Source organism: Polypterus senegalus, chromosome 10, assembly GCF_016835505.1.
Source record: "Polypterus senegalus isolate Bchr_013 chromosome 10, ASM1683550v1, whole genome shotgun sequence".
Lineage (NCBI taxonomy): Eukaryota > Metazoa > Chordata > Cladistia > Polypteriformes > Polypteridae > Polypterus > Polypterus senegalus.
The window spans coordinates 21,408,556-21,552,734 of NC_053163.1; the positions used below are offsets into that span (position 1 = coordinate 21,408,556).

General features: G+C 41.0%; 2 protein-coding genes across 4 annotated transcripts; one reads left to right on the top strand and one right to left on the bottom strand.

The window, feature by feature from the left end:
• The first annotated feature begins 21,210 nt into the window (after positions 1-21,210).
• Positions 21,211-38,914, top strand: kctd17 (potassium channel tetramerization domain containing 17). 2 transcript variants are annotated; one of them, XM_039765466.1, is made up of 7 exons: positions 21,211-21,559; positions 27,220-27,328; positions 30,715-30,806; positions 30,942-31,037; positions 33,578-33,703; positions 34,220-34,340; positions 37,846-38,914. In XM_039765466.1, the coding sequence occupies exons 1-6, from the start codon at positions 21,239-21,241 to the stop codon at positions 34,292-34,294; spliced, it is 819 nt and encodes a 272-aa protein (XP_039621400.1). In that variant the 5' UTR covers positions 21,211-21,238; the 3' UTR covers positions 34,295-34,340; positions 37,846-38,914. The 2 variants fall into 2 exon arrangements, with proteins under 2 accessions (XP_039621400.1, XP_039621401.1); XM_039765467.1 differs by lacking the exon at positions 34,220-34,340.
• A 4,849-nt stretch (positions 38,915-43,763) lies between these two features.
• gucy2ca (guanylate cyclase 2Ca) lies at positions 43,764-106,193 on the bottom strand. Of its 2 annotated transcripts, XM_039765468.1 has the most exons (28): positions 105,845-106,193; positions 98,640-99,011; positions 98,240-98,352; positions 98,086-98,153; positions 96,100-96,315; positions 93,759-93,880; positions 93,479-93,575; positions 87,200-87,314; positions 76,686-76,836; positions 76,294-76,379; positions 71,335-71,443; positions 71,176-71,257; positions 70,895-71,000; positions 70,623-70,685; positions 68,876-68,947; positions 68,669-68,773; positions 68,475-68,561; positions 68,154-68,286; positions 67,110-67,247; positions 63,385-63,476; positions 60,750-60,841; positions 59,875-60,033; positions 59,425-59,617; positions 53,067-53,241; positions 51,839-51,937; positions 50,476-50,570; positions 48,084-48,160; positions 43,764-44,280 (listed from the first exon to the last, which is right to left on the bottom strand). In XM_039765468.1, exons 2-28 carry the CDS (start codon positions 98,842-98,844, stop codon positions 44,094-44,096), a joined length of 3,237 nt encoding a protein of 1,078 aa, XP_039621402.1. In that variant the 5' UTR covers positions 98,845-99,011; positions 105,845-106,193; the 3' UTR covers positions 43,764-44,093. The 2 variants fall into 2 exon arrangements, with proteins under 2 accessions (XP_039621402.1, XP_039621403.1); XM_039765469.1 differs by lacking the exons at positions 98,640-99,011; positions 105,845-106,193 and having other exon boundaries at positions 96,100-96,277.
• Between the last annotated feature and the right edge of the window lie 37,986 nt (positions 106,194-144,179).

The window sequence follows — 144,179 nt, forward strand, 5'->3', positions numbered from 1 at the left end:
TTTGGTAATTTACATTACATTAAAACAATGGTGACAAGTACAGGCCCTTCAACTACACTGTTTGAAATAACATCAAGTCAAAATTTAAAAGTCCTACACCACACCACACTACTTCAGTAAATTATTTTAAGTGTCTAATATTTGTGGAAAATCTGTCTTTAATCCCAACCAAATTATTTACGAAACAGCAGTGGCCTCAGCACTGATCTCTGAGGGTCATCACTTTTAACATCACGTAGTTGTGATTTGGTTCCTCTCACTGCAACCCTTTCCTTACTGTGTTTTAGCCATTTCTACACCAATCTATACACTACACCCTGAATTACCACTTCATTCAGTTTGATGCCCAGCCTCTTATGTGGAACCTCACAAAAGGCTTTCTGAAAATCAAATTAAATAATATCATATTACCTCTCTAATCCTATTCTTCTGTTGCTTTCTCATAGAATTCCAGCATATTAATAAAACACAACCTCCACTATCTAAACCCATGCTGACTGATACCTAAAACTCCTGTACCTCCCGTGTGCTACACACTTTTCTCCTTAAAAATCTCTTCCATTAATTTAGCTGTGAGGCACATTAAGCTTACTGGCCGATACTTACTAGGATCTGCCCAATCACCTTTTTTATACAACAGGATAATGTTTGCTAGTTTCCAGGGGCCTCATGTATAAACGGTGCGTACGCACAGAAATGTTGCGTAAGAACTTTTCCACGTTCAAATTGCGATGTATAAAACCTACACTTGCCGTAAAGCCACGCACTTTTCCACGGTACCTCATGCCTTGTCGTACGCAAGTTCTCCACTCGGTTTTGCAGACTGGCGGCACCCAGCGTCAAAGCAATGATACTGTTCCTGTGTGGTTACTCTTTATTTTCCTGACGCAGCTTTATAAATACACTGAAACTAACCGCATATTGTTTATTAGTGTAATGCATCTGATTGTAATTAACTCGTAACAATATAATGGTCCAGGGAACAGCCATAGTATTCCAAATACCATAACTGCTTTAGCGTTGTTACTCTCACTTCACCTTCTTCTTCTTCTTCTTTCAGCTCCTCCCGTTAGAAGTTGCCACAGCAGATCATCTTTTTCCATATTACTCTCACTGCACCACTCGGAGTATTTATATCACTGTATCTGAGTGTGAATCACAGCAGCAGCTGATCGGAAAGAGAATTATCGGTATACAGCTTCAAGGACACGCTGTCTCAGCCACTGCAAAACGTTTTAAAGCCTTTCCTGTACGGACCTCGCGGTTCAGAAACAGTTTCATCCCAAGAACTTTAAATGCACTCAATCAATTGCTCCTTGTAGAACTGTTTGTACTTATAAGTACAATCACCCCACTGTAAACTTGCACTACAGTTATAATATCACACAACCTGAGCCACTTTATAAAGCGCGTATTTACATATGATGACGATATCATTTTTAAGGTGAAATGCAGCAAAATATGTTTGTTAAATTATACAGATAAAACTTTAACTTCATTTAAATAATCTATATTCTTCACTGGGAGTGTCGTGAAGGATAGAATAATTAAACATGTACTACGAAGATATTTCAATGTTCTTAAACGTTTTGAAGAATGGCGCTAAGCTTACAGATGGCTTAACTTCTATTACAGAGCTGATTGTGTGGCGATCGGTTACTTGGGGAAAGAAAAGCACTGACTGCAGTGGCGGCTACGCCAATATATATTGAATATAAAACAGAAAGAGAAAATAACAACACAGCTAAAAACGCAGCAACAAATTTCGACAAAAGTGAAATGCTTGTGTCATGAGCACGAGGCGGCTATGCAGTGTCTGCAACGGACGTGGCCATCCGCATAAGCTACCTTACTGACATTGGCGGGCGAAGGAGCCACCGATTCTTCCTCTGCCCAGTGCCACCACAAGCCTAGAGCGCCCCTGAGTACTGCTGCAATAAATTATTTCATCAAGTGAAACACATGTTTAATAACGTGCTTTAACTCCTATCATCATGAAAATGATATCACGTATACATCTCAGTATTTTAGTTATTCAGAGAGCTGTAATATCACGAATGTAATGGACTCTGTGTCCAGTTGGAGGAAGAGAGCCGGTTTAAGAAGCAAGTAGTGATTCACACACATAGAGCACATAGAAGATCAAATACAAAACAAAGCATTTAACGTGCTACTTTAATTACGATGTGATTTGAGAAACTGGTTAATTAAACGATTTTAAGATGAAGTTTATGATGTTCTACTTTAATGACAAAATAAACTACGTGATTAAAGTGGAAATGTCGAGATTGAAGTTGACATTTCGTGCTTTTTCCCCACTGTGTGCCTTTTTTCTCTGTACCCTAATAAGCTTTCATATGACACTCAGACAGTGGGCTTACAACTCTTCTTTTCACGGCGACTTTGATATGTGACTTCTTTTTATTTCCGCACTGTGCGATTTTGTGAATGTGAGCTTTCAAGTTTCTCCAACATGCTATGTCACTCGATCAACTTCCTTTTGTTGATTATACCACGGTTTATTTGAACAAATAGTATGTTTTTCCTTTGCCTCCACTTGGTATTCGCTGAAATTCTTATATTTTCCCCGTGCTTTTCCCATTGTCTTTTCACAGAAGGCTGCGCTTAAGGGCGATTTATATTGATTTGCATATTCAAATAGGCGTAATTCTGGGAGGATTTGGGGCGTTACAAAATGCGCGTGCACGAGCGTTAGTTTTCACGCTGATCGGGATTTATGTAGCAGAAGAACGTGGAAGTTGGAGTACGCACAGATTCCTGCATCTGGATTTTTCTGTGCGTAAGCACATTTCGGCTTTTGTGCTTACGCCATGTTATAGTGCGAGTTCTACGCACAGCGTTATACATGAGGCCCCAGCCCTTAGGAATTTTCCCAGTGCACGGTGACTTTCTAAGAATGTGTGTCAAGGGTTTATATCTGCACTCACTAATCTCCTTAAGCCATCGAGGATAAATGTCACCTGTTCCTGGTTATTTGTTAGATATCAGCCTATTTAATCTAAGCAGCACTTCTCCATCTAAAGGTTCCACATCACTAAGTGCATCCTTAGTAATTCCTGTTACTTTTGGGAGGTGATCGATGTCTTCACACATATAAACTTCAATAAGATACAAGTTCAAAGCTTTTGCTACTTCACTGTCGGTATTATCTTCTTATATAATATCTTACCGTGGCTGTCTGTTGGTCTGTCCAGGATTTTAAATCGCCTGTAAATCGCAAACCGTTTGACCGATTGACCTGAAATTTGGTACACATATACTACGTGACGCCTACTATTTGCTTTTGGGGTGCTGATTGACCTCCAAGGTTATTCCTCTTTTTATTTTATTTTATTGCAGAATCAACTCTCAGCAGCGGCCAGCAGGGTGACCATGCGGTGCATGTGAACGGGGGACGTTCTCATCCCTACCACCTTCGCTGTCACTTCCGCTACCTCTTCATATCTTAAATCATTCCTGAGGCAGATTGAACACACTTAAGTGAAAAATTAAAGACAACATACTAAGTAATTGAAACACAAACTCTGACTTAATCAGTTTTAACGTGAAAAGATGGCGACGAAAGAAGAGAAGAAACGGTTCGCTAGAGTGGGAAAAAGAAGAGCTGCTCAGGAAGCAGCAAGCACATCAACCTCTGAGCAAAAGAATGCTAAACATACAGAGAAAGAGGATGAAATCTAGTAATGCTCAAGTCAAGTGTATTCACTGCCCGTTACTGGTTGTATACAGTATATTCTCTGTCCCTTTTAATTATTCCTAGTAATCTGCACCTCCTCCTTGACCATTCTTTGACTACTAAAGTATTAAAAGAATACTTCTCAGAGAACTAATACCTCCAAAGGAAGGCTCCATCTCCAAGTGATCTAATAATGGAAGATGTTGGTTCTAGAAATGTTTATATGCATTGACGCAGATCTGTGCACAGTTAAGTATGCAGTGACTCCACATAATGCGCCATTTTTTGAAATCATGATACCGTGTTTTATTAAGAAAAGACAATATGTTGAATTAGTGTGAGTGCCATTGTCCCAGATATCCAGCATCCTTAGTTTTGAATCGCTTGCTCACTGACTGTCATAGAATTTGAACATTTTTTGCACACAATGTTTTTTTACAGATCATCCAGCTTTCCTCTCAATTCTCCTAATGCATGAAGATCAGAATAATGGTCAGCTCTAAATTAACCAAGTGTGTGTCAAAGGCACTGTAATGGACGATGACTTGGCCAGGGCTGCTCCCTGCCTTCTGTCTGATGCTGCCAGGATAGGCACAGACCCTGTGATTCTGAATTGGATTGTGCGGTTTTCAGAATGCTATTTTTTTTTTAAATCAGATGGTTTGGACTCAAATAGTTAAAAAAAAAACTAATAAGAAAATGCTATGCTATGCTGAATAAATAATTATTATGACTCATGCACAATAAATTTGATAGAAGTATATTTGGATACATACAGTATGCCAGCTTTCCAAAGCCACACTTTATTAGCAAGTACTGAGACAAACCTTCACATCAGGACTGCAGTAGAGCAACTCATAGATATTAAAATTGACATTCTTAAGTCGCTGAACGTTTGATTAAGATCTCTGGTGAGTGTTTGTCAAAACTATATTTGGCATGCCCTTCTCTAATATGTACTCATATTCAGTGCCGCTGATTTATCCTTCAGTCTAAACAAGCTTCCAAGTCTCAGTTGAGAAGTAGAAGATCCACAGCAATATGCTGCTACTTTTATTACCATCATTAGGAATTTGCATTTATTTATTTATTCAAATTGACTTACAAAACTTTGAAACAAAAAAGACTTTTTCACATCCATTTTCTAACCTGCTGATCCAGTTCAGGATGACAGGTTGTTAGTGAATATTTACACATTTGTACCATTAGCAGGTTAGGTAATTATCCCAAGGGCAGCTAGTTTATCATTAGTGTGAGATGAACTGAAAACACTGCCAAGAGAGTTGACTCCCAGGATACGTGGTATGATATGTTTAGCATGCGTCACCTGTTTACATTTATACCATTTAAATGGTATTACAATATATACATTTTGACAGATCCACCATCATATGGGATTTAAGTTTTCTCACCACCTTTGTAAAGAGTAGTTTTGTTAAATGAGCCAGCACCAGAGCAACTATTACTGTAGGCAACCCCTTAAAGGTTCCACTTTCACATATCACTGTGAAAATTAGCAGGGTGTTATACTCTTCCAATGCCATGGACTGGTCCTGGACTGACGTGTGAATGGCTCTTGAGCAATTTCTCACTTCTCTGCTGCTACACTCCTCATGACAGCCCCTTAAAGGGCAATTGGCTACTGTTCTCAGTGGGTCTGTTTAGGTTAAATGTCTTTATCTAAGTTAAAGTAGATAGATAGATAGATAGATAGAAAAGATAGATAGATAGATAGATAGATAGATAGATAGATAGATAGATAGATAGATAGATAGATAGATAGATAGATAGATAGATAGATAGATAGGCAGGATAGATAGATAGATAGATAGATAGATAGATAGATAGATAGATAGATAGATAGATAGATAGATAGATAGATAGATAGATAGATAGATAGATATAGATAGATAGATAGTAGTAGGCAGATAGATAGATATAGATATAGATAGATAGATAGATAGATAGATAGATAGATAGATAGATAGATAGATATTGACAGTGTAGTAGGCAGAATAGATAGATAGATAGATAGATAGATAGATAGATATTGGCAGTGTAGTAGGCAGGATAGATAGATAGATAGATAGATAGATAGATAGATAGATAGATAGATAGATAGATAGATAGATAGATATTGATAGTGTAGTAGGCAGGATAGATAGATAGATAGATAGATAGATAGATAGATAGATAGATAGATAGATAGATAGATAGATAGATAGATAGATATTGATAGTGTAGTAGGCAGGATAGGCAGGATAGATAGATAGATAGATAGATAGATAGATAGATAGATAGATAGATAGATAGATAGATAGATAGATAGATAGATAGATAGATAGATAGATAGATAATTACTTTTTTGTGGTGGGAGAACAGAATTGTAGCCAAAGTCTGTGATTTTCACCACCATGCGACTGTCCACTACGCAGTTTGTTGACTCCAGACGACAATGGACTTTGGTTTTGCTGGAGTGTAAGTAGGACATTCCCTGCATACGAAATGAGATGAAGTGCTCATTTTTGTATTTAAGGACCAAGCTATTGTTGCTCAGCCTTTTCATAATTCCAAACATCTTTTCAGCGGGTGCTCACTTGCCTTTGTGCGTTTGAGACAGAGCTCCTGGGGCCTCTGGACCTTTATCTCAAAGTCTGTTTATGAAACTCCATCAGTCAAATCTTACCTAATAAATTCATGTCTTCTCTTTTGCATGCTCATCTTCTTGAGTGTAACTTTATTTTTTGAACCATTCCTCTGTAACAACTGTACTAGTGCTTGTGTTACTGTACTATAATGTCTTGTCCCCGGCCCCACTGTACTATTTTGTTGCACTTTACTCGTGTACATTTTAATAAATAGCATAATTTTTTTATTTCCTATCCATATTGAAATGTATCCTTGCTTACTTTATAAAGCAACTTTCAACTTTGTACTCTTTAAACAATGCTATCAACTGTAAATAAATATTTATTGAATTGATATGGTCTTTTTGTATATTTAAACACTAAGTCTACACATGTTGATAAAACAAAGCAAGCAATATGCTTATTTTCCAAAAGAAAATGATTTTCTAGTATCTTGTACAAGTAAATGCACCCCATTTCTAGGCAAGTTACAAGTATGGATCCCATTCATTAGTTTAATTTTTGTTTTTACACTTGTAGCATTGACAGGTCAAGTGACTCATTTGGGGACTCACAAAAGAGGACTGAAATGACAGCCTTGAGGTTTACGGTTCACGGCCTTAACACCACTCTACACTGCCTCTGATTTAGAGCTGTAAGTCATTTTGAAACACTCTGTTCAGTTCAGAGTTACCAATAAACTGAACACATTTATTTTTATATATTCTAAATACATGTGACTCACATTTTAAAGCCTAAACAAATTGGCTGATAAATTTACATTCTCGGGTAAATTCACATATAATATTATTAATATTTCTATCACCCTACATTAGAAAATTACAAGAACTGGCCATTCAGCAACAAAAAGCTCATCGATATTATTCACCTAGATTGTCCAAAATATCATCCAAATACATTTTCAAGGTACTTAAAGTCCTACTCTCCACCACACTACTTAGTTTCTATGGTTCCCTGTGTGAAGAAAAACTTCCTAACAACATCTGCCCTTAACAAGAGTCCGCCTGTGGCCCTTTGTTCTTTCTGAAGAATTTATTTTAAAGTAACAGCTGGAATCCACTGGACTAATTCCTTTCACGATTGTGAACACTTCAGTCACATTGCCTCTTAAACTCCATTTGCTTAAACTGAAAAGTTCCAACTCGTTTAAGGTCCATTTATACTTAGCGTGCTCACATAGCAGCAAGTAAAGTGTGTCGTGTGGAAAGGTCATGTGGCGTGGATATCCGCATCTGTGACCAAATGTCTCCAGAATTTTATGTCCGCGCAGTCCTGTGTGTACTTCTGTGCATCAGATAAGCAACAATTCATGTTTAATTCATGTTTGGCTCTTTTGTATGTATTACGTTTATGTGTGCTTCTCTGCCATTGCTTGTGTTTAAGTTTCAATGCCTCAGCTCAGTCCCATATGTTTTGCCAGGAATCTTCCCTGCACCCTTTAAATTGGAGGGTCTCCCATGGCTCTTGATGGTTCATTTTGAATGCACTAGGGAGCTTTTGGTGAGTTGTACTGTTTTTTTCTGTGTGTGTATTTTTGATATCTCTGGATTTTTGACCTTTGTGATCTTGTGAATTTCCACTTGGGATTAATAAAGTATCTATCTATCTATCTCTCTATCTATCTATCTATCTATCTATCTATCTATCTATCTATCTATCTATGTATTATACTGTATAGTGCCTTTCCTATCTATCTATCTATCTATCTATCTATCTATCTATGTATTATACTGTATAGTGCCTTTCCTATCTATCTATCTATCCATCTATCTATCTATCTATCTATTATACTGTATAGTGCCTTTCCTATCTATCTATCTATCTATGTATTATACTGTATAGTGCCTATCTATCTATCTATGTATTATACTGTATAGTGCCTTTCCTATCTATCTATCTATCTATCTGACTTTGCCTTGGAATTTCTGTATTGGGACTGTGTTCGCTTTTGATTCTCGTGTATTTAGGCAACTCCATTATGCCATCGTGCTCTATTGAGCTTAACTGTGGGGCAGAGCATTTCTGTGAAAAATAAAACTATTTTACTTTTATGAAGTTTCTGCATAAACCCCCCTCTAATGGGCATTATTGGAAGTGCTTTTGCAACTTTATAGGACTTGACATGCTTTGGAACTTGTTGTATTAAGGCCAGAAATATATTGGAGCTTTTGGGAGGTCATCCCAGCACTTTCAAGCAGTGCTCCTCATTCTGGAAATTATTCTTGATATTGTCTAAATGTAACCCCAGTGGAGGATAAAAGGGCCGCACCCTGCCAGGGCCACCAATTGTGCTGGAGTGTGGCAATGAGTTGGGAGCAAAGGATCGAGGAGACACTTTAGGAGATCAGAATGAGACTATTTGATATGCGTGGCTGCGTGGTCTTAGTTGGGGGACAAGTGGTTGAGCAGCTACAGCCATGTCCAAAGGTTTTGAGAATGACAGAAATATAATTTTTCTGAAAGTTTGCTGCTTCAGTGTTTTTAGATTGGGGGAGCACATTGGATTTATGAACAGCGCTGCTGCCTCACAGCAAGGAGACTTGGGTTCACTTCCCGGGTCCTCCCTGCATGGATTTTGCATGTTCTCCCCATGTCTGCGTGGTTTCCTCCCACACTCCAAACACATGCAGGTTAGGTCAGTGGTTCTCAACCTGTGGGGCGGGCCCCCCTAGAGGGGCGCAAAGTAACAAAAAGGGGGGCGTGAAGATGTGAAAAAAAGAAAACAAGAATCAAAAATATGAAAAAAAATCTGTTGAAACCGAAACAAATTAACTTAAAGTACATTCTGATACTACTGTAGAACAATAAATATAGAGTTAGATAAATGTCGATAAAAGTTAAGTAGGTATAATAAAATATGCATCTACATTTCAAAAAAATGTTAGGGGGGCACGATTAAAACTGTTATGAAAACTCTGGTCGCAAATACGTAAAGGTTGAGAAACGCTGAGTTAGGTGCATTGGCGATCCTAAATTGTGCTTGGTGTGTGTGTGCCCTGCATCCTGCCCAGGATTTTTTCCTGCCTTGCGCCCTATGCTAGCTGGGACTGGCTCCAGCAGACCCCCGTGACCCTGTAGTTAGGATATAGCGGGTTGGATAATGGATGGATGGATGTTTTTAGATCTTTTTGTCAGATGTTTCTATGGTACACTGAAGCAGAATTACAAGCATGTCATAAGTTTCAAAGGCTTTTATTGACAATTACATAACGTTTATGGAAAGAGTCAATATTTGCAGTGTTGGCCCTTCTTTCTTTTTCCAACACCTCTGCAAAGAAAACAATGGGACCAAAACATCCTCTGAGAGCAACTTCTCCCAACGGTCCAAGAACAGTTTGGTGACCAACAATGAACAACCCAGCATGATGGAGCACTGGGCCATAAGGCAAAAGTGATAACTAACTGGCTCAGGGCAACAAAACATCAAAACTTTGTGTCCATGGCCAGGAAACTCCTCAGACCTTTAATCCCATTGAGAACTTGTGGTCAATCCTCAAGAGGTGGGTGGACAAACAAAAACCCACCAATTCTGACAAACTCCAAGCATTGATTACGCAAGATTGGGCTGCCATCAGTCAGGATTTGGCCCAGAAATTGATGGACAGCATGCCAGGGTGAATTGCAGAGGTCTTGAAAAAGAAAGAAGGGCCAACACTGCAAATATGAACTCTTTGCATAAACTTCATGTAATTGTCAATAAAAGGCTTTGAAACTTCTAAAATGGTTGTAATTCTACTTCAGTATACCATAGAAACATCGACGACAAGATCTAAAAACACTGAAGCAGCAAACTTTGTGAAAATCAACACTTGTGTCATTCTCAAACCTGTAGGCCATGGCTGTACTTCTGATAGACGGGTCCAAATCCCATTTAGTCTGGCCAAATAGGCAAAAAGTGTCTATTTTCTTTTTTATGTGTGAGTTTTATATACTCTTTATAATCTCACTTTTGTCATATAAATAAATAAATCAGTACTTTTAATAAAGTTTTGGAAATTTGTCACTCTTTGGTCCTGGTTATGGTGGCACACAGACATGACCTCATTGCAAGATTTTTTTAAATGTTATTTCCAGGACTTAGTATAAGGCAAAACCATTCTTTTTATTGTCATACTGACATTTGAAATGTAGCATTTTCTGGTAGACACTTTTTCTAATCTTGCTGCACAAATGTTCATCCATTCACTTTTAAATCCACCTAATGCAATAACACGATACAGTTTAAATATGTGCATTTGGAGTGACAGCATGCTACATGATTCAGTTTTACAATTTTCCACATCATTCACTCTGGTAATAAATCCTACTGGTACAAGATTACAGTCTAAGGAACTTTAAAGTTATTACTCAGAAAGTAACATGTAAAACTGTTTTTTTTGTCTTTGTTTAGTCATGGTGAAGTAAAATAAACCAGACCTATCACTATCCAGATAATGGGAGTGCACATATTTCTCTACGCAAGGGTGGCTTTATTTGCCTATTACTCATATTTTCTGTGACAACTTTTGTTTTTTCAGTTTATTTTTTAAGTACTCATTTTGTCGTGGCTGTTTTGTCATGCTTGACACACTTCTACCAAATTTAAATCCAGTGACAGAAGACATCAGCTTCCCCTTTACAGTTCTAACTTTACATTGGTTCTTGACATGAAGATTTTACTCTAAATGCATTCTGGCCCAAACCCTGACATATGTGTAGGGAGGAACTTCTATACAGTCTGAAGAGGAACCTAAGAAAAGGGATCAGTGTCAGGGGACTTTTTAGCTCATTTAAACTCATCTAGAATATGCCTTTGTCCTCTTGCCGTGACACCACCACCACAAGAGCTGGCGTTAACTAACCCCACTAACTTCTTCTTTCGGCTGCTCCCATTAGGGGTTGCCACAGTGGTTCATCTTCTTCCATATCTTTCTGTCCTTATCATCTTGTTCTGTTATACCCATCACCTGCATGTCCTCTCTCACCACATCCATAAACCTCCTCTTTGGCCTTCCTCTTCTCCTCTTCTCTGGCATCTCGATCCTTAGCATCCTTCTCCCAGTATACCCAACATCTCTCCTATGCACATGTCCAAACCAATGCAACCTCGCCTCTCTGACTTTGTCTCCAACCGTCCAACTTGAGCTGACCCTCTAATGTCCTCATTTCTAATCCTGTCCATCCTCGTCACACCCAGTGCAAATATTAGCATCTTTAACTCTGCCACCTCCAGCTCTGTCTCCTGCTTTCTGGTCAGTGCCACCGTCTCCAACCCATATAACAAAGCTGGTCTCACTACCATCCTGTAGATCTTTCCTTTCACTCTTGCTGATAACCGTCTGTCACAGATCACTCCTGACACTCTTCTCCACCCATTCCACCCTGTCTGCACTCTCTTTTTCACTTCTCTTCCACAATCCCCGTTACTCTGTACTGTTGATCCCAAGTATTTAAACTCATCCACCTTTGCCAACTCTACTCCATGCATCTCCACCCTTCATCTGACCTCCCTCTCATTCACACACATGTATTCTGTCATGGTGGTCCTACTGACCTTTATTCCTCATCTTTCTAGAGCATATCTCCACCTCTCCAGGGTTTTCTCAACCTTCTCCCTATTATCGCTACAGATCACAATGTCATCAGCAAACATCATAGTCCACGGGGACTCCTGTCTAATCTCGCCTGTCAACCTGTCCATCACCTTTGCAAATAAGAAAGTGCTCAGAGCCAATCTCTGATGTAATCCCACCTCCACCTTGAATTCATCCGTCACTCCTACCGCAGACCTCACCACAGTCACACTTCCCTCGTACATATCCTGTACAACTCTTATGTACTTCTCTGCTACTCCCGACTTCCTCATACAATACCACAGCTCCTTCCAATGCACCCTGTCATATACTTTCTCCAGGTCCACAAAGACACAATGCAACTCCTTCTGGCCTTCACTATACTTCTTCATCAACATCTTCAGAGCAAACATGGCATCTGTGGTGCTCTTTGTTGGCATGAAACCATACTGCTGCTCACTAATCATCACCTCACTTCTTCACCTAGCTTCCACTACTGTTTCCCATAACTACATGCTGTGGCTCATCAATTTTATCCCCCTGTAGTTATTACAGTTCTGCACATCCTCCTTATTCTTAAATATCGGCACCAGTACACTTCTTCTCCACTCATCAGGGATCCTCTCATTTTTCAATTTACAATCTGGTTAAAAAAACTAACCCTACACTAACTGCAGTTTAATAAACCCTTGAGGTTAATTTTACACAGTGCTTTTCACAGACAACACACCCAAACATGTGTATAGTACAATACCATACATCCTTGTAAAACATTATTTGAATTTGATAGGGTTAAACAATTTGGTGAAGGTGACACAAAAACCAAGTATTTGAATTTTAACTTGTAATTTTGTAGTTGAAATTAAAAATCCCTCAGTAGCAAATTTCATATTGTCACTACTATCTGTGACCACATCCAAGGTTAGCACTGAAAAGAATGAAAGATCAAAAGGCAGCAGGACCGGATGAAATTCCAGCAGAAGTGTGGAAGACTCTAGGAGAAGAGGGAGTGGATGTGTTGTGGGATCTAACACAGAAGGTCTATGGACAGGAGAGAACACCGGAGGAGTGCAAGAACAGTGGGGTTGTACTCATTTATAAGGAGAAGAGCGATATTCAGGATTGTGGAAACTAGAGTGGGATAAGGCTGATGTGACACACAAGAAAAATTTGGAAAAGCGTTATAGAGAGAAGGTTTAGGGAACATCACCATAGGGGAAGGGGCCGCTGGGTTTTATGCCAGGAAGAGGAACATCTGATGTAGCCTTTGCATTGTGATAGCTGATGGAGAAGTATTGAGGAAAACAGAAAGGTTTGTATATGGTGTTTATTGATTTGGAGAAGGCTTATGATAGAGTAACACATCAAGAGGTTTGGAGGTGCATGAGAGAGAAAGGAGAACCAGAGAAGAGTGTATATGTACGAGGGAGTGAGGACTCAGGTTAAAAGCAGCATTGGGGTAATAAATGAGATCCTAGTTAGAGGATTTCTGCACCAGAGATCTTCTTTAAGTCTTCACCTCTTATGGATGTGTTGAGTTATGGACAGTGCTGGTGACAGGTTATTTTACGCAATTAACCAACCTTATCAGTGTGCCAGTCAACTATTTGGTAGCCAACCTGTGCGGCTGGGTTTTCCCCTTCCTTATGATCTGCTCCTTAGGCGAATGCCTAGTTCACCATAATGGTTGCACTGGTCCTGGTCATGGGATAAAAGACCAATCTCCCCGGTGCAGGCTGACATTATATTGTGTAGCATCAGAAAAGAGGGATTTGAGAGGAAGCTGGAAGAATGGAAAAGGGCTTTGAAAGGCAGAGAATTGAAGATAAGTAGGAAGAATAAAACGGGATATCTTAATAATGACTTAATGATGATCAGGATCTAGAAGTGCGCCTGCAGGGAGAGCTACTGAAAAGAGTGGCTAAGTTTAAATATCTAGGATCAGTTGTAGCACAAGATGGAAAACTAGATGTAGAGATAACCAATAAAGTACATTGTGGATGGAACAATTGGAAGAAGGTATCAGAAGTATTGTGTGATTGAAAGAATTAAGCCGAAGGTTAAAGGTAAGGTTTTTAAGAGAGTGTTAAGACCAGCAATGATATGTGGAGCTGAGACATGGCCAGTAAGGGAGCACAGGAGAAGAAGCCAGATGTAGCAGAAATGAGAATGTTGAAATTATGGATGTGTAGAGTTACAAGAAAGGACAGAACAAGAAATGAGACAATAAGGATTACAACAAAAGTGGGAGAGATAGCTAATAAAGTACAGGAAAGTAGGTTGAAGTGGTATGGACATGTGATGGGGAGAGACAAGGAAAGAGTGATGGGAATGGAAGTACAGAGGAAGAGAAAGTGAGGGAGGCAATGTGGAGGTGGATGGATAAAGCAAAAGAAGATCTGAGAGAAAAGAGTCTGACTGGGGAGGAGATGCAGAACCAGCCTGTAGGAAGAAAAAGGTTGATCAGGCACACATAGAAGTGGGAAGAAATAAACTAAAAGAAGAAAAAAAAACAATTTGAATGGCTGTGTATGCATAAATGCAGTACACATAAACACCATTTCAAAGGATCAATCCAGACATTATGAAAGCAAAAGGTTTTGCTTTCTCAAAGGAGGACCACTGCTTTATCCCTCTGGTAAAAACCTGATTTTATTAACATACCCACACAACCTCTATTGCCAAATGACCTATCTGAAATACACCTAAACAATTCTGATGTTCTGTAAAATATGCAGTACCAGTAACGGCGTACTGCACGATGACGTGTACTGAATACACTTGACTTGAGCATTCCTAGTTTTCATCCTCTTTCTCTGTACGTTTAGCATTCATTTGCTCAGAGGTTGATGCACTTGCTGCTTCCTGAGCAGCTCTTCTTTTCTCCACCCTAGCGGCCCACTTCTTCTCTTCTTTTGTCAGCATCTTTTCGCATTAAAACCTATTAAGTCAGTGTTTGTGTTGCAATTACTTAGTACGTTTTCTTTAATTTTTTACTTAAGCTGGCACTTAAATCTTCAATCTGCCTTAAGAATGATTTAAGATATGAAGAGGTAGGGGAAGTGACGGCAAAGGTGGTAGGGTTGAGAACGGCGCCCATACGCCTGCTGGCTGCTGCCGAGAGTTGATTCTACAATGAAATAAAAATAAAAAGAGGAATAACCGTGGAGGTCAATCATCACCCCAAAAGCGGATAGTAGACGTCACGTAGTATACGTGTACCAAATTTCAGGTCAATCGGTCAAACGGTTTGTGAGCTACAGGTGATTTAAAATCCTGGACAGACAAATGGACAGCCACAGTAGCATATTATAGAAGAAGAAGAATGGAATCAGACTCAGATCTGATTCTAAATTGGCCCTAGTGTGTGCTTGGTGTGTGGGTGTGTTTGTGTGTGTCCTGCGGTGGGCTGGCACCCTGCCCAGGGTTTGTTTCCTGCCTTGTGCCCTGTGTTGGCTGGGATTGGCTCCAGTGGACCGCCCCGTGACCCTGTAGTTGGGATATAGCGGGTTGGATAATGGATGGATGGATGAACTCAAATCTAAAAATCGAACTCTTAAAACTTTATAAAAGTCTAAATATACTGGAGTGTGAGACATGTCCTTACTATGCAGGCTTCAAGGATCTGAACGTATTAGTCCTTTGAGATAGCAAATGTTAAGGCTTCAGTTATCTAATAAGATCAAAATAAAAAAGCAGCAATTCTGAAACCTGACAGACCGAAACTGTGAATAATATGCATAAGACTGAAAGCACTTAAACCAATGAAGCTCTGAATGCAGGCAGTACATCTCTTACTCACTTTTGGTACTAAATGTGTTGACTGTTTTGTAAGCAAAAACAAAAATGTGGTTTGACACTTCAAAGAACTAAGCTCAGACTTTACCTGAAACTAGGCGTTTTTAGTTTCCTACTATCGTCAGACTTTATTTTGATACAGCTAAGGCTATCTAATGTGACAGGTGTCTGGTCACACACTAATTTAGACACCATTAAAATATCAGACTACGCCACCCAGTTTTATTAAGAGACTGGGAACTCCTGATATTTACAGATAATAGCACACAGGTTTCTCTAAATTGGGCGGTGAGTAAACACACAATGAAAGACACAACAGTAATTTCAGGAAAAGCAACAGTAACGTCTATTACACAAGACAATATAAAGTACATTAAAAAGATAAATGAACATAAAAAAAAATCGAACAATATCTGGAACAAAATTCCTTTTTTTTAAAAGGAAAGCACACAGTCCACACTCTAAAAGTCAGTTAAAAACATGAAGTGGAGGATACAACCTTTAGTGGTGCAGAGTCCATGTTGTGCACCGTATTACCCCAACAATTAATCGTCCAACTGTCCACAGATGCACTTTGTTCACCGGACACTCATTTTCCAACAGAAGTTTTGTCAAATCGTGGAATCCCTTTCAGCATTTCCTCGTCGTTCTTTATTTTTTCTCCATTCTGGGCTCCTTGTGTTGCTGTGACCTCAGCACGCCTCACTTCTCGTCCGCCAGCTTTGTTCGGTCCTTTCATGCAGCCTTCCTCTCTCGCCGGACCCACAACCGTCTTCTTGTGGAGCTGTCTCTTCCTCCCTCAGGGTAAGTGTTGCCATCCGTGTCCCTCACGTTGCACCAGCCACGTACCCCACTCTGCCAACGAGCCCCTGTGCTCTATCCGAGTGTCCTGGCAGCATTCTCAGTGGACCGTCCGTACCCTGCCTTCTCCTGCCCAGAAGTTTTAAATCTCCTTCAGTCCTTGGACAATCGGTTTAAACAATGACACATCTAAATTTCCTGGGTTTCACAAGTAATTAAAACACAAGTTAACAAAATGTGTTGTTACCAACCATGAATGAGTACAGATATGCTGATTAGAAACCAATATTGTCAGACATGTAATCTCCAAGTCAGGTAAATACAAACATCCTTCAAGGAAGGAGCAGGTCTGTCATCACAACTTTGTATTGTTTGTGTACTCAACCAGCCAAAACTTCAAAGCGGTGACTCCTTTGCAAGACAGCAAATACCTCAATCCTGCAGACAGCCATGACAAAATCAGCAATGGGATTACCCAGGAAATTTGCCTTTTAATTTCACACCCCTATCCCAACAATAGGTGCCTATTGCTTCTTCATCGGCTGCATTTTAAGTGTAATATTTCCATGTTCCTTTGCCTAAGAGCAAAATGGCACCATCTAGTGTACAAAAAAATGTCCCACTCTGACGCTAAAACCAAAATGATAATCTCAAGGGCCTTGATGATATTACACTACTGTCATTAGTCTACGGGAGACAAGAAATATGCATAGAAAATGTGGTTTGAGGTTTCATAGAACCAGGCTCAGACTGTACTTGAAGCCAGTTATTTTAGATATCTGATCTCTACGGGTTTCAAACTTTGGCTATCCTGCAACTATAGAAGAATGTATTCTTGAAATTGGTAATTTCTACATACTACCAAAGCAGTATAAACACATGAGAAAAGTAAATATTTTGTTTTACTAAGCAATAAGATGTAAGACTTATGCCTACATATCTATCTATCTATATAATTCACTAAGGCAAGACAACCATGGAAAGCACGCCAGAAGGGGCATGGATTCACTAAGCCGCCGACAAGTGAGACACCTATGGCGCACGCAGGAAGGAGCTACGCCCACCAACTCAAAGACCATTGGATACGACGACAACTCGCAGGGCCACGCCCACCAATTTGTAAAAGTTTTATTACAGTCAGTTATTATCCAACCTGCTATATCCTAACACAGGGTCACGTTGGAGCCAATCCCAGGGCTCAAGGCCGCACACACACACTACGGACAATTTAGGATCGCCAGTTCACCTAACCTGCATTTTATTTGGGAGGAAACCCATGCAGACACAGGGAGAATATGCAAACTCCATGCAGGGAGGACCTGGGAAGGAAACCCGGGTCTCCTAACTGCGAGGCAGCAGCGCTACCACTGCGCCACCATGCCACCCAATTTTATTACACTTCTTTTCAATTTTTTTACTTAAATATAATATGATGGAAACATTCTAATTATATTTTTTAATTCTGCTCATGAATGCAAATAAAAATAACTACAATTAAAGCTAATTTTATTAGTTTAATTTTGCAGATCTGTTTAATCAGATAGGCCTTAATATTACTCAACTGTCACAAGTTTACAAGAGATATGAAAATATAAATCCCATTATGTTGTGTACATGTGAAAAATAAACATACCTTTGAATTTATTTTGAATGACATTCATAAGTGTTGCACCCTAAGTTCTTACTTAGGATTTTCAATATCTACTCTCTATATATAAAATCCTAACCCTAAAAGTGCAACGATTTTATGTCACGTGTTTTGACACGCTTTAAATCTGGCTTATTTTCAAACCTACATATATATGTTTGGTATCATTCTTTTCAGAATTTATCGAACTTTAATGTGATGTTGTTAGGTTTTCAGATTCTCATTTCGTTCTTAAATTATAAACTAAAAAATATCAAGAACTCACGTCCCGCAAGATGAGACTTTGTGCCAAGAGATTTAACTGTGCCCGGGGCTGGAAATAAAAGACAAAGAGTAGGACAGCTACTACTACAGGCTTTTAAATGTTCGAAGCGACGTGCGAGATGCAGATCATGCAGCACAGCAGCTAATCGAGCAAAGAGGAGGTAAAACAAAACTGTATTTGTTTCCCCTTGTGTCACCGTCTAAGAGGGGGTTCCGGAGGAGCGACCGCATCTCCCTGGGGTGCATTCAGCCCCCCTCTTCACAACACGAGTGGCAGAGACGCAAAGTGGCTAGCGCATAGGGCGGAGGAGTTGGTGAGCGAAGCGAGCAGGGGGTGAACCCTCTAGTATATGTATATATATATATATATATATATATATATATATATATATATATATATATATATATATATATATATATATATATATATATATATATATATATATATTGTGAACTGGGACCCGGACACAGGCAGACGGACAGCATAGTTTCACCACACACCGTTTATTTTACAATAATATTTACAAATTTGTGCTCGCATGCACCCCCAGTGCCTCCAGCACCATTCCCCCAAATGTCCAGGCCACACAAGTCTAATGCCTTTCTCCTGACCGCCTCCCGTCCTCTCTCCAGTTCTGTCCTCTTCCACCCGACATCCACTGCTGACTGGAGGGAGACGGCCCCTTATATGGGAACCCGGATGGGCTCCAGCTGCTTCCCGGCAATCAGTCATAGCCACACCCCAGTGTGGCGGAAGTGCCAGCTGCGCACCCGGAAGCCGTCCAGGTGTCCCCTGTCGTCTTCCCCCCAGCACTTCCTGGTGTGGCGGAAGTGCTGGGCTCCAGGGATATGCAGGCATTGGGGTGCTGCCTGGCGGTGGCCACGGGTGCCTACAGGGCTGGGCTTCCAAGCCCTTTACCCGAGGCCCCCTACATAACCAGGACGGATGCCCCCTCACGGTCTGGAGGAGGCACAAGCCCTCCTCTGTTCCTCCTGGGCGTCCCGGCTGGGGACCACAATATATATATATATATATACAGTATATATATATATATATATATATATATATATATTTTTTTTTTTTTTTTTAAACACGCCAATGTTAAATTTACAACATGTTTCTTGATAACAAGCCAGAAGTTAGCTACTTTTACACAGTTACAAGTATTCAGATGGTTATTTTTTTGCAGATGCTTATTCACTTTATTTACACAGCTTGTTCAAACCAGTTACTTATTCAGATGCCTTTATTCATTTAATGTGTTTTAATTTAACTTAATGCATTCCTTTAATGCAGGAAGTGACATCCTTCACGTCTTCTATAACTCTGTGATGGTCAGCATGATTTTCTACGTTGTGGTGTACTGGGCCGGTAATTTCACTTCAAAAATGGCCCACCAAATCAACAAGCTAATAAAAAGGGGAAACGCTCTGGACCCCCTGGAGGTTGTAGCAATGGACAGAATTCAAACCAAACTGAGTGCCATCATGAACAATACTGCACATCCTGTCTCTGACACACGAACACTGAGGACTTTAAGCCAACTAATTATTCAGCAAAAGTGTGTCAAGAAATGCGACTGTGGCTCCTTTATACCAACAGCAAATTGCCTGCATAATGCCTCACTGGGACTAGGACAGCCAAGTCAGACGTTTTCTTTATTTTTAATTTAATTGCTTTATAGAACAGTCCAGTGTGTGTTCAGACCAAAGTGTGTGTATGTGTGCATGTGTAAGAGAGTGTGTGTGTATTTATTTATTCACTTACCTTTATTTCTATTTATGTACTTATTTATTTAAAGAGCCTCTGGAAAACCCTAATTTCCCCCTGGGGACAAATACAATTCTACCATATTTGTCTCAACCTTATTTGAAGTTGAGTTTTGCCCGGGCCGAAGTGGGTACATGGGACAAATTGACTGATAAAGTTGGCATCTGTCTTTGCTCAAAACTATGAAAAGGAGGGTGGTCCAATGGCATTTAACCCTTTACAATGCCCAATAAACATCCCAGTCATTAGATATGTGGGTGTGCCACCTTTGCCAGGCAATTTCACCCAGGTACCTATTTTAGGCCAGTCAAAACTTAACTGCATTTCAGCAGAGGCATCAGTCTTTTCCCAACACTCTAAAATTCAGGGTGGCCCTTTACAGTGTCCTTAAAAAAACAGTTAATCATGTTCATCAAATATGGGAATGTGCTCACTTTTCCAGTCAATTTCACCCAGGTAGCTGCACTGGACCAAACAAAACTCTACTGTCGTTAAACAAGGGCATCGGTCTTGAGTTAAAAACTGTGAAAATGAAGGGGACCAACATGACGTGACTCATTTCAGTCCGTGCAAGTCCAAAATAATGGAATATCGATTTTTTCGTATAATTTATCAATTTTGGTGATGCAAATTAATAACATGTACACGTTGCAGAATACCTTACTTATAACATTGAATAAGTAACTAGTTCGCACAAGTTGTGTTAATAAGCTGAAGTGAGTAAGTAGCTATGAATATCTAGTTAAGTTCAGGCCCGTTACGATTTGTAGCTCCATTCAACAGAACACGAAATCTGAAAACTAACACTCTGCTAGCATGAACAAACGAAAAATAATAAGCTTTAACCTGTCAGGATGAGGAAACAAGCTGATGCAGTACAAGGGGCTAAAACTCTATGGAAACGTGTTGTTCCTAGCTGTATTGCATGCTTTGAGACCGAGCAGTCTCCTTCGAAACCCAATGACGCACAGACACTAAAGACTTCATCTCCCAAAAGGCACTGCTCTCTTGAGAGATTTTTATTTCCGGGGTGGAGCCTGGAAGGAGGTGCCTACGAGAATGGCGGCGGAGGGCTGGCGGGAGACAGTGGCTCACGGGCAACTGCAGCTTGCTGCCTGCGCGCCATTTCAGCGGAACGGAGGCTCCTGCACCAGCGGCTGTAACAGCAACAATAACAACAACAATAATAACGGCGGAGGAGGCAGCATGTGCAACGGCGTTAGTAGCGGAGAGGGCTCCAGCGTCAGTACACGCGGTGGAAAGTGGGTGCGCTTGAATGTCGGGGGCACCGTTTTCCTCACTACCCGGCAGACCCTTTGCAAGGAGCAGACCTCGTTCTTGTACCGGCTTTGCCAGCAGCAGGACCTTCAGTCGGACACGGTGCGTTTGCAGAGTCGAAGGTTGTTTCGTTTGCCTGCATCTATTTGTAATTGATTAGCTAATGTACTATGTGTCCATTTGTTAAGGAATGAGATCTGAATGTGACCGCTTGTCAGGTGGGTGGGAGGTTTGGAGGCTGGGTGTGGGTGTGGTGTGTGTGTGTGTGTGTGTGTGTGTGTGTGTGTGTGTGTGTGTGTGTGTGTGTGTGTGTGTGTGTGTGTAAGCGCGCTCGCTGTCATTTGACCGCAGGGCAGGCTTTTCTTGTTTACTCACAATTTAATTTGTTAAGAGGCAGGCAACTTCACGGAGTAAAAGCGAGTGCCCTGGCAAGCGGAATTATGCATTGAGTTTCCCAGGCATGAACCGTAGCTGCGCGATGTGTCAAAAAGGAAGGGGGTATTCAGTTTGGGATCGATTTATTGAATGCTGGAGGTCCTCTGTTACAAGTGGCGGGGTCTGGTGGTAAATGATGTGTCTTAGTCTAATGGGGACTTTTTACACTGTTGTGCGGAAGTGTGTTGATGATGATGATGATGATGGTGGTGGTGATGATCATTGTTGTATGTCTGCCTGATAAGAAAGAGAGATTGAGAATCGCCTCTTTTTGTGATGCAGAATTAGTTTGTGCCCCTCTGTCTAGCAGAATACCACACACAAAGAAACCTCCAGGCTAACTTCAGAAAATGAAGATTTGGTTACTTATATGCAATGCTGCTTTTTGTCAACACAGGCATCCAGGTTTAACTTAAAATTATTTTTTTCTGCGTTATCCACTTCTTTCTTTATATATAATACACCACCACAGCTGTTTGTTTGTCTGTCCAGGATTTTAAATCACGTGTAGCTCCCAAACCATTTGACCTGAAATTTGGTACACATATACTACCTGACATCTAGTATCTGCTTTCGGGTGAAGATTGACCTCCAAGGTTATTCCTCTTTTTATTTTATTGTAGAAGTAACTCTCAGCAGCGGACATCAGGGTGGCCATGTGGCGAATGCATACGGGCGCCGTTCTCATTCCCTACCACCTTTTCCGTCACTTTCCCTACCTCTTCATATCTTAAATCATTCTTGAGGCAGATTGAAGGCTTAAGTGAAAAATTAAAGAAAACATACTAAGTAATTGCAACAGAAACACTGACTTAATCAGTTTTAATGCAAAATGTTGACGGAAGAAGAGAAGAAGCGGGTTGCTAGGGTGGAGAAAAGAAGAGCTGCTCAGGAAGCAGTAAGTCCATCAACCTTTGAGCAAACGAATGTTAAACATACAGAGAAAGAGGATGAAAAGTAGGAATGGTCATGTCAAATGTATTCACTGAATGTTATCGTGCAGTGCGCCATTACTGGTCCTTTATAATGAATCTGGTAAAAGTATTTTGACCTTCCCAACCGCAGCAAAGATCTAATTTAGGATGAATGATATTATGCACTTTCTAAAGAGTAAATCCAAAAGAGCACTGCACATAACCTGCAATATGATTATTTTTTATTTATTTAGCAAAGACCTTTATCCAAGGTGATAATACATATTTAGAAGGTACAAACAACAGAGAAAAACATTACCAAAAAAAAAAAAAGCACACGGGAGTAGAACTTCTACTATATAATTTTACTGGCAGCTAGAATAAAGGAAACCTCAATATCATAAACTCTTTTATCAGTACAACAGCAGTTATCCTGCATAAGAGACACTATGCAGTTTCCAAAATATTTAAGGAAATCAACATTAATACCACTGACAGTTGAAGTGAATAACATTGATCATGTAGTTGAGACAGCACCTGTCATTATATTAGGTAGGAAGTGAACAGACAGTTCTTGATGCTTTGGAAGCAGGAAAAACCGGAACACATAAGGATCTTAGTGACTTTGGCAAGAACCAAATCGTGATGAATAGATGACTGGGGCTGAGCATCTCCAAAGTGACATGTCAGGTGGGGTGTCCCCAGTATGGAGAGGTTTGAATCTACCAAAAGTGGTCCAAGGAAGTATAACCAGTGAGCTGCTGACAGGGTCATGACATTTAAAAGGGTCATTGATGTGCGTGGGGAGCAAAGGCTAGCCCGTCTGGTCTAATCCACAGAAGAACTAGTCTAGAGCAAATTGCTGAAAAATGTAATGCTTGCCATGAGCGAAAGTGGCCAAACACACACTATAGTGGGCATGAGGGCATCAGAACTGGACCATTGAGCAATGGAAGAGGGTTTTCTATTTGTTCATGTGGACGGCCGGATGTGTGTGCGTTGTTTACCTGGGGAGAAGGTGGCAATAGGATGCACTGTGGGAAGAAAGCAAGCTGGATGGAGGCAGTGCGATGCCATTTTCTGCTGGGAAACCTTGAGTCATGGCATTCATATGGATGTTACTTTGATACATACCACCTACTATTGCAGACCACGTACACCCCATCATGGCAATGGTCTTCCCTGCTGGCAATGGCCTCTTTCAGCAGATAACGAGCCCCACCATTTTGCAAAAATTGTTCAGATATGATTTGAGGAGCATGACCAAGAGTTCATGATGTTGTCTTGTAGGGCTGCAACTAATGATTATTTTGGTAGTTGTCTAATCGTTCAATTTAGTTTTTGATTAATCATGAGTATTTCATGCCTGACTATTTTGATGCCTGCGACCTGTGGTTGCACATCCTGTTCTGGTCTTACCTCATCTGCTCACGTCTGTCAACCTGTGAATGTCACCCTGATGTCTCTGCATTAACACGATTAAAATTAATAATAATCAAATTAAAATAGCCAGTGAAACATATGAATTTGAAAATAATCAGATGTTTTTATATCAGTAGCACAATAAAAATAAAATATATTAAGCAATACAAACTAAAGTACACATAGTCTTTAAACAAAAAAAGTGCATTTACCTTAACCAAAAAATACATCGTTAAAACTGAAACGTTTTTCATATTTTAGTAATAAATGACAAAATGCAGACAAACTATATAATGTGTACAGCCTGAAGTGCAAATATCAAATAAACACTTTCACACAAGGTTCAATCAAGGATGATACAATAGCTTCCGTGGTGCAGCGGTAGGAATTGCTGACTTACAATCAAGAGTCCCCCGTTCAATCCTGACTGCCTCGTATATTTGCCGTTTTGAGTAGTGAGTTGCTCTTATTGTTAACATTTTACAATAAAAGCATACATTTGATTTGCATCTGTAACAGCCGCTGTAAATGTATAGTACTTGTCAAAGGTACGTTTTTTTTTCTCACTTTTGTTCTCTCAGTCGCAATCACGACACATACTACCGCCCTCCCCACTCGGGGATCTGACGCTTTTTATCTGAAACTGGGAATAACTGTAGATGTGAGTGGTGTCTTGAGACAGTCGAACTGGAACTTCTCTGATCTGGATGGATAAAAGCTGACACACAAACACTGGCAAATCTGCCTTGTTCGTACTTCATTGTCACTTGATTTTTTTTTTTTTTATTCAGTTTTATTGAGTGTTTCTGCTTACGCTGAATTAGTATGCGTCTTATGGCTTGTGATGTCAAAGCCGCACTGATAAAAAAAACAGAGACATAGGTATATATGATATTTGGAATTATTCATTTGATTACCTTATAGTATATTTCGGAAAGCATTGTGGCACAGATGCAACAGTGACCGCATTAACCCACCCCACTCCCTGATCTTGCCCAATCTGGGCAAAGGACTCCAGGACAAAATGTTCCTCTGCAAGGTGAGCCATGAACGCTCTTCTTTTGTCAGTGGACCCCGTACATGCCTTGCACAGTACATGTGCTTTGATCACCGCCAGGTCAAGCTTGTTATAGCACAAGCATCCGGCCACCTGCGTGCTCGTACTAGCACTGAATAAGCTCACAAATATAGAGACAAATATATGTGACACTTTGAAGAAATAATTGTATGACCTGAATAGTACCAATCAGAAAACATCACCGCACTAATGCAATATTATTTAAAAACGAACAGATCAGGTGTAAATTTGTTACTTGTAAAAGTTAGCTTTTTTCACTTTTATTTTCTCAGTCTCGTTCACGCTCTCCCTCCTCTCCTGATCTGACCCTAACTAACTAACTAACAGTGCCAGCATAAATTGTCAAGAGACGGCGGCATCACAGCTCCAGGATGCTTGCGTTTCAGATGCTCATGCATCGCGGTGGTGCTGCCATGAAAAGGACGCTCCGCTCTGCATAATCTGCATTCTATTTTTTTCTTTTTCTGTGCTCCCAACACTTTAGAAAGTTTCTGTCTCAGTTTTTTTCCATCTCCTTCCCCCTCCTCTATCCGACTTGCCATTGCAACCACGTTTATTTTCCTCTACATTCTTCTTCTCCTCAGATGTTCTTCTTCGTTGATAGGACTGCGTGCAGTCTTGACAAACAATAACAAATGATACTGCCCCCCCAGACGTTCATGTAGTGCATTGCAGTTACAAAAACCAATGTGGTTCTTTGTGACTGGAGCCTCTATTGAAGGTTCTGTTTATGACGCGTCGACGATTTTTTGTAGTCGATTACGTCGACTAATCGTTTGCAGCCCTATTGTCTTGGCTTCCAAACTCGCCAGATCTCAATCTGATCGAGTATCTGTGGATTGTGCTTTAGAAACAAATCCGATTCATGAAGTCCCCGCCTCACACATTACAGGAGTTAAAGAATCTGCTGCTGATGTCTTGGTGCCAAATACCACAGGACACCTTCAGGGGTCTTTTCGAGTCTATGCCTCAATAGATCAGAGGTTACACAATGTTAAGCTTTAATGTTGTGGCTGATTGATGTATACTGTTACATATTTTGCACGTACAAGATGACTCATTTATAGATGATTTTTTTTAAATGGTTTTATGTGAGAAGATATTTGAGTTGTATTTCAAAGATGTCACATGAGAGAGCCACAGAATCTGCAATCAGCATAATATAAATTTTGTAACAACCATTCCAACACAACTAAAGTCAACAAAATAAATTATTCAAACAAATATAACCCAGTTGTTGAGGTATATCATACTTAATGTTTTTTTTTTATTAGAGCAGATTTAACCTTCACATTGTGAAGTAGAAATTAGTTCATATGAATGGTGAAGATGGCAAAGAGGTAACGAGAGACAAACTCAACCCAAAACATTGTAATTTTTAAGAGACTCGTTTTCTTAATTAGCTCTTCAAACTCCGATTCCCTGCTCTCTCTTTGTCTAACAAACAATAGTATGAATCTGTTCTTCTCCACCAGAATCACAGAACCTTGTCTTCAGTACAAAGTCTCTAATTTGCTTGAACTCGCTTCAGTTTCGTTCACTACTCTCATGTTTCTGAAATTTTATTTAGCAGCATTTTAGCAAAAAGTATATTTTTTTAGACTTTGAGAACATATAACTGGATAACTGACATGTGGATTATGTGACAGTTTTTCGTGGAGATAATAATATTGTTTGCTGCTGTTCTGCTGGTCCATTGTATCTGAAAGTCTCCCTTTTAATGCATGAAAACATGAGATCATTACAGACAACACAGGATAAGGAACAAATAAAAAACATTTGGGTGGAGTATTTGTTTAATATCCTTATTTAAGTGAATCCTTTCATGAACTTTTTACGCCTTTTTATATTTTATACTACTATTAAAAAGTCAAAGTATTCATTTACAAAAAATTATCTCTTGTCTTGTGCAGGATGAAACTGGAGCCTATGTCATAGATAGAGATCCAACTTACTTTGGCCCAATCTTAAATTATCTGCGCCATGGAAAATTGGTCTTCAACAAGAAACTTGCAGAAGAGGGTGAGACTTCTAAAAGCTGAATTTAAAGAAACTAATTTTGACAAGTGCAAGACCTTGTAATGGCTTTAAGTGTGCACACATTCCTTAAAAATGGAAGCTGCTCCAAATTTGTAAAGAAATTTTGTATGATTTGTAAAACTGTACAGTGTAAAATCAGCTTCAGTGAGAGTGAAATGCTTTTTCTTCACAATTTATGGGTAGCTTAAGCTCTTCGTCTTGATGTGTTTTTTGAGAGTCTATCACATTATTAAACCTCTAGATCAGGAGTGGCCAACTTCAATCCTGGAAAGGCGCTGTGGCTATAGGTTTTTATTCCAACCCAGTTGCTAAATTAGAAGCCTGTCCTCGCCAATAACAGATCTTATTTTATTTCATGGCTTGTTAGTTTTTTAACGTAACCATGTCAGTTCATTCAAAATGCACTGGTGAGGCCTCATCTGGAGTACTGGGTGCAGTTTGGGTCTCTAGGCTACAAAAAGGACACAGCAGCACTAGAAAAAGGTCCAGAGAGGAGCGATTAGGCTGATTCAGGGCTACAGAGGATGAATTATGAAGAAAGATTAAAAGAGCTGAGCCATTACAGTTTAAGCAAAAGAAGATTTAAGAGATGACATCATTGAAGTGTTTAAAATTATGAAGGGAATTAGTCCAGTGGATTGAGACTGTTATTTTAAAATGAGTTTATCAATAACACAGGGACACAGTTGGAAACTTGTTAAGGGTAAACTTCACACAAACATTAGGAAGTTTTCCTTTACATAAAGAACAATAGACACTTGTTATAAGCTACCAAGTAGTGTGGTAGACAGTAAGACTTTAGGGACTTTCATAACTCGACTTGATGTTTTTTTGGAAGAAATAAGTGGGTAGGACTGGCAAGCTTTGTTGGGCTGAATGGCCTGTTCTCGTTTTTCTAATGTTCTATTCTTAAATCATAGACTTTTTTATTTCCCTCTCTAATGATACATGTATCATCCTTGTGACTCGAAGCCTAAAATGGACAAGTAATTTTCAGTTCTATACTTTCTCTTCAACTTCCTTCTGAGTACTTAATTAAATCAAATATTGAATGATGAACACACACGGGTGGAAATTGACACAAGCTAGATGTCAAACTGATGGTTACTTTGTCATTTGCCTCTTATTGCTAATAAAGAGCAGTTAAAACAATGGATGGAGACCGTTAAGACTAAAATAAGAAATGAAGGATTCAAAATCTTAACAAGCAAGACAACTAAAATGAAGCAAAAAATGTCACATGAGCAACAAGTGCTTCATCAGCCATAAATGACTTCTCATGAAGCAATTTGGTTGGAACAAAAACCTGAAGACAATTCAACCCTCCAGGAGTGATGTTGCTCAGCCTTGATTTAAAACAGTACTGTGGAGTCGGTAGATAAATCCTTCAAATCCGACTCCTTAGTTTCCGGAACTTCTGACTCCGACCCTGACTCCTCAGTATTTAATATGCTAATGTATTTTCCATGTTGATTGAAGGAAGACAACATACATGTCATTTAACAACAGAACTACTGTTTAAGAAGGTGACTCTCTACCATATTGGCCAGTTTAAACAAAAGACAAGATCCCCTGAACACACATCAGGCCATAGCACATACAGTACCTCCATCTGCATCATTACACTTGGTTACACTCAAATTAACTTGTTAAACACATTATATCTGAAATAAAATGAAAACACTTTTTGTAATGTACTATAAGAATAAAACTGCTCCATATCATTTTCCCAATGTGCAATATAGACACATTAAGTCAGCCAGTGCAATTTGTATATATAACAAGTGCAATTTGTATATTTTGTAAAGTAATTTTTTTTTATTTTATTAATTTTATTGCAATCCATACAAAGCAATCAAGTTTTTACAAAAAGAAAAATTGAGTTAAGAACAGATCGATCCCCACCCCTGTAAAGTACTTTTATTACTATTAGGTTTGTTATTATTTTCTCTCTTCTTGTCTTTTTAACTCTTATGCCTCACACTGAGTTGACTGCACCTTCAATTTTGTTGTTCCTTTGTAAAAGTGATAATGACAATAAATATCTATCTATCTATCTATCTATCTATCTATCTATCTATCAATCAATCATCCAGATTACAATATGTGAATGTCTGGTTGTATAATAGCTCAGCTGAACTTCACACTAGTAGTAACACAACTATGCACTGGGCTTTATTCTTACATCAGAGAAGTACTTAATTATGACTATTGTTTGTGAAATGGTACATTTGAACTTGCTGTCTCTTTTTTTCATTACAATTTAAATTTATTAGGAGGCGGAGTCAGTACATTTTTGCAGACTCCGACCCTGACTCCAGTTACCTAAAATTGTCTCCGACTCCACAGCCCTAATTTAAAGGGTCTCCATTTTAAATAGCAAATAAATTAAGTGAAGCTAATTGGTAGCAAAAACAAGTTGCTAATTAAGAAAATAGAATGAAAACCTGCAGCCACTGTGACTCTCCAGGATTGGAGTTGCTCGCCCCTGCTGTAGATCTTGATCTTGATTAATATAAGCGCCTGTTGAACTGTGTTCCAATTATTCACTGATTCTTCTGAGTTTTATAATTTGAATGATGAAAACACTACCATCAGCTGTAACATTTTCTTTTATATTTACATTCTAGCTGCTACTTTTGAACATTTAGCACTCACATTTAGTTACTCACATCTAAGTTCTTCATGCATTTGGAATATAATACCAGCAACTCGGGTACAAGTTTGGGTTCAGCTCTGACTGGTTCAGTGTTTGAAAAGAATGAGCTAAACAGCATGTGGTGCTGTAATAACAAGTTGTCATACTGAGGTCACTTCTAGTTCACAGTCTAATTGTTGCCATCTTCTTTTATTAATATACTATGGAATTTTATGGAGATCGTAAACCTGACAGTTTATGTTCTGGTGAAATGAACATTCTCTTTAACAAAGAACTGTTACTTCACTATTTTCATTTATTTGAATCCACATCTTCTTGAATGGGTTGCAGAGTCACAGAACTAATCTTGATGGAACCAGACACAAGGCCAGAGCCAGCTTTGAACAGAGTGTCAGTTAAGCACAGGGAATGCATATGCCCACATTCACCTGAACCGGGCAAAATTACAATTAGTAAGAAATGTGCCAGTTTAGGAAATGCTACAGGAAACTACAGTAAACAGTGGATAGGTGGAGGCTTTGAGAACTAAGTGTCGGGAATCAGATCTAGGTCTCTGGCATTCTGCAACAACAATTCAAGCTGTTAACTGTATGCAGCCCCATTTTGTTTTTAATTACGGAGGAAAGGTCACTGTAATTGCATTCACTTTCTGCTCTGTTTGAATTTTAGTTGTAGTTTTGAGCACAGCACATTTTGTTACATTTTTCAGGAGTTTTGGAGGAAGCTGAGTTTTACAACATTACTCCATTAATAAAACTAATAAAGGAGAGGATTCTTGAGAGAGACTGCAAAGCAGCACAGGTATGCATGGCGTCCGGAGTATATCAAGTATAACAAAATTACCTTTATATACATATATATATATATATATATATATATATATATATATATAGAAGTGTTTTATATTTAAACTTGTATTGTTCCTCCTTCACGAAGATCCCACCCAAGCATGTATACCGGGTTCTGCAGTGCCAAGAAGAGGAGCTTACCCAGATGGTGTCAACAATGTCAGATGGGTGGAAGTTTGAACAGGTAGGACCACCTCATTCAGAAGATTGCATTATGTCGTGTACTGAATATTTTGGATAAGAGGTGTGTTTATAGGTCGACTGGGCACACTTAGCTGATGCAGAACTATGGAACAGAGTTTATATGTACCAGTCCTGGGTGTGTTATGACTATTGATTTTAGAGAATCTCAAGATGGAGAGAGTGAAGCTCCTGTTTTTGAGTCATATTCTCCTACTTTATTGCCTAATCTTTCTATTCTAATTTTAAAGGCCTCCTTATTTAAGTTAGAAAGGCTTTCAAGAATTATGTCTTGTATGTTTGACAGCTGACCTGTTTGCACATCTTCGTATATAATACTCTGCCATGGCTGTCTGTTTGTCTATCCAGGATTTTAAATCACCTGTAGCTCGCAAACCGTTTGACCTATTGACCTGAAATTTGGCCCACATATACTACATGACATCTACTATCTGCTTTCGGAGTGATGATTTTGTCACTCATTTTATTTTATTTTAGAATCAACTCTCAGCAGTGCAGCAGGGCGGTGCAAGCCTACCGGCGCCGTTCTCATCCCTAACACCTTCACCATCACTTTCTCTACCTCTTCATATCTTAAATCAGTCTTGAGGAAGATTGAACACTTAAGTGAAACATTAGGAAAAAACGTACTAAGTAATTTCAACACAAAAAGTGACAGTCAGTTTTAACGCAAAAAGATGCCAACGAAAAAAGAGGAAAAGCAGGCCTCTACGGTGGAGACAAGAAGAGCTGCTCAGGAAGCAGTAAGTGCATCAACCTCTGAGCAAACGAATGCTAAATGTACAGAGAAAGACTGCGAGAACTATAAGTCAAGTGTATTCACTGCACGTTATTGTGCAGTGTGCCATTACTGGTATAATATAAAACTGATTCATTTTTCTCTCTTTCTAGAATTCCTCATATGAATGTGCAGATTCTCTGCAGCTACTTTGTTAGAGTGATTATGAACCCATGGGTAGTTTGTACTTAACCAGTGCACCTTGAACAATAACAAACTATTTGTCACAAATGTATTTTGAATCTGAGTTTTACTGTAATGTTAATGTTCCTATAGATGTAATTGACATTTCCTGTAAGAGGGCCAAGTACAAACAGAACTGCATCCTCTGCACTGCTGAAGAGTTTTTATCAAAATGCCAAAGACCAGCCAGACTGATTAAGTCTAATAGCATTTAAAGCTTCTGCGTTTAATTTCTTTGTTGGTGTGGCAGCACAAGCTTACAGACATTGTTCCTTTACTGTTGCTGTGGCAAAAATCTTTATAGGATTGGTGCACGTTAATCATTTTTGCATTATGATTGGAAGTTTATTCTTTCTTTTTATTTTTGTAAACCAATTTACAAAACATGAATGTGTTCTGGATGTAATTGGCAATAAGTTCCAACCAACTATAATCCAACCCGCTATATCCTAACTACAGGGTCAAGGGGGTCTGCTGGGGCCAATCCCAGCCAACACAGGGCGCAAGGAAGGAAACAAACCCCGAGCAGGGCACATACACACACCCACACCCACACACCAAGAAGACACTAGGGACAATTTAGGATCACCAGTGCACTTAACCTTCATGTCTTTGGACTGTGGGAGGAAACCCACGCAGACACGGGGAGAACATGCAAACTCCCCGCAGAGAGGACCCGGGAAGCGAACCTGGGTCTCCTAACTGCGAGGCAACAGCGCTGTTCATAAATCCAATACATTATATTGAAATTTGAACTTAGAAGAACGTAAGATTCAGCTGTCAGGCTGTCTCTACCTTTGTTTCAGTTTTAAGGGTTTCATGCTCTTTGACATGAAAGCAAAAAAAACATAATCCACAAAATGGAGAATGCTTAATGAAATCAGTAGACATTTGTTGTATTTAAAAGTTTTCATTTGGAGTTTGTGCATCATATAATCATATGATCATTTGAATGCCATTGTTTGGATCGTGCTCAGGGGCCTTTTGTTTTTTAATTTTTAAATTGTATGTTTTGTTAGTAGTTGTCATGGTGACACAGTATTTTCTCTCCCATCTCCAGAGCCTTGGGTTTCAATGCCTCTCAGACCCTCTTTGTGAAGTCTGAATATTACATAGTTGTCTCTCGATGCTACAGGTTTCCTCCCATGCTCTGTAGTATGAGGGTGTTGTACCTTGTTAGCCATTATGAATGTAGTGAGAAGTCAAGAAAAATTACACCTTTTTTGGCTAACTAAAAAGATTACAATATGCAAGCTTCCCATACTCAAAAGATGTGCAAGTGAATTAGATTGGCAACACTAAAGTGACCCTGTAAGAGTGTGGGTATTGTAGCAAGTATACCGCACAGCGGGCTGGCATCCCACTTGAGATTAATTTTGCCACATGTTCCAAGCCAGTATGATGGGCTTCAGCTTTTAGCAACATTGTACAGAGCATTGTACAGCAATTTCAAAACATTTTCCAAATAAAATTTAGAACTGTGAATCACACTGTATGCATTTTGTTATAACAGCGTCTTTTATTAAGCATGCATATGTTCATTTTGTCCTTGTTATTTTCAGATGGTGAACGTGGGCTCCTCCTATAGCTACGGCACAGAGGACCAGGCTGAATTCCTTTGTGTGGTTTCCAAGGAGCTCCAGAGCGCAGCAGGTGGAGCTGGCTGTGAGCTTAGTCAGAAAACTAAGGTAGCTTGGCATTAACCATCTAGTGCACTATTATCATGGCATCACATATCATTTTTCTTTGTTTTTTTTTTTAACAGATCTGATTTTACCTTCATTCCTAATAGGAATACAAGAGTATCAGTAACATTAATCGTATTTCTTTTCTCATCTGTCTCTTTGGCATTATTCATCCCAAAGTTGATTATCTGTCTTTCTCTTTGCTTTCATTATAGAACAGTGTTAGAGACAGGGCAGAAACAATAGTAAAAAAAAAAAGTTGTTATATTAAGAAGTTCTGATATGCTTTCTGTACATAGCAAGAGATGAATGATATTTCAGATGTTTTAGCTGCAACGATTACGTGCGTGAATGTACTGTATTCCTGCTCTATCAGAATATGCAAAGGATATGCAATTTTCTCTTTTGTCTCTGCGTTTCGCACATTTTATAGGCATTATTGCAGACAAACACTGTGTTGGTTTTTTTTTTTTTTCTATTTATTTATTTTTTATTTTTCGTTGGTTTCTGGGTGGCCAGCATCCTGAGATGCAGGAGGACACTGACAAGGAGGAAACAGAGCCACAAGAAGCTGAAGCAAATGGCTGGAATTAAAGATATTATAATAAAAAAAAAAGTCTAATTAAAATTCAAGATAATGGTGAGAGTTTTAGTTGATACAGTGATGTTATTAGTGGCTTTTGGGGTAATGTGCTTGTTTCTTGACGCTATATAGAGCACCTCATAGACTGCTGATGTGTTCCTATCAATTTTTTTTTTTTTTAAACTTGCCTCTAAATCCGTGGTTCCCAAACTCGGTCCTGGGGGACCCCCTTTGGCTGCAGGTTTTTGTTCCAACCAACTTCTGTTTCCCATTGGACTCTTAGCCTCATTAAGTGAGTCCTTATTTCCCAGTTTCTGTGTTTTGGAGTCAATGTAAAAATTACAAAACTAAGCTAGGTAGATTTTTATTAAACTATAATAAGCAGTTATATGGGGAACAGTATTTTCAACCTGATTTTCATTCTCCTTTACCAAGTGTTCTGGTTGTTTCATTGATTATTTACTAATTACCGAGTCTGACACTGAAGTCGTTGCAGCTTTCATCATCCCGGGTGTCTGCTTTGCTAGTGTCACTGTTGGGGTTAAATGAAGGGAGAAAACTACACATGAAAAGGGCAAAACAATAGGAAAAGAACAAAAGAGAGTTAAGCATTTACAGCTTTAGAAAGTAGTACTAGGATGTTCTACTGCATTAGCCATTATGAATTGTAGTGAGAAGTCAAGAAAAAGGACTCCTTTTATTGGCTAACTAAAAAGATTACAATATGCAAGTGTTTTGAGGCAACTCAAGGGCCTGAGCTGCCTCAAGAGCTTGCACATTGTAATCGTTTTAGTTAATCAATAAAAGGTCATCATTTTGCTTGACTTCTCACTACTGTTTTTGATTAAATACAAGTCAAACTAAGCTTACAAATCCCTCCCGTTTGTCCCTATTAGAATGTTCCTTTTTTTTTTTTGAAATTGGGGATGTAGAGTATCTCACAAAAGTGAGTACACCCCTCACATTTTTGTAAATATTTCATTATATCTTTTCATGGGACAACACTGAAGATATGACATTTTGATACAATGTAAAGTAGTCCGTGTACAGCTTGTATAGCATTGTAAATTTGCTGTCCCTTCAAAATAACTCAACACACAACCATTAATGCCTAAACCGCAGGCAACAGAAGTGAGTACATCCCTAAGTGAAAAATGTCCAAATTGTGCCCAAAGTGTCAATATTTTGCGTGGCCACCATTATTTTCCAGCACTGCCTTAACTCTCTTGGGCATGGAGTTCACTAGAACTTCACAGGTTGCCACTGGAATCCTTTCCCACTCCTCCATGACGACATCACAGAGCTGGTGGATGTTAGAGACCTTGCGCTCCTCCAACTTCCATTTGAGGATGCCCCATAGATGCTCAATAGGGTTTAGGTATGGAGACATGCTTGGTCAGTCCAGCACCTTTACCCTCAGTTTCTTTAGCAAGGCAGTGGTCTTCCTGGAGGTGTGTTTGGGGTCGTTATCATGTTGGAATACTGCCCTGCGGCCCAGTTTCCAAAGGGGATCATGGTCTGCTTCATTATGTCACAGTACATGTTGGCATTCATGGTTCCCTCCATGAACTTTAACTCCCCAGTGCCGGCAGCACTCTTGCAGCCCCAAAACATGACACTCCCACCACCATGCTTGACTGTAGCCAAGACATACTTATTTTTCTACTACTCACCTGGTTGCCACCACACATGCGTGACACCATCTGAACCAAATAAGTTTATCTTGGTCTCATCTGACCACAGGACATGGATCCAGTAATCCATGTCCTTAGTCTGCTTGTCTTCGGCAAACTGGTTGCAGGCTTTCTTGTGCATCATCTTTAAAAGAGGCTTCCTTCTGGGACGACAGCCATGCAGACCAATTTGATGCAGTGTGCGGCGTATTGTCTGGGCACTGACAGGCTGACCCCCCACCCCTTCAACCTCTACAGCAATGCTGGCAGCACTCATACGTCTCTTTTCAAAAGACAACCTCTGGATATGACACTGATCATGTGCACTCAACTTCTTTGGTCGACCATGGCGAGGCCTGTTCCAAGTGGAACCTGTCCTGTTAAACCGTTGTATGGGCTTGGCCACCATGCTGCAGCTCAGTTTCAGGGTGTTGGCAATCTTCTTATAGCTTAGGCCTTCTTTATGTAGACAGCAATTCCTTTTTTCAGATCCTCAGAGAGTTCTTTGCCATGAGGTGCCATGTTGACCAGTATGAGAGAGTGTGAGAGGGATAGCACTAAATTTAACACACCTGCTCCCCATTCACACCTGAGACCTTGTAATACTAACAAGTCACACTTCTTCAGGCAAGATGTAATCTTTCCTTATCATGATGCCTTACGGGATAAGATTTTCCTTTTTGCATTTCATTAAGGAGAAGATGTCGCTGTCCATGCGTGCCAGTTTCTTCCACCGAGTCTTCAATTCCATGTGGTAGTGGTACATTTTGGTGACTTGTATGTCTGCAGTACTAGGGTGTTGTACCGTGTTAGCCATTATGAATGTAGTGAGAAGTCAAGCAAAATAACACATTTTATTGGATAATTAAAAAGATTACAATATGCAAGTGTTTCGAGGCAACTCAGGCCCCTTCTTCAGGCAAGATGTATAACTATTAATCCTTTACTTAATAAACTTTTTATTTGTATTCTGTAATTGCCAAGGCACTAGATGTTAAACCATTAGGTTGCTGGTTTAAAATCCGACAATGATGCTGATTCAGTCACTTAACTTCCTGTACTTTGATTGTAATACTAGGGTGTTGTACCATGTTAGCCATTATAAATGAAATGAAAAATAAGAAAATTACACATTTTATTGGCTAACTAAAAATATTACAATATGCAATCTTTCGAGGCAACTCAGGCCCCTTCTTCAGGCTAGATATAATCTTTCCTTATCATGATGCCCTTTCGGGGTAAGATTTTCCTTTTTGCATTTAGTTAAGAAGAAGATGTTGCGTCCAGATTTTCCAGTTTCTTCCACCAGGTATTCAGTTCCACGTAGTAGCGGTACATTTCGGTGTCTTGTATGTCTGTAGCACTGGGGTGTTTTCCGGGTTAGCCATTACAATATGCAAGCTTTCGAGGGAACTCAGGCCCCTTATTTCTAAATGTCTTATAAATATAAAAAGCCTTCTGAATTCAGAATAAGAGAAGAGTAAAAAAGGCCAGCTAATTAAACGAGATCAGTTGTTATCGATTATTATCACGGATTGTGAATCTGGTTGGAACAAAAACCTGCAGCCATGGGGGGGGGTCCCCAGGACTGAGTTTGGTAGTCACTGCTCTAAATCCTTGATGCACCTTTCCTATTATTTGATCTTCAACACCCAGGCTGTCACAGTCGCCTTGTATCCTAAACTTATATTCTGATAGACAATGCACAGAATCTGCACAGATCTATCATTTTCCTTTCTGCTCTGCTTACCCCCTCTGTCTGGACTTTCGACATCCCACCCAATCCACCTCCACCTCCACCTCCCTTTTGAGTCTAACTGCCATATTAAAGTTATTTAACTTGCATTGTTATGTATTTCATTTCTTTTTTTTTTTTTATTTTTTGACAGCTTTTCCAAATTCATGGGTCCAGGATGTAGAAGATATTTTTGTTTGTGATTCCAAAGGATTACATGTCTTTTTTTTTATCTATTTATTTATTTAAAAGTCTGTTTTTTGTGCAATTTTCTGTCTGCCCAAGGAGGAGGGAGTTGATCGTCCATGACAGTTCAAAGCCAGGCATCAAACACAGCTTTGCGAGACCAATTCTGACTCATTTCTCACTAAGACATGATTGTAGAATTTGAAACATTTGCTTTGAGCCAAAAGGAGAACGCATCTCTATATTCTGATTGTGATGCTTATTGCAAAGGTAAACCAAACAAGAATTTAGTAATGGAGCGTCCTATGCAGCCAACACCAGCAAATTTTGCGAAGAACATTTAAAGGACGTTGCAAAGAATCTCATTAAACGTACACTTATTGTTTTTGAACGACTTGCACTTTATAAAAAGCAAAAATGCAAAAAAAAAAAACAAAACTATGTTCTGTTAATATATACTTGTGGTTGCTGCTGTGACAACTGCAGTTCTTTTTCTGAAAATGCTTTTTTGACATTTTAAAAGGAAGGTCAAATGCACTAGTCAGTGATTGAACAAATGTAGGGAGCTTTTTAAAAACCTGTTTTTTGGTGCAAGTCATTAACACTGAAAGGTTACCACGCATCTACTGTACCTGTACTTTGTTGCCAGGCTTACAGGCAAAAAACAAAGAAATTTTTAGCATTTTTTGTTTGGCTCTGATGAAGTTAGCAGTTATCGGAAGATATATGCATTAAGAAAAATGTATTATTTTCATTCCTGGTTAGTGTGTCTGTCTGCTTGCTATTTCAGCTCCACTCATGGGAACACTTTAACGTCCTTATGTACATTTCCTAAAGAGACTACCTCTTTTTTTATTCATCCTTTTTTTGGGATGAGTTAGGGTATCATCATTCTCTTAGGTTATGTTCAAGATTCTTCCTTTGGGAGCTTGCCTGGAGGTGCGTTCATTCTGTTTGTTTTTGGAAGTGAGCCGTTTCAATTTTCATAAACTGTGAATGAAGTTTTGACCATTAAAACTTTTGTTTTGTACCAGTAATGCTCTGTATGTATGTGCTTTAATCGCTGAATTGTTTGTAAGAACTCCAAAATAACTTCTTCATCTTTTAGGATTGTTCCTGCTTTGCACCTTGTGCTCCTGCTACACTGTGACCTTGCTTTAGGATGAAGCAGGTTTAGAAAATGGATGGATGGGCGGGCATATATTTTAGGCTTGTCCTAATTTCTGCTTTTTGACAGATGTACGCCGCTCCTAATCACAGCTTCCTTCATGACAGCAGAATTAGTGCCACCATAGAATGGGAACCCTCAAGCCAAGAGGTGCGTCTAACCAGCACACCTCTTCAGAAGTAGGGGACTGCTGTGTCCTGCATGATATGGCCAAGTTGACAGGCAGGGCCTTGTAACTTCCAGCATGTCTAGCAGAAGCAAGTCTGTGATTAATGAGTATGAACAGCGGAGACGGGACGTATCTAGTTACCTTAGAGAATATAGAGGTATGGATATTACTTCTGGACGGCACGGTGGCGCAGTGGTAACGCTGGAGTTAGGAGACCCGGGTTCGCTTCCCGGGTCCTCCCTGCATGGAGTTTGCATGTTCTCCCCGTGTCTGCGTGGGTTTCCTCCGGGCACTCTGGTTTCCTCCCACAGTCCAAAGACATGCCGGTTAGGTGGAATGGCAATTCTAAATTGGCCCGTGGGTGTGTTTGTGTGTGTCCTGTGGTGAGTTGGCACCCTGCCCAGGATTGGTTCCTGCCTTGTGCCCTGTGTTGGCTGGGATTGGCTCCAGCAGACCCCCGTGATCCTGTGTTCGGATTCAGCGGGTTGGAAAATGGATGGATGGATATTACTTCTAACAAATAATAACGCAAAGTTCAATTCTAGAATAATCTGGGATTAATGCAGGAGCAATGTTAAGTGGTCAGGTCAGATTGGGGAGCATGCACCGGTACAGCACATTGCCGCACCCACCACATGACAAAACAGCTCCGGATTCCAGTTGGTAACCCCCCAGGCAGACATGTCCAGTCCCTCCCCCCTGGCAATGACCCTCTATCTGCCTCAGCCAGGTATTACATAGGCATCCAGCTGCTCGGGCCCTCAACAGGGGCTCAACATGGAGTGCCCTGTGAGCTGGATCACCTTCGGGGAAACACACCACATGGTCGTAGTGCTGTAACTGACTCTCCCTCACAATGCAGATAAAGTGCCTCATTTGGGATTCAATGAGCAACACAAAGTCAAACCAGTGGTACCCAAGGATTCTCCTGAGAGACGCAGTACCAAAGGTGTCCAGTCTTCGTCTCAGGTCACTGGATAGCGTCCATGTTTTGCAACCATATAGCAAGACAGGAAGCACCAGGATTCTAAAGACTTGGACCTTCGTCCTTTTGCATAGATATCAGGAGTGCTACACACCCCTTTCCAGCGACCTCATGACCCATCCACCGACACCCCCAAACCCCCTCAACCCCCCATGCTCTCCCAATCCGTCTACTGACTTCATTGGAAGAGTCACTGCCAAGGTAAATAAACCTCTTGACGAGGTCAACATTCTCTCCACAGACAGACACACTGCTGATGGCCGTGCCCAAGAGGTCATTAAAGGCCTCGATCTTTGGTTTTTATCAGGACACTCACAAGCCCAGACACTCAGATTCCTCACTCAGTCTCTCAAGCGCCCTGATCAGAGCCTCCATTGACTCCACTAAGATCACAGCATCATCAGCAAAGTCAAGATCTGTTGCCCCATGGCCTTGCGCTACACCCAATCTATGCAAGTATTGAACAGAATAGGAGCAGACCACACTGCTGACGAACCCCAGAGTCAACTGGGAAAAACAGAGAGGTTCTGCCTCCACTGTACACATTACCAGTGTACAGGCCAACCATGATATCCAGCAACCTCAAGGGGATCCTGTGAACCCTCAGGATGTCACACAGGGCAGCTCAATCAACTGAGTCAAACGCTTCACAAAAATTGACAAAGGCTGTAAAGAAACTGCCGATATTCAAGTTTGGGCTCAATGAGAACCCAGGATGCAGTCGATGGTGGACTTCTTAGTCATAAAACCAGACTGCTCCGGTTGTTTGTAGGTGAGCAACTGACCCTATTAAGACCTTGACCCACAAAGAGAGCAGTGTTCTCCCCATGTAGTTGCCACAATCCAGGTGATCACCATTTCCTTGCCAGATGGTGACGACAAGTCCTGTTTTCCAGTCAGTTGGGATGAGTTCCATCTCCCAAATGGAAGCAAAAATTGCTTGCGATGCTAGGAGGACAGATTTACCACCAGCCTGGAGATGTTCACCTCACATACCACAGATCCCTTTAGCCTTCCCTACCCTCAGCTGGTTCACCACCTGTGCCATGTCAGTGAGGCTGTGTGGTTCGCAGCTAATTGGAGGTTCAGCTTAAAACAGCTGCTCACTGTAGCCGCCCAGCAGGTCACAATTGCAGCGTCATCTGTAAGGATCATTCTATCACCTGCCGTGACTGTGATTCTCAGAGGAACCAATTCAGATGTGCGTAATGCTTTCATTCCTCTGTAAGCAGGACGTGGGTCACTAGGCCGTAAATGGTGTGTAAATTACGCACAGGTTCCTCTAACAAACACCTCCTCCTCGCAGCCGTCCTTCTCAGTTCCCAGTACACACCAGAGTTGCCATCAAGCCATGCGCAGTGACTCCTCTCGATGATATCCAGGTTGCCCTGTGAGAAGAAACATCTTCTTCTGGGAACACCGGTAACACCAACACAACCCTCGGCAACCTTCAGGGTCTTGTCACGGAAGGTCTCCCACATGACATTAGGATCCGCAGTCGCACCCAAGTCTTCCAAGTGCCCAACACAAACTGTGTGCAAACTCATTAGGAATAGCCTGATCCTGGAGCCTTGCTGGGTCCAGCCTCCTTCTCCTAGTAGGTGGTAGCCTATTGAACCTAAGCTGGATCTTCAGAGTAGCAGCAACAAGTCTGTGGTCCAAATTCACAACCTGGGCATTTGAGTAGAGCCTGCACATTTGTACAGAAAGTGTCCAAGTTCTCCCGTCTGCTCCTAGAAGTAAGTGTTGAAGTCCTCGCTCGTGGCGAGCTGCAGATATTCCAGAGTAACGTTGTCACAGCTGCACTGGTGACGTGACAGAGTCCAGCTCTTGTCACCGTCACTTTCAACTCGTCGCTTTAGGGTGGAAGCAAGTGTCTGCCCACAAGGATGTGATTGATCCCCACCAGTATTGGAGTACCGAGTCCAACAATGCGGCTCAGGGCACTGAAACCAGGATCCAGCAATCTGCAGCCCCTGACTGTTTGAAAAGGTAAGGAACATGGAGCCACTTTCACCACAGCTGCTAGACCCATGGGGACCAACACAATCCTCATAGCCAGCCCTGTCGGTGCCAGTGGTCGCATTGAAGTCACCCATCAACCACTGAGTGAAGCTTCAAATAAAATGCCTCCCTCACTGAGCCATCACTCATAGCAGTCACTGAGACAACAGATGAGGCACCCAGAGAGTTCCCTAATCTGAGTCTCATAAAACGCTCGTTGAAAGGAGTGACATCAGAAGAAGCCGATCCGCAACAGCTACTCCCCGAGTATGACAGCCATCAGAGCGACCAGACCAATGAAAGGTGGAAACACCTAAAGGTCATCTTAAACCAAGATGAAATACAAAAAAAAGGGGCGTTGAAAGAGAGGGATCTTTGCTAATGTTAGATTTGGTCTAGAATTGATCACTGTGTTGTAAAAAATACAAAAATACCAAATGCTAATAGGAAACGATGTAATTGTTCGTGATTAGTGCGTCTTAAACTACAGGTCGCGTGACGTCGCGCCGAGTCGTGAATTACAACAGTGCTGGGCGCACGGTGGCGCAGTGGGTAGCGCTGCTGCCTCGCAGTTAGGAGACCCGGGTTCTCCTCGTGTCTGCGTGGGTTTCCCCTGGGTACTTCGGTTTCCTCCCACAGTCCAAAGACATGCAGGCGATCCTAAATTGTCCCTAGTGTGTGCTTGGGGTGTGTGTGTGTGTGTGTGTGTGTGTGTGTGTGCCCTGCGGTGGACTAGCACCCTGCCTGGGGTTTGTTTCCTGCCTTGCGCCTGTGCTGGATGGGATTGACTCCAGCAGACCCCGTGACCCTGTAGTTAGGATATAACGGGTTGGATAATGGATGGATGGATGAATGAGAGACCACCGTGAACGGAAAGACTTGACGTGAAAGACTTACGATGAATCACCACCTGCATGGCTGAAACAAATCCCCCCGATGATGATCGGCAGAGATTCTCCGAGGGGAAACAGGGTGGATATCGGCCGCCGTTCCACGGTGTTGTGAAGTCACGCAACAGACAAAGTTGTCCTGCAAGAAAGAAAAGTTTAAGAACCACTGCTATAAATTATATTACAATATATGAATTCTGTACAAAAAAAATCAGTAACAAGTATTGTATTTCAATAATATTTTATACAAAGTGAAACTGAAGTGTCTTTAAAGATCAGAAATAAATAATCAGAACTTTCTTATTAAAGTTTAAATAGTGCAGACTCTCAAGCTCACAGTGCTTACTACTTTAATTTATTCAGTCGTTTTTCTATTAAGAATTTACATATATTTGTTTCAAAACAGGAAAAATATTCATATACAATGGATTGAAATGCTTAAAATAAAGTTAACGTGACAAAACTATATAAATATATATATATATATATATATATATATATATATATATATATATATATATATATATATATATATATATATATATATATATATATATATATATATATATATATATATATATATATATATATATATATATATATATATATATATATATATATATATATATATATATATATATATATATATATATATAATATAAATCAGGCAACAGCATCAGAAAGGCAAAAACATTACTGGTGTATAAAGTTTAAATACGTATAGTGGTTGATGTTATATATTATACAAATACTTTTAGCAGAGTCTTTATGTGTTTTGGCTTATAAGTGGTAATAATAAGTGAATTCCGTGCAATGAACGAAGTTTCCGTCAGGATACAAAGGATGTCAAAACGTTCAGTCTGTTTCACGTGAATGAAAGCAGATGGAAAAATATTACATGTCAAGTTGAAGCTCACTCGTGGAGAAACAATATCCATTCAAAATATTTGATAATAAATGCACATTTGTGCAGGAAGTGTCCAAGTTCTCCCGTCCGCTCCTAGAAGTAAGTGTTGAAGCTCTCGCTCGTGGCGAGCTGCAGATATTCCAGAGGAACGTCGTCATAGCTACCGCTGCACTGGTGACGTGACAGAGTCCCGCTCTTGTGACCGTCACTTTCAGCTCGTCGCTTTAGGGCGGAGGCAAGCAACTCTGAAAAGTCCTCCTGCAAGCCTTGGAAATTCTCCCTGGAGTGGAAATAAAAAGAAAAGGCGAGGCGTGATCATATGCTTTTGGTAATTTAGGCACTGATTCCTCACGTTAAATCCAATGTGAGTAGAGCTAGAGATGTCCAGGTCTCACTGTTTTCCACTGTTTTTTGTGTCTTATAAGCTACCAAATATTAAAGTTGAGGGCGGGATAAAAGTAAGGGATATACGAGGTCTTTCTGTTAAATTCAATTAAATTAAATTAAATATCTCTCTTAAACAAAGCAGTGAGAACTGATTGTGAGCAGTTTAAACCTGTCCAAACCTGCACGACAAACCACAGCACTCTCTGCCGTTTTAGTTGATTGTCAGTCACCGTTTAATGCAGTCGTGTTTCCCTTGTTTGCCTGAATCATCCTAAGTTTCAAATTTGAAATGTTTCGTAAAATTGGACAAAACACTAACGGAATCTTTTTTTAAATGCTTACTAAGGCTTACGGGAAAGACTGCATGTCTCGTACGGGCGTTTTTTCCCTAAATTGAAATCGGTGCTTAAAGGAACACATTTTGAGTCAATGGATGCAGTAAAGAAGAAAACATGAAACAGCCGACAAACTGATCTGCTCCACGCCTTCGACTGGTGGAAACCAACACTGCATCTTTATAGCAATCTTTGCGTAACTGAGTATGTTGAAGGGGACAAGCACTAGAACTGTTATATAAATAAAACGTGAGTTATTGTGCCAGGCTTGTTATTTAATAGACAGACCTCCTATGGCTCTTGTTCAGAAAGCGGACGCTTTCACAATAATTAAGATTAGGTATTTAAGTAAGTTTCACATTTCTGTTATCAGTTTAGCCCTAAAATAGTGACTTAACATCAGGGACCTGTTTTATTGACCTTAAGGTTAGTGTTTGGGTGAGGGGAAGGCCGTCTCAAGTGGCGTCCGCTTTCTGAACAAGACCCGCCTCGTATAAGGAGAACTTCTGCCATGAAAGTCACGAGCACTTCACTGCAGAAGAAGTTTTTAAAAAGCTGTCAGGAAAAACAAAACTGTGGACAGACGTTCGCGGACATAAAATGTTTTCTTTTAGAAAAGTAAGGACTTTTCTTAGTTAACCAAGTCTTCTTTACTATAAGTGTAACATTCCAATAACCGTTTGGAGGATGCAAAAACTATCTGTCATGTCCTGGGATCTCCCTGTGTGGACTTATCGGGTTCTCTCGGTGTTTCCTGGGAATACTCGGGTGTCCTCCCAAAGGCGTGCAGATTGAGTGGTTTGGTAATGTGTGAGTGTGTATGAGCGTGTGTGTGCGTATGTGTGTGTGTGCGCGTGGGTGTGTGCGTGCGTGCGCGTGCGCGCGTGATTTTGTGGGTGTATGTGTGTGTGTCTGCGTGAGTGTGTGGGTGTGTGCGAGTGTGCGTGCGCGTGTGTGTGCGTGTGTGCGTGTGTGTGCGTGAGTGTGTGCGAGTGTGCGTGTGCGTGCGCGCGTGTGTGCGTATGTGTGTGTGTGTGCGCGTGTGTGCGTGTTTTTGTGGGTGTATGTGTGTGTGTATTTGTGGGTGCACGTGTGTACGTGTTTTTGTGTGCATGTGTGTGTGCGTGCGTGTTTGTGTGTGCGTGTGCGTGAGTGTGTGTGTGTTTTTGTGGGTGTATGTGTGTGTGTATGCGTGAGTGAGCGTGTGTGTGCATGTTTTTGTGGGTGTATGTGTGTGTGTGTGTGTGTGTGTTTGACCTCCAATGCACTGGCGCCACATCCAGAAGTGTTTCCCGACTCTCACTCTCACTTCCTGCCCTGCTCTCCAGTCTCCCCTCGACTCCGCTCTGGATGAGTAAGTTTGGTAAAAATGGATGAACTGGCTGGCGTATGAAATGTCAAGCACCCTGCGGTAGGCAACTTCGTGCCCCGTCCTGACAGCTGATTGCGGTGTGGAAACGTCTGTGTGATGATAATGTGTTTGCCAAGATGTTAAAGGCAGTCCATCGATTGTGGTTTAGGACCTGCAGATGAAAGGCGAAAGCGTTTTATCGGAGCAGGCAGACGTCAAGAAACAGGAAGACAAATAAAATAACAAACACGACAACGTGAGTCAACTGGCAGTCAAAAGTCAGCATGCAGAGCTCTGATTACGACGGTCACATGAAGCTACTGACGCTAACGCCATGAAAGTCTCTTCTCTGTTCATCCATAACCTCAGACGCCAGGAGTTGTGCGCCATCATCTTTAATACCCTCCAGCTGTTAACACCACGACAACAAACTCAGGTGTGATACACCACAGTTAGGTTATTTTTTAACAAGGGGGCAATTACTTTTTCACACAGGGCCATGTAGGTTTGGATTTTTTTTTTCTTCCTAAATAATAAAAACCATCATTTAAAAACTGCATTTTGTGTTTACTTGTGTTATATTTGACTAATGGTTAAATGTGTTTGATGATCAGAAACATTTTGTGTGACAAACACGCAAAAGAATAAGAAATCAGGAAGGGGGCAAATAGTTTTTCACACCACTGTATCTATACTAGCCATCCCCGCGGCTCCACCCGCATAGAAGTGAAACAGGACACTGAGGGGGGCCCCACTCCTGACGTCACGCTTCCCCCTCCCCTCGGCCCGCAGCCTCCGTCTCAGATTAGCACAAATATTTTGCTCCTGCAAGAGAACTATGATTCTTAACGTGACGAGAGAAGTCACAAAATCATCTTCAATCATGTAAATCCGGTAAGTAGTTCTCTCTGAGGCCCCGAGGCTGACGCGTTAGTGAGGAGGGCCCTGCTGGCCTCCCCTCGGCCCGTCGCCTCTCTCTCAGATTTGCGCAAATAAATCGGTGATGCAAGCAAACTATGATACTTTGTGTGAAGAGAGAAGTCGTAGAATCAACCAGAACGTTCAAGCAAATTCTAGAAATGAGCTCGATCTAAATCCGTTAAGTAGTTCTCTCGTTTGCTAGCTAAGCAGATGTAAGATACGCCCCGAGGCTGGCGCATGAGTGAGGATGGCCACGCCCCCCTCCCCTGTGATGCGTCTCTCTAGGATTCGTGCAAATAAATCGGTGATGCAAGCAAACTCTGATACTTAGTGCGATGATAGAAGTCTCAAAATGAACTGGAATGTCCAAGCAAATTATAGAAACCAACGCGTTAAGTAGTTCTTGTGAAAAGTCACAGACAGACGTTGGATTTTAAATATATATATGTGTGTGTGAGTGTACATATACAGTATACAGTATTATATGTGTGTGTATACATGTATGCTTTGTGGCAGATGGCTGGGGCCCTTACCCGGCTGGGACGCCCTGAGTATGTAGAGAGTATTTTCAAGACCACTTCACCCCAGACCAACAGAGGGCAGCCCCCTTGGTTTTGAGTATAGAAGCTCACCCATGTTGGGGCCGGTGGTCACCACCAGGGGGCGCATGGACATATGTGGGGTCCTGTTTAGCAGCACTTCCAAAAAAGAAAAACTCTGCTGAGGTGAAATTACTGCTTCACACGACCGTACAAGAGAGGAACAAAACACTGCAGTGAAGCATGTAAAGATCGCTACACTCAAATGTATGAACTTCAGTTTTTCTTTTTTTTTTTGTTGTTTTTTTATTCCACATATTGTGAAGCGAGTACATTTACACAAGAGACCATTAAAACGTCTGCACTGAGCCCGAGGCTGTAAGATCTTCTAAAAGATTCAGTAGTCGAAGAGAAGACATGAATGTCAGATTAGGAGGCAAAAAGGTCTGCAGTAGGAGTTGAAATCTGAGGCCTCATCTTATAATGGGTTTCTTTTTTTATTCTTTGGAATACTTTCCACTTATCAGATATTGTTAAACAGAAGACTTACGCAGTTGGAGGTGTTGGAAGGTTGTACGTCTGGTCTTTGACACCAGTGAGCCAGTAAGTGATCTCCGTGCCTTTCCCCTTTAAGAGAAAAGGATAGTTATCACATCTTCTGCAGATTTTAGTAACCCAGCAAATCATTTTACGCAGTTGCACCCTTCCTTCAAGAATTGTGCTAAATTTCCACTTGATAGCATAACCAGCTTAATCCATTTCAGTCCAGTGGGAGGACTGAACTGTGCCTAAGCAGAGCAGCACTGGGCACAAGAGCTCTGGAGTGGGCAGCAGAGCTGCTGTAAGGTTTAATTTTAAATGACATAAAGCACCCACAAATTCTATCTGTCATGGCCATTCATTGCTATAAATTGAACAAAGCTTTACAGTATACTGTTGGATGTCTTTGAAAACAAAACACGTGTTTCTAAAACTGACCAGCATTATTATTATTATTATTATTATTATTATTATTATTATTATTATTATTATTATTATTATTATTATTATTATCCATCCATCTATTATCCAACCCACTATACCCCAACTATTATTATTATTATTACTAGGGGCTTCGCTCGCCAACCCCTTTCCCCCCTTCGCCTCGCCAAACGCTACGTACCGTTGTGAAGAGGGGGGCTGAACCCCAAGGAGACGTGGCCGCTACTCTGAAACCCCTCGTAGACGCTGACACAAATGGGAAACAAATTCCTTTTTGTTTTACCTCCTCTTTGCTCAATCAGCTGCTGGCTTGCTGCTGCTGCCGTGCCACATGATCTGCACTTCGCTCGCCTACCCCTTCCCAAACTCTACCGCTATATGCCGTTGTGAAGAGAGGGGGGGCTGATCGCACCCTAAGGAGACGTGGTCGCTCCTCCCAGACCCCTCTTTAACGGTGATACAATGGGAATCAAATAACAGTTCATTTTTTTACCTCCTCTTTGCTCGATCAGCTGCTGGCTTGCTGCCGCTCCTGTGCAGCGTCATCTGCATCTCGCGCGGCACTTCGAACATTTTGAAGTCGCTGCTTTGTCTCTCTTCTCCCCCAGACATTCTCAAACACTATTTGATCTCTTTTTTCACTGTTCCGTTTTTTCCCCGAATAATATTTTCCGTTTGTAGGCGTTAATGCGATCTTTACTCTCATTTTTTTGAGGCTTTTGAATTTTCCTACTTCCATTATCTCTAACCTGCTGTGCGTGTGTATCTTTAGCTCAGAGGTCGCCAATTCCGGTCCTGGAGGTCCACCATGGCTGCAGGTTTTCATTTTTGAATTTTCCTACTTCCATTATCTCTAACCTGCTGTGCGTGTGTATCACGGGACTTTAGCTCAGAGGTCGCCAATTCCGGTCCTGGAGGACCACCGTGGCTGCAGGTTTTCATTCTAACCCTTTTCTTAATGAGTGACCTGTTTTTGCTGCTAATTAACTTCTTTTGGACTAATTTGAATTGACTTGCTCATGAAGATTCAGACCCCTTAATTGTTTCTTTTTTCCTTAATTAGCAGCCAAACAATAATGAGATACAAAATGAGCCAAAAGAACTGGTGTCTATCATACAATATCTGAATGTAAAAAATGATGAAGGTCTCAGGAATGTTGATCTGCTCGGGTCCCCCAAACATTTTAGCTCTTAGAAAAGAAAAAATCAACAATTGCTGAAATGTCTGCTAATGCACCATGAGAGCAGAAACAATGCCACGAAATTAAAGAACGGGTTTAATTAACAACAAGAACTGGCACCTAATTAAGCAACTGGTTGGAGTGAAATTGGTTGGAGTTTGAGGTCCTGACTTAGTTGGTCTTCTGCTGGCTCCCTCGCTTCACATTTCATTTCTGTTTGGGTGCCGTTTAAGGAAAGAAATGAAGCAAATCAGAGGAACGATGAAGAAACTCAGGGGAACAAATCTTAAAAAAGCAATTCAATTGAAGTGAATTCACAAGAAGTTAATTAGCAGCACAAACAGGGCACTCATTAGAATGAAAACCCGCAGCCACGGTGCTCCTCCAGGACCGGACTTGGCGACCCCTGCTTTAGCTCACAAGATTAGTTGCCGGACTTGTAGTCATTTCAGAAACCTACCGCGTCTTCCCCGAGATTCAGTTTCTAGACAGCACATAAGATTGGTCCCAAAGTGCTAAGAAGGTTTCACAGTGAGTGGCAAATTTTACAGATCTGATTTGATAAAATCTTGAAAGTTGGCACCACCTTGTCCTTTACGGTAAGTCCATTGAGCTCAAGTTTGAGTGCCTTCACAGATCTGTCGGGATCAGTCCAAAGTCCTGCTGCTAATCTAATGTGGCTCTGTCCACTGACGAAAAACACACAATAATCAAAACTCCATCCAAACTATATTACGGACACCCAGTATCACTGGTCGGAACAAATGAGGACGTGCCCACCTTTAGGTATGTCGGTCCCCTCTTTGTGAACTCAAACTTGCACTTGGTCCTCTGTAGGATGTTGACAGTTGATTGGCTCATGTGGATCCTGAGGGCTGCAAAAGGGAAACTGTGTTAGCTAAGGTTGATGAGAAGACCATCCATGCATGTTTCACACGTTGGCCCTTTGTGAGTAGACTTTCTGGATGTAATCAGGTATCTCATTATTTTTAACAGGTGTATGAAATAAGATTAAAGTTTGTGGGTCACCAGTGAGCCTCAGGATGAAATTAAGATGAAATTGGGCCTGATGCTGCAGCGCAAAAAATTGGTGCATTCGACACTCGCCGTACACGCGCACTCAGACCGACCACGGAGCCTTAATTGCTTGCAGCCAGCCTTTATTGAACATGAATAATAATAACGATGTAGTATCGTAACAACTCGAGATTAACATCAAACTATGTAACATCAACATTCAATAGCAATTGTCTGAAAAGTGCACTTAATGCAGAAAACCTAACAATGAAATACACAAAATTTCGCAATTCTCTTACGAAACAGAGTAAGAAAATATGAATTTGCAGAGACATTGGGTCAAAGTGGATCAGTTCAGACTCTTGAGGGTAAAAATTTGTCCACGATTTAAATTTCATAATAGACCAGAATCCTGTCGAGGATTTAAAAAATTCTAAACATCCACGCCAGGCTCACGGGCCAGTTTTTAGTTTTACCTTTACAGACAACCATTTAAATAGCCATCGATTTTTACTGTACAACTAACTTTCAAGGTGAAAAATTGACTACGTGGCACTTACCGAACAATAATAAAGTGGCAAGAATCGCCAAGATATTGCAAAAAACGCAGCTAAATTACTAAGTAAACAGTTTAATGTAACATTGATTAACTTGAAATCTTCGGTTAACAATAAACACAACGACGTTATCGTTACGTCACAGCGCAAAGAACAATAGTAACTGTGTAATAAGTAACGCTGTGTCTAGGTATCTGAAAGTTGGACTCCAAATTTCATTCTAAGAATTTTTTTGAGGTTAATATAGCAAAGGAAAACCGTTCAGCTTCCGGAAAATTCTCATCTGTTTTCATCTGGGCCTATTTCAGGAATGGGCCTAATGCGGCAGCATCAATAGCACCCACCTTAATCCGGCCCTGAGGATGTCTGCTGTCAGATACGCTATTTTGTTTGGGTGTGCCGACTGCATGAAATCTATGAATAGGAGGCATGCAATGTCTGAAATAGATTGAGAGAAGTCTGGCTGAGCTGGTTGTCAGGTTCTCATTTCTTGGTACCTTATGCTTCTGGCCATGTTCAGCACAGTAGCCAAGTTATGGAATTGGAGCCAAATGTCCGTAGAGACTTACGCAATCCGGTAGACTCCATACGTGAGGCAGTGTTGACTGTGTCTCCAAACAGGCAGTAGCGGGGCATCTTGATTCCAACAACACCCGCAGCACATGGACCTGAAAGAGAAAGGAACTGAAGACACCACACAAAGAAGTCCCTGTTTGTTGTAATTACATCCAATCTGATACAGTTTCCTGCTTCTTCTATTCTTTGTCCAATTTTTGCAGTGTGATGGGCAGCATTGGCCATCACCTGGAAGGGCCAGGGGAGAGAGCATCCACATGGCACTACCTTTCCCGGGACGCTAGAAGGCAGCCATCTTGGGTGGCTGTGACACCACAGATTCCTGCAGGACATGGTGGTAGTTTGGTACAGCCCTGTTGGGTTCCATGGAGGGCCACCAGGGGGAGCTGCAGAACCCTACTTTGGGTTTCCATTACATCTGGGATTGATTCCAGATCTGATTAACGAGCCACCTGGAATACTCCCAGGACCACCTCGCTTCACTCAGAGAGCCAGAGTCAGGAAGAAGAAGGACAAAGCTTACTGTGGAGGAGTGGAGGCGGAAAGGAACTGTGTATTTGGTGCTGCTCTGTATTGTGCTGCTGTGGGGAGCGAGACAAAAGCACTTCCTACTCGTAAATAAACATGTGCTGTGCGGGAAATTGTCTCTGCCCACCTGTGTCAGGGTTGGGGCAGCTGGACCACCCCTGGATTCCACAGCAGATACAAGCCACCAACTGCATCCAAGTGTAAGGTATGGCCTACTCTGACAACCTAAGAGAATGAAACCTTCAGTCTTAAACAGAAAAGGCTGCCTGGGTAATCAGTCCAGGTCTTCAGAGTTGTCCAATAGTTCAACTTCAATAATAAATCGTGTATTCGTGAACGTTGGAGGAAATTCAGGAAAAGTGCATTCAAGATGGAAACCAGGAAACACTTCTTCAAAGGGTGGTGGGAATCTGAAGAAAGGAACTAGAAATGTTGGCAACTTTTACAAAGTTCCTGGATGAGATATTGGGAAAGCTGAGCTGTTAGGTAACCAAGAAAGATCAATCGTTGGACAGAATGGGTGTTAACTCTCATGTTCTTAACGTGCACTGGATGACTTTAGGGCAATTAAGCACCGTCTTCTGATTCCAGAAGATGCCTACCATACAAGATCTTCACACGTTATCCCTCCAGTTCACCCAACTTACACCCCTAACACCCACCCCACCCCACTCAAATCCCGCTTCACTGTACCAGAATGGATTCCTATCCGTATCCACATGGGCAGCCCAGGAAGATGCTGCAGCTTGAATGTGCCAACAAAGCTAAGGATGTCGAGAGCCATGAGCGAGATATCCACGGCATGACGATTTCCATTCCTCCGTGGCAGCCCAGAAACCACCATGTATGCGTCTCCAATTGTCTCCACCTGAAGAGAATGACAGCTGAATTACATCCACTTCATGACTCACAATGGCACTTCACAAGGATATTCGTCCATTGAATTCATCGTACTTCATCCAATGCTGCTGTCCCCTCCAGAATCTGTCATGGAATGTAAGGCCTAGATAGGGTGCCAGTCCATCACAGATCACACTCTTCCATCAGACTGGGACCAGTTTAGACTTGAGGACAATGACCTCAGGGCTAGTGTTCCCTTAGAGGGTAAACTTAAGATGTGAAGTGGTGTGGAGCAAATGGCTGCCTTTGGCAACAAACAGCTGCTGGGCCCGGATTTCAGTTCTGTGTTGGGGTTGCTTTAGCCCTCCATGTGTTCTTACGAGTGACTGTGGGTATTGAAAGGAATCCCCCCTTCGAAATATTCCTTTTTTTTGCTTTACGGCCTTAAATGAAAAGACACAAAGCAATATTTTTTGCAGCTTTACTTACTCAATGCAATGTCTAACATCCAAGTGAAAGATATCACGGCTACAGTTCAGAAGAATTTCAAAAAATCAAAAAAAACAAGAAATGCTGAGATTAATAAAGGATCACCCCCCTTAAACTCACTCAGGTGTCAGTGCCCACCATTCCCATTGTGGTTACTGGCTTCCTTCCACCTGTGATCGATTGTAATCTGTGTGATTAGTAAAGCTGTTCCTGGAGCATTCATTCCCTTGCTTGGTAGTGACACTGACTATGGGTGGCAAGCCACTGTCAAAAGATCTCAGTGATAGAGCTGCGGACAGACATAAGGCAGGAAATGGAGACAAAACAATCCATCCATCCATCCATCCTCTTCCGCTTATCCGAGGTCGAGTCGAGGGGGCAGCAGCTTAAGCAGAGATGCCCAGACTTCCCTCTCCCCGCCACTTCTTCCAGCTCTTCCGGGAGAATCCCAAGGCGTTCCCAGGCCAGCCGGGAGACATAGTCCCTCCAGCATGTCCTGGGTCTTCCCCGGGGCCTCCTCCCGGTTGGATGTGCCCGGAACACCTCACCAGGGAGGCGTCCAGGAGGCATCCTGATCAGATGCCCGAGCCACCTCATCTGACTCCTCTCGATGCGGAGGAGCAGCGGCTCTACTCTGAGCCCCTCCTGGATGACTGAACTTCTCACCCTATCTTTAAGGGAAAGCCCAGACACCTTGCGGAGGAAACTCATTTCAGCCGCTTGTATTCGCAATCTCGTTCTTTCGGTCACTACCCATAGCTCATGATAGGTGAGGGTAGGAGCGTAGATCGACTGGTAAATTGAGAGCTTTGTCTTACGGCTCAGCTCCTTTTTCACCACGACAGACCGATGCAGAGCCTGCATCACTGAGGATGCCGCACTGATCCGCGTGTCGATCTCACGCTCCATTCTTCCCTCACTCGTAAACAAGACCCCGAGATACTTGAACTCCTCCACTTGGGGCAGGATCTCTCCCCCAACCCTGAGAGGGCACTCCACCCTTTTCCGGCTGAGGACCATGGTCTTGGATTTGGAGGTGCTGATTCTCATCCCAGCCGCTTCACACTCAGCTGCGAACCGATCCAGAGAGCTGAAGATCACGGCCTGATGAAGCAAACAGGACAACATCATCTGCAAAAAGCAGTGACCCAATCCTGAGTCCACCAAACCGGACCCCTTCAACACCCTGGCTGCGCCCTTGGCGGTCTGATTCTCGGCTACAAAACAATCTCAAAGGCTTTATCAATCCCAAGGAGCTCAGTAAAGTCCATCATAAAGAAGTGTTTGGTACCACTAGGACCCTCCCTGGATCTGGCCGTCCCTCCAAACTGGATGGAAGAGCAATGAAGAGACTGGTAAGAGAGGCTACCAAGAGTCCACTTTGAAGGAGTTACAAGATTTTATGGCAAAGAGTGGTCATTGTGTGCATGTGACAACAATTTCACAAGCGCTCCACAATGGTGGCTTGTTCGGGAGGGTTTCTCTTCTCAGGGAAGGCCACATTAAGGCTCGTTTCCAGCTTTGCCAGAATGCATCTTGAAGATTCTGATGCCAAGTGGAAAAAGGCCTTATGGACAGATGAGACCAAAATCAAATTATTTGGCCTCAATACCAAACGGTACACCAATGCAGCTCACCGTCCACAAGACACCATACCGACAGTAACAGCATGGAGGGGGCAGCATCGTGTTGTGGGGGTGTCTCTCTGCTGCAGGGTCTTGTTAGGGTAGAAGGAAAAATGGATGGGGAAAAATACCATCAAATTCTTGAGGAAAACCTGCTACCCTCTGCCAGAAAGTTGAAGATGGGCAGAATGTTCACCTTTGAACACGACAACAACCCGAAGCACCCAGCAAAACTGACCACACAGTGGCTGAAGGAGACAAAAGTGAATGTCCTCGTGTGGCCAGTCAGAGCCCAGAGCTAAATCACACTGAATATCTGTGGAAAGATTTGAAGATGGCAGACCACCGACACTCACCATCCAATGTGACTGAACTTGAACAGTTAAACTGTAAAGAAGAGTTGGGGGACAAATATTACTCAGTCTAGGTGTGCAAAGCTGATAGAGACGTATCAACAGACTCGAGGCTGTCTTGAAAACAAAAGGGGGGTCAACAAAATGACATGGGGGGGTCCTTTATTAATCTTAGTAGGTCTTGTTTTCGAGTTTTTATAATTCTTCTGAACTGTAGCTGTGATGCCTTTCACTTCAGTGTTCGAGGTTGTATTGAGTAAGTAAAGCTGGGAAGAAATATTTTTTTGTGTGTGGTTTCATTTAAGGCTGTAAAGCAAAAAAAAAAAAAGAATCTTTTGAAGGAGGGGATTCTTTTCTATACGCACTGTACCTCTTGGGATTCTCCATCAGTCTAAATATATCCATCCATCCATCATCCAACCCACTATATCCTAACTACAGGGCCACGGGGGTCTGCCAGAGCCAATCCCAGCCAACACAGGGCGCAAGGCAGGAAACAAACCCTGGGCAAGGCGCCAGCCCACCGCAGGGCACACAAGCACACACTAGGGGCAAATTACAATCGCCAATGCAACTAACCTGCATGTCTTTGGACTGTGGGAGGAAACCGGAGTACCAGGAGGAAACCCACGCAGACACGGGGAGAACATGCAAACTCCACAAAGTGAACCCGGGTCGCCGAACTGCCAGGCAGTCTAAATATATAATATCAATAACGGTGCAGTGTGTATATGATTGTGTTTTAGCAACGCAGTAGCATTCTGTCCACTATGGCTGCTCGGATGCCACCCACCTGTTTATACAAGCAAAAAATAAGAATCACACACTTCCTTACAAAAGAATATTTACTTTTGATCAAATATATTTCAATCACCTTAAATTATGATGAATGAAGTGTTAATCAGGAATTAAGCCACCACTCCGATAACGATGTTGTGGGAGCTGCAGGGCAATTGCAATTCAAGTAGAGCTGCCTACTAAATTCAGACTGAGACTTCTTAGATCCTCACATTAACAGAACTGAATAGTTGAGGATTTGATTTGATTATGATTTATTTATGCTACAACATCTAATATGAAAAGCTCAAAATCTGTGTGTGTGCATGTGTGTCAAGTACACAAATCCGCACTGCTGGAGCAGTCTCTGCCAACATTTCTAGACTATGTCCCAACCCAAGATTTCTGTTTTATATATCTAATTGAATTTATTAAAAGCATACAAACAAGTAAAATTTCACAAAACTAATTTTAATTCCTCCCTCACCCATAAGAAAGATAAAATGGCCAACAGCCCGAGAAAAACTGTTGAAAGTAGTAAAGAGAGAAAGGAGTCTTTTCCCCCAATATAAGGGCTTATTCTAAAATGTTACTGATTTGTTCTTGCTGAGTTTTAAAAATGTTTTTAACAGATCCACTTGCTTTTTCCAAATTTCAAATAGTAAATAACATCAGTTACCACTGACTTAAACTAGGAGAGTTAGGAGTCTTCCAGTTGAGCAAGATAAGTCTACGTGCCAATAGTGAAGTAATTCCATTTTTTTTTTGTCCTTCTCCACTTAAAGCTCCTCAGGGAACCCACCACACAAGGCTATTATAGGGGGGATTGAGACACCAAGGCTGTCTGAAAGGCATTTAAAACTCAAGATTTTGACCCTGGGGGTCCCTGTGTTCTCATTTTTTTAACTACAGTTGGAAGGACAGTGCCACCTGGTGGCCCAGAGCAAGTAAAGCACCAGAACTAGTTGGACCAGAGCTTAAAATTACTGACGCGTGCCAGGCTGGGTGCTTCTAAAACTACAGTGGAGTTATAGGCTTGTCTAACCACGCGGCTCAACTTTAAGTTGTGATGGGGTGGCCTCATCAGTCTGAACTGGGATGACAGTAGTCCTCACATGCAAACCAGTAACTGTTTTCTTCAAAATGGAGTTTTTTTTTTAAGTTTCGGTCTTTCCTGATATTATAAGGTAGTGGTGATGGCCAAATATGTCTTCATTCCAGTCACAGCATGATGGAAGAAGCTACTACAGGGTGGCCCACGAAAAAGTAGCCCGCCTCCTTGGCGAAAAAAGGCCATAAAGAAAGAAAGAGCTTGAAATGCAAAAATCTTTACGCACTCTTTACAGAAAGTGCTGAAAATGATCTCCTTGTGCGTCAATGCATTTTTGGGCGCGCCTTAACATGTTGTCATACAGTATACGCGACGCAACTCTGGGGCGCCAATGCTCCGAATTGCATTACGAAGATTGTCTTTCAACTGGTGTAAAGTTCTCGGGTTATTAGCGTACACTTTTCTCTTCAAATTGCCCCACAGATAAAAGTGACAAGTGCTTAAGTCCGGCGATCTCGGCGGCCACAATCCTTTCTGTAAATGTCTCCCGAATTCATGACAGTGACACGTGTGACATGTGACAAGTCGCGCCGTCCTGTTGGAAGAAGGCGTACTCGCGTTCTTCCAGCGTCAACTGTCCGTAAAATTCCTCAAAAATTCCCATATACACGTTCATGTTAACTGTTATCTCAAAAAATATGTGACCCACAATCCGAGTTGCAGACACAGCACACCAGACTCTGACTTTCTGATCATGAAGAGGTTGCTCATGAATCGCATGAGGATTGACTACTGACCGATATCTGCTATTCTGCGAGTTCACATATCCTGAAAGATGGAACCAGGCTTCGTCACTCATGAAATACAGCAGCGGATCCATCAACCCAATCGCAATTGTTTCAATTAGCCACGTGCAGTAATGCACACGTTTTTCCTTGTCGGGTTGCTTCAGTTCTTGCACACATGACACTTTGTATGGTTTCATCTGTCAGTCGCGTAAAATGCGTTGGCAAGAAGTGCGCAAAATGTCCGCCTGCTGAGACAACTTACGTGTAGACTTCCTAGGGCTTCTCTCCATCCGTGTGAAAACATTGGCGATCGCATCAGGTGTGCGAACGGGCGGGGCCCGATTCTTTTTGGCGTTTGCAACTGACCCTGTCGTACGCCACTTTCTCACCAACTGCTGTATTGCGCGCTTTGCTGGGACACCAGCGGCAGGAAACTTTGTTGCAAAAATGTCCCGCGTTTCCATAATGGAACCCGTGAGAACGTACGCCTCCACTATTGCGATTCTTTGTGGAATGGAATACATGTCGCTCAGCTCGTACGCACACGTTTGCACTACGTCTACGCAGCTTTCGTGACGAGGTTAGTCAATCGGCGCGCCACTCTGGCAGGACGGCAGGCTACTTTTTCGTGGGCCACCCTGTATGTACACATACTGCAAGGAGAAAAACCTAGCAACTCCACTGACCAATGAGGAAAGACCAACCACCAATGAAAACGTCAGACTGCGATCACGTGATTTAAATGCTGCGACTGCACGATTTAAATGGCAGGTGTTGTTGATTCGTTAAAAAGACAATATTGCGTACGTGAAGAAAAAATTAAATCTAGAGATCGTTAATTATAGGGGGTCATTTTCTCAATTTGCCTGAAACTTGAAAGATGTGACATATGAGGTTTTTCCGTAGTTGGTGGCGTCCACTGTAACTCACCAGCGACCATATTACTCACCAAATGGGACATTTTCGAAGATGTAGTCGTGTAAAATTTAACAATTCAGTCTTGGCAGCAAACAGAGTGGTGATGTTGCACCTTGGCGCTAAGGTTTGGAAGACTTTACACCGACAGCCTAATAACAGCCGACATTTGAATTGCCACTGGCATCTTTTCAGGACACTGATGCACCTCACCTTGTAAACATCATGATTATCCAAGATATGGTCAAAGTTCTTGTAGACGTCGTTGAGCATGTCTACCACCTCAATTGGGGTGCTGTACTGGCACAGGGTGGTGAAGCCCACGATGTCACTGAAGTAGATAGTGACCTCTTCAAAGAGCTCGGGTTCCACCCGGCCTGTCTCCTTCAGAGAACGCACCACTGGTCTGAAAGGGAAGACAGGCATGGAGACCCACAAGTCAGCCCAGTTAAGTAATTAGGAATTTTTTAATACTACTTGTTTCATACATAATTAATTAAGTAGTACTGCACAGTGTCTAACATGAGGATAAGAGAAGACAAGTTCAGAGAGGTGGTCAAAGAGGGTACAAGTTTATGAAGGGTGTCCCTGTCCTATCAGGTGGTCTTTGGTCATTTTCAACAGTTGCTAACATTCTCAGACCTCCCAGAAGATTTGGTTTACCGTGGCAGCAGCATAAGGTTAAGCTGGTCAGCTCGGTCGCGCTCGGCCTTGTACAGCGCCGTCCTCTCCTCCACCAGATGCTCCAGGTTACGCGAGTACATCTGCAGACGTCGGATGAGAGTGTCCATGTACGTCTCATTCGCCTCATTGTTAAGGTTGCTGCAAAGGCCCCACGCGTGTAAGGTTAGCAATCTAGCAAAACGAGTCACAGGGTCCAGTCCATTCTGCACAAACTGGACTGAACAGCGTTTACAAATGCTAAACATTCACATTGCCATGACACGGACGCAACACTAACTGACTGAGACAGATTTGAATAACACGCATGCACCACCACAGAAGCACATTATTGAATAATAAGCACACCGACACTACTGGCCAAAAGATGCATTTACAGGCATACAAAATGGAATAATGGAGACAAGCACAAGAAAAAACAATGCAGTCTGACAGGTGGACGCACTCACATGGACACAAATGACACTGAAACAGCGCAGATTATAAATAACAAGAACAAAAGCACAACACTCACCACATTCACAGAAACACAAACTAGAATAGCTGGCATAAAAGTGCAACGTTTACAGAATCGCAAACTGGTACAGCAATGCACACATATCCAGATAAACAGAGCACTGACGTAGAGAGACACAGTCACAGAAATGACCATACGAAAACAACGCTACCCAGATATACAAAAACACACAGACAGACAGACAGTACGTAATGACAGAAACACAAGATGGAATAAAGTGAAAACTCAACACACTGAGTAAGACTCACACATGAGAGCACAAATTGGAAAGACTAGAATTCAAACACAAAGCAAATACATTCATCGAGACACACAGTGCAACACGCAGAGAGTCACACACCTGAAGATTCGGCTCAAAGTGCTTTCTATTTTTTTAAAGTCTGGTCGCTTCTCTGGGTCCTCCTCCCAGCAACTCTTCACAAGAAGGTACAGCTTCGAAAATAAACAACCCAGACACAAAGAGAACAATTAAAGTGCACATAATACATACGGAATAGTCAAGTTTATTGCTATGCATACATAGTGAAGTGCTGTCTGTCTATAAAGAAATTCTTACTTTCATGTCTCTTAAGAACACTTAACAAAAAACTAAACAAAAAATAAATACAAATTACACATACCGTATAAAAGACAGATAGATAGATAGATAGATAGATAGATAGATAGATAGATAGATAGATAGATAGATAGATAGATAGATAGATAGATTTTTTTTAGTATAGTCGACAGGATTAGATAGATAGATAGATTTATTTTAGTGTAGTTGGCATGATTAGATAGATAGAATAGCGTAGTAGGCAGGATAGATAGATAGATTTATTTTAGTGTAGTTGGCATGATTAGATAGATAGAATAGCGTAGTAGGCAGGATAGATAGATAGATAGATAGATAGATAGATAGATAGATAGATAGATAGATAGATAGATAGATAGATAGATTTATTTTAGTGTAGTTGGCATGATTAGATAGATAGAATAGCGTAGTAGGCAGGATAGATAGATAGATAGATAGATAGATAGATAGATAGATAGATAGATAGATAGATAGATAGATAGATAGATAGATAGATACAGTGGTGTGAAAAACTATTTGTCCCCTTCCTGATTTCTTATTCTTTTGCATGTTTGTCACACAAAATGTTTCTGATCATCAAACACATTTAACCATTAGTCAAATATAACACAAGTAAACACAAAATGCAGTTTTAAAATGATGGTTTTATTATTTAGGGAGAAAAAATCCAAACCTACATGGCCCTGTGTGAAAAAGTAATTGCCCCCTGAACCTAATAACTGGTTGGGCCACCCTTAGCAGCAATAACTGCAATCAAGCGTTTGCGATAACTTGCAATGAGTCTTTTACAGCGCTCTGGAGGAATTTTGGCCCACTCATCTTTGCAGAATTGTTGTAATTCAGCTTTATTTGAGGGTTTTCTAGCATGAACCACCTTTTTAAGGTCATGCCATAGCATCTCAATTGGATTCAGGTCAGGACTTTGACTAGGCCACTCCAAAGTCTTCATTTTGTTTTCTTCAGCCATTCAGAGGTGGATTTGCTGGTGTGTTTTGGGTCATTGTCCTGTTGCAGCACCCAAGATCGCTTCAACTTGAGTTGACGAACAGATGGCCGGACATTCTTCTTCAGGATTTTTGGTAGACAGTAGAATTCATGGTTCCATCTATCACAGCAAGCCTTCCAGGTCCTGAAGCAGCAAAACAACCCCAGACCATCACACTACCACCACCATATTTTACTGTTGGTATGATGTTCTTTTCTGAAATGCTGTGTTCCTTTTATGCCAGATGTAACGGGACATTTGCCTTCCAAAAAGTTCAACTTTTGTCTCATCAGTCCACAAGGTATTTTCCCAAGAGTCTTGGCAATCATTGAGATGTTTCTTAGCAAAATTGAGACAAGTCCTAATGTTCTTTTTGCTTAACAGTGGTTTGAGTCTTGGAAATCTGCCATGCAGGCCGTTTTGCCCAGTCTCTTTCTTATGGTGGAGTCGTGAACACTGACCTTAATTGAGGCAAGTGAGGCCTGCAGTTCTTTAGACGTTGTCCTGGGGTCTTTGTGACCTCTCGAATGAGTCGTCTCTGCTCTTGGGGTAATTTTGGTCGGCCGGCCACTCCTGGGAAGGTTCATCACTGTTCCATGTTTTTGCCATTTGTGGATAATGGCTCTCACTGTGGTTCGCTGGAGTCCCAAAGCTTTAGAAATGGCTTTATAACCTTTACCAGACTGATAGATCTCAATTACTTCTGTTCTCATTTGTTCCTGAATTTCTTTGGATCTTGGCATGATGTCTAGCTTTTGAGGTGCTTTTGGTCTACTTCTCTGTGTCAGGCAGCTCCTATTTAAGTGATTTCTTGATTGAAACAGGTGTGGCAGTAATCAGGCCTGGGGGTGGCTACGGAAATTGAACTCAGGTGTGATACACCACAGTTAGGTTATTTTTAGCAAGGGGGCAATTACTTTTTCACACAGGGCCATGTAGGTTTGGATTTTTTTCTCCCTAAATAATAAAAACCATCATTTAAAACTGCATTTTGTGTTTACTTGTGTTATATTTGACTAATGGTTAAATGTGTTTGATGATCAGAAACATTTTGTGTGAAAAACATGCAAAAGAATAAGAAATCAGGAAGGGGGCAAATAGTTTTTCACACCACTGTAGATAGTGTAGTTAATAAGATAGATAGATAGATAGATAGATAGATATTAATTATAGTGTAGTTAATAAGATAGATAGATAGATAGATAGATAGATAGATAGATAGATAGATAGATAGATAGATAGATATTAATTTTCATTTATTAGGCAGGATATACAATGTTTTTTACCACCATCTACTGGTCATTTATTTGAAATGCACCTTCCTTTAAGGTGTACCATCATCTCTGTAAACAAGCCATATAACATGCCAAACAAAAAAGAAAGAAAAACAAAGCTGTCATAAAGTTAATGCCTCACCTCTAGTTCTTTCTGCCCTGCTTTTTCAAAATCCAAGTCGGGCCTTAAAAGGGCAGACTCCTTTCTGGGATGCTGAACTCTGTACAGTTTCTCTGGAAACAGCAGCACATTGCATGCAATGATTGACGAAGGTAGTTAATTATTTATCCTGCAACAGCAGCTTTACGAGTCTGTACTATAATGTCCTGTTTGCTTAATGCATCAATAAATCAGTGGTACTGTAAATGAGTCTTCACACATTGTTGCCTAACAGATCTCCAAATAATGTGGAAACAAGTTTATTCAAAATCTCATGAATGTCTCCTTCTTTAACCATGTAAATGCAATTGAGCTCTATGCATCATAAAACACACTTTCATATGCACAATACAATGCTTACAAATATAATACAGAACATTCAAGAACACACACACACGCACACATATTTATAAACAAATATATTATACAGTACTGGGCAAAAGTAGGTTTATAATTCATATGGAAAAAGACATGAAGGTTATGATTATTACAATGGCTTTATTAACTCAAGAGCTTTAAGAAGAAGAAGAAATAACACAATAATTTATACATAAATAATAATACAAGAAAGAAGTCTGTGTTTTGTGTACTCGCAACTGTAAACCTATTTTTGCTCACCCCTGTGTGTATACGTATGTTTATGTATATATTAATATCTATATAGATATACAGTCGCCTTCATTTAGATAATCAGAGCTATTTGTCTGCACACTCCCGTGCAGCCAGTCACATAATGTGACATAACCATAAACTCACTTCAACTATCTTTTGACTCGGTTCAAGAATATCAAACAAGCTGCTTTTGTCTTTAGTCGTAGGGGCAGACTTTGTGTGCAGGATAGCTGACAAATGATGAATCTCTCATCTGGAAGTACAATGTATAGAATGCAGTGACGAGGAATAACGAATGCTGGCGTTTTAGACCTCATAAACAGATGAGTGACTGTCTGATGTCTCGTGTTTTACAAACAACAACGACAGAATGGAAAAAAGGACAACAGAGCAGGGACTTCGGCTGAACTCACCACATCTGCTAACCTCTTCTTTAGCACCAGCTCCATCAGCTTTTGGCTGTCACTAAAAGGCGTGAGCACGACTGTGCTGGAATGGTGGCATGCAGTCACTGATTAATCTGACGTGCCCAAGGACTTTCAGTCATGCACGTTGACGCGGTGTGGTGACGAGTTAAGAACCTGAAGTCAGTAAGTCTGACACACCCAACGAGTAGAAGTCATGTAATTTGACATCGACTAAACATCCTAAAAGTGGACACCTTCATCTCCACTCGCACTCCTCAAGGCCATCCAGCTAACATATAGTTCTACGTGTTCAGGGTTAGATTTAGATATGGTGGAAAGTTGTAGAGGCCCAACTTGGTGAGTGCTAACCGGTTGTGTAACAATTGAGTTTTGGCAAAATACCGCCAAGATGTTTAACAAGCCTGTGCCAGAGTCGGGCGACATTTGCTTCGTCAGGCTTAACACTGTGCCTTTAATTATTTAGCTTCAAGTCATCACTTATTCAATACTACAAATTCAGTCTCAGTCACTGAGTTCACTCCGCGCGAGAAGTAAAATGCTATTGTGAACTTGTAATTACCTGAAAATTAACTGTAACACTGATTAGCACTGAGCAAAAACAAGAACTCCAATAGTTCCTCAAATTTTCTTTCATCCTTTTGTTAACTAAAAGTCGTGTTATGTGAACATGTGGCTAATATAACACTCACCTCTTTGACCAGAAGGTGGGAATGCAAGCAGAAACAAAAATGTCTGAATCAGTGAATGAGGACATATGAGATATGCAGTAGGGCCAAATATATGGAGGCTGTCATGTACGAAATTCTAATTAAACTAATTCATTTTAAACGTTCTGAAATTCTGAGAGCCTCCTTTGGACGGGGAGACCCTAAGCTGTAGTTTGTTTAAATCCAGCCCTGGCTTTGTTCTACCTGTTATTAAAGTTATTAGCTAACTCTCTTCAAAAACTAGCAAGTTCTAGTTTAAGAAGGCATTTCAATTCCAAAAACCTTTTCTTACCATTGAAACACAACTTTCTTCACTGCAGTGTTCTTATTCTTCCCTTTTTTAGTTTCACGTATACACAATATAGAGTAAGTATAAGAATCGTGAAAAAACTGGACCTCGAGATTTTCATGAATCGCCGTTTTAGAACTTCTCGAGTCCAAACATACCGGTTTTGAAATTCTGTCTGTTTGTGTGTCAACACGATAACTCAAACGCGTTGCCATCGGTCGACGAGATTTTATTCCTATCCTATCAACCTTTGGGCCCCTTCTGATAACCAGATGTGGTACTTTAACTGAATACGTTTGCGAATATTCAACTAAATTATGGCTATAATTACAGATAGATGATTCAAATTTTGTGTTGATATTTTTAATGATAAAAAACAAACAGATATGAAATTTGAGAAAATTTACTCAACTGGAAGTAGTATTTTAGTTAAACAACCATCCGAATTTTTTTGTATAATGGAATTATAAATGTGTACACGATATTAAATACTGTATTCAATATAACGCATATTCTTTCAATAACTGTTATTAATTTTATTTTAATTTATACATCATCAGTTTAACAATAACAGGTAAACATTGAACATGCCATGTAAATATAAAGATGTAATGGGAACAATAAGCGGCTACGTCCCCGTCGTGTTCCTGGTAATACATTTCATTTTATGATTTGTTTTATATTTCCGCCATCATTATCATAATTAAATGTAGGTAAATGCAGTTTTACCTTTAGCAATTTATTGCAACAAATATTATATAATACTAACACTTTTTTAGGTGACTGTAACTCTTTTTACTTTGTACGTAATCTCGGTAATGCGTATGTAATCATGAAAAATTTCCACCGCCGTTTTCGACCACCCTAAGCGCGAAAATATCATTTTAATATAAAGTTTGATTATGGTAAATGATTGTGTGTTGATATTAATTATGATGAGAAACAAAGAAAGATGATATTTAAGAGATGGTTCTGATGACCTTTTCCTCTATCTCAGAATACGACAAAGTTGAGGGGAGCGCACTCCCGATTTTTCCAGTATTAATCTTTTCTTTTGTAGTATTTTCTGATTTGAACTCAGAACTGTATTTCGGTCTGTCTGTTTATGATCTGATTTACCACCTTTCCTATCAATCTAAATATCTACAGAAAAAAATGAATAACACAAAAGTATATATAATTATGTATATACACTCACTGTGCAAATTATTAGGACCACTATACTAATACTGGCCTCCTTTTACTCTAAAAACAGCCTCAGTTCTTCATAGCATGAAGATGTTGAGGTTCTGCTCCATGTTGATATGACTGCATCATGCAATTTCTGCCGATTTGTCACACTATGAATTTCCCATTCTGTCACACCCCAAAGGCGCTCCATTAGATTCAGAATTCAGATGGGGAAGCCTACTAAAGAACAGTGAACTCCTGGTCAAGTTCATGAAAACATCATGAGCATTTGTTTCTATCATTTGTGACAATTAACTGAGGCTAATGACCCGTATCTGTATGATGTTATGCTTTGCTCTGCTTCCACATGATTGGCTGACTAGATAACTCCATAGATAAGCAGGTGTACAGGTGCTCCTAGTCATTTGCTCAGTGAGTGTATTTTCATTTTTACATCAACCACACATAGATGTGTTGAATAAAGAGCTTTGTGCCTCTGACCTTGGTGGTTTGAGCAAGCTTCAGTATAAAATGTCTCCCGTCTCTGGATAATCTCCTGAGCAATGATACCAAAGCTGTACACATCGCCCTTCTGAGAGATTCCTACTTGACGCAGGTGTTCTGGAGCCAACCACAGATCTGAAGACACAATGAGTACATGGAAATGAACACAACTTCAGGACAACTGATTCAGCATTTTCTCAGTACAGAGTATTTTTCAGATATCCTGAACTGTGAATGTTTTATTCATTTGAACTGTATTATTATTATTTTTAAATTGGCCTGTTAGGATAATTTAATAACAGTTGCTTAAATGCGCATAAAATCCAGAACATGAACATAGTAATTGGTAGATTATTTCATAGATAGATAGATAGATAGATAGATAGATAGATAGATAGATAGATAGATAGATAGATAGATAGATAGATAGATAGACAGATAGATAGATAGATAGATAGATAGATAGATAGATAGATAGATAGATACTGTAACACATTACTTCATAGATAGATAGATAGATAGATTTTACTTTGAGTAAACTCAGATTGCGCTTCTGCCTTCCCGCTCCCGTGCCACCTGCTGCCACTGACGAGGTGGAAGGATTTATGAGATCTTGACTTCTTCTTTCTTCTTCGATGAATGATGATGAGGGCTGATTCACTGATGTGAACGTTCGACCCATAGAGATCTTGACTCAAACCGCTCCGCTTTTATAGACACCCGCCCACAAGGACACGCCCCCGCTGGCCCACGTGATTTGAACATGCGAGGGAGGCGGATAGGGGCCTGGCGCGTCGATCCAGGGCCCCCCAGACACCGGGGCCCTAGGCAGTCGCCTACTTCGCCTATGCCTAAGGCCGGGCCTGCTGTAACACATTACTTCATAGATAGATAGATAGATAGATAGATAGATAGATAGATAGATAGATAGATAGATAGATTTTACTTTTAGTATAGATAGATAGATACTGTAACACATTACTTCATAGATAGATAGATAGATAGATAGATAGATAGATAGATAGATAGATAGATAATTACTTTTTTGTGGTGGGAGAACAGAATTGTAGCCAAAGTCTGTGATTTTCACCACCATGCGACTGTCCACTACGCAGTTTGTTGACTTCAGACGACCATGGACTTCGGTTTTGCTGGAGTGTAAGTAGGACATTCCCTACATAAGAAAGGAGATGAAGTGCTCATTTCCATATTTAATACTGACTTATTGCTGCTACTTAAATGATTTAACAGCGTACAGTGCCTTGTGATAATGGACACTCTTAAAGGCACTGAATAGAATAACCAGACTGCACATAAAACAATGTAATTATTCATCCCCAGCTGTTTCCCATTTCCCTTTACCTTTGCAATGTCGGTCATCACTGAGATCTTGAATTCCAAGTCCATAAAGGTTTCTTCAGGGTATGAAATCCGGTCATTCAGAACGTGCTGTTGGAATTAAAAGGGGAATTTAAACAGGATGATCCCTGTTGGTGCACATAAACAGCTGTAAACCTCTGTTGAATATTTTACTGTTAGGTTTGTATGAGGCTCACCCTTAAACTGCCACGTTCGCAGTACTCTGTCACGCTGAAGAGGCCCATATCCAGCTTTGTGGTGCCATAGAACTTTGTCAGGTTGTTGTAGTCAAGCAGAAGGAGCTGCAATCCAGAATACACAACATCAGCCTGTTTAACTCCCTGCATCAGACTGACCTGAATGACAACATGTGACGATCATCACTTCTGGCTAAAGTAAGTCACCTTGTTCAGCTCTATTTTCTGGTTTTCACTAAAATTGCTGTCCACATGTGGGAGTTCCTTTAGAATCACAATCTGTGAAAGAAAAGACAAGTGTGGCTCAGAACAGGAGTGCTCCACATAGATGGGTAACACTAGTGTGACAAGAACAATTGATATTTTCACTGTACAGCAGCATACAAGTCAACTACTGCCCCAGGGTGCTTTATATTATTACATAGAATCTATAATTTCATTACAAGCAGGTAAAGTGACTTGTTATGCGAAGCAGGGTTCAAGTCTTACATTTTTCATTTGACCCCAGGACCTGTGAACGCAACATGAAGCATTTTAATCTGCAAGGTCCACCAAGTAAAATATACAGCTCGTTCATTAGCAACACTACACGTACAGTAAGAGACACAGCACAAATATTGCACAATCTCCACTGAACCATGAATGCACCCGTAGTTTAGCCCAGCTCGTCCATCCAGGATTGCAGTAATTTATGTCGTCCCTTGACTCATATCCTCAACAGTCTAGTTACAGCCTGGTCAATTACACTCCAGCCAAAGTCTGTTGAAAGTCATTCCATGCACCCCTGCCCGTTCAGTTTTACTTCCCTTTTTTCCTTCACCTTCCTTTTCACTTTAATCCTGAACAATATAAACACCCTAGAGGAGTCTGAATAAGTATAAAGTATTACATTGTGTTTCCTTCTTGTTACAGTTGCTGCACAGGGACAGCCGCTCCAAACCGGTTTAGTTCGGCTGGGTTTATCCGTTTCGGATTCTGATTAGCCTGTCCCTTTCAAGTCAGTCTAATCCAGACTGCCCAAAAATTCTTTTGTAATGCTGTTTGCTTTTCTAAGGCAGCATGGGCTATATGCAGTGCACACTGTGGCAGACGACTGGAGAAGGAAAGGAACCGATATCTCCTCCAGGGTGCAAGAGGGCAGCCCCCCTGGATTGTTTGTATGAAAATGTGCTATATAAATAAATGTTGTTGTTGTTATTGGAGCCATGGATTTGTAGCTTGGAAGCTCAACCCTGTTTTGGGTCTGTGGCCACCGCCAAGGGTATGCCTGGATGATCCCAGAGCCCTGGACTGCAGCACTTCCGTCATACCAGGTAGTGCTGCCGGAAGAGGAACTGAACGCACCTGGAGTGAGGTGGAAGTGCCGCAGGAAGTTCATCAGGGTGCACCTGGAGCACATCTTAGGGCCAACAACGGTGGTGGTATACGATGGGGTTGGGGAATGTCTTCCTGGCACACTTTGGGCCTATTAATGCCAAGCAGTCATCGCTTGAATGCCACGGCCTATTTGAGTATTGTTGCTGAGCTTTGTGGTCATGATTTACCCATCTTCTTATGGCTATTTTCACCATGATGATGCAGAATGTCACAAAGTGAAAGTCACCTCAAACTGGTTTCATGAATACGACAATGGCAGGCTTCTTCAGTGTGCCTTCCTAGTCACCAGATTTGTGGTAGAACAGGAGATTCGCAGCATGAATCTGCAGAAATTGCATGATGCAGTCATGTCAGCATGGTCCAGAATCTCAAAGAAGCATTTCCAACATCTTGTGGAATCCATACCATGAAAAACTGAAGCTGCTTTGAGAGCAAAAGGAGGTCCTACCCAGTATTAGCATTGCGGTCCTAATAATTTGTCCCGAACAGAAGGAGGCTGTGTGCCAGTAATATTCAGAGCCGACTTTAACGCCCTCTATATATGGCCTCTTTGACCAACATGTCTTTGCTATCTCACCTTCTTGTCATAACGCCCTCTATGAATGCGATCTGTGCTGTCCTTCCGTCGGTCATCATCAATCTGAGAAGACATGAGAAAAGGGAACTGTTCAGCGAAATGACATCAGCTTCCATAAATCACCCACCTGACATGGCACCACAACTCCCAGGCCCCACCCCAAACAATTTCAGCAAACCTTACTTAATACCACTTCCACAAAGCAAATGCACCCACTGGCACCCAATGGTGGTGTCAAATAACTAGAGTCCAGATTTATTGTGACTTCACACCTTCAGACTGACGTGACCCATCTCACTGGTGTCCAGAACAGTGACCTTGTCAGGAGGGATGTGTGACCACTTCCTGTAGTGGATGTGTCGCTCTTTCCTGTACTGGCTGTTAACAAACCATAGATACAATTAGACTTCACGTCAATGAAGGTCTCTTCATTTCAGGTAACACATTGCAAAGGTTACAGATTGTCGCCCAAGAGTGGACCACACTCAATCCAGCCCTCCATCATCCCCTCTCCATCAGATTTGAAACAACGAGGGCAGGCGATGTACTTTACCGAAGCACAATCAGGGCAATGAGCAGGACGACGCACACGACCACAGCGAGTGTTATTACGGCGATCATCAGCTCATGTGGACCTATAACAGAAAACCAGAAAGAGTCTTAGCGACCACGCAGAGCAGCAGGTAATCCCACAGAGAATGTGTAGACTTACCAGACGAAGGGGCATTCTGGGGCAGCCCTTGAGTCCAAATGAACCTGGGCTTTGAATCCAAGACTTTAGTTTCATTTTTGGATGTGTCAAATTGTAAAAGGGGTGTGTACTGTAAGGGACAATAGAAAAAAGAGTGTTTATTTTGAGCCAAGATTTAAAAAAAATCACCAAATGGATTGTCATTTTTTGCAGGAATGATTTTGGTCTGAAGATGCACCATCAGCTCGGAGACCATTTAGTTAATAAAGTATTGTGGTTTTACAATTCTTCTTCTTCTTCTTCTTTTTCTTTTGGCTGCTCCCACTAGGGGTCGCCACAGCCGACCATCTTGTTCCATATCTTTCTGTCCTCTGCATCCTGTTCTTTAACACCCATCACCTGTATGTCCTCTCTCACCACATCCATAAACCTTCTCTTAGGCCTTCCTCTTTTTTCTCTTACCTGGCTGCTCTACCCTTAACATCCTTTTCCCAATATACTCATCATCTCTCCCCTGCACATGTCCAAATCAACACAATCTCACCTCTCTGACTGTCTCCCAGTGCCACCGTCTCCAGCCCATATAACACAGCTGGTCTCACTACCATCCTGTAGTTCTTCTCTTTCACTCTTGCTGACACCCGTCTGTCACAAATGACTCCTGACACTCTTCTCCACCCATTCCACCCTGGCTGCACTCTCTTCTTCACTTCTCTTCCACAATCCCCATTACTCTGTACTGTTGATCCCAAGTATTTAAACTCATCCACCTTCACCAACTTTACTTCTTGCATACTCACCATTCCACTGACCTCCCTCTCATTCACACACATGTATTCTGTCTTGGTGGTCCTACTGACCTTCATTCCTCTCCTCTCTAGAGCATATCTCCACCTCTCCAGGGTCTCCCCAACCTTCTCCCTACTATCGCTACATATCACAATGTCAACAGCAAACATCACAGTCCACGGGGACGCCTGACTAATCTCGTCTGTCAACCTGTCTATCACCATTGAAAATAAGAAAGCTGTAATAACTTGGGACGTGTTAGCTAGTAGATTTCATTTACACTAAGTCTTAAGGTTTCAAACTGCTTAGATTTTCACCTCAGTCTGGTAGACTACACATTTAATTACAACTATAGTCAGAAGGGTTTAGAAAACACACTTTAGTTAAACCCCTCGTGAAGATGTCTGACTACAGTTTTTATTGAACCCCAGGCTAGAAAAGCTGGAGAACTGACTTAGTTAAACATGGTCTGGAGATGTTTCAGTAAAGCATTATTAAAAGCCATTAGACTCAATACAGTGCCCTCCATAAGGTTTGTGACAATGACCCACTTTTTCTTGATTTGACAACACTTCTTCTATGCAGTCCTCCCATTTCAGGGCACCATAATGTTTGGGACACAGCAATGGCAGTTCTATTAAAGCCGCCATATTTCGGACTTTGTCACATATCCCTGGCATGCAATGACTGTTTCAAGTCTCCGATTCATAGACATCACCAGGTGCTGGGGATCTCCTCTGGTGATGCTCTGCCAAGCCTCTCATACAGCCATCTTCAGTTTTGGGGGCTGGTCCCCTTAAGTTTTCTCTTCAGCATATGGAAGGCCTTCCTTAATTGGATTTAAATCAGAAGATTGGCATGGCCATTGAAGAATTTTCCATTTTTTAGCTTTGGAAAACTTCTGTGTTGCCTTAGTTGTGTGTTTGGATCATAATCTTGCTGTAGGATGAACAACAACAACAACAACATTTATTTCTATAGCACATTTTCATACAAACAGTAGCTCAAAGTGCTTTACATATTAAAGAATAGAAAAATGAAAGACACAATTATAAAACAAAATAAATCAACATTAACATCGAATAAGAGTAAGGTTCAATGGCCAGGGGACAGAAAAACAAAAACTCCAGACGACTGGAGAAAAAATAAAATCTGTAGGGATTCCAGACCATGAGACCGCCCAGTCCCCTCTGGGCATTCTACCTAACATAAATGAAACAGTCCTCTTTGGATTTAGGATTCTCACGGAAGGGCTTGATGATGATGATGGTCACGTAGACTTCTGCCTTTTAATCCGTCCATCATTGTTGGAGCATCATGAAGCTTTGAGTAGGTGGAGGTGGCGCAGGCCACCACCACAAAGAAACCGGAAAAAGAAACAGAAAAGAGAGTAGGGGCACCGTCCAGTGAGTATGGATGCATTTACAGGAACTTGAGACATATACAATGTTTCTGAACACCTCAGAATTCATTGGGCAACTAATGTCAGCATTTCGAACATCAATGAAGACACCTGTGGCAGCTATACATGCCCAAGCCATAACACCCCACCACCATGTTTAACAACTGAGGTGGTCTGCTTTGGATCTTGGGCAGTTCCTTTTCGGCCCCACACTTTGCTCTTGCCACCACTTTCATATAGCAGGTTCATCTTTGCCTCGTTTGTCCACAAGACCCTTTTTTCCAGAATTCCTTTTTCACTAAGTGTAATCTGGCCATCCTGTTTTTGTGGTTTGCACCTTGCAGTGTGTCCTCTGTATTTCTGTTCATGAAGTCTTCTTCAGATAGTCATCTCTGACACACACACATCGGCCTCCTGAAGACTGTTTCTGGTCTGTCAGTCAGGCGTTTGGGGCTTTTCCTTTACCATAGTGAAGGTTCTTCTGTCATCACAAGTGGAGGTGTTCCTTGGCCTCCCAGTCCCTTTGTGATTACTGAGCTCACCAGTGTGTTATTTCTTCTTCATGATATTCCACACAGTTGATTTAGGTCGTTTTAAGGTTTTACCGATGCCTCTAGTGGTATTATTCTTGTTTTTCAGCCTCATAATGGTTTCTTTGATTTCCATCGGTGCAACTCTTATCCTCATGTTGAATAATGGCAACTGCAGACTCTAAAGAGTAGAAGCAAGCCGAGGTGTCTCATGAAGCCATGAAGCATACCTGAGGAATCACAAACACCCGTGACACCAATTGTCCCAAACATTATGGTGCCCTGAAATTGATGGACCATTCAGAATAAGTGTTGTCATGTCCAAAATGGCGTGACCAAAATGCGTCCAATTCCCCATAAGTGAAAGTCTGCAATGGCACTTGAATCACAGGTCTGAATCGTCTGATTTGTAATTTTATACTGTGGACCAGAGATGTAAATTAAGGACAAATGTGTTTTTTTCCCAAACATTATGGAGGGCACTGTAAACCACGGGGGTCAAACTCCACTCCTGGAGGGCAGCAGTGGCTGCAGGTTTTCATTCTAACCATCTTCTTCATTAGTGTCCAGTTTTTGCTACTAATTAACTTCTTTTGCCTTTGTTTTAATTAACTTGACTCAGGCCCCTTAGTTATCTCTTTTTCCTTAATTAGCAGCCAAACAATAATGAGGCACGAAACGAACCACCGCATGACCAGCTCACCTGTGCCCGTCACACAATCTCTGAAAATAAAGAAAGGTGGCATTCTCAATAAGGTTGATCTGCTCAGGTCACCAAAACATTTTGATGGTGTTCTTAGAAAAAGCAGAAAACCAACAAGTTTTGAAATGTCGGCTGTAACAGATGAGAGCAGCAACAAGTCTTGGAATTAAATAACGTCTTTAATTAACAGCAAGAATCAGCTTCTCATTAAGAAACTGGTTGGAGTGAAAATGGCCGGAGTCTGAAGCCCCAATTTAGCTGATCATCTGTTGGCTCGTTTCACGTCTCATTTCTGTTTGGCCGTCATTTAATGAAGAAAAGAATCAACTCAGAGGACTGAATCCTTAAAAACAGGCCTATGAAAATGAAGGGAAAAGAAGTTAATCAGCAGTGAGAGCTGGTCAGTGATTAGGAAAAGAGTTCGAATGAAAACCTGCAGCCACTGCGGCCCACCAAGCCTGGAGGTCGAAACCCCTGATGTAAAAGCTAAACCAGGAATCGAAGACAAAACTAGAAAAAAAGGTTTAGAACCTTAAAAAAGAAAATGAAAAGCAACAAGAAGAGTTTTGTTATGAATTATCACTAAGATGACCGGGAGGTGCACAGTGAGGAACTTTTCTCCTACCACAATGAAATGGCAACAGCCAGAAAAACAAAGAAGGCGTTGGAAAAAACATATAACTGTTAAAAAAAGTGATGTTTAATCAAGAATGTGATGCCAAGATTGTCTACTACAAACAAAAAACAAAACTCTGTTCAGATATGTGATACCATAAGCAGACCCCTAGTGGATGAGTAATTCATTTAAACAAACACAAATAAGACTATACAGTAGTACGAGTGTTCACACTCCTAGTGCACTGCAGTGATGTTCTTAACCTAAACGCCTGCCCTCGTCAGGATGCTACTCTATACACTGTGTGCACAATTATTTGACCATATCATCATTTCTCTCTATTATATGAGAAAATCTCGGGTCGACTCCAGATCTATCAATGTAACTCTTTAGGCTGAAGTTCACGATCTCTATAGTAGATTTAAAATGCACCCTGGTCTGATCATCTTAAGTGACACATACCTGTCTACCAATGCGGGATGATGTTAGGGTACTGCTCAAGATCAATTCTATCTGTTGTCACACACGTGTGAGTAGGAGGCATCTAAAGGGCTTAAGTAATGGTAATACCACATCCGACCAGGGGACGGCGGGGTGCACTGACTGTCTTTCTCAGTTCTCTGTCTCTGCAGATCTGTCCTGAGAAATCCTGCCAGGTTCCCGCTCCTCCGAAGATCTCAACTTCCGGTTCCTGCCCCTTTGATGACATCACTTCTGGTCCTGGCCCCTTCGATGATGTTACTTCCTATAAGGGCCTTTAAAGCCACCATCTTAATGCCAATGAATCAGTTCTGTTTTGGACTCAGACTTGTGAACAACTCTGTTATTTTCGAAAGCCTTTTGCAGCCAGGGATATTATACGGGAGGCTGCCACAAAAATTTTCACGATGTCTGGTCTGTGTTTCTGTCACACACACAGTCTTTCCAGAGCATTACTCACCTTCAAGGTGTCAGTAGTGGTGTACAGAATGGTGAAGTTAACATCGCGGTCTCCATACTCATCAAGATGAATTTCTCCACTAATCCCTGTGGATAGCATTGAGATACTATTAGGTGAGCATGATGAGGTGATGACATTGATAATCTTACTGTGCTGTCTTCTCCTTCTCTCTTTCAAATGCCTCATGCAAATGCCCGTTTCCTCTAAACAGCGTGGTCATTCAGACAAGGATAACATACTAAGTCTACTACGCTCAGTCGTGATTTAGATACAAGCACACCAGTACACCCTGAGTACATGAGCAGGATTTGCATGTGTCGTCTGTTTTTTAGACTCCCTGTCCCTCTTTCTATTGGTTGGTATTCAAACAAACTTCCTGAAGTTTATTTTACCTTGAAAGGTGGTATTTCGGAAGAGTTGAACAAAGTATTCTCCTATCATGCTGTTTGCAGCTTTCTCCTTTTGTGTGGAAAGATAGTTTCTCAAGACAGAACCAAAGAGCATGACGCCATCCACGTAAGCTGTGACAAAGTCGTTCTCGAGCTGGATAAGAGACAGGCAAGACTACATTATTCTCAGACTGAAATCAAATCATCTTCAGTATTTCAAACTTACCTGCCACCAGAGGGCACTATGGTCTGTCCACGTACCCCCAAACATGACCTGGGGGACTCAGTCTGTGAACATAAAGAGTTGTCTATGGGCCAGTCTTATAGGGCCTGCACTTCAAGAGGCGAGTTAAAATGTAGGCTCACTGGCTAGAAGTTAGTGCAATCGGAAGAAGGGGGAGACATTTCTTTTTTGTGCTTTTAAATCAGATTTGACCTTAGTAAGGGGAAAGAAAGCTTGTCAGCTAGTTACACAAGGATCAAATATGTCCAGGCACACTGAGGTTGGCTTTATGGGGTTTGTAATCTTCACACTCTCTTTGCTCATTCCCTTCTGGTATTATATCAAATACAAATTGTAATGTTAGTACACAGAATTTTGGGCAGTTTTATATACATTAATTTTAATTGTGAGTACTGTCCTAATCCAGGGTCCTCAATCTCTGGTCCTGGATGGCTGCAGTGGCTGCAGGTTTTCATTCTCACCCTTTTCTTAATTAGTGTCCTGTTTTTGCTGCTAATTAACTTCTTTTGAATGAATTTTAATTGACTTGCTCTTGAAGCCTCAGACCCCTTAATTGTTTCTTTTCCTTAATTATCAGTCAAACAATAATGAGATACAAAATGAGCCAAAACAACATACCACTTACTTTTCCTGTCAAACATTCTTGAGCGTGTTGTAGCCTCCCAGCTCACCAATTACTTAACCACTAATAACTTGATGGGCACCCTTTCAATCTGTTTTTAGGGCACGGCATAGCTGTGAAAATGCTCTGCTACGGGTAACCAATGATTTTCTTATGGCAGCAGACTCTGGTCAAACCAGCATATTAATTCTGTCGGACCTCAGTGCAGCATTTGACACTCAGGTCAGACATGACATTCTACTGTCCAGAATGGAGAACATGCTGGGTATCTCTGGCACTGCCCTTCAGTGGTTCAAGTCCTATCTGACTGTTAGTCAAGAGTTTGTTAGTCTTGGCAACAACAGATCCAGCTCAGCGCCAGTCACACAAGGAGCTCCTCAGGGCCCTGTTCTCGGCCCTCATCTCTTCTGTATCTATATGCTTCCCCTTGGCCATATTATTCGTAGCTATGGACTGGGTTATCATTTTTATGCAGATGATACTCAACTCTACTTCAATGTTCAAAGGGCAACTTCATCAGAGCTTTCTCAGCTCACAACCTGCATTAGTGAAATTAAGACCTGGATGAAGAAGAACTGTTTAAAATTAAATTGCAACAAAACTGAACTCCTGCAAATTGGGACTAAAATGCAACTTAATAAAATGAGCTCCTTCCCAGTCCATCTTGGCGGTGATCTCATCAGACCTGCGTCTACTGCAAAGAATCTTGGTGTCATTTTTTATTCCTCCCTCTCTTACTCCACCCACATAAATCACATTAAGAAACTTTCTTACTTTCACCTCCGTCACATATCCCGTGTTCGCTCCTTCCTCTCCTTTTCTAATGCTTTTATCAATTCCTTACTGGCAGGTGCCCCTTCTAATCTTATATCACAGCTCCAGCTTATTCAAAACTCAGCTACAGGAGTCCTCACTCGAACCAGCAGCAGTGAGCACATCACACCCATCCTGCTCCGTCTTCACTGCCTCCCTGTGTCTTACAGAATCGAATATCAAATCCTACTAATAAACTACAAAGCCTTAAATAACCTCACGCCAAACTACATCAGTGACCTTCTCCATCACTATGTGCCTGCCCGCCCACTAAGCTCCTCTGATTCTGGCAATCTTGTTGTGCCCCACACTAATCTTCACTCCATGGGTGACTGGGCCTTCAGCTTATAGCGCCCAGACTCTGGAATGACCTACCGAAATTAATCAGATCAGCTGACTCCATGAATTCTTTTAAAAAACAACTCAAAACTCATCTGTTCAGGAAGGATGTTAGCTCTACTTGACTTCATTCCCCTTCTCTCAGTTTACCTCTCTGTTAAGATGCTCATGTAGCCTGTGTGTGTGTGTGTGTGTGCCAGATCATCAATTATGTTGTCTGTTATACTTTCTTTGAATTTACAGTCTTAATCTTCTTTATTTATTTGATTTGTACAATGCTATATACTATATACCCTGCCGTTCTTTCTTATATTCTTTAAGTGCATTGAGTTTGGGAAAGGCGCTATATAAATAAAATATATTATTATTATTATGAATATCTGAAAATAAAAAAGGATGAAGGTCTCAGGAATGCTGATCTGCTCAGGTCCACAGAACATTTCAACAGAAAAGAGAAAATCAGTCATTTTGGAAATGTCTGCTATTGCACAACAAGAGCAGCAACAAGCCATGGAATTAAAGAGCAAGTTTAATTAACAACAAGAATCAGCACCTAATTAAACAACTGGTTGGAGTCTGAGGCCTTGACTTAGTTGGTCTTCTGTTGGCTCCCTCACTTCACATTTCATTTCTGTTTGGGTGCCATTTATGGAAAGAAAGAAAGCAATTCAGAGGAACGATCATGACATTCAGGGGAACAAATCTTAACAAAACAAGTCAAGTAAAATGAATTCAAAAAAAGTTAATTAGCAGCAAAAACAGGTCACTAATTAAGAAAAGGGTTAGAATGAAAACCTGCAGCCACTGCGTCCCTCCAGGACCAGAGTTTGAGATCCCTGTCCTAATCCAATTATATGTATGTATTTAACACAAACATTTATTTACACTCTTAAAAATAAAGGTGCCAGAGTGGTTCTTCTGAGCAATGCCATAGGGGAACCATTTTTGGTTTCTAACAGGCCCATCCACATGAAGGTTTCACAGTGAGTCAGTCGAACATTTTTCAGCCCGCTATATCCTAACACAGGGTCACAGGGGTTTGTTGGAGCCCATCCCAACCAACACAGGGCACAAGGCAGGAACAAATCTCGGGCAGGGCGCCAGCCCACCGCAGGGCGAAGGTTCCACAAAGAATCTTAATTTATTTGGATCCGTGACAGGCTTCATACCATAAATAAATATAAATAGAGGGTAACAGAATTGTGAAATACACAATGTGTCGTGGATTTTAAATGACACGGGTTAGGTTCAGGTTTTCTTTATCTCCTAGAGTTCTGCTAGGTAGCTTACAGTACATGAAATATTTCATTTTCTTCCACATATTAGGAAGTTTTTCAAAGCACAAAGAATCATCTTCAAATACAGAGAACCCTTCGCAGAATGAAATGTTGCTTTGTAAAGCAAAGGCTCCACAAGGAACCACACAACCCAGTAAAGAACCATAAAACGCCATTAAAAAACAGGATTTTTAACAATGTGTGATCTAATTAGAAGTCACAGGTTGACTTATGTAACTTTGGCTAAGCATATTAAATATAATGGTAAATAACTTAAATATACAAATAAAGTGAAATAATAAATATATTATGAGATGACAAATCTCTCTATTATAATAAAAAAATCTTTTTCCGAGACGTGATCTTCTCGGAAAGACACTCTGATGTCCCGCGAGACTAGACTTTACAACCTTTGGAAGCAAGACCCATGACTTTTGTACGTTACGCCCTACTTACAGAAAATTTAAAACGAGATCACGGACATCTAACGTCTCAGTTGTTGCTTGCTTTTGGCAGACACACTTCATGTGCTCTCAGCTCTTAAAAATTTTATACTTTCTAGATGGCACGTCAATGACTAAGTGAAGAAGGAAGAGCAGCATGTCGGAAAGAGACACAAAAGCGTTCGAGAGAAAAGAAGGCAAAAAAGAACAATAATAATCTATGTGCAAATTCAGAAAATAAGGAAAGTAATAATCAGCCCGGACCAAGTGGTATTGAAAAGAAATAAAAGACTTCATAAAGACGTTCAAAAACATTGGCGCAACACACATGCAGAGCAGGTTAAAGAAAATGAAAGTAGTAAAATTCGAAAGTATCAAAAAAAAAAAGTAAAGATCACATTAGCACAAACAAACGGAAATTATTACTCAGTGAAATAACGGAACAGCAAAAAGAGATTGAATATATCGACAGAGGTGATATGTAAGAAGTATGTAGATATTGTAAGGCTTTAAAGTTTAAGTCGGAGACTTGTAGATCGGCTAATTCGTGTTGCCATCTGGGAAAAGATGTGTTGCCTCCCAATGAAGAGGCGTATGTGTGAGAATTAAAAGATTTGTTGTTTGGTGAAAGTCAAATCCACAAACACTACAGGCAAAATATCCGAGTCTACAATAAACGTTTCGCGTTCGCATCATTCAATGTTCAAAATGTAGATCTACACGTTAATGGAGCATACGCTATGAGAATCTGTGTTCCCGCGAAAATTAAAGCTACGACAAGTTTAGTTTTGAAGAAACCACAACTCAGTCAGGTTTATATTTATGATCAAGGAGCAGCGATGCAACATAGAATTGAAAGAGTATGTAACAAATCCCATGAAAATAAAAATCTCTTTAAATTGTATATCTGGATAACCAAACCTGGGGGTGGGCGAGCGAAGCGAGCAGGGGGCGGAGCCCCAATACTAAAAAAAAGAAGAAAAAAGTTACTCAAGTATTCTAGTACAGCAGCTCCCAACCTTTTTAAATCCAAGGACCACTTTTCAAGCTACATATAAGTTGCAGACCACCAGCTTGTATGCTATGTCACAAGCCTTAAATCCATAATTGTCTTTATCCAACACATATGAGATTCTTAAACTTTTTTAATCTGAGGGCCTAAATAAATAAATCAGCACTACGCTGGGTCCCAAGAAGAAGATTTTTAACATAATGGCAGTGAAGTCATACATAAAGAAATAACAAAGATCATGTAATGAAACAAAAAAACAGTGAATGTTTTTCTTCCATTCAAACATAATTCTACTAAAAGAGAACAATGGAAAAGTAAACAAATCTCTCTATTATAAAAGAAGAGACAAAACTTTTCTCCTGCGACGTGATCTTTTGCAGAGAGACAGAGAGACACTTTCACATCCCACGAGACAAACAAATCACATCATACTTACAACCTTTGGAAGCAAGTCCCGTGATGCACATGCAGAGCAGGTTAGAGATAATGGAAGTAGGACAATTTGAAAGTCTCAAATGAATGAGAGTAAAGATTGCATTGGCGCAAACAAATGGAAAATATTGCGCGGGGAAATAACAGAACAGCGAAAAGAGACCGCATAATGTTTGAGGATGTCTGGGAGAGAAGAGAGACAAAAGGACAGCTGCTGTACAGGCTTTTAAACCTTTGAAGCACCACATGAGTTTCAGAAGCAACAAGCCAGCAGTTGATCGAGCAAAGAGGAGGTACAAAAAACTGTATTTGTTTCCCATTGTATCACAGTTTAAGAGGGGGTTTTGGAGCAGCAACTGTATCTCTTTGGGGTGCATTCAGCCCCCCTCTTCACAACGGCGCATAGCACTGGCGATGGGAGGAAGGGGATGGCGAGTGAAGTGAGAAGGGGGCGAAGCCCCCTTGTTGTTAATAGAAATAGTGAATATCATTCAGAACAGGGAAGAGGTCCCTGAGGAATACCACTGCCAGTGTAAATGCCTGGTGTTAAGCTTCAGTAGAGCTGAGAAAAAGCAAATTCTTCATAAAGGGTGCGACTTGAGGACGTGTTGACTTTTGAAAGGACAGAAGGACTAAGTCATTTGACTCATGATGTAGGATGACGAACAACATGGTAAAAATTGTTATTCCATGCCGTTTATTTACTTTGTGTAATATTCTTTTTTAAATAACACTTTCAAATGAGCTCCACCCTTAATCATTCAGTTTTCTAAATTAGTTCACAAATAGTTCAACATTACGGTTTTTAATTAACAGGTCAATACAAAAGTTGAGTTACGAGTAGCACATTTATGCTTGATATTTCTATTTTAAATTGTGACAGGATACATCCTGATAAATAATCTGGTGAACAGTCTCAACAAACGTGACCTTCTCATTATCAGTACATTGAGATTTATCAAACTACTTTAGAATTTGTGTTATAAAAAGTACGATAAACGTAATGCAAAACTTCTTTACTTTTATACTGTAACAGTTTTGTCAATGCAATATTGTCCATGGCTGCTGAAAGGGTATTCAACTTTCAACCCTGCCATCAAATCCCAACTTCTGCAAGAGCACGATACATATATATGGAAGCGAAGGTCTGTGATGCGGTTTGCATATTTGTAGCTAGAGATCCACAAAGGGAGAAAATGAGTCACATATCTTAAAACCTGCCGGGTGTCATCATTAGAGGAAAATCATTAGACGTACAGGAGTCAAAGGGTGGAGTCGTAGAGGGAAATTGTAAGGGGGAGGTGGATTAGTAAGATGGGGTTTCATATATGTATATATATATATATATATAGTCATACACGTGCAATTAGGAAGCAGCCATCAAGTCCAAAGGTGAGTGTTACTTCGCGAGGTAGAGGGTTGGTTATGTGCACTGATGTCTCTTTCTCTTTGCCAACAGAAATAAAGAAGAAAAATAAGAATACACCTACTTTGCTTCCGGGTTCACCAAATGGCTGCAAAATCAGCACATGCAACTTCCGTGACGTCACTTCCAGTTCCTGCACAGTGGCGTCACTTCTGGCCATTTCCGATGACATCACTTCCAGCCAGTCCCAATGACGTAATTTCTGTCATGTCACTTCCTTCCACCGTTTTGTCTTGATTGCATATAAAAACGCCTTAAACCGAATGTACAGTGTCTTCTGTGATCAGTTTTTGATTATTTTGACCACATTTTTCATCAATATATATATATATATATATATATATATATATATTGTGGACTGGGACCCGGACACAGGCAGACGGACAACATTGTTCCACCACACACTGTTTATTTACACTACTATTTACACAAATTACGTGCACTCACAACCCCAGTGCCTCCAGCACCGATTCCCCCAATGTCCAGGCCACACTCTTCCAGTCACTGTGCCTCTCTTTCGACCGCCTCCCGTCCTCTCCCGAGCTCTGTCCTCTTCCACCCGACATCCACTGTTGACTGGAGGGAGGCGGCCCCTTAAATGGGAACCCGGATGGGCTCCAGCTGCTTCCCGGCAATCAGTCCTGACCACACCCCAGTGTGGCGGAAGTGCCAGCTGCGCACCCGGAAGCCATCCAGGTGTCCCCTGTCGTCTTCCCCCCAGCACTTCCTGGTGTGGCGGAAGTGCTGGGCTCCAGGGTTCCTCAGGCACCAGGGCACCGCCTGGCGGTGGCCACGGGCCCCTACAGGGTTGGTCCCCAATACAACCAGGGCGATCGCCCCCTTGCGGTCTGGAGGAGGCACAAGCCCTCCTCTGGTCCTCCTGGGCGTCCCGGCCGGGACCACAATATATATATATATATATATATATATATATATATATATATATATATATATATATATATATATATATATATATATATATATATATATATCCCTGACTCTATACTGGCAGATCAAATCCTCTTTAACTTCTTTACCATTATCCCTGAGATAATCTACTACTAGTCACATGTACCCCATCATCTTGGAGTGCTGGCATCTCCAGTGAACCGCAGGTCGTGACAGCTGTTGGATGGCATTTGTGGTAGCAGGAGAGCCGAATACGGGCTGTCAGAAGAGAAAGCGCACCTACACAACTGTGTGAAGACCCATCTGAGTTTGTCTTGGTTCGCGACTCATAGTTCAGAATACACTGCTTTAAGTCATAAGGCCGTTTATCATGTGTAATATCCACTTTAATGAAAGGATTTAATAAACCTAATTGACACGTCCACTGAGCGTCGAAAGTGACATCAGATTTGGAGACGCGCCCACATGTGCACTAGTGTTTTTTTTTGCTGCACAGTGTGCCATCCAAAATGGTGAATTTCCAGGAGATACTGGTTAGATGGGTGCCAGAATGATGTTTGATGGGCTGAATATGATGCAACATATTCAAGGAAGACATGCAAGTACATTTGAAATGCTTCTGTTCATCATGTAGGTCCCCCACTCACAAGAACATTACACTTGGCCATCCTTCACCACTTTTGGCCGATAGGTCTGACACTCCACCTTCTCTTTTTCTTCCTGTTCAAGTTAGTAATAGCAGGTACAACTCTTCTTCCATCGCCAGAATCTCACGTCCTCTGCTGTGTCATTATGCGGTGCAGACCAAGCACTGTTACTTATTAACTAGCAGAACATCAACAAGCTGATTGAAAAGGCCGCAACAAGCCTAAAGGTGTTTTGGTGGCACACTGCAGGCGCACTTTGCTGTATGGTCTGCACGCCTGGTTCTGGCGGTAAATATAAACCATGAGTGTCTGTCTGTTCATCCACCCCACTGCTTTGTCTCTTAACTTACAAAAGATGGTACATCACAAACATTTTTAGTTATAAAATGCATCACATTTATCAGTCCAATAGATGATGCATCACAAACATTAACACAGCTTTTACGAATCCGATACCAAATTGCATGTAACAGAGACAAGTGCTTTGCATGATGCACTGCAAATGTTAACTCAGATATTAATCTGTCTTGTATGATCACTAAAAACATAGGAATAGTCAGACCAAAATGAAAACACTTACCAAACTGAGATGTTTAAAGTATGGTAGCTACCTAGGAGGACACTAACAGATTAAGAAAACCTGGACGTAGCCTGTGTTAAAATCATCACCCATTGGTATTTCACAAATCTCATACTATCTGTTCTTGGCTATTTACCGTAAGGAGCCTGTTACGGATCTAAATAAATAAAGATTCTTTCTGGAACCTTCATGTGGATGAGTCCTTTCAAAACCAAAACTGGTTACCCTACAGCATGGCTCTGAAGAACCACTCTGGCACTTTCATTTTTATGAGTCCAGATGAGCCTTCTCTGCTCAAGACTATACATTTTAGGTCCAAAACTTAATGTTGCAGGTCTGTGAAATGTCTGGGGACCACCTGGTTAGAGGCGCTCTTTCTAATCGTGCTTTTATGGTCCGACATTATCACTTGTTCAGCCCTGGTAGTTGTCACACGTGTGTGCACAGGGGGCAGTTTAAGGGCTCTGGTGATTGTACTTACCCGCCACTCCAGAGGTTGGCACTGTGTTCTCTTCCTCCCTCTGCAGACTGGATGATTTTTTTTTTATTGAATTTATTAAATGCGAGTAACATTCCATGCAAACAAGTCAATTGTAACAAAACTAAATTCAGTTCAACGCCCGTCTAAGAGAAAGAGAGGAAGGCCAACAGCCCGCGTAAAACTTTACGAGCAGAAAGGAGGGAGGAGAATCCTTCTCCCCAATATATGGTAAAGGCTTATGGGGTTGATTTGTTTCAAACCTGTTTCGTTTTTTTTATTTATTTTTTTTTTTTTTTAAACTCGATTATGTGTATGGAGTGTTATTTGATTTTAAAAAATTCAATACAATTAAAAAAAAAAAAGCGTATTCTAAAATAGAGACAGGAGTCATTCACCCCAATATAAATGCTTATTCTAAAATATTATTGATTAGATCCTGCCAGGTTTTAAAAAACTTTTGAACAGATCCTCTAAGTGAGAATTTAGATTTTTTCCAATTTCAGATTGTGTATCATCAGTTACCCACTGACTTAACAGAGGTGGGCTGAGCTAATGAGGTTTAATACGCTACAATGTCACAGTAGCTCCTCATCAATAGTCCTCATCATGGCAGCTTTGCTTGCTTTTCTTTGCACATGTGAAGTTGTCAATGGAGACAGTCCCAGATTTGTAAGACTTTAGGCAACCTCACTACCACTGAAGATGAGAGGACACAGTGAAGTAAAGATTCAGGTGAGATGGCCATCCATTACCAGATCTGCTCAATCTACTTCAAAGGAGAAGGAGCTGGAAAGGGACCAGCATCACCGGGCACACACAGACAGACACACACACACACAAACACACACTCACACTCACAGACACAGACAGACACACACTCACGCACTCACACACACAGACAGACACACACTCACACTCACAGACACACACACTCACTCACACACACACACACACACTCACAGACACAGACAGACACACACTCACGCACTCACACACACAGACACACACACTCACTCACACTCGCACACACAGACACACACTCACACTCACACACACACACTTATCTACACACTCACACCCACACCCATACATACACACACACACACAGAGTCCGTTCACCCAGATGTAAACAGAATAAAGATGTTTACATGGAGGGCCGTGTCTTCTCTTTATATTTTTATTGATATAGTGTAATATATTGTGTTCATCCATTTCTCCCCCTATACAGAATATGCCATCTTTAAGTACATCTACCTAATAACAGGTAAGAAAACTAAAAGTTAAATTCTCACCGGTATCGAATGAAAACTTCCAGAGTTGTTGTCATGTTGCTGGGGCGGGGGGACGGTTACCACCAAGACATTTCTCATAACTTCTGCTGATGTTGTGTTTGAGTAGTAAATGTGGCTGCAAGAAACAATGAGAAATAAACATCAATAAATATGTGGGTCTCACTCACAGTTTGGCTAACCTAACCAGCATGTGATTTGGGCTGTGGGAGTTACATCAGTGTACCCAGTGGGAGTCTCGCACCGACAAACACAACACTCTTAGCAATGAATTCAAACTCAAGAAACTGCATCCATGGGACGGCACCATTCACAGTGGCACAGTGCCACCTCCCTCACAAGGGCATGATGACATTTAATCAGTGTTATCCGTTTAATAAGTCTGGGCTCTGGGGAGGAGGGAATATTAAATGGAGAGGGGGACGTGTTATTTTAACAATGCATTTAACTTTTGTTTTGCTGAACCCACCGTCTTCAGTTGTAGGTTTCAAGTGAAATAAAGCTCAACCCAGCAACTCAAGGAACAAGCCTGGGGTTAAGCAATACACTCGTGCACCACCTAAACTCTTCCAAAGTGAATTTAGGGTCACCAATCAGCCTAACAGACACACATAGATACACATGGGGGAACGTGCAATTTCCAGCACATATGGTATTTGAAATCAGAGTTATGGCTCGGTGAAACAGCAGTAATAATCATCATCATCATAATACATTTTACTTATATAGTGCCTTTCCCATGCTCAAGCGAACCACTGAACCACTCTGAGAAAACAATGAGACATTTTACAGCGGAGGCGTGACCATAGGAGGGCTGAGGTGGGCACTGCCATAACCCACCCCCACCCCGAGACAAGCCATGCCCACCCTGCGAAATGCTCTGTCTGTTCAGTGAAAGCTCTGAAGAAGAATAACATTTGATTTTCAAAACTGAGTTGATTTCCGATTAGACAGGCGCCGTGCTGCTCACAGTTTACTTCGCGGCACATTTTGCAGCACGTTTTGAACCTGTTGACCGCATTCTTTAATTAAAACAGCGTATACGTTCCATTCTTCTTTCATTTTCTGGTTGGTAACACCAAAGGCTCTGCATAGGTGGCTTATTAAAAAGCAGTAACTGAAACTCCAAAAGATGTAGATAAGCCTACACAATCCTCCAGCTCTGCGCCCGTGTCGGGTACTCCAAACCTCTGCCTTCAACAAAATATACAGTCCGGCCTGCCTGATTTAAATATGGATAGCCCATCGCAGCCCATTTTAATTAACTATCCCAAGCGCGCATTCGGAAAGACACTCAGATATTTTAGTGCAAGCTGATATCAGTCTTGACCATGACTTGAATATCCTGTTGTCCGTTATGCCAGCTTTTGCTTTGCCTGCCGCAAATTTGATGTTTCCAGTTCGGACCGCGAGGACATATTCATCAAACATGGCTACACTAATTGGAAAAAAGCTCTAGAAAAAGATGGTGGCAGCTTCCACAAACACGCCTCTAGTATCCCGCACGTCAGAGCCATGTATGCATGGCAAGAGTATCGGCGCTGGGTAGAGACGGGTGAAAGCATAGTTCAATTGCTGGGTCCAACCCAGATAGAAAAGAATAGATATTATGTGAAAAGTATTGGGGAGGCCGTTCAGTTCCTTGCAGTCAATGAACTGGCTCTGCGTGGTCACAATCACGTAGGTGGGGCAGATGGACTTTTTTTTTTCTTTGATTAAACAATCAAAAAAAATGCGAAACTTGCAGAAATTGTAAAATACATCCCAGACAACGCAAAATACACATCCAATGTAATTCAAAATGAAATAATTGAGACTCTTGCCAAAATGGTGGTAAAAGATATCAGGACCAACTATGAAAAAGCTGACTCTCCTGGACTTTGCATTAAATGTGATGGTACCAGTGATCACTGTGACATTGAGAATTTGTCTGTAGTGATTAGATTTGTCCATAACTCCATCCCTGAAGAACACCTGATTAGCTTGATTGAACTGAATCAGCTTCATGCTGAATATATTTGTAACCAAATTCTGTCTGCACATCTCTCTGAGCTAGGTTACAGCCCAGACAATTTAGTGTGTCAGTGTTTTGATGGTGCTTCTGTCATGTCTGGGGCAAGAGGTGGTGTCCAGGCTTTGTTACAAAACAAACTTGGTAAGTACATTCCATATGTACACAACCACCACCTCCATTTAGCACTGATACATGCAATGGAATCAGAATCTCTGGCTAAGAGATTCAAATTCATTGAACACGTTTTGTCACAGACATTATGTTTCACACACATACAATACACCCACACTGAAAAGACTTCTAGAAATACAATGGACCAGTCATTATGCTGTCGCAAAGTCCATTGTCAACAATGAGGAAGCTCTAAGGGGGCTTCTCTCAGAGGTAGCAGAGGCTGACACTGACCCTTCTGACATTTGCATTGAGGCATGTGGTCTTTTGAAAAAGCAGAATTTCTTCAATACAGGAAAATTCCTCCTTCATGTGCTTGGTGTGCTGAAACCAGCCCATGCAATTCTACAGGCACGTGCAGTGGATTTGTGCACTGCTGTGGAGGTGGTGACAGTTTCACTGGCTTAACTGAAGGAGATGAGAAGCCACTCATTCTGGGAGGAGCGTTTCTCTCAGTGTGAAAGTAGGCCTACCAATTCACTCAAAAGGGAACGGAAAGTTAATTCACAGCTTGATGATAGTATTGTCGTGTCTACGCTCAGGCATGGTGACTCTGATGAACAAATTGCTCCTAATCAGACTTTTAAAAGGGCTATGTTCAGCATTCCTGATAGAGCTATTGTGGATATGACAAGATTCTGTCAGAGAAATGTTGAATAATTGAGGGCCACATCGCTTCTCCTGCAAAAATCTGAATTATTTCTTGATCATTCTCTCCTGAAACCTCTTCAGGCACTTGCAGGCACAGAGCAAAACAGCATGAGCTTGTAAAATGAAATTGCTGTGGCAAAAGCAATGTTGATCAATAAACTGCTTGCTGATGCTAATCTCTGTGAAGCGTGCAAATGCATTCAGCAGTACAAAGAGGCCTTCCCTATGTTGCATTCTCTATATGTCACAGCACTCATCATTGGTGTGTCTTCTGCTGCATGCGAAAGCTCTTTCTCTACTTTGAACCGCATTCTCACTCCACAATGCTGCATTCAAGGAAGAGAAATTTAGTCATTCTGGCACATGAGAAAAACATCACAGAAAATCAACATGAATGAATTGATTTCAGAATTTGCCAAGACTAACAGCAGACTAGTCCTGTAAATGATATCCAGGTTAAACACTGGAAACTGATATCCTATAGCCTCCCTAATGACTACAATGAGCCACACTTCTGTTCTTGCTCTCATATGTTGTATATATTTGACTTTATTGATATTTACCTTGTAGATGTAGTTCTATATTTGTTCACAAAGAATAATAATACAAGTTCCATTGCCTCTCCAATAGGTTATGATTTATGCCGAATATTTTGCTTTTATATGTTATATAAAACTATGTTGTTATTATTATTTGACCCCCCTACAAAAATGAGGATGGATGGATGGATGGATATTTTTTGCCCCCCCAGACAAGCCAAATGCCCACCCACACATGATATTCTGGTCACACCTCTGTTTTACAGTTAAACAGGCTTTGAATATGTTGGTTTGAATAACTCTTCTTATATAATACGCTACCGTGGCTGTCCGTTTGAGTGTTCAGGATTTTAGTTCACCTGTAGCTTGCAAACCGTTTGACCGATTGACCTGAAATTTGGTACCCATATACTATGTGATGTCTACTATTTGCTTTCAGGGTGACGATTGACCTTCAAGGTTATTCCTCTTTTTATTTTTGTTTTATGTTATTGGAGAATCAACTCTCGGCCAGCAGGGTGGCTCATGAGTACAGGCGCCATTCTCATCTCTACCACCTTCGCCGTCACTTCCGCTACCTCTTCATATCATTCCCGAGGCAGATTGAAGACTTAAGTGCCAAATTAAAGAAAACGCGAAAAGATGCCAACGAAAGAAGAGAAGAACCAGGCCACTAGGGTGGAGAAAAGAAGAGCTGCTCAGGAAGGAATAAGCACATCAACCTCTGAGCAAACAAATGCTAAACGTACAGAGAAAGAGGAGGAAAACTAGAAATGATCAATTCAAGTGGATTCACGTGCAGTGCGCCATTACTGGTGATTAAATAATTAAATAATGAGCAGTATGACAAATTGCCTGATTCCTTTCATGATACAGAGTTCAAACATAAGAATTATTCCAGAGAGAAATCATAGAAGTTACCTTATTAAGGGTTCTTCACAAATGACAGTAATGGAATAGAGCAGGGGGGTCAGACTGGGACCAACATTACCACCAGTTTTTCATTCCAGCCACCTTGTTTATGAGTACCCAATTACTGCTGCTAATAAAACGTATTTCTCTTTGTTTCATTTTAATTGACTTGCTTTTCAAGAATCAGACCCATGAATTCTTTCGTTTTTTTCTTAAATACCAGTCAAACTGTAAAGAGAACCAACATGTCAATCTGCACAGACGTCGATCACGTAATCTCTGTTTTAAAACAAAGAAAGGGGACAGTCTGAGAAATACTGATCTCCTCTGTTCCACAAAACATCTGAATGGTACCCTCAGCAAAAAATGAAAATCACATGGGGCGAAAGGACAGCACAACGACGCCATATAGTTAAATAAGGTGGCTTTTAATTTAAGAAATTGTTAGCAGAGAAGCTGATGAGTTTGGGGCTCCAGAGTTAGATGGTGAGCTGCTGACTTGCTTTGCATCTCGTTATTGTTTTGCTGCTAGTCGTGAGTCTTAGTCTTATCGCCACACTACTACGTTTTTTATTCAAATATGGAGATACAGGTTAGCAAGAAAACACTTATCTTGGAAAGCAACTCTTCTTTATTTTTTTTATCTTTTATTAAATTTGTTAATAGCATGTGACATTTCATACAATCACATCAAAGTAAAACTGATGAGAGTAGTAAAGAGAGAAAGGAGTCATTCACCCCCAATATGAGGCCTTATTCTAAAATGTTATTGATCAGATCCTGCCAGGTTTTAAAAAAGGTTTGCACAGATCCTCTAAGAGAGAATTAGATTTTTTCCAGTTTCAAATAATATAAAACATTAGTTACCCACTGACTTAAAAGAGGAGAGTTAGGATTCTTCCAGTTGAGCAAAATAAGTCTACGTGCCAATAGTGTAGTAAAGGCGATTCCAGTTTGTTTGTTCTTCTCCAATTTAAACCCCTCTGTGAGCCCACCAAACACCGCTGGTAGTGGATTAGAAGGGATTGTGACCCCCAGGCTGTCTGATAGGCAGTTAAAGATTTTAGTCCAGAATGATGTTAATTTGGCGCAGGCCCAAAACATGTGGCCCAATGAGGTTGGAGCTCGATCGCAACATTCGCAGGTGGAATCTTGCCATGGAAACATTTTGGACAATTTTAAACGAGAGAGATTTTAAGTTGAATAATTGAATGCTTTGCGCATATATGAGCTCAAGTGTATTCTGTGCATTGCTGCCTTCCACTCCATTTCTCAAATATTGAGTAAGAGATCCTTTTTCCACTGTACTCTGGAATCTTTAAAATGGTTTTAAAATGGTTTAAAATGGTTTTATATATTATAGACATGCTGTCTGAGTCTTCAATACTGATCAACTCTTCTGTGTCCGCTGTCTTGGAATAGATTTTTTTCCATCATGAAGGGGGAACAATCAGGGAATGAGATGTTATAATGAGTAGGATCAAATCAGGAAAGGGCTATGTGATAAGCACAAACAAATCAGAATGCAATTACAGTCTGTATTTTCAAAAGCCTGCGTTTTCTCCCGTCCACATTACAATGCTGAGTTGTCTTTTTCAGAAATATACGGCTCTGGAGAAGTATAAGTCTCCGTTTTTGACAGTTAAAATTATCAGGGTAGTATGGACAAATGACGAAAACAGAGACTAACATCTAAAGTTTTAAATGAAAATGTAGTAGAATAGACATAAACACCAAGTATAATAAAAATTAGGCCAAATTCTATTTGCTCAATTAGCAGTACTAGTAATGTGGCTGGAATGAAAACCTCCAGGCATTACAGCCCTCCAGGATCTGAGCTGGACATCCCCACTAATTGAGCGTCCTTTAAGAAAACTCTCTACCCTGCAGCTGCTGATTATTTTCAATCTGGATATCTGCAGAATAATGTGATGCTGAATATACCTGTGTTACTGATTGTATACAGTAAGTCAGAAAAATGTATTAGGTACTTACTTGTAGATGTCCACTAAAACAAAGACAATCTCAGACGCAATCTGCTGTCCCTTTAAAAGCAACTGTACTTCTTCAGGTGTTCCACACATTATTATCACTAAGGGCAATAAATGAAAACTGTTACATACATTAAGATAGATAGATAGATAGATAGATAGATAGATAGATAGATAGATAGATAGACCTCCATTTTAGTATAGTAGGCAAGATAGATAGATAGATAGATAGATAGATAGATAGATAGATAGATAGATAGATAGATAGATAGATAGATTCATACCATTACTTTTTCTTAAAGGGTCCTTGATGATGTCATACAATCTTTCTCGTGTCCTGATGATTTCAATGATGGAAATGTTTATAGCAAAGTCAGCAGAGCCAGCCTCCAAAGCATTCATGTACCTGCAATAACAGTCATAGATTCAGAGAATGGAAATGCAAGCATAAGGAATGTGCTTTGCAAATATAAAAATTACAAGGAACAGTCTGTTTGCTGTTATATAATATTACTGGTAAAAATTATAAAATATTATTTGAGTGTTTGTATCATGCGATGGGTTGGTATCTTGTACTTATAAACAAAGGTAGGTAGTCAGCTTATTCTCACCATTGGTAAGTTAACAAAAATCATTCAAACTAGACATGCAAATAAAAAGATTAAGAACCAGTGACTCCATTTACGCTGGTAAAATTGGATTTCTAACCTATTTTTTTAATTGAATGTATATTTAACAATAAAAAATTATAACATCAGACCCACTTGTGACAAATTTATGTTCACTCTTTTGTGAATTCCTAGCACTGCTACTGTTAATGACAAATAGAAAGATGTTTTTCTTTTTTTTATGTATTTATTTAGTTTTTATTTCTTGATCTTTGTGTCACTTGAGCAGTTTTACAAAATCGCAAATGAATGCTCCACGTCCCAAATCTATGCTGAAAACAGGCATTCAAATTTTAACATCTATCTGTATTAACTTATTAATTCAACTATTTGCTTATTTTTCCTAGCTTTAAGTTTTAACCTGCTGGTCATGCTCTTTTTCTCAGGGGTGGGGGTTGATTTGTTTTCGATCCTATTTTTGTAAAAATTGATCTATCTGTATGGAATGTTGTGTGATTTCAATAAAATCAATTAAAATAAAAATTTAAAAATTAACATCTAATCACAATATCATTTTGTTTTTTTGTGGGTGCCGTCATTTTCGGTTTAGTTCTGTCTACTTTACTATACCGGACAACCAAGGTTGTTGACCCATTCTGTCCCCATATTAAGGATTTAATGGTCAGGGTCTTGCACTTCCTCATTATCTGAGATTGCGGAAAGAAAATCAACACTTTGCAAATGCTTTTAACGGATGTTCAGTATTAATGGTTTCAGAATTTTGTGCAGCTATATTTTGTGTAATCTTTGTTTAGTGGTTTGGCTACGACAAAAGGACTCACTCGCAGTTTTGACCCTAGCTTGTTTGTATCACACATTTCATCCCTTCAACTCTATTTAAAAAATACATTTATCTTTTCCTCAGAAGAAATTACAGAATATAACTCAGTTTAGTTGAAGTGTTATCATCCAAGAGTTCAATGAAATTCTCACTTGCAAGTCTAATGTACAGAAGCCGAGAGTGGACGTGTGATATCGTTATTTTTTTAAATTGTCTCCTCGAGATAACAGACTAATTTTATCGAGATCTCGAGAAAACAATTTTTTTTTTCTCGACATTAATGGAATAATTTAATAGAGATGTGGAAAAAAACAAAAATTTGTTTTCTAGGGATAACGGAATAATTTTATTACTTAACCTTTGCTCCTGGCATCAGGATTACTTAGATTGCGACATCTATACAGCTGAAGCCTTGCTAACCGTCTTCTTAAATGACAGACTCTTAACATTATTATTTTCTAAACAAAGGCATAAACATAGTTCAGTCTATGAACGATTGAACAAAAATGTGATGCACTGATCAATACAGTTTCAAGCAGGATGTGGATTCAATAAGCTAAACATTAAATGTTAGATACAATTATTTCGTAATTTCGAGAAAATTAGATCTTTTGTTTTATTGAGATCTCAATAAAATTATTCAGTTTTCTCAAGAAAACAAATGTTGTTTTCTCGAGATCTCCATAAAATTATTATATTAAGGAAACAATTAAAAAAAAATAACGATATTGCACGTCCTCTCTCAGCTTCCGTACTAATGCAATTTGATGATACGTTTCAAAATAATATAATAATATTATCTATTGTCAGACTCATTTAATTCAACCGAAGGTCTCAGACGAGAAGATTAGGTAGAGGTGAATATCATATCCCAAAAGTATCAAAATCACTCCTAGAAGAATAATTGTCATTATCACAGTACACACACACTAAATCTTATTTGTCTGAGGCTAATTCAGGGTGTTCAATTAAATTTTGACGTGGTTTTGTGATATGAGAGGTAAACCTGTACACAAATAGTGGCCAAGAAGGGAATTGAACCTGGGTCTCTGAAATAGTGAGCTGACAGTGTGAATCACCCGATAATATTAATTAAACATAGCAAATCATACTGAAGGTGGTATACAGGGCAAGCACACCACACAAACATTGGTGACTCTACAAAATGAAACTTACCAGAAAAACTCTTCAGGGTTTTCATTCTTCTTGTATGTGTAAGTAGCAGTCCATTGATGTGGTTTCACTGAACTGGAAATAAACCTCCAGAACTCTATCATAAACGTGGAGAGCTTGCGAGCCGGAGGCAGGATGCGTGTCAGCTGTGACTTGAAGTCACAAGAAAGTCCAAAGCTTCCTGCTGAGATTTGGGGCATCGATAAAGATGAGTTCAAGCTGGATGAAAAGGAATACACAGATATTTTGGAGGGAAAAGATTATCACAAATAACATGATCAGTTATTTATAAGGCAACCCATTCCTCTTTTCTAATAAACTGAAGTTTGTTTGGCTGTTTCCGGTGCCCTGTCCAGGGTAGTTTGCTGCCTTGCACCCAAAACAGGTCTGATGGACAAACTGAGAGATTACTTTATAAGTGTTAACCTGAAAATCTTTTTGCCTCACTGAAAATTTGACAGAATTAATGACTAAACTGAGCGAGCAGATACTGAGAATCCATAATCCTGGACAAGTTTCATTCATCATAGCATGCTAATGGGATTAGAAAGCAAAAAACGAAACTGTGACATCTATGAAGAACAAAATGACTTCACAAAATAACAAAAACTATAAAAGGTGTCAAAACAGAACTGAAGATAAAATAAAATAATTCTCCACCATAAAAAACAACATATAAAGGCTAAAGCAGAGTAAAATAAGCAAAGGGAGACATATTTTAAAAATTAGAAACTAAACATAATTGCTACACAATTCAGGAATTGTATTGCCATGAGATGGAAAAGTGATAGGCCCCAGAAACTCTGACTCGTTTTGTTGAGTTAGTACAGTAATGGTTCACCAAAATGGTGGCACCCACCGCAAAAATAAAATGTGGTTAAATTAAAAACATAATCCATCCTTTATTCAACCCGCTATATCCTATTACAGGGTCACGGGGGTCTGCCACCTAAAAATGCAATGAATAATTAAATTAAGAAAGCTATGCAAAAATTAGAATAAGGAAACAAAGAGGAAGAAATTCTATGAACTCAATAATTTATAAAGTAAGAAATGAACAATTACAATAATAAAACTGATTCAGCTGACTTCCATGTGTGCTGCTCACTCTTTCAAACCTACAGAATTGAGATGAATATTTATGCGTTTTTCTTCAAAATTACACCATGTAACTACTGTATATACTCACGTTTAAGTTCTTCTATGGATAAGTCGGGCTTTGATTTTACCGTATAATTTCCGTTTTTTATAATATTGGTCGTATAAGTTGAATGCAGAAAACTCCCGCTATTGGTCCTAGAGATTATGATATACTAACGCCCACCTCAGAAAGTAACCACGGAGCACACTGCCTTTTTTTTCTATGTATTGTGCCTACGTGACCATATGGTAATACCTGAACTTTTCCGAAACGACATTTGCACTGTTTTGTGTTTTTTGTATCTCTCACCCTCATACACCTTTATCGTAAGAGCATCCCTTATCTACGATGGAGCATTCAATCAGAATTAAACGTGGTGAAAGAAATTGGTAACTGTGCTGCTGCAACAAAATTTGATGTGTCTGAGAAACTGGTGTGAGATTGGAGGAGGAAAGAAGATGTAAAAAAAAACAATTAAGTGTCGCATTTATGAATGGGTGTATAAATTGAGGCCTGATTTTATGATTGATTTTTCAGGTTCCAAGACCCAACTTGTACGCGAGTATATACGGTAATACCTCTACAGTTAGACAGAAGAGGCCATTAACATTGACAGTGCTATGTTATTACATTGGCGTCAGCTGTGGGATACCGTGAAATAAAGTGTTACATATAACAAGGATTTTGCTGGTACTTGATGGTCCTCAGTTGAGTTTTAACCTGTTCTAAGAACGTTTGGATGTACTTTCATTTGAAATGTGGGCTAGCAAAACAGCAAGTCATTTTACTTAAAATACAAGGAAAGCAAGAATGCACAGTATTTTTGCACAAGAAGGCAAGACACTTACGAAAACATCTGGAAAGTGGCATATGTGCATGTGGGCCCAATCAAGACACATCCCAGAGTCTTGTGCTTCTAAAAAAAAAAAAATGACTGTTTTATCAACAACCAGTGTGCATTCACAAGATTAATACAATTCAAAAGCAGCATCAATGACTTACTAGCAAGTTTTTGAGAATTTCCACCCCTTCACAGGTGCTAGTTGGGCAGCCTTTCACCTGGTACAAGGCGGTGTCGAAGCCATGATACGTCGCATTAAGAGACAATGATATATCTGCAAGGAGAAAAGATAGGATTCTAAAGTGTAACGACGAATGGGTGATGGCTGCACATACAGTAGCTCTGGCTGATGGTCACCTTGTAAGACATGAGAAGCTAGCTACCCCACCAATTTCTCATGATCTAATCGACATTGCTCTTTGAAACTTACAACAGTACTGACTGTGACCTGACCTTACTCTTCTCACTTTAGCGCATTTGCTCCACCACTTTCCTGAACTAGACACCATCAATGTTGTCACATAAAACAAAACAGAAATGTAAGATAACAAGAACACTTACTGAGTTCAGTGCTGATGTTACTTTCCAAAAATTTCAGTGCTGCATTCACCGCCGACTCCACTTTTTGTTTACTCCATAGAGAAACATTGTCATCTAGTAGGATCACGTTCAAAGTGTATCGGCCATTTTTACAGTTCTCATTGAATATACTGGGGTATATAAAAATCCCAATAAGAATAAGTATTCCCCACAAGTGATTTGCCATTGCCAAAGCCAACAGATACAATATTCCTTATGGAAAAATAGTGAGGATATTTCATTTAACTGTTTTGTATTCATGAAGAAGTCAGCTGATGAGAGTCTTCATTTTACACAGTCTGGATATTGTTGAGAGATCGTCCCTTCTTATGCGTTAAAGTGAAACAACTAACACTGGCAGAAAAACAAAAGAAGGGATTACTGAAGGCAGTTGAGATTCACGTTCATGCAGTTAATTATTTTGAGCCCCTTTTCTGATCATTTTCCCTATGAAAGGCCCAATAGTAATACAAATGGACTGATGGGCCGATCAATTAGCCATCTGCTAAGGATATGCCAGTAAAATGCATTAGGAACTTCACTTTTGGTTGCCTCAAATAGAAGAAAAAATGAAGTTCACCTAAATTAAGTAAAGGCAAAAAGAAACAACTATAGTCAAAGGGTACACTGAAGGAGAGTTGGTTACCATTTTAGAAATTAGTGAAAAGTCAACCAAAATGACACCTTTTATTGGCTAACTAAAAAGATTACAATATGCAAACTTTCGAGGCAACTCAGGCCCCTTTTTCAGGCAAGATGTAATGTAATGATGTAATGATTAATGATGTAATGATGTGATGATGTAATGTAATGATGTAATGATTAATGATGTAATGCAGTGGTTCTCAACCTGTGGGGCCCCGGGGGTGCGAAGTAACAGAAAGGGGGGCGCGAAGATGTGAAAAAAAGAAAACTAGAATCAAAAATATGAAAAAAACATCTGTTGAAACCAAAACAAATGAACTTAAACTACATTCTGATACTAGAACAATAAATACAGAGTTAGATAAATGTCGATAAAAGTTAAGTAGCTATATTAAAATATGCATCTACATTTCAAAAAAATGTTAGCGGGAGGCACGATTAAAACTGTTATGAAAACTCAGGTCGCAAGTACTTAAAGTTTAATACTTAAACTTATGCTGATGTAACGATTAATGATGTAATGATGTAATGTAAAGATCTAATGATGTGATATAATGATGTAATGATGTAATGATGTAATGTAATGATGTAATGTAATGATTAATGATGTAATGTAATAATGTAATGATGTAATGATGTAATGTAATGATGTAATGATGTGATGTAATGATGTAATGTAATGATGTAACGATGTGATGTAATGATGTAATGATTAATGATGTAATGATGTGATGTAATGTAATGATTTAATGATGTAATGTAATAATGTAATGATTAATGATGTAATGATGTGATGTAATGATATAATGATTACATTTTGCCTGAAGACGAGGCCTGAGTTGCCTCAAAAGCTTATATATTGTAATCTTTTTAGTTAGCCGATAAAAGGTGTCATTTTGCTTGACTTTTCTCTATATTACTACATAATGGCTAACACGATACAACACTCAAGTACTACATTTTAGAAATTGTAAATTTTAGATTAAACATGCTTAAAAGATCCTAACTGGTCATAAGGAAAGAAAATCACATTTAAAGAAAATGCAAAAGGTTGTGTCTGCATGGCGAGTTCTAGCTCTGGTGCTCCAGTTTTTCTTTTGCTTTCCCATATTGCCTTCATGGCCGATTCTAATTTGGCATTGCGTGACGGAGAGTCAGTGGACTGCTGCTACTGAACATGTAGTGTTGGTTTCTCCTTTCCACGCTCTGCTGCTGTGTTAGACTCTGGACGTCTTTAATTTGAATTAAACAGATTAACACAGGGCAGCACGGTGGCGCAGTGGTAGTGCTGCTGTCTTGCAGTTAGGAGACCTGGGTTCACTTCCCGGGACCTCCCTGCGTGGAGTTTGCATGTTCTCCCCGTGTCTGCGTGGGTTTCCTCCCACAGTCCAGGTGCAGATTAGGTGCATTGGTGATCCCCAATTGTCCCTGGTGCGTGTATGTGTGTGTGCCCTGCGGTGGGCTGGCGCCCTGCTCCTGCTTTGTGCCCTGTGTAGGCTGGGATTGGCTCCAGCAGACCCCCATGACCCTGTAGTTAGGATATAGCGGGTTAGAAAATGACTGACAGATTAATACATTCATTTAATAATCTGATAAAATTTAAATTTAAAAAAAATACAAATGTCTGATTGAAAACATGATGTGAAGAGTAAAGAATATCTTGTAATGCACTGCAAAGAAAAGAAAGTAGTAGAATGATAGTGTTGGTTTAATATAACAATTAATGTAATATTTCCAAAGCCATTTAATCCAATTGAAGAGTCACAGCCTTAGGTATTTATAGAAAGTAACTACCCCCTTGGATGCTTCACATATTTATTGTTACATAACATTGAATCACAGTGGATTTAATTTGGCTATTTTAATACTGATCAACACAATCAAATCTGATCAAAGTGAAAGTCTCTACAAAGTGATCTAAATTAATTACAAATACTAAACGCAAAATATTTGCTTGTATAAGTATTCACCCCATGACAGCCTCAAGTCGGTGTGCACAGGTCTCTATCAGCTTTGCACACTGCCATTTTTCCCCATTCTTCTTCTTCTTCTTCTTCTTCTTCATAAAACTGCTCAAGCTCTGTCAGGCTGTATGGGGATCGTGAGTGAAGAGCTTTTATCAAGCCCAGTGACAAACTGAGATGAGGACTTTGACTCGGCCATTCCAGGACGTTCACATTGCTGTTTTGAAGCCATTACTGAGTAGCTTTGGCGTTGGCTTTATGTTTGAGGGTTGTTGTCCTGCTGGAAAACAAATTTTCCCCCAAGGCACAATTCTTCATCAGGATTTCCTCCAGGATTTCCCTGCATTTTGCCCCAACAAGCCCCCCAGAGCCTGTCATCACCATGCTTTATAACGTCTTTCATAATGGGTAGTGTTCAGTTTTTGCCAAAACAAGGCCAGCAAGCTCAATTTGGGTCTCATCACATCACAGGACTTTATTCCAGCTGACTTCAGAGTGTCCCATATGCCTTCTGCTGAGATGTCCTGTGTGCTTTTTAAATGGTGGTTTTCTCTTTGCCCCTCTCCCGTAAAGCTACTACTGGTAAACAGTTGTCTGCACAGTCCTTCCAATCTCAGCCACTTTAACTTAAAACTCAGTCAGAGTAACCAGATGTCTCTTGATGGCCTCCCTCACTTGTTTTCTTCTTACATGATTGTTCTTTTCTTTTGGGCCAGTCAGCCCAACAAAGCTCACCAGCCGCATCCAATGAACTCCAAAATAACATCAAGTCGAGTTCTGAAAGCCCTTAAAGTCCTACTGTCCACCACACTACTTGGTCACTTATTCCAAGTGTTTATCCTTCTCAATATAAAGAAAAACTTCTTAATGTTTGTGTGCAATTTACCCTTTACAAGATGCCAACTGTGTCCGAGTGTTCTGGATGATCTCCTTTTAAAGTCACAGTCTTGATCCATCCATTATCCAACCCGCTAAATCCTAACTAAAGGGTCACAGGGGTCTGCTGGAGCCAATCCCAGAGCACAAGGCGGAAACAAATCCCAGGCAGGGTGCCCGCACAAACACCAAGCACACTTTAGAATCGCCAATGCACCTAACCTGCATGTCTTTGTACAGTGAGAGGACACCGGGAGAACATGCAAACCCAGAAGCGACCTGGGAAGCGAACCCAGGTCTCCTAACTGCGAGGCAGCAACACTACCACCGCGCCACCATGCTGCCCACACTCTCGATCCACTGTACTAATTCCCTTCATAATTTTAAACACTTCAAGCAGGTCTCCTCTTAGTCTCCTTTTGCTTAAACTGTAAAGGCTCAGCTCTTTTAATCTTTCCTCATAATTCATCCCCTGTAGCCCTGAATCAGCCTAGTCGCTCCTCTCTGGACCTTCTCTAGTGCTGCTGTGTCCTTTTTGCAGCCTGGAGACCAAAACTATGGGTTTTAACAAATCTGCATCTTTTTATGTCTCAGTTCTGTATGTAGTGATTCGCATAATCCATACTTGTATTTTACCTGAGAATTTTTTCACAGCATTGTGTGCCTGCACTCAGTGAAGAGCGCTACACAAAAAGAAGTTATTTATCATTTTGTACTCTATTTCCAGCTGTGCCGTTCTCTTTCCATGTCATAATGGCTCATTTAGCTGGACTCCAAGGGATATTCATTCAGTGTCTTGGATATTTGCTTCTCTGATCCCCTCCCTACCTTGTGCTTTTTGATCACCTTCATTGAAGTTACTTGCAGTGTTCTTTGGTCTTCATTGTGTAGGTTAGACCACCATACTGACTCACCACAAGTTGGACCTTCCAGATACAGAAGTCCATTTAGATGACAATCAACTGAAACTCCAGACAGGTGACCTCCACTGAACTGATGCTGGGACTTGTAAAACCAAGCGGCTGCACCCGCGATGGTTCCGGTATGTCGTATTAATGGGGGCGAATGCTTCAGTGATCAGTTACTTTGGGTTTTATATAAGTGGTGGCTCTGCACTGGCAATTGGGAGGTTGCTGGGTCGAATCCTGTAAACGCCAGAAGTGATTCTACTCCATTGGGCCCTTGAGTAAGGACCTTAACCTGTAATTGCTCCATCCTGGGTATGATGTAAATCTGCAAGCAGGTCCTCCAATTGACAGGGAAAATTTGAAGGGTGGTGACAGGATTGGCACTTCTGCCACCATAAAAGACCTCACACTGTTCCAGTGTGGTGCTGAGGTGTCGCCCGCTGCCCTCGCCTCCCAGTCCAGATGGTGTGGTAACACCCTATCAGCCCATGCACCCAATTGCCTTTATATATGTCATTAACTGAGACCCCTTTGCAGAGACCTGTTTTCAATTAGACATTAAAGAGTCTTTGATCTGATCAGTGTCAAAAAAGCTCAATTAAATCCCTTGTGATTCAATGTTTTATAACAACAGAACATAAAAACTTCCAAGGAAGATGAATGCTTTTTATCAGCACTGATTAAACATAAAAACTGTGCAACCACATTTCCAAGCAAGGTTGACATGCTGTTTAAAATGTAAATAAAAGCAGAAGGCGATAATCTGCAAATCATTTCAACCAAATCATCCCGCGATTTGATCCTGCCTTGCTTCCCGTGTTGGATGGGATTGGCTCCAGCAGATCCGCCACCCCCCTCCAAAACTCCCTACCGACACGCGTGACCCTGTGTTAGGATACAGCAAGTTTGAGAATAACTGACTGACTGGAAATTAATAAACACCAAGCGGATTCGACGTCAGCGGCGTCTGGAGAACCTGGCGGGAAAGTCACGTGACTTCCAAAGAAGCGACAGGTTGTGGGTTTGAGTTATTGTCGCCGGTAAAGAACAAAAGGTTAGTGAAATAACATTTAAACACACACACACACACACGAGAAATATTCAGATATTCATTTAAAACCCTTCATCACACAGACTAACGTTATTCCGTTGTGCGTTTTCCCTTGTATTCTCTTCTAATGTTTTATCAAACTATATGCTCATTAATACGGTCACATGTCAGTAAATGTCCTATTAAGTCGTCTCGATTTACTCGCATTGTACGACTACGTTTATATACTTGGAAAGTCCTGACTTTCGTTACGGGTCAACAACTTTTAGCATTGCTGTTCATCAGTATTATCATACAGACAGATATCATTAATACAGACAAATAAATAATACACCCGAATACAATACAATACAGCTGCTTAATTTACTCGTTTGAAAATAAAAATTATATATATATAGTGAAAGAATGTGCCAAGCAGCACTTTTTGCACTTTATATTTTACTAATATTTACCATTTATTCTGTAATATATACAGTTACATAAATATACACTTTTATCCAAGGTGCATTTTGTGTTCATTGTTAGTTATACATTGGTGGCTTTCTGGCACAGCCATAGAAGTAGTGTTCTTGTACAACGGTTGGACATTTCAGTTTTTAAATACAATTCTTTTGTATGTTTGTTAGCTTGTATTGTTTTTACCAAATAAAACTAGTTTTGAAATAAGCAAACCTGTTTATTTGTTATTAATATATAAAATGATACTGGAACATGAAATATTGACAACCTAAAAAGGTTAGAGCTAAGTAACTCAGTGAGGTGTATTTTTTTAAAATGTTTATAAAACAATTGTTGAAATATTATGCTTTGTTGACATAAGTCATGTTCATTTAACATAATTTAATTAATTAATTTAAAAGAGAATGAAAATGTTTCATTCATTTTATATAAAGATATCACGTTGTTTCAAGATATATTAATTTAGTGCATTAAGCATAATTAAATTATTTTTGATAAAACAATTTTATTATGTGCAAACGAATCTGACATGCCATTTTTTTCAGTGCACACCCACACTCTTAAAGGTGCCAAAGGGGGTCTTCAGAGTGATGCACTAGGGGAATCATTTTGAAGAATCCACACAAAGGTTGTGTAGATCTGTTTAACGGGTCACAAATAGGCAAAATCCCAATGGGTTCCTGAATTTTAACAGCGCATATTCAGGCGCACGGGCCAAGTCCAGGTTTTCTTGGCTAGAAGGTAGCCTACTATACATTAACGATTTCTATTTTGCTCACATATTAAGACGTTTCTAAAATCAAAAGAAACATTTTCATATGCAAAAGAAGTTCTTTGTCAAGCAATGGTTCTAGAGTAATAAAGTATCTATCTATCTATCTATCTATCTATCTAAACTAACTATATAAGTAAAGTGCCATTAAAGACCCTGTGTTTTTTAAGAGGGGCTATTTAAACCGGCCTACCAAACATAGTAAAACTGCTTGAGATGTGGAAGGAAGTCAAAAAAATAGGTGGCCATAAAGAGGAGAGTTAGACTGTAACCGGAACTGAAATCCGAACCCAGTGCCCTGTAGGTGTGAGCCAGCGACACTAACAACTGCGCCACCAGAGTCAGAATGTGCCGCTAATAGCATGCGATTGTGTTCATAGAAGAAGCTTCTATCATTCAAATGCTTAAAAGCAGTATGGATACAGAATATCATGTTCATAAATATATTCTTGAACAGTTACATAAAGTTAACGAAAAAGTGCTTTACGAAAATATAGAAAACGTTCACTTACATGCAGTTTGCCATTCATTTTTTTTCAGCAGTTACCATGTTGTCATTTATGAAGAACAAAGCTAACTTTATTTTTGAAAAAATCTGTGAATAGATTCATGAAATACAAACTGATTCTTCCTTTCTCCAGGTGTTTGGCCAAAGATCGCGTTTTAAAAGCCTTATTTTTTTTAAACTCGAGAGCCGTAAACTCACGTTTCCCCTTTTTTCTTTACTATTTCTGAGTTACAACACGCCATTTGCTCCAACGTTCAAATCCAGCCGTCCGAGAATTTTGAAGACAAGAGAAGTGAAGTACAACAGAAACCAACGGTACAACGAAAACACGCCAATAAGGACTTCCGTCTCGTGTTATTTATTCCGTGTGCCAAGGCTACGTGTTTAGTTAATGAACAACCGGCTGGCAGGGGCTTGAAAAGTCACTCTTCTTTTATTGTTTTGTCGAATCACCACAGAATCACCGAAACTGCACTCCAATGGGAGAGGTGAGACCTCCAGAAAATCATAACGCCATGGAGATCCTGTATAAAATTCAAAATGGAATTAACTTGGCAACGTTATTACGTTGTTAGCAGTTTCAAAACTGACCCCCTCACCTGTCCACCAAAAACACATGCGCAGCCCCAACCCTCAACAACCCCTTCCAGCCCCCCCTCCCCACCCCCACTTTCTATTCGTGCCAGGATGCCAGTTTATTGGGACTTGTTGGCTAAACGGGCAGTTCCTCTGATTACGGAAAAGTGAAAGCGACGCGATCCTCGACCTCCTTGTTTATTACTGAGAGACTCGGTGGGCGCAAAGGTTGCGGGGCTGTAAAGCAGAGAATTGCTGATATCTGACAGCGGCTGCATCAAGGAAAAGAAATCGATCGTTGCTTCAACGCAGGACGCAATCGTTCACAACCATCCACATTCTGAATCCGTTATATCCTGTCGTGAAACGTAATGGAAAGAGCCAACCCGGGACTAAACGCTGATTGTCACGCACGATCGACGTTCATTGAGAGTGAGCCATTTCAAAAATACCACTCGACCAGGCGCCTTTATTTGTTTATTTATTAACTGTCCACTCTGAAACTATTGGAAAGGCCAGTTTAATCCACTTGCTGAACACTGAAGACTGTCTTTTATTTCCTGGTATTGACACCTGGATGTGTTAGACAGATGAGTAGTCATTTTCTCAGACTAAGTAAGGAGAAAATTCATTCAAAGACTTTGTTAAATGGTGCGACTCAAACCACTTACACCTTAACACCAACAAGACCAAGGAGCTGGTGGTGGATTTTAGGAGGCCCAGGCCCCTCATGGACCCTGTGATCATCAGAGGAGACTGTGCAGAGGGTGCAGACCTTTAAATATCTGGGAGTGCAGGTGGATGACAAATTGGACTGGACTGCCAATACTGATGCTCTATGTAAGAAAGCTCAGAGCAGACTTTACTTTCTGAGAAGGTTGGCATCCTTCAACATCTGCAGTAAGTTGCTGCAGATGTTCTACCAGACGGTTGTGGCGAGTGCCCACTTCTACGCGGTGGTGTGCTGGGGAGGCAGCATAAAGATGAAAGACGCCTCACGCCTGGACAAACTTGTTAAGAAGGCAGGCTCTATTGTAGGAGTAAAGTTGGACAGTTAAACATCTGTGGCAGAGCGACGGGCACTAAGCAAACTCCTGTCAATCATGAAGAATCCACTGCATCCATTGAACAGTGTCATCTCCAGGCAGAGGAGTAGCTTCAGTGACAGACTTTTGTCACCGTCCTGCTCCACTGACAGACTGAGGAGATCGTTCCTCCCCCACACTATGCGACTCTTCAATTCCACCCGGGGGAGTAAATGCTAACATTAATTTTATTTAAATTTTTTTCTTTTTTTTTCATTTTTATTACTATTTAATTTAATATTGTTTCTTTGTATCAGTATACTGCTGGGATTATGTGAATTTCCCCTTGGGATTAATAAAGTATCTATCTATCTATCTATCTATCTATCTATCTATCTATCTATCTATCTATCTATCTAAAACAGACATTTTAGTGATTGGCAAAAATGGATATACAGTAATGAGGGTATTAGAAGTAAACTCGATGCATTAGGATTAAAAGTCAAGACGGAGGAAAAGAATTTAGGGGCAACTGTTGACTGTGACCTGAATTTTAAATCGCATATTAATCAGATCACTAGGACAGCATTTTTTCACTTAAGAAATATAATAAAAGTTAGACCTCTTATAAAATTGCAAGATTCTGAGAAATGAGTTGATGCTTTTGTTTTCAGTCGGCTAGATTACTGTAACGCACTCCTCTCAGGACCACCCAGAAAAATACATCAATCGATTACAACGAGTGCAGAATGGAGCTGCCAGAATCTTAACTAGGAAAAGAAAAACCAAGCACATCACGTCAGTTCTGATGTCACTACACTGGTTACCTGTGTCATTTAGAATTGACTTTAAAATATTGCTGATGGTTTACAAAGACTTAAATACTCTGCTCCATCTTATATTTCAGAATATCTTACACCTTACACTCCAAATCGTATCCTTAGATCTTCAAATGAGTGTCTGCTTCGAATTCCGAGAGCTAAACTTATAAGAAGTGGTGAGGCGGCCTTCTGCTGCTATGCACCTAAAATCTGGAATAGCTGACCGATAGGAAAGTGGAGCACTTTAAATAACTGCTAAAAACACTTTACTGTAACATGGCTCTCTCATAGCTTCATTTTAATTTAATCCTGATGCTCTGTATATGCATTTAATTATCAATATCATTCCTGATGGCTCCAAAATACGCACAAACCCCTACTTTCTCTGCTGTTCTTTTTCTGGTTTTCTATGGTGGCTGACCTGCGCCAAACACCTCCTGATCAAAGCACCGTGATGTCCCTCCATTGATGGATTAAAGGCCAGCAGGTCCACATGATCGTCATCATCAAGTTCTTCCATGAGAACCCTGAATACAATGAGGACAGATTGAGGTCATTCACGTTAGGTAGAATGACTAGAGGGGGCTGGGTGGTCTAGTGGCCCCTGCAGATTTTATTTTTTTTCTCCAGATATCTGGAGTTTTTTTTTTCCTGTCCTCCCTGGCCATCAGACCTTACTTTTATTCTATGCTAATTAGTATTGCCTAATTTTATTTTCTTATATATTTTATCTTTGTTCTCTTTCTTCATCCTGTAAAGCACTTTGAACGACCTCATTTGTATGAAAATGTGCTCTAGAAAAAAGTATTTGTTGATTTCCATAAAATTTCGACTCTGTTGATCGAGCTGCCCTGTGGGACATCCTGAGGGTTCACGGGATCCCCTTGAGGTTGCTGGATATCATGGCCGGCCTGTACACTGGTACTGTGAGTGCTGTGCAGAGTGGAGGCTGGACCTCTGCGTTTTTCCCAGTTGATTCTGGGGTTTGTCAGGAGTGTATTCTTGTTCTTACTCTGTTCAATGCTTGTATGGACTGGGTGTTGGGCAAGGTCAAGGGGTCCAGTGGCTGTGGGGCATCTGTTGGTAAAGAAAGATTCACAGATCTTGACTTTGCTGACGATGCTGTGATCTTCGCGGAGTCAATGGAGGTTCTGATCGGGGCACTAGGGAGGCTAAGTGAGGAGTCTGAGTGTCTGGACTTGCGAGTGTCCTGATAAAAACCAGGCCTTTAATGACCTCTTGGGTACGGCCATCAGCAGTGTGTCTGTCTGAGGAGAGAGGTCAACCTTGTTGAGAGATTTACTTACCTCGGTTGTGACATTCATGTCTCTGGTGATTCTTCCTATGAAGTCAGTAGACAGATTGGAAGAGCATGGGGGGTCATGAGGTCGCTGGGAAGGGGTGTATTGTGCTCTGTATCAATGCAAAAGGACGAAGGTCCAAGTCTTTAGAGTCCTGGTGCTTCCATTCTTGCTGTATGGTTGTGAGACATGGACTCTATCCAGTGACCTGAGACAAAGACTGGACTCCTTTGGTACTGTGTCTCTCTGGAAAATCCTTGGGTACCACTGGTTTGACTTTGTGATGCTCATGGAGTCCCGAATGAGGCACATGACCTGCATTGTGAGGAAGCGTCAGTTATGGCACTATGGCCACGTGGTGTGTTTCCCCGAGGGTAATCTGACTCATAAGATCTTCAGTGGCTGGACCAGGCCAAGGGGTCACCCACGTAACAACTGACTGCAGCAGATACAGGGTCATTTCCAGGGGGTGGGACTGGACCACGTGTCTGCCTGGAGGGGTTACCAACCAGGATCCCGAGTTGTTTCGTCATGTAGTGGGTGCTGCAACGCTCTGTACCAGTGCCTGCTCCTCAACTTGACTTGACTTGACTTGTAGACAGGATAGAAGGCAGCACCTTTTGTAGCACATAGTAGTCCTAAACTAAATAACGCTTCATATTTGGTTACTTAACTCCTGCATGCTATAACTGCAATCTACCCTGCGACTCACTGACATCACCAAATGTTTGGGTCTTTTATTTTCTTCTGCTTTCCATGTTGTCACCGTAGCCTCTTTCGGGTGTTATTTTTTTTTGGAATTTTTTCCCTTCCGTCTCCTTTGGTTTCCTCCCACAGTCCAAAGACATGCAGGTTAGGTGAACTGGCGATGCTAAATTGGACCTTGTGTGTGTGTCTGTGTGTGTGTGTGTCTGTGTGTGCATGTGGGTGTGTGTGTGTGTGTGTCTGTGTGTGTGTCTCAGTGTGCATGTGGGTGTACATTTGTACGTGTGTGTCTGTATGTGTGTGGGTATACGTGTGTGTGTGTGAATGTGCGTGTGTCTGTATGTGTCTGTGTGCGTGGGTGTGTGTGTGTCTGTGTGTGTCTGTGTCTGTGTGCGTGGGTGTGTGTGTGTGTGTGTGTGTGTGTCTGTGTGTGCGTGTGTGTGGGTGTAAGTGTGTGTGTCTGTGTGTGTTTGTCTGTGTGTGTGTGTGTGCGTGCGTGTGGGTGTACGTGTGTGCGTGTGTGTGACCTGCGATGGACTGGCGCCCCGTCCTGGGCTTGTTCCCCTATGCCAGCTAGGATGGGCTCCAGCAGACCCTCGCCACCCTGTTCAGGACTAAGTGGGTTAGAGAATAACTTTTAACTAATTACTCTGACCAGAGTGGAACAAATCAGGAAAACAAAACTTATTTGAGTTACTCCGACTTATCTAAACTGACAACTATGTGTACATTTTATGGCTGTTTCCCAAATTTAAATAAGTCGATTGCTCACTCATGCATTGCATAATCATTTCCAATCAATTAAGCCCCCCAAATCTTTGTTTTATTTTCCCATGATAATTAAAGGGGCAAGTCGATCTCAACTGTATCGCTAGTAGGTGACACTGACAAGTAGCCAATCCCACAAAGGTAATTCACATAATTTGTGGCTTAGGGTGTGCAGCAGATTTGCCAAACGCACTCAAAGCCTCCTTTATAACCATACAGATCTTCGGCACTTCAATTATTGTTGTCTTTATCTTTCTCTAATGTTAGACGAATGGGTGAAAACTGCTAAATATCTTCACTATCTTTACAAAAATGCAAATTAACTCATCTCATGCTAATGAGGCATTTCTGCCACCAAAGTAACCCAGAACTGCTCAAACATTCTGGAAAACATCCACAAACAAAGAGTTGTGAGTATCCCATCCCCACAATGGAAAAAGAAAAGTTCAGTTTTGTTCTCCATGATACAAAAAAATGACATAGCAGCACTAGAGAAGGGTGGCCAGGCCGATTCCAGGACTAATGGTGTTTTCCCACCTCAGAAACTTTTCAAGGATCAATGAGTTCCTGTATGACGTACAGTTGTGATTTTGAGAATGACCCAAGTGTTGGTTTTCACAAAGTTTGCTGCTTCTGTGTTTTTAGATCTTTTTGTCAGATGTTTCTATGGTACACTGAAATAGAATTACAAGCATTTCATACGTTTCAAAGGCTTTCATTGACAATGACATTAAGTTTATGCAGAGAGTCAATGTTTGCAGTGTTGGACCTTTCTTTTTCAAGACCTCTGCAATTCACCCTGGCATGTGGTCCATCAACTTCTGGGTCCAAGTCCTGACTGATGGTGGCCCATTCTTGCATAATCAATGCTTGGAGTTTGTCAGAGTTGGTGGGTTTTTGGTTGTCCATCCACCTCTTGAGGATTGACCACAAGTTCTCAATGGGGAGTTTCCTGGCCATGGACCCTAAATTTAGATTTTCCAAAGTAGCCCACTCTTCGGATACTTTAACGTATTTCTAAGATCATTTTTGGAGGGAGTGGTCCGGAGTGGTGGCTCTGAGGCTAGGGATCTGCGCCAGCAATTCGAAGGATGCCAGTTCGAATCACCTAAATACCAGAAGTGACTCTACTCTGATGGGCCCCTAAGCAAGGCTCTTAACCTCCCATGGCTCCGTCCTGGGTATGATGTTAACCTGCATCCAGCCCCACAAGCAGGTCCTCAAACTTACAGGGAAATCTTGGGGGTTGCTGACAGGATTGGCATTCCAGCCACTGTAAAAAAAAAAAACTCACACTTCAGTGTGGTGCTGCACTCAGACCTCAATCCGGGTCGTTCGCTATGTGGTGGGCGCGCTAACGTGCTGTAATCAGCGTATGCTCCCAGTCTCTCTCAAGATCCTTCTTAAACAAGATGAACTGCACTCAAGACATTGTGAGCTGATGTTTACCTGAAGGTACAATGCCAATAATGTGACTCCAAGCAATAAGGAACCCAAGTGTTTTGGACCTTGCAAACAGAAAAGAGGCTCCTGTGTCTGATATTTTGCGTTTTATGTACCACGGCAGAATGAAAAAAAAATAACCAAAATGGGCTGAGATTCCAGCTGAACTTGCTGTATCTGGAAAGTTTTGCACAAAAGGGACAAGCACGCGATACTTTAGAAATGTGAAATCGTGCCGGAAAGTCATCACAGAGTTGTCCATCTCCTATAATAACTAGTCGTTTAATCGGACATCCTCAGGTGACACGATCAGCAAATGCAGTTGACAAGTCTGACATCCCCTGTAAATAGAAGTCATATAATGTGACAGCACAGGCCATGGTCTATGGGTGTCCTGCGATCACAGCCCATGCTGCCCACATCTCTTCCAGTGCCCTAGCACTTCTCATCAATTGTACTGAAAAATCAATGAAATACAGAGGTAGATTCCCAGGGGTGGCATCTTGCCGGGGGCCGCATGGGGCACCCAAACCAAAAAATCCAGAATGGCGATTGCAGCCTGAGCCAATCAATCCATTAGGGGTTCCATTTATGAAAGTTAAGTGGCGCACACACTCTGTAAACTGTGTATTATGTACACAGAGGGGTGCCAATTATGAAACTGAAAGGGCACCACGTGCTCCAAACACCAAGCTCATCGAAGCTTACTAATACTAACTACCTGCTATGGACACCGAGGGGTGCTGTCCATCCCCCAAAATAACCCGCTCCCAGCCTTGGGCTCCAAATGGGCTTTGACTGGCACTGATGAAATGGACAAAATGCCCACTTAGCACACAAGCAGAGAGGCCCCCAGACATTGTGAGGGTCCATGTGTGCATTGACAGTAGCCAAAGCTAAATATCTCCTCATCTCAGTTAATATGTAATGACAAATCACAACATGAAAAATGTGGATTGGGAAATAACGTTTAGTCTGAGGCTTACTTTTTCCATTCAGCCAGTCATTGTCCAACCCGCTATACCCTAACACAGGAGACCTGCGGGTTCGCTTCCCGGGTCCTCCCTGCGTGGAGTTTGCATGTTCTCCCCATGTCTGCCTGGGTTTCCTCCCACAGTCCAAAGACATGCAGGTTACGTGCACTGGTGATCTTAAATTGTCCCTAGTGTGTGTGCTTGTGCCCTGCAGTGGGCCTTTGAACCATAACTGTGCTTATTAGAATGTAGGACCCCACAATCTGGTCTCCATCATTCATTACATGTCCTTGGATTCTTCCAGTAGGTTGTTGTAAATAATTCATTTCTTAGCTCTTTACACATAATGTCGTACAGGCTAAAGTGATTTACTGCCCTAAGGTGTGTGATTTACTGTATCTAATCTAATCACCTCCTGTCTGCATTTTATGCTTTGAACTTTGAATCGTTTAAACGTATGGCCTGTTAAAGAAGTCAACAACTTGCTGCTAGCCAAACTAAGAAGAGAAAAAAATTGCTTGTGTTAAAGTTCATGTCACTTAGTCAACATTTATCTTATATAGTGTCTTCCATAGAAAGTAGCACCATTAAGGTGGTTGGCTGATGCCTTTAGACAATAAACGATTGGTTACAATTCACTTTGTCTGCTTTTTGCCAGTTGGAGCACAGGGAGGTTTTGTAGACTTTTCTTTCCTTTTTACTTTCTAATCCCATTAGCATGCTATGATGAATGGAAATTGTCCAGGATTGTGGATTTTCAGTATCTGTTGGTTCAGTCTAGTCATGTATTCTGTCAAATTTTCAGCAAGGCAAAAGAATTTACAAAGTATTCTCTCAATTTGTCCATCAGACCTGTTTTGGGTGCAAAACAGGAAGCAGCCTTGGACAGGACCACCGGAAACATCCCAACACACTTCAATTTATTACATTTACCGTAAATACGCATGTGCCATGCGCACATTAGAAAATCGGGTGCGCGTCATACACGAGGAAATGTAATCTGTAATGTTTACTTCTTCTGCTTGGGCTCGCTCACTCGCTCTCCCTCTCACTTGCTCACGCTCTCCCTCTCACTTGCTCACGCTCTTGTTTTTGAATCAGTTTGGCGTCGTCATTCAGCATGGAGTTTACGCTCCTTCACGACAGGAGAGGAACTAAAAGTGATTTTGGAAGCAGAGAAGATAGGAAATCAGGCTGCAGGTCACAAGTTACGGTGTTCCAGAGTCATGTGTTCGAGATTGGCGACGGAAGAAAGAAAAACTTTTGTCATGAAACAAAAACAGATGGGCATTTTGCGGAAAACGTGCCCTAAACGCTTCTTATACAATCACAATGCGCGTCGTACACGGGGCAAAATGATTTTCGTGATTTTTTTTAAAAATTAGGGTGTGCGTGGTACAGGAGTAAATACGGTACTTGTTTGGCGGACGCCTTTATCCAAGGTGACTTACAACATTTATGTCACAATTGGAGCCCATGCTTCAAGGTGAAGTGACTTGCTCAGAGTTACACAGTTGTGTCAGTAGTGGGATCTGAACCCACAAGCTCAGGGTTTGAAGTCCAAAGCTGTAACCATCAAACCCCAAATCCTGTCAGACTATGCTCAAACTACGGGAAATGCAATATTTTCCATCTTATCCGCCAGTTTTCAGGGTGCTTGGAGAGCCGGAGCCGATTCCAGCATCATAGAGCACATGCAGAAAAGAACCCTTGGTGCAGTTCTGGTGGATTGCAGACCGTAATGTAATTTTGAAATTCATAAAATGGGTTCACTCATTTCTTAAACCCATCCACTGTGATGAATTTCAGTTTTGATTATTCTTGTACAAATTTATCTTACTCCGTAAAGCAGCCATTTATTTTCATCGTGATTTGGGCGCCATTTTTGATGTCTTGCTTTGTGTCTTTCTGCCTTTGCATGTTGTTCACAGCTTCATTGTCGAGGTCACATAATGTATTGTGACATCAAAAATAACAAACAGATGGAAATCCATCATTGTTTGAAATCTTCTTGTGTTTCTAAAAATGCCTTTTGGTTAGGAAATCTCTTTTCTAGTTCTGGATTTTTGACATTTGGCACTCCTTTTTTGCCACTGTTTGACTCTGGCGTTCACCTTTTTGTCACTCTGGTTACTTTATTCTATAAGCTTTTCTGGAACTAAGTGCTTACTGCAAATCAGAATGTAATGTTTCTGTCCCTTTAACCAAAAATAACAATATGGAGTCATAAGATAACAGCCTGTTTAAAGTAGGTGCTGTATATTAGCCTAACTCAGACCAGACTGAACCGTGACAGAGGTCACCTTTAATGGGGATTTCTGTCATCAGTTTGGAGGACGGACATGATCCTCTGTTCAGTGACTGTGACTTTCTATAATAGCTGACCATGGAACGCTGCTCACTGAAGGTTTTGTGTTCCTCTCTTTTGTTTTCTATTGTCAGCTGGCCATATTTCAAATATACTATACTATACTATACTATACTATACTATACTATACTATACTATACTATAATAAATATACAGGGTGGTCCAGATCTAATTATGCAGATCCAGATTGTCTTGATGACTTTAATTATGCAGGGACGATTCCAGTTCAGTGTGAAGGCGATTCTTCATGTCGTCAGTTTCCACACTTCTCGATGGTCTGGTATAATTTGGGTGATTTTTTGTGTAGTAAATTTAGGTTATAGCGTAATGAAAATTGCATAATTAGATCTGGAAAATAACCCAATATTCATATTACTTTATATCACTTGTCAACGGAGTATAGATTTATCCGACTGTAGAAGTTGGTGAAGGGTACACAGATGTTAGTTGTTTCCTGATGTGTAATACCATAGCTTTGAGCATTATCATAGTATTATCCATCCATCCATTATCCAACCCGCTATATCCTAACTACAGGGTCACGGGGGTCTGATGGAGCCAATCCCAGCCAACACAGGGAGCAAGGCACGAAACAGACCCCGGGCAGGGCGCCAGCCCAATGCAATATATATATATATATATATATATATATATATATATATATATATATATATATATATATATATATATATATATATATATATATATATATATAGTGATATTCTTTTTAAATAAGAGTCTCTCAGAAAGCAAAAAGGTTTGGGGACCGTCCCCGTATACTGTAATGTTCAAAGGACAAAGAAAAGACCAAACATGTTGTAACACTCTTAGATCTGAGTGCTGCATTTGACACCATTGATCACAATATTCTTAGAAATCGCCTTAGTCAATGGGTGGGCCTCTCTGGCAGGGTCTTAAATTGGTTTGAATCCTACCTGGCAGGGAGAAAATTCTTTGTGAGTTGTGGTAATCACATCTCAAAGACACATGATATCCGATATGGTGTTCTACAAGGCTCTATCCTGGGTCCGCTGCTCTTCTCAATCTACATGCTTCCGTTAGGTCAGATTATCTCAGGTTACAACGTGAGTTACCACAGCTATGCTGATGACACACAGCTGTACTTATCAATAGCACCTGATGACCCCGACTCTCTCGATTCACTAACACAATGTCTTACTGGTATTTCTGAATGGATGAATAGTAATTTTCTCAAACTAAATAAAGAGAAAACTGAAATCTTAGTAATTGGCAATAATGGATTCAATGAGGTTATCAGAAATAAACTTGATGCACTAGGATTAAAAGTTAAGACGGAAGTAAAAAGCTTAGGGGTAACTGTTGACTGTAATCTGAATTTTAAATCACATATTAATCAGACCACTAGGACAGCATTTTTTCACTTAAGAAACATAGCTAAAGTTAGACCTCTTATATCATTGAAAGATGCTGAGAAATTAATTCACGCTTTTGTTTTCAGTCGACTAGATTACTGTAACGCACTCCTCTCAGGACTACCCAAAAAAGATATAAATCACTTGCAACGAGTGCAGAATGCAGCTGCTAGAATCCTAACTAGAAAAAGAAAATCCGAACACATTTCTCCAGTTTTGATGTCACTACACTGGTTACCTGTGTCATTCAGGATTGACTTTAAAATACTGCTTATGGTTTATAAAGCCTTAAATAATCTCGCTCCATCTTATATATCGGAATGCCTGACACGTTATATCCCAAATCGTAACCTTAGATCCTCAAATGAGTGTCTGCTTAGAATTCCAAGAGCTAAACTTAAAAGAAGTGGTGAGGCGGCCTTCTGCTGTTATGCACCTAAAATCTGGAATAGCCTGCCAATAGGAATTCGCCAGGCTAATACAGTAGAGCACTTTAAAACACTGCTGAAAACACATTACTTTAACATGGCCTTTTTATAACTTCACTTTAACTTAATCCTGATACTCTGTATGTTCAATTCATCACAATAACTATTCATGGTGGCTCTAAAATCTGTACTGACCCCTACTCTCTCTTCTGTTTCTTTTTCCGGTTTCTTTGTGGTGGCGGCCTGCGCCACCACCACCTACTCAAAGCATCATGATGCACCAACATTGATGGACTGAAAGCCAGAAGTCTACGTGACCATCATCATCAGGTCCTTCCATGAAAACCCTAAATACAAAGAGGACTGTTTGACTAATGTTAGGTAGATTGCCCAGAGGGGACTGGTTGGTCTCGTGGTCTGGAACCCCTACAGATTTTATTTTTTTTCTCCAGTCTTTGGAGTTTTTTTGTTTTTTCTGTCCACCCTGGCCATCGGACCTTACTTATTCTATGTTAATTAATGTTGACTTATGTTTATTTTTTATTGTGTCTTCTATTTTTCTATTCATTTTTTAAAGCACTTTGAGCTACATTTTTTTGCATGAATATGTGCTATATAAATAAATGTTGATTGATTGATTGAAGTGGATCAAAAACAATAAGTATTTGACCATTGTTTCACATCAAAATGGCGTTTTATACAGAGACAAGCAAAATGGAAACGGGAAGAGAGTTGGCAGGAGATGACGTTGAAGTTGTGGGATGGAAGCAACATCATCAAGGATGGACCGGAAATGATGTGGCAGGGGTAGCGATGTTATCAGGAGGAGACGGAATTTAAGTCATATCGAAGGGGCCGGAAGATACGTCATCTGGGTTGGACAGATGTGATGTTTTAGGTGGCCATCTTTAGAGTCCGTCTGTATATGCTTGTTTCTCTTCTTTTTTTCTGACGGGAAGAAAGAGAGAGAGGCACCGTTAGCGTATATATCAACCCTTCATCTCGTGATGTTTCACTCACCTTTGAGCTTACCGACTGTCTCCTAAGCGCATGTATGTATATATATATATATATATATTGTGGCCCACAGGAGGGCACACAGCTCCCCAAACCCGGACACAACAGACACAGAGTCCAGTCTTGCCACACAGCACATGTTTACTTAAGTGAAGAAGCACCCCCCCACCCACACCCCCCACAGTAGCACAGTGCCAAGCACCAAATGTACAAATAAGCGCAGTCCTTCTTTCTTTCTCTCTCTTTCTCTCACTCTGTGCCTCCACTCCTCCTCATAAGCTTTGTCAACCTCCTCCTGACTCTGGCCCCTGGAGTAGTGGCAGTTGGCTCTTTTTAAAGGGTTCCAGGAAGTGTTCCAGGTGTCTGGTGATCTTCTTCTGGCAGCACTTCTGGGTATGGTGGAAGCCCAATGTTGTAGAACGCTGAGGACGCTGCAGCACCCCCTGGTGGCACCCACAGGACACAACAGGGCTGTAGCAAACTCCAGCTCCCAACACACCCTGCGGGAATCCATGGTGCTATAACCACCGAGGGGGGCTGCCCTCTATACTTCTGAGGGGGCTCATCCATTGTACAGGCATCCCGTCCTCCACTATATATACTGTATACACTTTATATGTATATATTGTAAGGTTTCTAAACTCTTTTAGGACTCCCCCAGTGGGATGACATGCCGAAGAGAGTAGGGAAGCACGGTTGCCACGTCTGTAGAAAATAGCATATCGTTTTGCGGGGCAACTGTGCGGTCCCAGCACTGTGATAGCTCACCACGAAAACAAATCTGAAAGAATCGCGGTCACACTATGAGCAACTGCCATCAGTGGGTGATGCAAGGAACATTATAACTGCAGGGAACAGTAATTACTTGGCCATTAACCTGGCCCTGGCCCTGCTCATTTGCCATGTCTGTGTTTAGTAGAATGGTAGATCCCGCTCCAATAAATAACTGTGCTGTTCCTGTTTCAAGTTCAATAAAGTTGGTTTTGCTACAGCACTAAGACCCAGCCTCGTGTTTTAGGGTGCACTCACACGTCACAATATATATAACGTTTTTACTCATGTAAGACGCGCACCCTCATTTGTACAAAGAAAATCGCAAAAATCGCTTTGCCGCGTGTACGATGCGCATTGTGATTGTATAGGAAGCATTTAGGGCAAGTTTTCCGTGAAATGACCTTCTGTTTTTGTTGCATGATGAACGTTTTTCTTTCTTCCATCGCCAATCTCGAACACATGACTCTGGAATACCGTACTTGCGACCTGCTGCCCAATTTCCTATCTTCTCTGCTTCCAAAATCACTTTTAGTTTCTCTCCTGCCATGAAGGATCATAAACGCTTGCTACTATTCATGCTGACGCCAAACTGATTCAAAAAGTGCAAGAGCGAGAGTGAGTGAGAGACAGAGAGCGGACCAAGCGAGCCCAAGCAGAAGAAGTAAACATTACAGATCAGATTACATTTCCTCGTGTATGATGCACATCTGATTTTCTAATGCTAATTTTCGGGAAAAAAATGTGCGCACGGTACATGCATAAATACGGTATATATATATATATAAATAAATATACAGCGCTAGGATGAGCTTATGAGCATCAATTTGAAATTCTTCTGTCTTACTATATCTTTATCCTAATCTGTATTGTATGTGTGTAAATTAGGTGATTGGGCGGCACGGTGGCGCAGTGGGTAGTGCTGCTGCCTCGCAGTTAGGAGACCTGAGTTCACTTCCCGGGTCCTCCCTGCGTGGTGTTTGCATGTTCTGTCTGTGTGGGTTTTCCTCCCACAGTCCAAAGACATGCTAGTTAGGTGGATTGACGATTCTAGATTGGCCTTAGTGTGTGTTTGTGTGTGTCCTGTGGTGGGTTGGCACCCTGCCCTGTGTTGGCTGGGATTGGATTCAGCTGGTTGGAAAATGGATGGATATTAGGTGATTCGTACATTTTGTAATTTGTGTTTTAGCTGTTAAAGCGCTCCATGCCTTTTCTAGGTGAAGAGTTCTATAGAGAAATGAATGGACGTGACCTGACTTGAATTTTGTAGTTCCAGATCTGAAAGGCAGAGCTGCAGTGATGGAGTTATAAAAGGTCTTTTGCCTCCAAGCCACCCTCTGTTTCCTGAACTGTTTCCGTGGTTAAGTCCATGTCACATTAGAACAGGGCTTCTCAACATTTTGTGGTGTCACAACACACTTTTTCCCGTTGTGACCAGTAGGGGGTGTTGCAGCACTCCAAACCCCCAGACACAACCTCACCAACACAATCCTGGTTTACATAAAAGGTTTATTGGCACAAATACCTTACTAAAAAAAGGCAAAAGTGACATAAACACAAGCACGATTCTCTTCTTCTCTCTTTTTCTTTCTCCTTCGACTCCTCCAGACAAGGTTTGTCCTCCGCCACCAAACTCCAACTCGCCTGGATGCGGTCGGGTGGCTTCTTTTATCTTCGAGTTCTTCTGGTGCTAAGGTATAGCCCGTTGGAAGTATTTCTGAGTCACATGGAAGCCCCACAAAATAGGAATCATAAATCATTGCAGCACCTAAAAGTGTCTACTATGGAACCCATCAAGCCTGTGTCATTGGGACTACAATTCCCAGCATGCTTTGTGGGTGTTCCTACAGGTTGCATCGCCCAAGGAAGTTGCCACCTAGTGTATCAGGATAGCATGCAGTCCTGATAGGACATCTACCCCTCTTCATGCATCACACTGGCCTCTAGGGCAGGATACCCACCCATGACACCGTCCATCACACCACGTAATTATCTTCGTGACCCACCAATTCCCCCGCAGTGAACTGAATGTGATCATCAGAGTGGAATGGGAGACAAGTATGATTGTTGTAATGGCATCCCACTGTACGACCCACAATTATTATAAAAAAGCTACTTGCGAGCTACCAGCAGCAACACTTGAGAAACACTGTTTTATGTAACTTTTCCAATGATTTTCAGTCGTAGCCTTTATTTAAATCAGGGATCGCCAGCTCTGGTCATGGAGGACCACCGTGGCTACAGATTTTCATTCGAACCCTTTTCTTAATGAGTGACCAGTTTTTGCTTCTAATTAACTTCTTTTGAATTAGTTTTATCTGACTTGCTCTTGAAGACTCAGACCCCTTAATTAGCAGCCAATTATGAGATAGAAAATGAACCAAAACAACTGGAGTCGATCATACAATATCTGAAAATAAAAAAGATGAAGGTCTCAGGAATGCTGATCTGCTCAGGTCCACAAAACATTTGACCAGAGCTCTTAGAAAAGAGAAAATCAACAATTTCGGAAATGTCTGCTATTGCGCAATGAGAGCAGCAACAAGCCATGGAATTAAAGAACAGGTTTAATTAACGACAAGGATCTGCACTTCATTAAGCAACTGGTTGGAGTTTGAGGCCCTGACTTAGTTGGTCTTCTGTTGGCTCCCTCACTTCACATTTCATTTCTGTTTGGGTGCCATTTAAGGAAAGAAAATGAAACAAATCAGGGTAACGATGAAGAAATTCAGGGGAACAAATCTTTAAAAAGCAATTCAAATAAAATGAATTCACAAAAAGTTAATTAGAAACACAAACTGGGCACTCATTAAAAAAAAAGGGTTAGAATGAAAACCTGCCGCCACGGTGGTCCTCCAGGACCGGACTCGGCAACCCCTGATTTAGATAATCGTAGCGAGTCAAAGGCAGTCAGCAGTGCGCACCTGTGAAGGGCAGCCATCTATTCTGACATACGCAGTGACTCATTCCAACTAATCCACAAGTCACTCCCACAAAATCACAGAGGTTTGGTTTTGTCTTTAGTCGTAGATGTCGGCTCTGTGTGCGTGAGAGCTGACAGCCAATGAATGCTCAGCTGGAATTTCAGTGCATTGAATGCAGTGACAAAAAGTAAGGAATGCAGGTGTTTTGGACCCCACAAACAGAAAAGAAACTTATCTGCCTGATATCACGTGTCTTATGTACCTCGACAGAATGGAAAAAAGATCAGAAATCGTGGATGAACTCACCGTCTTTGATAACCCTTCATACAACGCTGGAATCATTGGGCAGCATGCTATAGTCTGTCAAAAAAAGGGATGAGCAAGACTGTGCTGAAAAGTCAGTACACAGTGTAATAAGGAAAGTAGGAGACGCGAAAAGGTTTTGGAATGGCCACCCCATAATTCAAAGCAAAGCTGAAGTGATGAGGTTGATACAGAGACATGTATGTAGCTGAAACAGGAAGGGGATGAGTCAGAAGTGGAAGTGATGTCGGCAGGTCATCAAGGAGGGACGAAAGTGACGTCATCAGAGGGAGGGTTGGTGGTGACCCCACTGTTTGGTCGGTTCTTCTGCTGGTCTGCTGAGGGACAAAAGGAGAAAAGATCAGATGACAGCGCCAACCCCCCTTGGTCTGGCTGAGAAATAACATCATTTGAGTCCAACAACCTTCTCCCAAGAGCACGTGTGTGACAACAGTCACTCGATTATTGGAGACATGTCAAGATCAGCAACTGCAGTCGGCAAGCCTGGCATATCCCACGACTAGAAGTTATGTAACGTGAAATCAACTTAATGAGGCATGCATGGCCTTTAGGGAAAAAGAACTGGTCAGCTTGTTGGGCCAGATGTTCAAATCTTTACTGTTGTTGAGATAAGCTCCTGTCCACCGTACCCCACAATGGAGGAAGTGGATTTGGGAATGTGAAATTAAAATAAAAAAAGAGAAAATGTTGACATTAATTTGAGTGCTCCAAGAAAGGTTTCCTCTTAACACTTTACTTTTCCTCATAGAGCCATCACGTGACAAACAGCCATTTCATTCTGGGAAGTGTTCTCCGCATATAAAGCTGACACTTTGGGCTTTGAAATATAAACTGCACACTCTTAGAAATAAACGTGCCAGAGTGGATCTTCAGAGCGATGACATAGGGGAACCATTTTTGGTTCCCAAAAGACCCATCTACACGAAGGTTCCAGAAAGAGCCTTTTATCTACAGAGATCTGAAACAGACTCCATACAGTGAATAACCATGAAGAGATGGTAACAGATTTGTGAAATACCAATGGCTCATGACTTTAAAAGGACTCTTCCTACGTGCAATAACACAGGCTAAGTTCAGGTTTTCTTAATCTGTTAGTGTCCTGCTACCATACATTAAACACTTCAGGCTTTGTTTTCAACATATGAGGGGGACCCAAAAGAAACGAGACTGGCCAACATGTGGCTGGATGGCGAGTGGAGGGGATTGGATCAAAGGTCAGTGCTTGTTCTCTCATCCCTCGCCACTCAGTAGCCAGGCGGACGCCTCTGTGAAACGATCTCACGTGTCACACTGTCATTGCTTTTAGAAGCTGTTCTCGCACCCCTGTCGAAATTGTGATGTTGAATTTCACGGAACAAAGAACTTGTTTGAAATTTTGTTTCCCACTTGGCAAAACACCAACGGAATCATTCCAAATGTTTCAGATGGCTTTCAAGGAAGAAGCTCTGATTCAGGCGAGAGTTTTCAAATGGTTTTCATGCTTCAAAAATGGAAATTTAAACATTGAGGATCAACCCCGTTCTGGACGCCCTTCAAACAGCTGGAACAACGAAAACATTGCAAAAATCTATAAAAAAATTAATGAAGACCACCGTTACTCAGTTGACGAGTTGTCAGAAGCTACAGGAGTAACATTTTGACTGAAGACTGAAATTCCATTTTGACTGAAGACCTGGGCGTGAGGTGTGTTTCAGCCAAATTTGAACCCCCGTCCACTAACAGATGACCAGCGGAACACTTGATTCAATGTGTGCAAAGACTTGAAAATGGAGCTTGAAAGTGAGCCAGACTTCTTGTCCAGGGTCATAACAGGTGATGAGAGTTGGTGTTACGGGTATGACCCTGAAACGAAACAAGCATCGAGCCAGTGGAACAATCCTGATTCATCCATATCCTAACTACAGGGTCACGGGGGTCTGCTGGAGCCAATCGCAGCCAACACAGGGCGCAAGGCAGGAAACAAACCCGGGGCAGGTCGCCAGCCCACCACAGAGCGCATATACACACCTATACACCAAGCACACACTAGGGACAATTTAGGATTGCCAATGCAACAATTCTGATTCACCAAGGCCCAAAAAAGCCAGACAGCTGAGATCGAACGTGAAAACGATGCTGATTTGTTTCTTTGACATTAGAGGCATTGTACACAAGGGATTCCTTCCAAGGGTTCAGACGGTCAACCAAGAATACTCTGTGGGGGTCTGAAGACGGCTGAGAGAGAGAGTGCGGAGGACAAGGCCAGAATTGTGGCAGTTGGTTGAATGGCTCCTTCACCATGACAATGCCCCGGCACACACAGTCAGGGCATGACACTCGTGCCCCACCCCGCTTTCTCACCAGACTTGGTCCACTGTGACTTTTCCTTGCTCCCCAAAATGTAAAGGGACTTTAAAGGGCGCCGATTTAACAGTGTGGAGGACGTGATCGCTGCTTCGATGACAGCACTAAATAGCATCCCAGTTGAGGACCATTTTGATCAGTGGAAAAGGAGATTGGACAAGTGTGTGTCTTCCAATGGGGAGTACTTTGAAGGAGACTAGTACATTTTTTGAAATATTTTAAATAAAATGATTGCTTTCAAAAAAAGTCTCATTTTTTTGGGTCCCCCCTCATATTAGGAAGATTTTCAAAGCACATAGAACCCACTTTATATGTAAAGAACCCTTCTCAGAATGGAGTGGTGTTTGATCAAGCAATAGTTCTAAGAGGAATGACACGACCCAATGAAGAACCATAAAATGCCATTAAAGAACCAGGATTTTTAAGAGTGTAGGTACGTAATGGCTTCTTAATAATTCTCATGAAGAAAAGGGGCATTTCAAGGGTTGCAGATATCAGGGGTCTTTGTAAAATGTAAAAACTGATGAGCAGAGGGGTGGCTGTTGTCGTGCTTTCATATAAAGAGATGACATTGATCAGGCGCTAAGTCGTATGGGATGGACAAAAAGATCAGAGGCCTGGCACAATGGATTACGTCTTTGAAGCCCCCATCCCTCCGCATTATGCCTCCCCAAAGACGCCACTGATTAAGAATGTGACAGTCAGAGAACTGGCCAGGTTTGAGTGGGTGTCATGTGTCCGACTGGCATCCCATCCAGCACTGGCTTCTTCTTTGTCCCCAGTGTTGCTCATACACCCTTCACCCTCTCAAACCTATGAATGGAATTAAGCCAGATAAAACATAAATACAAATAAATGGACGGAAAACTTCCCATAATCATTTACTTTTTCACTTTTGTCACTGAGAAAAGAAGCAATAAAATGCATGACTTCTGTTTTAATGGCGCATGAACTGGTCCTTATCGTTTAAATATTGCTTACCTGCCATCCTTGTGATATATTATCTTGTTTTAAAAATGCAGTGCACTTAACAAGGCTATTTAAACAAATATTTTATGTGATGCGGATATTTTCTTTTGTATATATAAACTCGTTGACGTATTAATAGAGAGACTTTGAACGTTTCATTTATGTTATCTTACCATTAAATAGTTTTTTCTGTGTTTTAACTTGTGTAGGTATAATTAATAGTTTAATGTATTGTTTAAATGACAGTGTTTTTAGAAGGTTGCCACTGTTTGTGTTCGTGTTAATGTAAGGTTGCTGTATTAGGCTTAATGTTACCAATGTATAATAAAACTTCTTTATAATTTCGTGTATTCCTGTTGTATAGTTTAATTACATGCAGTAATAGTAAGGTTAGCTATGCGGTACAAAGGTCACTCCCATCTGGATCACCATCTGCCTGCTGGGAAATCAGAACAGCAATAATAACAAATGAAGAATAATAATTGATAGCCTGTGACTACTGTTGGTTGGTGATGGTGGAGTTCTTAGCGCTTCTGCCTCACGAATCCTGGACTGGAACCCCATGCCCAGTCGGGGACTGCGGAGGCTACGTGTTCTCCCCCATCACCAGCTGCGTGGTGACCATAAATTAGCAATGTTGTGATGTTGTAGGCCAGAGGCTCCCAAACTCAGTCCTGGGGACCCCCTGTGGCTGCAGGTTTTTGTTCCAAGCAGATTCACAATTGGTGATAATAATCAATAACAACTGATCTCGTTTAATTAGCTGGTCTTTTTTACTCTTTTCTTATTCTGCATTCAGAATGTTTTTTTACATTTATACATTTAGAAATACTTTAATTTTTTTCTAAAGCTGTAAATGCTTAACACTCTTTTGTTGTTTTCCTATTATTTTCCCCTTTTCCTGTGTAGTTTGCTCCCTTCATTTAACCCTAATAGTGACACCACCAGAGCAGACACCCGGGATGACGAAAGCTCAGACGACTTCAGTATCAGACCCGCTAATTAGTAAATAATCAATGAAATAACCAGAACAGCTAGAAAAGCAGAATTGAAATTAGGTTGAAAATACTGTTAACGACTTAAAAAACTACATATTTCGCCATATATCTGCTTATTACATCTATCTATTATAATAAAAAAAATCTCGGATCGAGACGTGATCAACTCGGAAAGAAACTTTGACGTCCTGCGAGACTAGTGACTCGCAGGACTCGCAACCCGTGAGACAGTGACTTTTGCACATCACGCCCTACTTACAAACAATTTTAAACAAGATCACGGACATCTAACCTGTCAGTTGTTGGAATGCTTTTGTCAGACACACACCATGTGCTCCCAGCTGTTAAAAATGTTATATGTTCTAGATGGCACGTCAACGACTAAGCGAAGAAGAAAGAGCAGAGTGTCGAAAAGATACCCTTAAGGGTAGGAGAGAAAAGAAGGCAAAAAAGAACAATAATAATCTATGTGCAAATTCATAAAATAAGGAAAGTAATAATCAGCCTGGACCAAGTGGAATTGAAAACCTTGTAGGTCCAATCGGGGTCAGAAATAAAAGACTTCATAAAGATGTTCAAAAACGTTGGCGCGATACACATGCAGAGCAAGTTAAAGAATATGAAAGTAGGAAAATAATAAAGATCACATCAGCACAAACAAACGGAAATTATTACTCTGTGAAATAACGGAACAGCAAAAAGAGATTGAATATATGGACATAGGTGATATGTCAGAAGTATATAGATATTGTAAGGCTTTAAAGTTTAAGTCGGAGACTTGTAGATTGGCTAATTCGTGTTGCCATCAGGGAAAAGGGTGTATCCGCAAGAATTAAGAGATTTGTTGTTTGGTGAAAGTGAAATCCACTAACACTACAGGCAAAATATATGAGTCTACAATAATCTTTTCGCGTTCGCATCATACAATGCTCAAAACGTAGATTTACACAAAAATAGATAGATAGATAGATAGATAGATAGATAGATAGATAGATAGATAGATAGATAGATAGATAGATAGATACTTTATTAATCCCGCAACAATTAAACCTACAACAAGTTTAATTTTGAAAAAACCACAATTCAGTCAGGTGTATATTTATGATCACGGAGAAGTGATGCAACATATAATCGAAAGAGTATGTAACAGTTCCCATGAAAATAACAATCTCTTTAAATTGTTTATCCGGTTAACCAAACCTGGGGGTGGGCGAGCGAAGCGAGCAGGGGGCAGAGCCCCCTAGTTTTAATAAAAAATCTACCAGACTTAGTTTGTAATTTTTACATTGACTCCACAACACAGAAACTGGGAAATAATGACTCACTTAATTAGGCTAAGAGTCCAACGAAAAATGGAAGTTGGTTGGAACAAAAACCTGCAGTCACAGTGGTTCCCCCAGGACCGGGTTTGGAAACCACTGTTGTAGCCTATTTATTTATTTATTTTAATCAAATATCTTCTCTGGTCCTTATAATTTTGAAATATATGCACCTCACTGCACCATACTTCCTGTCAGGACACACCCGGTCACAATGGATGGATGGATAAACACACAATGATAACTTAGCAGATCATTTTCAGCAGCTTTCACAGTCCTGTAGACCAGGGCTGGGCAATGTCGGTCCTGGAGAGCCGCAGTGGCTGCAGTTTTTCATTCCAACCCGATTGCTTAATTAGAAACCAATCCTTGCCAGCCTCAGACATTATTTAATTTTATGGCTTGTTAGTCTTCAACGTAAGGCTCTTATATCATAGATTTTTTCCTTTCTAAGGATATCATCAAAATGATTTGAAGCCTAAAACGGATAATTTTCAGTCTGTCACATTTTCTATTAAGTGTTTTATTAAATCAAACAGTGCATGATGAACACACAGATGTAAATGTCAAAAAGCTAACTGGAGAACTGCTGGCTGCTTTGTCGTTTACATCTTATTGCTTATAAGGAGCCATTAAAACAGTGAATGCAGACGTTTAAGATTGAAATAAGCAATTAAGGGTGGGGAACCTTAACAAGTGAGACCACTAAAATGAAGCATCAAAATGTCACTTAAGCAATAAGTGCGTCATCTTCTCTAAAGACCACAACGCAAAACCACACGAGCCCCACAAACAAAACTTGTGGCTCCACCTTTGATTGGCAAGTTGACTGTCTCCTAGTCAGCAGGTGACAGCGTTTCACTAACATCGCATTTGTAAATGAGAAAGTAAGACTCTGCATTTGGAAGAAGAATCGCGCCAATTATTACTGACTTTAAGAGGATAAAAAGGAGAAGTGCAGCGTCAGAGCCATTGAGCAAATGTGGCAAAGGGAGGGAGGGCGAGTATAACGTTCTGGTGATTGGGCCAACTTAATAATAATAATAACTTTATTTATATAGCACCTTATCATACATTCACATGCAGCTCAAGGTACTTTCCCCAGATTAATCAACAAAAACAAATACATACCACATTTACTTGGATTATTATCATTAATTAGTACTATGATATTTTCTAATAAATGTAAGTATACTAAACACAAAATCAACCAGGTATTGTTAAGCAAAATGTAACCACTAAAGTGCAAAACAAACCTTCATTCTTATCAGTAAAAGGTTTTCTAATTAAAATATTTATACATTAAGGATTCCAATGTTGTCGCAGAGTCAATGGAGGCTCTGATCGGGGCTCTCGAGAGACTGAGTGAGGAGTCTGAGTGTCTGGGCTTGCGAGTGTCCTGATAAAAACAAAAGATCCAGGCCTTTAATGACCTCTTAGGCACGGCCATCAGCAGTGTGTCTGTTTGTGGAGAGAGTGTTGGCCTCATCGAGAGGTTTACTTACCTCAGCAGTGACATTCGTATCTCTGGTGACTCTTCCTATGAAGTCAGTAGACGGATTGGGAGAGCATGGGGATCATGAGGTCGCTGGAAAGGGCTGTGTGGCACTCTTGATATCTATGCAAAAGGACAAAGGTCTAAGTCTTTAGAGTCCTGGTGCTTCCTGTCTTGCTATATGATTGCGAGACATGGATGCTATCCAGTGACCTGAGATAAAGACTGGACTCCTTTGGTACTGTGTCTCTCCAGAAAATCCTTGGGTACAGCTGGTTTGACTTTGCGTCGAATGAGCGGTTGCTCATGGAGTCCCGAATGATAGATAGATAGATAGATAGATAGATAGATAGATAGATAGATAGATAGATAGATACTTTATTGAATGAGGTACATTACCTGCATTGTAGGGGCAGAGTGGTGGCTCTGAGGCTAGGGATCGCCACTGGCAATCAGAAGGTTCAAATCCCGTAAATGCCAATAGGGACTGCTCTGTTGGGCCCTTCAGCAAGGCCCTTAACCTGCAATTGCTGAGCGCTTTGAGTCATGAGAAAAGCACTATATAAATGCAAAGAATTATTATTATTATTGTAAGGGAGCGTCAGTTACTACGGCCATGTGGCATGTTTCCCAGAGGGTGATCCAGCTCATAAGATCCTCATTGTTGGCGACCCAAGTAGCTGGACCAGGCCAAGGGGTCGCCCACGTAACACCTGGCTGCGGCAGATGGAGGGTCATTTCCGGAGGGTGGGACTGGACAGCGTGTCTGCCTGGGGGGTTGCCAACCGGGATCACGAGTTCGCCGTGTAGTGGATGAGGCAACACGCTGTACCAGTGCATGCTCCCCAACTTGACTTGACTTGTTGCAAATAGAACAAGCAGATCTAATTAATATTTATAAAAATAAATATTGTGGCCAAAATTTTTGAGAATAAAACAAGTGTTGGTTTTCACAAAGTTTGCTGCTTCAGTATTTTTATATCTTTTTTGTTAGATGTTCCTATGGTAAACTGAAGTAGAATTACAAGCATTTCAGAAGTGTCAAAGGCTTTTATTGACAATTGTATGAAGTTTATACAAAGAGTCCATATTTGCAGTGTTGGCCCTTCTTTCTTTTTCAAGACTTCTGCAATTAACCCTCTCATGCTGTCAATCAACTTGTGAGCCAAATCATGACTGATGGCAGCCCATTCTTGCATAATCAGTGTTTGGAGTTTGTCAGAATTGGTGGGTTTTTGTTTGTCCACCCGTCTCTTGAGGATTGACCACAAGTTCTCAATGGGATGAAAGGTCTAGGGAGTTTCCTGGCCATGGGCCCCAAATTTTGATATTTTGTTCCCCGAGTCACTTAGTTCTCACTTTTGCCTTATGGCCCGGTGCTCCATCAAGCTGGATTGTTCATTGTTGGTCACCAAACTGTTCTTGGGTGACTGGTAGAAGTTGCTGTCAGCCTTGAAGTAAACCAACTCCAACACTGCAGAGAATCTTATAAGAAATATCCAGAATATTGGACATAAAGAGGAGCCTTAAATACCCTGAAGGTAATGAGATCATCCAAAGGTCATGCAAAAAAACATTTTCCCCTGTGGGATTAACAAAGTATTTCAAATCCAAAACAAATTACGATATGCAACTTCCTGACATCACGTGAAGGCAACAGGATCCTATTACTTTACACAAAATGGCCACTGTAAGAAAAACAAAATGGCGTCATTTGTGGTCAAACAAAATGGCAGTCAAAAAGTTGTAAGGAATAATAGAATTTATTTCAAATCATGAGATAAACAGTCAGCCATTTTCCAACCCGCTATATCCTAATACAGGGTCACGGGAGTCTGCTGGAGCCAATCCCATCCACCACAGGTTGCAAGGCAGGAACAAATCCCCGGGCAGTGCGCCAGCCCACTGCAGGGCGCGCACACACACACACACTAGGGACAATTTAGGATCACCAGTGCACCTAACCAGCATGTCTTTGGACTGTGGGAGGAAACCCACGCAGACACGGGGAGAACATGCAAACTCCACGCAGGGAGGACCCGGGAAGCGACCCCAGGTCTCCTTAGTGTGATCAGCAGCACTACCCACTGCGCCATCGTGAGATGAGAAAAACAATAATAATGTATTACAACAAGCTCAAACTAATATTCTTTGAAAACACTGGAGAAACTCTTCTTGATCTTCAATATTGTAATTCTGATTCTGTCCCTTTTTTGTTGTGTCCTTTTTGTATTCCTGCTTGTGCCCTTTGCTCTTTCTGAACCCTGCTGCTTGTTATTCATTCACCCTCCTTTAAAATAAAATGTTTATTTGTTTTACTTACTCATCATGCCCTTCTTTCTGTTGCCACCCTTGCGCTGCACCGCACTCAGATGATGTTTTGGGCTGCCCCATAGTCTGGCATTTACACCTAAAAAGGTGGTATTGGGGGGCTGTGCTGAGTGTGTGCCCACCTCTGTGAGCTTTGCAGTACACCTTACACCACTTTACCCATCATGGTGGTCAATGACAGCATCATGTCCAAGTCACAATCATAAACACTCCCCCACAGTGAAACTAATATAGAGAGTCATCAATTAATGTGTTTGACGCCATCACAAAGCCCATGGCTAGACTAACAAGATTAAAATACGGTATCAGAATCGAACAATATTTAGAATAAAAATACACAGGAGCTTCAAAGAACTGTGTCAGTGGCACACACCAGGATGACCTTAGAGGTCCAATTAAACACAGCAAGTATTAGAAGAAGCTTCACAAATCCAGAGGAGCAACAGTTTAACATTACAAAACATAATATATACTGTTTAATAAGAGCATAGCATCAAGTCAATGAAACTTCTCACATATTGATCTGGTCAGTGAAGTAGCAGAGGGGGTTGTTAATCAGTTTCAGCTGCTTTGGTGCATTAGAGGGGCAACAATGAGACGACCCCCAAAACAGGAATGAATGGTTCAACAGGTGTTATTTTTCCCTCCTCATCTGTTTTGTCACTCGTTTTGCATTTGGCTATGGTCAGTGTCACTACTGGTAGCATGAGGCCATACCTGGACCCTACAGAGGTGGCACAGGTAGTCCAACTTCTCCAGGATGGCAGGCACATCAATATGTGCCATTACCAGAAGGTTTGCTGTGTCTCCCAGCACAGTCTCAAGGGCATGGAGGAGAGTCCAGGAGACAGATAGACAGTTACTCTAGGAGAGCTAGACAGAACCCCTCATAGAAGGTCCTTAACCCACCAGTATCTGCTCCTTTGGGCAAGGAGGAACAGGATGAGCACTGCCAGAGTCTACAAAATGACCTCCAGCAGGCCACTTGTGTGAATGTCACTGACCAAACAAGCAGAAACAGACTTCATGAGGGTGGCCTGAGGGTCCGACATCCTCTAGTGGGTACCGTGGAGCTCAATTGACATTTGCCATAGAATACCAGAACTGGCAGGTCCACCACTGGGACCCTGTGCTTTTCACAGATGAGAGCAGGTTGACCCTGAGTACATGTGACAGACGTGAAAGGGTCTGGAGAAGCCGTGGAGAACTTTATGCTGCCTGTAATATCGTTCAGAATGACCGGTTTGGTGGTGGGTCAGAGGTGGTCTAGTGAGGCATATCCATGGAGGGACACAAAGACCTCTACAGGCTAGACAACGGCAGCTTGACTGCCATTAGGTATCAGGATTAAATACTTGGACCCATTGTCAGACCCTATGCTGGTGCAGTGGTTCCTGGGTTCCTCCTGGCGCACGACAATAACAGGCCACATGTGGCAAGAGTATGCAGGTAGTTCCTGGAGGATGAAGGAATTGACACCATTGACTGGCCCCCACAGTAACTCGCCTGACCTCAATCCAATAGAACACCTCTGGGTGTGACATTATGTTTCGGTCCATCCAATGCCACCAGGTTGCACCTCAGACTGTCCAGGAGCTCAGTGATGCCCTGGTCCAATCTGGAAGGAGATCCCCCAGGACACCATCCTTCGTCTCATTAGGAGCATGCCCCCTCCCCACCCCAACCCTCAACATTGTCAGGCATGCATACAAGCACAAGGGGGCCATACAAACTACTGAGTACGATTGGAGTTGCTGCAATGAAATTATGGCAAAATGGACTCGCCTGCCTGCCTGCCTGCCTGCCACATTATTTTTTCACTTTGATTTTCGGGGTGACATTGAATTCAGCCCTCAGTAGGTTGATGATCTTCATATCCATCAAACAATGTGCCATCCTTTTGTACCTAATACATTACCCAGTCCATACTAGTAGAGGAGGAGGATTTTTTTCCCCATTGAGATCTGATGTGTTTTCAGAGTGTTCCTTTAATTTTTTTGAAAAGTTTATATGTACAGTGGTGTGAAAAATTATTTGCCCCCTTCCTGATTTCTTATTCTTTTGCATGTTTGTCACACAAAATGTTTCTGATCGTCAAACACATTTAACCGTTAGTCAAATATAACACAAGTAAACACAAAATGCAGTTTTTAAATGATGATTTTTATTATTTAGGGAGAAAAAAAATCCAAAAATACATGGCCCTGTGTGAAAAAGCAATTGCCCCCTTGTTCAAAAATAACCTAACTGTGGTGTATCACACCTGAGTTCAATTTCCGTAGCCACCCCAGGCCTGATTACTGCCACATCTGTTTCAATCAAGAAATCACTTCAATAGGAGCTGCCTGACACAAAGAAGTAGACCAAAAGCACCTCAAACGCTAGACATCATGCCAAGATCCAAAGAAATTCAGGAACAAATGAGAACAGAAGTAATTGAGATCTATCACTCTGGTAAAGGTTATAAAGCCATTTCTAAAGCTTTGGGACTCCAGCGAACCACAGTGAGAGCCATTATCCACAAATGGCAAAAACATGGAACAGTGGTGAAACTTCCCAGGAGTGGCCGGCCGACCAAAATTACCCCAAGAGCGCAGAGACGACTCATCCGAGAGGTCACTAAAGACCCCAGGACAACGTCTAAAGAACTGCAGGCCTCACTTGCCTCAATTAAGGTCAGTGTTCACGACTCCACCATAAGAAAGAGACTGGGCAAAAACGGCCTGCATGGCAGATTTCCAAGACGCAAACCACTGTTAAGCAAAAAGAACATTAGGGCTCGTCTCAATTTTGCTAAGAAACATCTCAATGATTGCCAAGACTTTTGGGAAAATACCTTGTGGACTGATGAGACAAAAGTTGAACTTTTTGGAAGGCAAATGTCCGTTACATCTGGCGTAAAAGGAACACAGCATTTCAGAAAAGAACATCATACCAACAGTAAAATATGGTGGTGGTAGTGTGATGGTCTGGGGTTGTTTTGCTGCTTCAGGACCTGGAAGGCTTGCTGTGATAGATGGAACCATGAATTCTACTGTCTACCAAAAATCCTGAAGGAGAATGTCCGCCATCTGTTTGTCAACTCAAGCTGAAGCGATCTTGGGTACTGCAACAGGACAATGACCCAAAACACACCAGCAAATCCACCTCTGAATGGCTGAAGAAAAACAAAATGAAGACTTTGGAGTGGCCTAGTCAAAGTCCTGACCTGAATCCAATTGAGATGCTATGGCATGACCTTAAAAAGGCGCTTCATGCTAGAAAACCCTCAAATAAAGCTGAATTACAACAATTCTGCAAAGATGAGTGGGCCAAAATTCCTCCAGAGTGATGTAAAAGACTCATTGCAAGATATCGCAAATGCTTGATTGCAGTTATTGCTGCTAAGGGTGGCCCAACCAGTTATTAGGTTCAGGGGGCAATTACTTTTCACACAGGGCCATGTAGGTTTGGATTTTTTCTCCCTAAATAATAAAACCATCATTTAAAAACTGCATTTTGTGTTTACTTGTGTTATATTTGACTAATGGTTAAATGTGTTTGATGATCAGAAACATTTTGTGTGACAAACATGCAAAAGAATAAGAAATCAGGAAGGGGGCAAATAGTTTTTCACACCACTGTATATATAAATGGTTTAGATAGGAATACAAGTAACAAGCTGGTTAAGTTTAGTAGATTGGCAGATAATTTGGAATCTATTATATCTTTACAGAAGGACTTAGATAGCATACAGAATTGGGCAGATTGGTGGCAGATGAAATTTAATGTCATTAAATGTAAAGTATTACACATAGAAAGTAAAAATGTGAGGTTTGAATACACAATGGGTGGCCAGAAAATCGAGAGTCCACTTTATGAGAAGGATTTAGGAGTCATAGTGGACTCTAAGCTATCAACTTCCCCACAGTGTTCAGAAACCAATAAGAAGGCTAACAGAATGTCAGGTTATATAGCGCCTTGGTGTGTGGAGTACAAGTCACAGGAGGTTCTGCTCAAGCTTGATAACTCGCTGGTGAGGCCTCATCCGGAGTCCTGTGTGCAGTTTTGGTCTCCAGGCTACAAAAAGGACATAGTAGCACAAGACAAGGTCCAGAGAAGAGCGACAAGGCTGATTTAGGGCTACAGGGTATGACTTATGAGGAAAGATTACAAGAGCTGAGCTTGTACAGTTTAAGCAAAAGAAGATTAAGAGGAGACCTGATTGAAGTGTTTACAATTATGAAGGGAATTAGTCCAGTAGATCGAGCCGGTTATTTTAAAATGAGTTCATCAGGAACACGGGGACACAGTTGGAAAGAGTAAATTTCACACAAACATTAGGAAGTTTTTCTTTACACAGAGAACGATAGACACCTGGAATAAATGACCAAGAAGTGTGGAAGACAGGAGGACTTTAAGGATTTTCAAAACTCAACTTTGTTTTTTTTTTGGAGGAGTTAAGTAGATGGGACTGGCGAGCTTTGTTGGGCCAAATAGCCTGTTCTTGTCTTGATTGTTCTCATGTTCTTTCTGATGTTCTAAAAAAGAACAGGCAAGATAACATCAAGCGCTAAACAGATCAAACATGGCCATTAAACAAAATAAACATGGACTTCTTTGAATTTTGAGTTAAAGACCAAAACAGATAACAATAACATTTCTTCCTAGGACATTTTCACACATAGGATGTAGCCCAAAATTCTTACAACAACAGATCTATAAATAAATAATAATAATAATAATAATTCATTACATTTATATAGTGCTTTTCTCAGTACTCAAAGCGTTATCCACACAGTGAGGAACCGGGAAGTGAACCCACAATACTTCCACAGTCTCCTTACTGCAGAGCGTGTCATAGTGAACAAGAAGAGATTTAGTCCACCACCCAATTGACATAATGGTGAATACTGACTGTGCATTAGTAAAAATTGAAAGTACAGAAGAGCCCTAGAGTTAACAAAATGGACAAAAAGCAAAAGGACCCATGAGTCAGTATTAAACCTGGACACAGATGGCATTCACAAGGAGTTAATCCAGCAGTAAGGAGGAGACCACAGCCATAGTATCCAGTAGCAGTCAGGTGTCACCATCCGAAAAGGTCATCAAGTGTCAGAAAAGAAGTGTAGCTGAGTGGTCAGGATAAAAGAACACATATGCAACAACATAAAAAAAGAAATGGAAAATGTCTTTTGTCATCTTCAGTGCCTTATCTTCTTTCCTTTTATATGTAAAACTGAGTGGCACCTCAATAAATGAGTAATTGGCTCAAACTTTGATAAAGTTTTCTCTGTGATGCGTTGTGGTTGGGTGGGTTTTGCTGCTTTGCTCTGCCGCTGGGAACTGAAGCCTGGTTTGACAAAGTCCATTTCTGGAAGTGTGTCATGACATTGCCAATATTTCAGATTCTGCTGATTTTTTGGGTCAACTGACTGCAAAAGAAAGAAAAACAATACTTTATAGGATATAATCACTGCAAAATGTGTGATACATACTGCATGTGATGTTAGGTTCTCTAGTGTTGTGTTTTTTGGCAGTCTGTTAACCCCCTGTAGTGTATTCAACAAACACTACCTTGTTTTAAATAGTTTTATGCAGTCTAAGACAGGTTGAAATCTAAATAATCAACGTAGGCCCCAGCATTAACATTTGCAGTACACCATGTATTGGAAAGCATTTTGTAAGGAATGTAGTAATAAAATGCATTGCATCTGTCATTCCAATGGATGGTGCATCACAAACATCTGTAGTAATAAAAAGTATTACTATAAATGTTTGAGATAAGCCACCTGTTGGCATGACTTATGCAATGCATATGTCTCTGTTATATGCCATTTGGAAAGGGATTCATAAAAGCAGGGTTAATGTTTGTGATGCACCATGTGTTGGAATGGCAGAGACAAAGCAACCAGATGGACACACAGACAGACACAGGCGGATCTAGAAAATATTAATTAGAATTCTAGATAAGGAGAGTTTGATTCTGAATACATGTTTCTCAGATGTACTCACAAGAACAGGGCGATTAGAACTGTCTCTTTGTAAAACTCAAGCACACTGCATGTCACCATAACGAACAGGTAGTCCTTATGAGATTTCTGCCACGTTTCACCTTCTTTCAAAAATGAAAACAGGATTGTTACTGGCAGACCTTATTCTGGCTTTTTTAGTACTACAGCTTAGCAAGAGTAACTCTTGTTCTCTGTTCTACCCATCCATTTTTGGTGTACTGGCTCCCTGATTTGCTGCCTTTTTTATAAAAGCCATTTCATATGTTCCTGCCATATTTGTCAAATGTAAGCGTAGGAAAATGTGACAAACCAGGTTGACAGATAAAGTTTCATTTTAGATCTTCTTGTCTTCACAGTTAAAGTAAACAAAAGCAACAAAAAATTATTTCAGTCGTACCTTTGACACCTTTGATGTTAGCTGATACTGTGTAGTTTGACGGGTATTGCTGTGTATCACCAGCATGGTAATGATATGAGAAACCACAGGACAAGATGACAGGACCCAGTGGAGGGGTTGTATAAAGAGGGGAGAAGAGGATTCAGCACCCAACCTTGGGGCATCCCAGTGATTGGCAGGTGCACCCTTGACATCTCTTCATGTCGGGATCTGCCCAAGAGGTATGACTCAAACCACCTGAGGGCAGTCCTAGTGATATCAAGGTCAGAGAGCGTGGCAAGAGGGATTTGGTGTTTGACCATGTTCAAGGAAGAGGACGGACCTAGCAGAATAAGCACAAATGACACTCATCGGGAATGCATATAGATAGATAGATAGATAGATAGATAGATAGATAGATAGATAGATAGATAGATAGATAGATAGATAGATATTTATTTTTTTTTTATTTTTAAAAACAAACTTTATTGACAAAAACATCAAATATACAACTTACACATTATTATAAATATATTTACATGTTCATTTTTTTTTTTTTTTTTTTGAAAAAACACAAATGAACCAAACAAACCCCCTAAAAAACAAACCGCAGTTCCTCATTATCACAGTCACACAGTACACTATTCACACACCATATTGTTTTAAACTTGTCCATATTCTTTGTGGATTTGTAAAAATTAAAATCAATCAAAATGCGACTAAGGCACAGTATTTTAAAAAACACAATCGGATCTTGTAAACCATTCCCTTCAATTTTGTGCTTTCTTGTTTTCCAAATAGCTAATTTACTTTGCCCCATAATAAAGTTTGCCAAATTCACATTATCTGTGTTTCTTTTAGTTTTTTTAAAACCAAACAGAAAGCCCACCCTAGTGTACACCATTTCCAATCCCCCAACAAGCCTCTCTAGTAAATTAAACAAAGGCTCAAGCCTTGGACAAAACATAAAACAGTGAAACACGGTCTCTCTTTCCCCACAGAAACAACAACTGTCAGACACCCCAGGTATAATAATTGACAAGAAGGAGTTCACAGCTAAGATCCCATGTAAGACCCTCCATTGTAAATCACCCACCCTACTGGTCAATGGTGGCTTGTATAGCGACCTCCAGGCTGGCTCTGAGAATTCTGTGCAGTCCATCTTTCTCCTCCATGGAGTGTCTGTTATCATCCTCAGGGAGTCTCGATGTCTCACTTTTACGCACAGCCAGTACAATTGTTTCCCTGTAGCCGTTGGCAAAGGCAGGTCCATCAGCCTCTCCACCGAAAGAAATTTGCTTGGCTCCGCCGTTGTCCAGTCACCCCAGGAGATACCAAAAGTGTAGGAAAATCAGGATCCTCAGGTGGATGAGTCCGTTCATTGAACATGTCTCTCAGGAGTGCTGAGCTCTCAGCTGACAGTGAAGCCTTCACTTGTGTTAAAAGGTCTGCACCACTCTCACTGACCGCACTCCAATTTGGTGTGCAATTTCATTTGCGTTTTCCAACAAAACTTTCACAGTCAATAACATGTTTTAGTTTTGTGCACACTCCATGTTTAAGATGATTAATGAAAGTTTGAGACAGTCCACTGAACTACTGTACTTCACATTATTAACAATGGGCTCTTCCAAAACCCAGAACAATGACAGGCTGTCCTCATCCCCTTTAATTGTCACCATCTGCCAGGCTTTAAAAGACTCTTATAAAAGTCCGGTATGTCCGACATATCAAATTTATTCACCTGGCACAGCAGCAGAGTTTTTCCAAATTTCAGGTTTTCAATGTGGTCAAAGAAACGTTGTGCCAAATCCATCCACGGCTGATGCTCAGAAGGATACAACAATTTCTGTAAAGTCTGTAGCCGAAATGCAGCAACTCTCCCGAACACATCTATAATGCCTTGCCCACCTTCATCCAGTGGCTGAAACAGGACACTTCTCCTAAGCCAATGCAGGCCATCCCAAAAAAGTTGATTAAAACTTCCTGAATATTTTGAAGCAGCTGTGCAGGAGGCTCTAAACAAATGCATTTATGCCACAGTCCTGAGGCTATGAGGTTGTTAATGATGAGCATCCTGCCTCTGTAGGATAACTGAGGTAGAATCCACTCCACCGAGCAAGCCGATCCTTCACCTTCTGCAGTACTCCATCCCAGTTCTTTCGTATGAAGTGTTCATCCCCAAGAAACACTCCTAAATATAACAATCCTTCAGAGGACCACTGCAGGTCACCAACCAGTTGTGGTGGTTTTAAACCAGTCCAGTTGCCCAGTAAGATAGCACTGCTCTTTCCCCAGTTTATTTTAGCTGATGAAACAATTTCAAAAGATCTCTGGCATTGAAGCAAAATGTCAACGTCCTCCTGATTTTTAATGACGATGATGATGTCATCAGCGTATGCTGAAACCTTAACAGGCTCCGCAGTGCAACATGGAATTGATAGACCAGTCAACACTCCTCTCAGTTTAACCAGAAAAGGTTCCAAGGCCAACACGTAGAGCATTCCAGACAAAGGGCACCCCTGCCTGACTCCTCTTCTGACATCAAAAGGTTCGCACAAACCACCATTGACCTTAACTACACCAGAAATGTCACTATACAATAGCTGAATATATTTAACAAAACGGTCCCCAAACCCAAAAGCCTGCATGACTTCCCATAAAATGAATGTCTGACCCTGTCAAAGGCCTTCTCTTGATCTAAAGAAATAAGACCAATTGGAAAGTTAAAGAGTTTGGATACTGCAAAAATATCTCGAATTAAGAAAATATTATTAAAAATCATTCTATGAGGGACACAATAGCTCTGATCAGGATGCACCACCTGAGCTAAAACAGTTCGCAATCTGTTAGCTAGCCTTTGACAGGATTTTGTAATCAGCACAAAGGAGGGACACAGGCCGCCAGTTTTGAGATTTTGTAGGTCACCTTTTTTTGGCAGTAGTGTTATTACCGCCCTGCGGCAACTCTGAGGTAACACACCCATTTTAATACTGTAGAGGAATACCTCCAATACATCAGGACCAATATATCTCAGAAGTCTTTATAAAATTCCACTGGAATGCCATCAATGCCTGGGACTTTTCCATTATTCAATTCATTCAGTGCAGCAGTGAGCTCTCCTAAGCACAACTCCTTCTCCAGCTCTTGAGTCTGCATCACGAAGGTGAGGTAAATCCTTCAAGAAGGTCTGCTGTTCCTCAGCCTCACCTTCCTCTGTTGCAAAAAGAGTCTCATAAAACCTCCGGACCGCCCGCCTTATCTCACCCGGGTCCTGAGTCTCCTCACCATTATCCTGTCTTATGCAATGTAAGACCTTATGTTGAGAGTTCTTTTTCTCAAGTCCAAAAAAATACTGGGTTGGTGCATCCATGTCAGTTATCTGTTGGAATCGCCTCACTAGAGCCCCCGAGCCCTTGTTTCCAATAAGTGGGCAAGGCCCTTCTTTTTAACCCCAAGAGTTTCCAACAATTTGACATCTGGACCCTGCTGTAGAAGCTGCTGAATCTGAATGATTTCAGTTTCTAACATTGCCATGTCAGCCTGTAGTGACTTAGTGACATTTCTGGTGTATTCCTGACATAATAAACGAATGTGGGTCTTCCCAACCTCCCACCACTGTTGTAAACTGGTGAACTCCTTCTTCATGAGTCTCCAACTTGCCCAAAAAAATTTAAATAAGTCTTTAAAACTTTGGTCTTGAAGGAGGAGCGTATTAAAATGCCAGTAGGCACTACGGTGCTTGTAATCAGTTAGGATCACAGAACAAGACACCAAACTGTGATCTGAGAACCCTGCAGGGGTAATGTGACCGTTTTAAATAAACCAATATGGTGCTTGAAACAATAAAGACGATCAAGCCTCGCCATTGAAATAATCCCCCCATTCATCCTCCCCCATGTATATTGTCTGGTGCCCCATTTTTATTTGCCACACATCTTCCAGTCCCATCTCGCTCACAACTCTCTCTAATTCCTGGGCTGAGCGTGTGTGCGGCTCCAGCCGTTATTTCTGTCTTTTGAGTATCAAGGGTGCAATTAAAATCCCCACCTAGAACGAGGACTTCATTTGTGCAACATTGTGTCAGCACACCCTCCAACTTCTTAAAAAAAGCGATTTTCTCATTCCCATCGTTTGGTATACATTAATAAAAGTAAAAGAACTGCCTTGAAGTTTGACGCACTTTGAGCAGCCTCCCTTCACTATTTCTTCAACATCACAAAGAACTACGTGAACATTCTTAGAAAACAGAATGGCTACTCCAGCACTAATATTTGTACCGTTACTGTAATAAATGTCCCTTTCCAATCCCTACTCCACTCCCATTGATTTGCTGTCTATATGGGTTTCCTGTACAAAGGTAACTTTTAAGTCTTTTGCTTTATGAATTCAAACAAAGCTAGCCTCTTATTATTATTTCTTCCACCATTAATATTTAAGCTTCCTACATTAAAGCAAGCCATGTTAAATGAAAATATAAAAATAGTCAAAATAAACCACAGATCCCAGAATATACAGGATCTTGGAAATGGTGCAGTTGCCCTCTCCATTACTGCTTATTTAGTTTGAACTGTTTCTTCAGTCTGCTTGACAGATTCTTTAATCTAAGAAGCTCTTTATCAGTGAACAAGACAGAAGAGGATTTTTCTTTTCTTAGGCTTTGTATTGAAGAGATAAAAAGTTGCACATCAGGAAAGTAATCGGTCACATCTACACCCCTTCTGCCCTCAGTTTCCGTCACAAATGTTCTGATACTTTGAGCACTGTATCCCCTCTACCTTTACATTCTTGTAGGTCAGACACAGTTGAACTATCCGACATTTCCCCCTCCGCCTCCTCGTCTCCCTCACTCAGCCCAGCCGCGTTTTCACTGTCTGCCTCAGCTAGGGCCGCGTACCTGCCCTGCGTAACCGGTGGGGCTGCAGCGGGACCCTCGCCTTCCTCAGCAGCACAAGCAGTAACATTACTGCGTTTTCGCGCGGTTCCTTCCTCCTCCCAGCTTGTCTTTTTAGCAGGCCGTTTAAACCCATCGTATGGCTCAGGTGCGTTATCGTCGCCTTCCTCCATTTCAATCTCTCCCCACACACTTCCCTGTGCTGTAGCAGAATCTTCTGCTGCATTTTCATTCCGATGTCCCCCATCGATGCTGGTCTGTGCATTTCCCCATCAAGCAACTCATCTCCCTTATTTAAAGGTTCAGAAACATTTACACTCTCCTCGGGCCGCGCTTCCTCTGGTGTCTTTGTGTTTTCATTACCATTAAGCAGTAAAGGCCGATCTTGTAAATCGTCATTAGTGGCATGCAGGTTATCACGAACAACTGCTTTGTTCACTTTCACTGGACAATTTTAACTAAATGCCCCTCACTTCCACACCCAAAACATTTCATTTCATCCGAACTCAGAAAAATCACATAATCGAAACCATCAATCTTAAACCTCATAGCAACATTTAAACTTTCATCCATTTTGTTGAGCACCATGTAAACTTGTCTCCTAAAAGACATTACATGTTTTAACTCCGGCGACTTGCACCCCAAAGGAATATAGCGGATTTTTGAAACTAAACGACCGTGACGTACTAATTCTTTTCTATAGTCTCATTCCTAAAAAAGGGGGGGACATTCGATAACGTTACTTTACGTGCTGGCGCCGCCAACGGAGACACCTGCACGAA

Bases quoted from the DNA above. Each gene is read 5' to 3' on its own strand.
- kctd17 (XM_039765466.1), top strand. From the start codon at position 21,239: ATGGCGGCGGAGGGCTGGCGGGAGACAGTGGCTCACGGGCAACTGCAG. The intron at 30,807-30,941 runs GTATGCATGGCG...TCCTTCACGAAG, and splicing joins GAGACTGCAAAGCAGCACAG to ATCCCACCCAAGCATGTATA. The intron at 33,704-34,219 runs GTAGCTTGGCAT...CTGGGTGGCCAG, and splicing joins AGCTTAGTCAGAAAACTAAG to CATCCTGAGATGCAGGAGGA.
- gucy2ca (XM_039765468.1), bottom strand. From the start codon at position 98,844: ATGGCAAATCACTTGTGGGGAATACTTATTCTTATTGGGATTTTTATA. The intron at 93,576-93,758 runs GTATGAATCTAT...TATTGCCCTTAG, and splicing joins CCCTTTAAGAAAAAGTAATG to TGATAATAATGTGTGGAACA. The intron at 60,034-60,749 runs GTGTGTGACTCT...GGGCCTTTGCAG, and splicing joins ACTTTGAGCCGAATCTTCAG to CAACCTTAACAATGAGGCGA.